This window comes from Brassica rapa, chromosome A05 (genome assembly GCF_000309985.2).
Source record: "Brassica rapa cultivar Chiifu-401-42 chromosome A05, CAAS_Brap_v3.01, whole genome shotgun sequence".
Classification (NCBI taxonomy): Eukaryota; Viridiplantae; Streptophyta; class Magnoliopsida; order Brassicales; family Brassicaceae; genus Brassica; species Brassica rapa.
In genome coordinates, this window is record NC_024799.2 from 18,823,579 (window position 1) to 18,954,788 (window position 131,210).

A 131,210-nucleotide genomic window follows, 5' to 3' on the forward strand; every position below is an offset into this window, starting at 1 on the left:
CGTGCGCACGTTGGCGGAAATCTCGCGAGGATCTCGGAGGTGAGGCGTTACGAAACTTCCTCCGCAAGATCATCTTTTCTCGTTTATACTTATCGTCAAGAAGAGAGACAGCGTGTTGTTTTTAAACGAACTACGTGTTGTTTAAAATAAAATGCACGTCGTTTTTTCGGGAATTAAATGGCAAAGCGTTGAGCTTAACTTGGTCCAAAAAAAATAGTTCTTATCGGGCCAAAGGCTCTCCACCCAAGGCCAAGCCCAAGCCCAAGGCCAAGCCCACGCCGAGCCGGCCGGACGGCGGCGGCGCGCGCGTGGGGAATTCTCTCTTCCTCTGAGCCGTTTAACACATGGTATGTGTGAGTGCATATATATACAGCTCGACTCTTCTCTTCCTCCCCGATGTGGGACTTTGTAAGTTTCATTTCATTAACCACACATAAGTGGGCTATTAGGCACACAAGCCCAATCATTTGTTATTCACATATTTTAATTAAACCCAATTGGTTTAATTGATCCAACAATCCCCCACATGAATAGAAATGACTCTTCTAAACATATGCAGACTAAATGCAGACTCGATAGACTCTAAAAAAAACTATACTTATTCTAATCTGGACTAGACTAGACAGACTTATCGAGAGTATTTGCGAAAATTCAATTGTGTTTGAGTTGGTGGCATTTTTAAGCCTTGAACCACTCATAGTTAATATCTGTCGGGTTTACTTTACCAGAAGGTGAACATGATGTCTTGAACCAACCGGTGTTTTATGTAAACCGAGACAACAGGCATAACGCAGCTTCATTTTCTCGTAGAACTTAGTTCTCTATTGTGTTCATTGTGGTCCTGAACTATTCCTGGTTTTCATGAGTGAACTTAGAGAATATAGCCTTGCATTCATTCTCCTAGAAACGGCCTCATTTCACACTCATTAGGTGATTGACCATGAAAAGTATTGAGTAATACTCCGCTTAAGAAGCTATGGAATCATTAAAAGCTTATGCTTATCCTTCTCACATTTGTTAGCACTTTTATCATCTTAGGAGCTGGGAAGAGACTACTTGTCTCAAGTGCTTTGGTTAGATTCTGTTTGATTTTGTTTTCCCTTTGAACCTACGTCTTGGGATCTCCAGTCATGATAGGTAGGGTTGCAATCAAGCATCCTCATTCGTTATAGGCTTTAAACCCATTCATTTTGATGATTTAGCAACAACATCTCGTGACAAACCTTTAGTAAATGGATCCGCTAGGTTGTCAGCCGATTTGATGTACTCTATTGTAATTACACCAGTTGAGATAAGTTGTCTAATGGTTTTATGTCGTCTTCTGATGTGACGAGATTTACCATTGTAGAGATTATTCTCAGCCCGAGCTATAGCTGATTGACTATCACAATGTATGCGTATAGCTGGCACAGGCTTCTCCCACATAGGAATATCTTCCAAAAAATTTCTAAGCCATTCAGCTTCTTCCATCGTCGATCTGGCTAACACTGTTTGTTTGGTAGATTTCCATGATATTGCTGCTCCCCCTAGTGTAAATACATATCCACTTGTGGATTTTGAGTTTTTAGAATCTGATATCCAGTTAGCATCACTGTATCCTTCTAAAACTGCTGGTTCTTTACCATAGTGGAACCCAAAATCTTTGGTGTAACGTAAGTAATTGAGTACCCTCGTTATAGCTTTCCAGTGTGTATGACCTGGATTACTTGTATATCGACTAAGTACGTTTACTGCATGCGCTAGATCTGGTCTAGTACAATTTGTCAAGTACATGAGACTTCTGATCACACGTGCATACTCGTTTTGTGAAACCGCTTCACCTGAATTCTTTGTCAAGTGCATTTGGGGATCTAACGGAGTTTTTGCCGTATTATTAGAGTAATTTTTAAATCTCTCTAATATTGTTTGAGCATAATGAGATTGGGTTAAGATAATTCCGTTTGAATTTCTTGTGACTTTAACCCCGAGAATTACATCTACTAATCCCAAGTCTTTCATCTCAAATGTCCCTTTGAGCATGTTCTTTGTTTGATTGATAATGTCTTTATTGCTTCCAATAATGAGCATATCATCTACATATAGACATAGCAAAACATACGCATTTTTGGTAGTTTTGTAGTATATGCATTTGTCACATTCATTTATTTTGAACCATTTGACATCATTGTATTGTCAAATTTTTCGTGCCATTGTTTAGGAGCTTGTTTAAGCCCATAAAGTGACTTTACAAGTCGACATACTTTGTCTTCTTGTCCGGGAATGACAAAACCTTCAGGTTATTTCATGTAAATTTCCTCTTCTAAATCACCATTTAGAAAAGCAGTTTTTACATCCATTTGATGGATTTCTAGGTCTCTCAAGGCTGCGATTGCTATCATCAGTCTTATTGATGTTATTCTCGTCATTGGAGAGTATGTATCAAAATAGTCAAGGCCTTCCTTTTGTCGGAATCCTTGAACTACAAGCCTAGACTTGTATTTTCCACCAGGTTTGCGTGTCATTATCCATTTATTTCCTAATGCTTTGCAGCCAGGTGGTAAATCCGTTATGTAATACGTATAATTTTGCATAATCGAATCTAATTCACTCCTGACAGCTTCGTTCCAAAAAGGAGCTTTTGGTGAAGCCATGGCTTCTGCCAAAGTTTTTGGAGCATTTTCTACTAAAAATGCCATTAGGAAATCTTCTCCAAAAGATTTTTCCTTTCGAGCTCTTTTGCTTCTTCGAGGTTCATCTTTTCCTTCATTTTCTGAAATATCATTTATAGAAATCTCGACGTTTGTCTCAGTTTCTGAGTTCTTGTCGTTGTCTCTTTCTTCTCGAGTTCGTTTTGAATCTTGTTTTTCCTTATATGGAAAAATATTTTCGAAGAAAGATGCATTTCTTGATTCCATGACTGTATTTTCATGAATGTCTGATATTTCAGATTTATGTACCAGAAAACGATAAGCATTACTGTTATGTGCATATCCGATGAAGATGCAATCCACTGTTTTAGGTCCAATAGTGACCTTCTTTGGTGGCGGTACCGCAACTTTTGCCAGGCACCTCCACACTTTGAGGTATTTATACGAAGGTAACTTTCCTTTCCATAATTCATATGGAGTTTTGCCAGTTACTTTGTGTGGAATCTTGTTGAGGATATAATTAATGGTAAGCAACGCTTCCCCCCACATGTTCTGGGGTAACCCAGATTCCTGCAACATAGCATTCATCATCTCTTTTAGAGTTCGATTTTTGCGTTCAGCAACTCCATTAGATTCTGGTGAGTAAGGAGCTGTAGTTTGATGGATTATTCCATGTTCTTTACAGAATGCATTGAACGGACCATCATACTCGCCTCTTCTGTCGCTTCTAACTACTTTAATAGTTGTTTTAAGCTGATTCTCGACCTCGAGTTTAAATTCTTTAAATTTTTCCAAGGTTTCATCTTTGCTATGTAATAAATAAACATAACAATATTTTGTGCAGTCATCTATGAAGGTCACAAAGTACTTTTTACCACCTCTAGTTTGTAAGTATTTTAAATCACATAAATCAGTGTGAATTAAATCTAGAGGTTTATTAGTTCTTTCAACACGAGGTGATGGCGTTTTTGTGAGCTTTGCCTGTACGCATACTTCACATTTTTGTTTACTTGTTTTGCATTTAGGAATTAGATTTAAATTCATTAATATTTGTATAGACTTGTAGTTTACATGGCCTAATCTTTCATGCCATATATTAAAAGACTCAACCAAATAAGCAACTGGCTCATTCTTATTCATTGAAACTTTTGGAGCTACAACTTTTGGAGTGACTGTCATTACATTCAACTTGACAAGTCCACCCTTAACATATCCCCTTCCCAAATACATCCCATTCTTCCTAATCACGAGCTTATCCGCCTCAAAACTTGTGGCGAAACCATTCTTGCTGAGCAAGGTTCCCGAGACTAGGTTCTTCCTCATGTCAGGCACATGCTTCACATTTGTCAGAGTGACCTCACGTCCAAATGTCATCTTCAAGATCACATTGCCGCGTCCTTCAATCTTGGAGACTGTAGTGTTTCCCATCTTGAGCTTCTCCTTAGTCTTGCTTTTCTGATAGGTGCTGAACATCGCCCTATCGGTGCAAATGTGGGTGGTTGCACCAGTGTCATACCACCATTCCTTGAGGTTGTTGCTTTCAACCATATTTGCTTCAGTCACCACAGCAACGAGATCCTCCTCAGTGAGATTTGCCTGAGCCTTCTCATCTTTGATCTTTTTGCGACACTCAACAGTTTTGTGCCCCACTTTGTGGCAGTAGTGACATTTCCCCTTGAACTTCTCCACATTCGCATTGATCTCAATACCTTTGTTCTTGAAGTTTTTTTCAGAAGCCTTCAAGGCTGCAGCAGTTTTGGAAGGCTTGGCAGGAGAATAGGCGTGGGCCTTTCCTTTGCCTTTGTGCTCAGCCATGTTGACACTGTGCTCCTTTGTACCGACCTTTGCAGCAGTTCGGTTTCTGGATTCCATCTGAAGCCTCGTGATGAGCTCCTCGAGCCCCATCTTCTTCTTCTTGTGCTTCAAGTAGTTCTTGAAATCCCCATAGCTTGGAGGAAGCTTTTCAATGAAGCTGAGAGTTGTGAATGTCTCGCAGATGGACATTCCTTCAGCAGCGATTTCATGGCAAATGAGCTGAAGCGCTTCCACCTGATCCATGATGGGTTTTGAATCCACCATTTTGAAGTCGTGGAATTTTGAGACTACATACTTCTGGCAGCCAGCGTCCTCACCTCTGTACTTCTTGTCTAGTGATCTCCATAACTCTTTCGCCGTGGGGATCTCACAATAGACACGGTACAATGGGTCAATGAGGCGACCCAAAATGTAGCCTTTGCAGATGAAGTCGGAATGCACCCATATGTCAACAGTTGCGAGGCTGTGAACATCATCAATCCCGTAAGGCATAAGGGGCTTGTCCTCCTGGAGGAACTTCTCCAGCTTCATCGTTGCCAGGAAGAACAACATCTTCTTCTGCCACGTTTTGAAGCCTTTGCCATCAAATTGGTTTGGCATCAGTCCTTGAGTGAACACACTAGGGACAGCCGGAGGAGTTTGAACTGCCACCGGACCACTTACAGTTGCTAAAATTGAACCCGTCTGATAAAGACCAGCACCGAATAGGATACGGCGAGTGGTTTCATCAGCAGCATTCCCTGCAGAGAGGAAAGTGCTCGTTGTTGCTGCAGTGGTTGACGCTGTGATGTTTCCAGCGGTTGTCACGCCAGTTGCTGCAGCGTTGAGTGGAGTCTGAATGACATCCAAGGTGTCCATGGGAGTGGGGGTGTCGTTCTCGTTTGTCATTTTCCTGTAGAGAAAACATGAAAACGGATTAGTACTCCATTCAACAATTACATATTATTTTAATGAAAATAATAGTCTAAAATCGATGTTCTTTTTTGGTGTTTGAACCAAATCATATCGATATAAGTTTTGAAAAAACGTTTTGCAAACTCGCTTAAAAGCGTTCGCAGAAACCATTTTTATAGACTTAGAATGTTTCACAAACTCGCTTAAGAAAGCGATCTTGAAACAATTCATTTATAGAACGTTTCGCTATACTGCTAGAAAACAATCCGCAAAGCGTTATTAATAAATAAGAAACGTTTCGCGGAAGGGCTATAAAGCAAATCGCAAACTCGTTTTCACCAAAATAAGAAACGTTTCGCGGATAAGCATATAGCAAATCGCAAACAACGTTTGATTGAACCCCGAAAGGTTTTTACGAATCGTATATCAAAAAACGTTTTCCGGTAGTGCTACAGAGCAAAACGCAAACCGTTTATGAGATAAATAACAAAACGTTTCGCGGAAGTGCTAGAAAGCAAATCGCAAACAGCGTTCCAAAACCCGTATTTATAAATCGTTTTTCAACCCGATTCGAGCTTTAAACGTAAAGCGATTAAGAGTTAAGATTGTAAAAGCCGGAAAACCGGATCAAAAGAAACGATATAATATAAACGACGTTAAGGAAAATATACAGACGATTCAAAACCGTAACGGAAATGAAACCATGGAGTCAAGACGAATCTCTTTCCTTAACTCTTAATATTCGCTCCGTTAGTGCGACGGATCTGTACGAATAGGAGTCCCAGGATAAAACCATGATAGGTTATCACGCAGCCCTCGTGAAGAACCTCTAACGAACTAATATTTCTATGAAACACTCTCTAGACTTACGCTATAGGATTTGCTGGTTTTTGTTGTGAAAAAACGTCAAAAGAAATGAAGGAGGAGACGAGTTTATAAAGAAGAGAAGACGAGCCACTTTCCGTAACTGATGCCGCACGTGCGCACGTTGGCGGAAATCTCGCGAGGATCTCGGAGGTGAGGCGTTACGAAACTTCCTCCGCAAGATCATCTTTTCTCGTTTATACTTATCGTCAAGAAGAGAGACAACGTGTTGTTTTTAAACGAACTACGTATTGTTTAAAATAAAATGCATGTCGTTTTTTCGGGAATTAAATGACAAAGCGTTGAGCTTAACTTGGTCCAAAAAGAATAGTTCTTATCAGGCCTTTGGTCCGACACCCACGCCCACGCCGAGCCGGCCAGACGGCGGCGCGCGCGTGGAGAGCTCTCTCTTCCTCTGAGCCGTTTAACACATGGTATGTGTGAGTGCATATATATACAGCTCGACTCTTCTCTTCCTCCCCGATATAGGACTTTGTAAGTTTCATTTCATTAACCACACATAAGTGGGCTATTAGGCACACAAGCCCAATCATTTGTTATTCACATATTTTAATTAAACCCAATTGGTTTAATTGATCCAACATTAACTACACTTCAAAGGCAGCCAAAGTTTCTTCCCTCACAGAACAGCCTTCATAAGTGGGCTATTAGGCACACAAGCCCAATCATTTGTTATTCACATATTTTAATTAAACCCAATTGGTTTAATTGATCCAACATTAACTACACTTCAAAGGCAGCCAAAGTTTCTTCCCTCACAGAACAGCCTTCTTAATATTTCTATATAAACACTAAATAAACTAACCATCACTGCCCTGCCCTGAGAAGCTATCTTTTAAAAATCATTGGGTGAAAAGAAACATTTCACAACTATTGTAGGAACTGGAACCAAACATGGCCAAGTCTCACCATGACACCATCTTTGGTTTTTTATCACATCGTTGTTTATTCCTTATCTAATGCACTTATATATTTAGACGCGTATTAGAATCTACGTCCATGGTTATCTCCTCGACTGTTCAGACCATTTTGCATGGATTGTCATGTGGTGAAAAGAGTGAAGACTTAAATTGGATGATTTATTATGCTTGCATGGATGCTTTATTATGCATATATAAACTGGATTTGTGAACTGTGCAAAGCAAAATGGCAAATAATTCAAGCAGAGAGACATGGGGAGAATCTAAACCACACTTTCATGACAGTATCAGAAACCTTTGCTTCTCACTTCTTTTGCTGAGCCTTGAGTTCTTTTACCCTCTCTTCCGTTGCTTTCAATGCTTTCCCGTAGATATCAATTAACTGCAAAAATGAATAAGAGCCACCAAATTAGGGGAAAAGGGGAAAAAAAAAGATTTAACAGATTAATGATGTCTCAAGAATTGTAACCTATATATACCTCATCGATCTCTTCAGGTGAGATAATGAGCGGTGGAGACATCATTATGCCATCACCTGCAACACGGACTAACATACCGCGTTTCTGGCACTCGGCTCCAAAATATGCACCAACACCTGTAAACATCAATTGAAAACGGTGCAGGGATGTGTGTAAGGTAATGAGTTTAGGAGAGAGACACTTTTGTTGTTTGGTTGGTTATTAGAGATACTTTACCCCATTCTGGGGGAAATGGTTCGTTCGGAGATTTGTTGTCTGTAAACTCAGTCCCCAGAATCAAACCCGTTCCTCTTATCTGAAAACCATCACAAAAATGTTCAATCAAAGACTTCAACAGATAGGCTGGTGAGTAACATTATACCTCTCCAATAATAGGACTACTCTTGGCAAAAGCTTTAAGACCATCTTGAAACCTTGGGGAAACTTTGGCGACATGTTCTGGTATGTTCCTCTCCCTGTCATATGAATATTGAGCGTCAAGAAAGTGCAGATAAGAATAGAGAAATGAGAACCATAATCACCAACTCACTTGTATATCTTTAACGCTTCAATTGCTACAGCACATGAAACTGGATGACCAGAGTAAGTAAATCCATGCGAGAAAGCACCTGAAATACCAAAACAAAAAATGGGTTTTAAGATCTCAGGATACTGGAATATTACAAAGTTGAGCATAACTAGCCCATACCTAGCTTGTTGCTTTGAGAATATATGACATCTGCTACTTCTTGACTCATAAGAATGGCACCAATAGGCATATATGCTGAAGAGAGTGCCTGCATCATATATTAAAAACATTTACCAATTGTCTGGAGAAGTTTCGCAACAGTGATAGGAAATCTACAAATCATCTGACAAAATCTCACCTTGGCTAAGGACACAAGATCTGGCTTGATGTTGTATTTGTCACAGCCAAACATTGTCCCCAGTCGCCCAAATGCACAAATCACCTTATAGACCAAACATAATTATAACGGGTAATGATATCTTTTTTTTTCTTCATCGTGATAGTAAACATGGTTCAATAAGATAATGCATATACCTCATCAGCAATGAACAGGATGTCATACTTCTTAACAACAGCTTGAATCTGCAGTACAGAAATGAGATAAGAAAAAAAAACACATCACATCCACAATGACCTTACCACGAAAAAGATTAATCATTGCAGTTTGGTATTTATGCCAACAAAGGTTTCGAAATTGACCTTTTCAAAGTATGTAGCAGGCGGAGGTATCACACCGCCAGCACCCATTACTGGTTCAGCAATAAAAGCACCAATCTGGTAAGAAGACATTTGCGTTAGATTGGAGCTGCCAACATCAACGTTACTAAATGAAGATCGTAATTTCCTTAGATTGCTCACAGTTTCTGGTCCCTCTTTAATGATAAGATCCTCTAAATTCTTGGCTAATCTGGTTGAGAACTCCTCTTCCGTTTCCCCTGCACAAAAAATTATCCAAGGTTAAAATAAAAAGATCACACTCAAGCTTTTAGCAAAGCTTCCCTTTAACCAATAATGGAATTTAGAATCCTTCATACCCGGAAGATGAAAACGCCAGTAATGAGGGCAATCTGTGTGCAACACAAATGGTGCAGGTAAATCAAAGTTTTGATGCAACGCTGGGAGACTGTAAAATTAGAGAATCAATATTTTGATGCATTTGTTAGGCAAATATAAAGTCTCTTTGGCATTTCTAAAGAGAATATCTGAGGAACTATATATTCATCATACCCGGACAAACTTGCTGATATTAAAGTGGAGCCATGGTACCTGAAATTCATAACACCACCCTTATAAGTAAGTACTTCGAGAGCTTATAGAAACAGATAACACACAAAATGACAAGCAAATATCCTTTTCTTTCTCACGATTTCTTTCTCGCGATAAACTTTTTCTTCTCAGGCCTCCCAAGTGCGTTATTGTAATACCAAACCAGCTTGACCTGCATAATACATGAGATTTATAAGCTTCTAAACAAGGAGATCAAGGTAGATCATATAGTTTGGGGAACCTCAAACCTGTGTATCATTGGCCTCTGATCCACTGTTTGTAAAAAATGCTTTGGCCATTTTCTTGGCCGTGAACATCTCTAAAAGATCCTTAGCAAGATCCTGTTTTCGCAGGAAAAATATAACACAATGATCAAATTCTCTTTAATCACCCTAATTACACAGCAGAATGTACAAAAAACATTATTAATAAAAGGACAGCAGAAGTAAAAAGTCTCACCAGAGAAGGCTTAGTAGTACGGTTCCAAAAGGAGTGATAAAAGGGCAAGGTGTTCAATTGCCCTACAGCAGCAGAAACAAGCCGTGGCTCATTTCCTCCTGCAAGATGTTGTGGTATCAATGCTAACACTTTCACAAATATCCTAGGAATAGCGAAATATACAAAAAGGAAAAAAGAGAAACATCAAGTCAAATAGTGTGGTAACAGAAGGAACAATATACCTAAGGCAGTACACCATAGACCAGCGAGAGAGTCAAGATACTTCTTCCCATGGTCATCATACACATAACTCCCCTGTAAGAAGAATGAAAGGAAAAGAAATGTCACACACTTTTTTGTAGGAACATTGACGAATGAATCAAAAAAGAAGGGGGGTGACCTCGGATTTGGCTATGATCAAAGGATCTAAATCAGCACTCTGCCACCCAGCTGTAAAAGGTGCTAGCATATCATGCCCCTTTGACCTGCCCATCAGAAAACGCAACCACTTATTCATCGCCACGTTGACAAAAGCATGAAACTTTTGCAGAAAATAATCACGAGTGTGAAACTTACCCAAGCTTCTCTGGTGATGCTTCTGTAGTGAGGATTCTTGAGCCAGGCATGTATTGGGAAGAAACAGCATACCTGCTCTGCAAAGTAACCTGCCATATGAGAGAGGAGCGAGTTTTTTGAGCTATGAATCAAAATCACTATTTGAGTTAATATATATAAAATGGATTCCTTGAAATTCTTCAAGATCACTGTTTGGGTAGTTTATTATTATAAAATTAAAAAAAGGGTTCCTTGATTACTGGAGAATCCCACAAAAGTTACACTCTCACAAAGTCACGTTTGATGGGAATATTATTTGAAAGTACGACTTACAAAAAAAAAGAAAAAGAAGAAAGAAAGATTCAATTTTTAAGCATTTGAACATGAATCTGGACAGAATCCTGATCTACTACGGGTGAGGAGTGACGATGAAGCAGCTAAAAAGCAATCGAAAGGAGCGAGTGAGAAAACCTGGGTAGTGCGCGCCAATCGTCGGAGGCTGTTGACCACTGCCATTTCGAAGATTGAATCTGTAGAAATGATCCTTTGATTCTTTTGAGATTTGTTCGCTTTTAAAAACAGAGGAGGATCATCATCGTTGATACCTTCCTTATATGAATACTCTACAAAATTAAATATCTTTTTTCTTATTATCTCTTCGACTCCCATTTGATTTTTGATCAGTGACGTGTCATTGACTCATTTTATTACATATATATTTTTGATCATCGTCCTTGATACCTTCCTTAGTTTCCATTCATTTTTTTCCCACAAATTGAATTTATTCATACGGAAAATACCAGTATTTATACCGGCCAAACAAAATAGTCTCAGAACCAAAAGTCCATAAAAAATGACAACTAAATATCACATTGAGGCGACTTAAACCCACACCAGAGTGACTTAAAAAAGAACATAAAACATAACAACTACAATGATATAATAGTGCACCTAGCAATCTTTAGAAATGATAAAATGCCAATGATCGAGAATTACCGCTGCTGCCTATAGTCCACCACCCGGTACATTCTACTTCTACACCTAAACCACACTTATCGATGCTGCCTTGTCCGCCACACGATAAGACCAAGACCCGGAGACTTCACAAACTCGACAAGGAGAACACGCTGCTCGGTCCACACTTTTTGGATATATAAACACTCTACGATCTAAGAAAAAAGCTCCTCCAAACACCAAGAAGATGAAGCCTTGCCAACCGAATTTTTTGAACACTTACTGGAGAGAAGAACCAAACGGCAAGCAATCAATAGACACATTACGTCTAAAAGAAAGACTGCTAAGTCACAAGTAACACGACCAAACCCGGCGAAGCTCACTGAGCCACACCACAACTCCCTCCTCAAAATAAATCGATCAAAGCAGCAAAAAGGAAATGTGGATGGACCACAATAACCCACCGCAATGAAGAAACTTCTATACTTCATCTAATCAAAGAGCTGTTTCTCTGAACAAACAAAAGATACCCCCGCAAGAATATGGACAAACTGACTCCACATACAACAAACACACAGACCAACGCTTCGAGAAAAAGGTAGAACGATAAACCTCATGCCATGAAGAACAGCGAAGGAAGGGACAAGCAAAAGCTCACCAGACCCACACCAAGTCGCTCTCCCCCAAACCTGAGTCAGATTTGGAAAGGCACTGAATCGAAACTACCCTCCTGTGAAGCCAGTGGTGGAGGCAATTCATTGTCACGGTAGTCAAATGACCCACGTGAAATTATGAAAACATTATGGCTTTTATTAAGAATTTTAAAATGACCCTGGTCCAAAATATTTATTGATCCCGTTAAAATTTTTCTGACCCTTATCCAAATTACTTTGACCCTAGTCCAAATTTTGTATGGACCATAATCTAATAACTACATTAATTAATTTGCAGCCTATTAGATTTTAGATAAAGAATTACAACAAAATAAGCCCACCAGATAAAATAAACCCAACCATTAATATTATTTCAATGACTTAAGTCTAATTATTATATTAATTTAGTCATTTGGACGTTTTGTTTTCTTCTTCTCCTTTCTGGTCTTTCTGAAACTCGTCCATTACAACAACAGTAGCCAGTAGCGAAGGTAATAAATATTGTATTTTGTTAAATAATTTATTTAAGCTTTCTTCTTCTACCAAATATGAATAAAGTATTATATTTTTATAAAAATCAAAAGATCTTAAAACTAGTTTTTATTTATGGCTTGTTCCTTCGATTTTTAGATTATTTTATCCTAATAATTGTTATGTTTCATAGTTTCAAATGATAAAATACCAAATGTCTACATAAAGGATACCATTTGCACAAAAAACAGAAGGATTGCTCAACATACAAATTTCGTAACTATTAGACATAGAGAATTGAACATTGTCTGTTATATTATATACTTGGTTTGATATTATATTTTGTTTTTATTTATGCAGGTACCATCAGACAAAATGGAACGATATTTGAATTTGAACAAAAGAAAAGCTCCACCATCTGATATCAACTTGGATGATTTGCCGTGGGATCCAGCTAAGCGGAAAAACATTCTAGACTACCCTTATAATCAAAGAGATGAAGTAAGGCGCAAGTATTTGACTAGAGGACCTTGTCAACCTATTGGTCATACTTTTCAACAAAAATCAATAGGAGGTGTATTACGACGCTTTAATCCACGTTGGTTTGAGCAGTACCCTGATTGGTTAGAGTATAGTCTGGATCAAGAGAAGGCTTTTTGTTTGTTTTGTTACTTGTTCAGAGTTCAAGCTGGAAAACAAGGCGGAAGTGATACTTTTGTATCAACGGGGTTTTCTAGTTGGAATAAGGCTGATAGTTTCAGTAAGCATGTGGGAGATCATACTAGTTTTCACAACGATGCTAGAAATAAATGTGAAGACTTGATGAGACAAAGTCAGTCTATCAAGCATGCTTTACATAAACAAACCAATGTTGTGAAGAATGATTATCAGATCCGTTTGAGTGCTTCGATTGATGTTTCTAGACACTTGTTACACCAAGGACTGTCTTTTCGTGGTCATGATGAGAAAGAAGAGTCAACAAACAAAGGTAATTTCTTAGAGCTTCTGAAGTATACGGCTAGTCAGAATGAGGCTGTTAGAAAAGTTGTGATGAACAATGTTCCTAAAAATAATCAGATGACTTCTCATCCTATCCAGAAAGACATTGCTCATTGCTTTGCGGAAGAAGTAACTAAGTCTGTCATACAAAAAATCAACAATGATGTATTTGGCTTGCTGGTAGATGAATCGGCTGATATTTCAGATAAAGAGCAAATGGCTGTGGTTTTTCGTTTCGTTGATAAATTTGGGCTCGTAAAAGAAAGATTTGTTGGTCTTAGTCATGTGAAAGAGACATCTTCTTCAACTCTGAAGGATGCTATTGATGATTTGTTTTCGAAACATGGATTGAGTTTGAAAAAGGTGAGAGGACAAGGTTATGATGGGGCCAACAATATGAAAGGAGAATTCAATGGTTTAAGATCTTTGATTTTGAGAGAAAGTAGATCTGCATATTATGTTCACTATTTTGCTCATCAACTTCAGTTGGTTGTTGTGGCTGTTGCAAAGAAGCATTTTGAAGTTGGAGAATTTTTCGATATGGTTCATGTTCTGTTGAATGTGGTTGGGGTTCTTGTAAAAGAAAAGTTATGCTCACTGAAAGTAATCGCAAGAGAATGGAAGAAGAGATTAGTAAGGGTAAAATGAAGACTGGAACTGGGCTGAATCAAGACCTTTCTCTTAAAAGACCTGGATATACTCGTTGGGGTTCACATTACAAGACTTTATTACGTCTTGTTGTGATGTTTCCATGTATTATTGAAGTTCTTGAACATATTCAGATAGAAGGCAAAGATGGCACCAAAAGACAACAAGCATATGGTCTCCTCAAATATTTTCAGACATTTGGTTTTGTCTTTCATCTACACTTGATGCTTGTTGTTTTGGGACTCACTAATAATTTGTCAAAGGCTCTACAGAAAAGAGATCAAGAGATCTTGAATGCAGTTTCATTGGTTGAATCTACTAAGCAACAATTATAGAAGCTTAGAGATGAAGGATGGGATGATTTTGTGGCTGAAGTTTATTATTTTAGTGAGAAGAATAATATTGAAGTGCCTAGTATGGAAGAAAACTTTGTTGACTCAAGAAAACCAAGGAGTAAAACTGGCATCACAAACTTGCATCATTATAAGGTGGAGTGTTTTTACACTGTTCTAGATTTGCAGCTTCAAGAGTTCAATGATCGATTTGATGAGGTGAATTCTGAACTACTAATCTGTATGGCATCCTTAAGTCCGACAGATTCTTTTGTTCAGTTTGACAAGTCATTGTTGGTGAGACTAGCTGAGCTTTATCCAGATGATTTTAGTTGTGTGGAGCGAAGATCTCTTGAGCAACAGTTTGAAATCTACCTTGATAATGTGAAAAAGATGAAAGATTTTCTAATCTAGAGAGTATTGGTGATCTTGCTCGTGTATTGGTTGAGACAAGGAAACATCTTTCTCATCCTTTGGTTTATCGTATTTTGAAGCTATGTTTGATTCTTCTTGTTGCAACTGCAAGTGTTGAAAGGTGCTTCTCTGCCATGAACATTGTGAAGACGGCCTCGCGTAACAGTATTGGTGATGAATTTTTAAGTGATTATCTAATTTGTTTCATTGAAAAGCAAATTCTTGATACAGTGGCAAACGAAACAATCATAAAAAGCTTTCAAAATATGAGTGAGCGTAGAGTACATCTTTGAAATTCGATGTACGGTGATATTTTTATTATTCAATAGTTTATGTACTTTAAGCAAAGTTATACTATGACCCCCGTCAACATTTTCTCTGCCTCTGCCACTGTGTGAAGTCCTGCCCCGACGAATCCTTGCAGCATCTCGTTGCTATTCCAGTGACGTGACAGACTCTGCCTCGCCGATTTAGATCCTCCAGAAACTCCAAGAAAATCAAGAATAGCGCGCATTTCGATACAGTGCAAAAAAAAAGACGAAATCGGTAAGGAACATGAGAAAGGACAAAAAAAACTACAAAAAGAGGAGGAGGAGAGGGCTCTCACGGTGACTAACCACCGGATACGCCCCTCTTCTGATATGATTCTGTTGACAGTGCTTTTAGGATTTTCGCAAGTGTATTCTCTTTCACGACTAGTTTCTATTCATTTTGGCAGCCATATTTTGCAAATTCCTTACCATATTAAATCACACCAACTACGCCAGCTTGTTTCTTTTTTCTTTTAATTCAAAAGTTGATTAATATTAAATTGAAGTTCGTAGGAACAAAATAATTATGTTGTGTGAATATTTTTTTAGCATAAAATAACATAAAAATAACAAACATATTGCGGTAAGAGATCGATGATAGAATCATTTTCAGTACTGCTAAACTGTTTCCATTTTAGTGAGTGGTTAGCGTATACTTGTTTTTTTTTTTTTGAAAAAAAGCGTATACTTGACTTGTTTTACCTATTGCAGCTAAAGGTTACGGCCGATTATTATTGTCAAGATAGTCATCTTCGCTGATATGTTCATTTTGTTTTTCTATTTAATAACTTGAATCACAGTGGTAACATATATAGCGTTAACAATCAGTACAAATTTAGATATCATTCATTAGGTTAGTATATGTTTATCGATGCATGAAACAATAGAGAAAACGATCCGTGTTACAAAAATTACAAATCAGTCTCATCCATGTCATAGATGACAATGACAAGACAGTCACATAAGATAAGAAACTTTTTTTGTCTTCTCATTCAAATATTATTTACTATACAGAAAAAAAATTAAGAACTAGCAGAAACTAAACTGTGTGGCGTTTTACAGCTTAATAAACGCTGAGAAGTTCAGGTTACAAGGCGCAATTTAGCACCCCGACGGCGTGCAATCTATCCATCATTCATTCATTCGTATCTGAGTAGAGGGAAACGAAACGATAAATCAATTTCTAGCAAGTCAATTCCTATCTGTCAATCTTCTTCGCATTTTAGAGCGAGAAAATGAGACTTTTTAGAGAGAGAGAGAGAAAAAGTAGGCAAGAAAGACGGTCACTGACTGAATAAAAGATCACTCACTCTCACACCCTTTCAAGAGATCTCATCGCCCGATCTTTCCTTCCTTCCCCGCCGGTAAAGTTTCTAGCTTTGCTTCTTCTCTCGTGTCTCTTCGTTTCTCAATTTGAGAGTTTACTGCAAAGTTTCCTTATTTATTCCAATACAGAGTTGCTGATTAAAAGTATTCATCAATAAAGTTTTGGTTTTAATTTTGAGATCCTAACATTGTCCGAAGAATCTAGCTACTCATTTCAGTTTCCTTACTTGTGTATCTATTGCTGCTTCAGCCCAAAAAGGAAAGTTTGTTTCTTTCTCTATAATTCAGCTGCTATTCAATTCTGCAGGTAGTTCTTAACTTGCTTTGATAGAAAATGGGTGCTTCAGGGAGATGGATTAAAGCACTTGTTGGTTTCACCAAGTCTGATAAGTCAAAGTCTAAAAAGAAGGATGATAATGTAAGCACACACTATGTTATTTCTTTACAAGAGAATCTCTTTATCTAAATGCCAAATGTTGTATACTTTCTTCACCTTTTTTTTTGTATTTTCATTATATGTTTGTTCAATTGGCGAAGGTGAAGACTGCAACCAAGAGCCGGTTTGGGAGAAACCATTCTGTTGATTTTGATGCTGAAAAGTTTCAACTTGGATTTGAAGATTCCAATACGCATAGCAGCATGTTAGATAATGGGGTCTCCACTTCAACTTCTTATGGTGCTGCTAATGAAGAACAAAGGAAGGAGCACATGGCTGCAACTCGGATTCAAACAGCTTTTCGAGGGTTTCTGGTATCATCATCACTTTCTTCGCCCTGTCAACTTTTTTTTTAATATTTGTCTCAAGCGTTACTGAGAGAAAGATGATACCTTTTTTCTCAGGCTAGAAGGGCTTTACGAGCATTGAAGGGATTGGTTAGACTTCAGGCCCTTGTTAGAGGACACGCGGTGAGAAAGCAAGCTGCTGTAACGCTTCGATGCATGCAAGCGTTAGTAAGAGTCCAGGCTCGTGTACGCGCAAGACGTGTTCGTCTCGCCTTGGAAAGTGAAACGGGTCCGCAGATGCTTCAGCAGCAGCTTGCAGATGAAGCCAGGGTTCGAGAAATAGAGGTGTGATGATCACTTGTCTCAGTTATTTAACTTTTGCAAAGAGAATTATAGTTATGTTGACTATTTGTTCTCATTTCTCAGGAAGGTTGGTGCGATAGCATTGGTTCTGTTGAACAAATCCAAGCCAAGATACTAAAGAGGCAGGAAGCTGCAGCTAAGCGTGAGAGGGCTATGGCATATGCTTTGACTCACCAGGTTACTCACAACAACCTCTATGCTTGTTAAGAAGTAACTGTTTGAATTTTCGCACTTTGTACTAATCAAAACATTCCTTATAACTCTTATCTGATTGTCATGGGTTCTCTTCTATAGGATCAATCTTTAACCAAACACTATGATAGCAAAACTGAAGCTGTATACTCTTAAATCTTACATATAAAATTTGGTATGTTGTAGTGGCAAGCAGGAACTCGGCAGTTATCTGCGCACAGTGGTTTTCAGCCTGACAAAAACAACTGGGGATGGAACTGGCTAGAAAGATGGATGGCTGTTCGTCCATGGGAGAATCGGTTTCTTGACAGTAACCTCAGGGACGATGCCATATTAGGTGAAAACAATATGGAGCAAACTGAGAGTGTTGTGCATAAAACTCAGATGAAAATTGCAAGCAAGATTCCAAACACTTCAAATCTTGCGTCCGGTGTTTCGAGTCAGAAGGTAACCGGGCCATCTCTGTCGGATGGTAATTCCACTTCACCTGGAATATCTTCAAGCATGCCAGTGCCAGTGGTGTCCAAGGATAGGTCAAAGCTCGCTAAAGACGATCTTGCTGTAGAAGTTGTTAACTCAAGACCTGGTGCTGGTCCAAGATCACACAGCAATCCAAAAGAAAGATCAAGAGCGCCAGATAGAGCTTCTAAGGAACGATTATCTCTGCCAAACAGTGGTCAGATCTCTTTCTGTATCCCCTAAGTTTCCTCTTTTTTTTTTTCCCTTTTTGATGGTTGAGTGAATAGTCTTATCAACATGGGGATAGTGATAAGAAAATCAGCTTTGCATTACTCATAAGAATACAGACCACAACTTATATGTGTATACCTAAGAAGCAATACATTTGATCTTTGAAACATTTAGGCTGTCTTTTGACCTTTTTTTTTCCTTTTTAAGGCTAAAATTGTGAACATTGGTTCTTGAGCAGGAAAATCCTTAGGATCTCAGTCAGCTAAAGCCAAATCTTCCCAAAACCAGAAAAGACGCAACTCTGATCCAATAAAACAGAGGCTTGCATAGCCCTGGCTAGAGTCTCTGAGAATCGTCAGTCCATCTATCACTCCCATCGTTCCTGTACATAAACACAGCTTCTGAAAATGGAAACAAAAAGAGAAAAAGAGGATATCATGTGAGAACACAATGGGTTACATTCAGAGACTTGCGTGGTGGTTAGAGATGTCAAATGGGCTGTCCATGTCCACTGGACATGTCCAAATGGACAAATCAGTTTATTGGACATTATTTTTTTTAAGTCCAAATTATACCAAGTTCAAATTGTCCAGACCAAATTGGACCATTCCAAATGGGCATTCCGCGGAGTCCAATTAAAAAATCAGTGTTAACATACAAAAATTCATATTTAATATATTATTATGTGTTGTAGAATTCAAAAGCATAGATACGATTTTGGCGAGAAATCTCGATTTACGGTTTTGGAGGAAAATCTCGATTTTACGGTTTTGGCGGGAAATCTCGATTTTATAGTTTTGGCGAGAAATCTTGATTTTACGGTTTTGGCGGAAAATCTCGATTTTACGGTTTTGACAGAAAAGTATATCTACAGTTTTGGCGGAAAATCTCGATTTTACAGTTTTGGCGAAAAAATCTCGATTTATGGATTTGGCGGGAAAACTCGATTTATGGTTTTGGCGAAAAAACTTGAAAATTCAATTTTACGGTTTTGGCGGAAAAACTAGATTTACAGTTTTGGCGGGAAATTTCGATTTTACGGTTTTGGCGGAAAACGAGATTTTACGGGTTTAACGTAAAAATGTGATTTTACGGTTTTGGCAAGAAAACGTTATTCCACGGTTTTAACGGGAAAATATGATTTACGGTTTTGACGGAAAACATGATTTTTACTCAAATACATTAACCCTAAATATTTTAAAATTTTGGGCCGTCCATGTCCATCTGGATTTGTCCATTTGGATATGGGTGTATTTGGGCCTCGTCCATTTGCACAAAACAAAATTATGGTCAAATATGGGTATGTCCATATTGGTTTGGACATGGGCTACCCATGGACAGCATGCCCATTTGACATCCCTAGTGGTGGTACATTGATCAGAACTCAGAAGAGAACACCATCGTCTTGGCGTCTTTCTGCCTTCATTGTTGTTTGTTATTTGTGTGTCAGACATCCTTTTTCTTTTGTCCATGATTCTTATATGGATTATTAGTACGTAGTGTTATTATTCAAGTAAAGTTGTTTGGGGTATATGAGTGAGACAGTTTTTTTTTGTTGGGAGAACGAACCATGCTGCTCCTGGCCTTCCCAATGTGATATATATACAGTAGTGTGTTGTATTTGGTATAAGTTCCAATTATTCAGAGTGATAATATATATTATCATCATGATAAGGTATCACTTGGCTTGTCATCTTTTCGAAACAGGAAAGTGAATCATTAATTAAAGTGCAGGGAAGGAAATGTCAACAAGCGAAGAGATCACGAAAGCAAAAAAGCCCTAAACATTCCCTGTGAAAGTTTTCTAAGGAAGCAAATTCAAAAAATGCAACATAAAAGGATTTAATTGAATCGACATTTATATTAAAGAACATACATGTATACAAAACACATGACATATACAACCATAAGGATTTGATGCAGCTTTTCTGAATCTTGGAACCATACTACTACTACTACTTTACCTCGAAGTTGCACAATGTGCAATATAGAAGAGCCTCTTCGTTGTTTCCCTGTTGTTCAGACCTCTCTTCCTTCTTTCCCTGTCGTCTTCGAGAACAAACATGCAATAGAAGATAGCTAGAGGCTTGTAGCAAGATTTGTAGGAACCTGAAACTCGTTAAATTTGCAAACATCCATGCATGTGTGCAATTTGGTATTCGGTTATATGGTTTTATCCTAAGATTCAAGTTGCTAAACCTCGTCTCTATCTCTTATTAGATTTGGAAGTAGATACAGCTTGAAAAAGCATTTATAAACATGACACCGGAGAGTAAAGGCGGATCAAAATGTATTTCCCAAATGCTTCCTCCGACAAAAGTTGCACAGAAAGCATAGTCAGCGACCACCACCACCAACATGCAAAACACTGTATTATTACTTTAGGACTAATTCTGATAAACAAATTAGCTATATGTTTTAGTTTTAGCCTAGTTTCGATTTGTTTTTCATAAAACTTAATTTAGTTCTCCGAAATAGCAGATTTTGAAAATTACACATACAATACACACATTTACAAACCTGTTAGAAATTTTCCACCACTATAAATTTTACACATTCACAGGCTTTTGTTAGTCTTGAACCTGAAAAAGAATTGAAAACCTTTTGCTAGTGTCATATACAAGCTAAATACCACTATACTAGGTTATGATATCTAAAGTATACAAACTAAATAATAGATATTATTGTAAATAAAAAACATAAGCTAAAATATTGAAACAAGTAGAATCTTTAATCGTTCGTGGACCAACCATATAAAAGCCTAACTCTAGAACTAGAAGACGCCTACTTTATAGACCATAGTATATATTCATTCATAATGCCATTAGTCACGCTTCATCTAAATTACCAAGTCAGTCTTGGCACGCGCAACGCGTGCGCAGTGGAGAAGATATGGAACACTCACACACACACACGGATTTTTTTAACGGAGAGAGACAGAGAGAAACCCTAGACACCAAAGAAAAAAAGAAAAAAAAAAGGAATCGTGCCTCCTCCTCCTCCTCCTCCTCCTCCGCCCACTCGCCCCCTCAGATCGCGTGAACATCACAAACCATTTTCTCTCCTCCTTCCCTCTCTCTCTCTCTCTCTCTCTATCATCCATCCTCCCTTCCGCAGATCGAAACGCCAACTCGCACCGATTAGCGCGTGCCTCCTCATCGCGACGAGATTACAGCTTATTGCTCTCGATTTTCCTCTTCGTTCCAGGTGATTCCATCTCATCTTCGTTACAGTGAAAAAACCACCACGGATTCTATATATATATATATATATAGTGTTCGATTTCATTGAGAATTTTCTGATTAATCTAGTAGTTGCAGGAAGTGATGGACATAGATCTTCGACTACATTCAGGCGACCTCTGCAAAGAAGGCGACGACGAAGAACACAGAGGACTTGACAACGAAGACATAGACATTAGCAAAATCGAGGATGACGTCACCGTTGAGCCACACACCGATAACAACGGCATCACTCTTCCAGAGCACAACACACAACAACAACAACAACAAGGCGTGAATCTTGAACCGCTTAACGGCATGGAGTTCAACTCGCACGGCGAGGCGTACACCTTCTACCAAGAGTACTCTCGAACCATCGGCTTCAACACTGCTATACAGAACAGTCGCAGGTCGAAAACCACTAGAGAGTTTATCGACGCCAAGTTCGCTTGCTCTAGGTACGGTACTAAACGGGAGTACGACAAGTCTTTCAACAGGCCGAGAGCTAGACAGAGCAAGCAGGATCATCCTGAGAACAACATGTCTGGTCGGAGGACGTGCGCGAAGACTGACTGTAAAGCGAGTATGCATGTTAAGAGGAAGCCTGATGGGAAGTGGGTGATTCACAGCTTTGTGAGGGATCATAACCACGAGCTTTTGCCTGCTCAAGCTGTGAGCGAGCAGACGAGGAAGATCTACGCTGCCATGGCTAAGCAGTTCGCTGAGTACAAGACTGTCATCAGCTTGAAGAGTGAGTCCAAAACTTCTTTTGAGAAAGGTCGGAGTTTGTCTGTGGAGACTGGGGATTTCAAGCTTCTCCTTGAGTTCTTGTCGCGGATGCAGATTCTGAACTCCAACTTCTTCTACGCGGTGGATCTTGGTGATGATCAGCGTGTGAAGAATGTGTTTTGGGTGGATGCCAAGAGCAGGGTTAACTATGGCAGTTTTTGTGATGTTGTTTCTCTTGATACTACCTACGTGAGAAACAAGTACAAGATGCCACTTGCTATTTTTGTTGGTGTGAACCAGCACTACCAGTATATGGTCCTTGGGTGTGCTTTACTATCTGACGAGAGCGCAGCTACATTCTCTTGGCTAATGGAGACTTGGCTGAGAGCGATGGGTGGACAAGCTCCAAAGGTTTTGATCACTGAGCAAGATCCTGTGTTGAACTCCATTGTCCCTGAGGTCTTCCCTAATACACAGCATTGCCTTTTTCTTTGGCATGTGTTGATTAAGGTCTCTGAGAATCTTGGTCAAGTCGCTAAGCAACATGAGAATTTTACAGCGAAGTTTGAGAAGTGCATCTATAAATCATGGAAGGAGGAAGACTTTGCGAGGAGATGGTGGAAGATTCTTGCTAGATTCGGTCTCAAAGACGATCAATGGATGCAGTCTTTATATGAAGACCGAAGGAAATGGGCACCGACCTACATGACCGATGTTCTTTTGGCAGGGATGTCTACGTCTCTGAGAGCTGACAGTGTTAATGCTTTCTTCGACAAGTACTTGCACAAGAAGACGAGCGTACAGGAGTTTGTGAAACTGTATGATACGATTTTGCAAGATAGATTTGAAGAAGAAGCCAAAGCTGATTCGGAAACATGGAACAAGCCACCAACAATGAAGTCCCCATCGCCATTTGAGAAGAGTGTTTCCGACGTCTATACTCCTGCTGTATTCAAAAAGTTCCAGATCGAAGTTTTGGGTGCAATCGCGTGTAGTCCCAGGGAGGAGAACCGAGATGCAACGTGCTCTACTTTTAGAGTTCAGGATTTTGAAAACAATCAGGACTTCGTGGTTACATGGAGCCAAGCAAAGGCTGAAGTCTCTTGCATGTGTCGGTTATTTGAGTATAAAGGCTATCTCTGCAGACACACGCTTAACGTTCTCCAGTGTTGTCATCTTTCTTCCATCCCCTCTCAGTACATATTGAAACGGTGGACCAAAGATGCAAGAAGCCAGCATTTTCCAGGAGAACCTCAGCAGTTGCAGACGAGGCTCCAGAGGTATAATGATTTGTGCCAGAGAGCTTTAAAGCTGAGTGAAGAGGCATCCATCTCTCAAGAGAGTTACAATATTGCCTTCCTTGCTATTGAAGAAGCTTTGGGAAACTGTGCTGGTGTTAATACTTCCGGCAGAAGTCTTCCAGATGTGGTCGCTTCGCCAACACAAGGTCTGATATCCGTCGAGGAGGATAATCAGAGCAGAAGTGCAGTCAAGACGACGAGCAAGAAAAAGAATCCAACTAAGAAAAGAAAAGTAAACTTCTTGTTCATGATCTCTCTGTACATGCACAACTTAAGGTTTTTCTTAGCTTTGCGCTTTTATGAATTGCAAGTCTTATGATCCTCCTGACTATGGATTGCAGGTGAACTCAGAGCAGGAGGTAATTCCAGTTACAGCGCCAGAAAGCTTGCAACAGATGGTCTGTCTTTGTTAACATGTAGTAGCAAGACTCTGTTAAACTAGAGAGAGTCCCCTAAGTATATGATATCTGAATTTTGTAATTTGCAGGATAAGTTAAGTCCAAGGACAGTTGGCTTAGAAAGTTATTATGGAACACAGCAAAGCGTGCAAAATCTGGTAACTAAGCACAAATTACTTGTTATTATTCTCTTATAGACTGAGATTTTTGTTTGTAATGTGGTCTGATTATATGTGTGTTTACAGGTCCAGCTGAACTTAATGGCGCCAAATCGCGATAACTTTTATGGGAATCAACAAACAATCCAAGGATTGGTATGAAAACAAAATCGCGATAACTAAGCTTCTGTTGTTTTTTTCTATCATTAACTTTGGATAAAAACAAAAAAATCCCCGGCTGGTTTTTTGTAGCGACAGTTGAACTCAATAGCACCAAGCTACGACAGTTACTACACTGCTCAGCAAGGCATCCATGGACAGGTACCTTACCTTATTCTCAGAGCTTTTACTCGACTGCAAAACCTATTAAAAAAATGATCACTCTTTACTTTTGTTCTTTCTAGGGAGTAGATTTCTTCCGTCCTCCCAACTTTACTTACGATATCCGGGTAAATTTTCAGTTCTAGTAACATATTTGCATCTCTAGTGGTGAATTTTTGTTCATGAAAACAAATGTTTATTACTGTACAGGATGATCCTAATGTGAGGACGACACAGTTGCATGAGGACGCGTCTAGACACACTTAAACCAGGCTAAAACCTAACCATGGTTCAAATCTTAAAGAGAGTCCGTCCCTCTGTAGACAAAAAGCCAACAAGCACTTGGAAGATGAAGCTCATATCTCGATCTGGTTTTGGAAACAGAACAAGGAGCACTTCTTGTTTTATCGGCTCAAGTGTTTAAATAGGATATGTTGTATTGTTTCGGTTATAAAGATACCGCTTCTGTTAATATTTGGTCAGTGTGTGTATTATTAGTTCTTGATGATCCCCAAAAAAGCTTTTGATCATTGATTGTTCGAATTTAGAGGAGGGGGAAACATTTGTTTAGAGGATATTTATCTATTTATAAACTCTTGTTAATTCTTTTCATCAAGTTTCTTATATTTGCATCAGATTATTCCCTGATCTTAAGCCACAGTATGGTCTGTTGTTTTGCTCTTTCATCCTCGTACAATATCTAAGACAATCCTCAGCCTATTTCTATTCTTTTTATATTTTTCTTCTAGAATAAAACAAAACTAGGTGTTTTGTCCGCGATGCGAACTTAGACATTTTCATAATTTTTGAAAAGTTCTTTGTACAATATATTCATTATACTAAAATAAATCTTAAAATAATTTAATATTATATTTTTAATTATATAATTTAAAAAATATATTTGATTAATATTTAATTATATCATTTATGTTTTAACTTTTTACTAAAATACTTTTTCAGATAACAATACAATATATATATATATATATATATTATTTTTTTTTTAATTATATTTTTGGATTTTGGATAATTCAATATTCTATTTTAATTATATAATCAAGAATTTTATTTGATTAGTATTTAGTTATATAATTCATGTTTTTAACTTTTTATATATAATTCATGTTTTTAACTTTTTACTAAAAGACTTTTTCAGATAATAATACAATATATACAGAAATTATCTCTTTTTAAAATTATATTTTCAGATTTTGGATAATTCTTACTATTATTAATTTTAATCAATTATCTAATCAAATAAATTAAAATTTCATTTTTATTTTTTCATTTAGTTATACATTTTATTCATTAAGGGTATAAACGATTAATCAATATTTAGTTATATAATTCATGTTTTTAACTTTTTATATATAATTCATGTTTTTAACTTTTTTACTGAAAGACTTTTTCAGATAACAATACAATATATACATAAATTATCTTTGTTTAAATTATATTTTCAGATTTTGTATAATTTTTACTATTATTAATTTTAATCAATTATCTAATCAAATAAATTAAATTTTTGTTTTTATTTTTTTAATAGATTTACACATTTTATTCATTAAGGGTATAAACGATATTAACCATTCTAACTTTTAACGTGAGAGCTTGATTCTAACTTCGCAAATAATAGTATAAATTATTATAGAGGTAGATTTACTCTAATGTATGCTTCTAAAATAGAATTTTTATTTATATTTTTCAAAACAAAATATAAAAAAATATTATTTTCATCTATATAAAACTACTATTGTTTTGTATTTTACTCTATAAATAGAGAAATTCTATTATAACGTTATACATTCAAAGGATCATCACCTTAGAAGAGATGATGAGAAAATGGTTTAAGCTCGAGCATCACATTCTTTTATTCATTTTCGTAGAGTTGACATACATAGCATCTGTAAATGGTTTCAAGTTTGATCAATAAATTTGATATTCAATTAAAAAAAAAATTATACATTCGAATAAAGTCATCTTTATAATAGAGTTTTTTATTTTATGAGAAAATATAAAAATATATACCGGTGTTGCTCTTATAACGTGCTCATATGAGCAGTGTGATGAGTGTTTTGCCCAGAAAGTCTAACAGATAATATTTGATTTTGGTAAGTTGTCAGATTACTGGTTGACACAAAAAATATTTAAAAACTAAAAACCTCGTTGTAACATAGTGTTTAAAACTATCAATTTAGTTAAAAATAGAAAAACATACATTCCAAAAACGAAAAAAATGAAAATATAAATTTAATTCACATATTAGATTTAGTAATCATTACACATAGTAAATTCTGTGGTTTTCTAAACTTATTTAATGAACAACACTCCTAAACAAATAATGATTCATATTAGTCCCCATAAAGTATATATTAAATGTGTGAATTGATGCAAAGTTCTAACAAAAGAGAACGATGATTTAGTTCCCCATATTACATATCACACGTCAGGATTTGGTTTTGTTTGAAAATTCTGACTAGTTTCATGTCTGATCTTTGGTCGTAACTTGTTTTACATTCATTCTAAGTCACCTTACCCCGTCAATTAATTTATGCCCACTCATTCCTTAATCAACTGCGTAAATTAAATAATATGTACACCTATGGTCCTATCAATTATCAAAAGACTAGTGTCTTAAGTATCACTAGATTTTCACCCGTGCAACCGCACGGATGTTTGTTTTCACTTTTCTATACATAAATTATTGTTTTAGAACATAAGTGGTATATATTTTTAATGTTAATCATATACTTAAATATTTATATAACTATTTCAAATACGATAATTTTATAATTTACATGTTATAATTAATTAATTGTTTAAACCTTATGTATTTGTCACTTCTTATTATATATTTATCTTATTGTATTTGCATTTAGTTATTAAGCAAATTAATATATTCATGAGAAAATATATTTAAAAAATATTTTGTATTTAATTTATGCTAAATTCTGATCCGTATTTCAAAACTGGATTTCTTTTTACCAATATTTTTATGCTTATTCATTTTAGATAATTTATTATTGTATATATAAAAGTGTAAAATATGTTAATTTTTAGACAAGTATTATATAGTTTTTTAATTTTAAGTCGTTCTATCATTATATTATATTTTAAATAAATAGTTTATATTTATGAAAACAAAATTTATAAATTTATCAATTGAATATAATTTTATCATATTTAGTTTAGTATAATACTTATATTTTAACATGATCATGACTATAAAAGTAGATAAAATAGGATATAATTTATTTATTTTCATTTCTAAACAATAACTTAAAATACATTAAGTTATTGTTTAAATATTACACAGATTTATTAGAATTTTTAAAATATAATATATAAATATATATTATATTTAAAATGAAAATATATTATGATTAAAGTAGTTACAAAGATTTTTTATTATTAACTTTAAAGAAATACATGTTAATTTTTATACATGTATTATATAGTTTGATAATATTAATCCATCTTACCAACATATTAGATTTTATTTTTGAACATAAATATTTTATAATTACGAAAATAAAATATATAAATATATAAATTTAATACAATTTTATTATATTTAGCTCAATATAATAATTTTAATTTAATATGATTGATTATGATTATATAATAACTAAAATATTATAGATTTTTTTATTTTTCATTTTATATAACTGAATATATTAATGTATAATAATATTTTAAACTAATTTTGAAATTAGTGAAAATATTTAAATATAATTTCAAAAATGAAGATCTTGTAAAAATCTTTTTAAACAGATTTGTTATAATTTTAAAATAAATATATTTATATTTAAAATGAAAAGATATCAAAAGATACTGTGATTAAAATATTTCAAAAATTATATTTATTATTAGTCTGAATTAAAATATAGTATGAATTTGGGGTTTTTGCCAAAATTAACCTACAACTTGATTTTAAACCCAAACCTATACCCAAACTTGAATCAAATGCAAAACTAACCTAAAAACCTAGTGAAATTACAACTCAGCCCCTTGTGACCAAACAAAAAAACAGAAGCCATTTTTACGAATATAGCCCCAGTAAATCGTCTGAGTCGTCTGAATTGTTGGAAGTCGTCTGGACGACTGAAGTTTAAGTCGTCTGGTACCAGTTTATTTTAAAAATAATTTTTAAATCTTGTAAAAAAATATTTTGATGCGTGAAAAATAAAAATCAGATGATTATAAACAGTTTTAAGTGATATAAATTAAGATATGATAAAATTGATTTGTTTTGAAGATAGATGAGTGGAAGTAGTGAATCATGATATTCTTTGGTTTATGAGTTTGGCAAACATATGTTGTAGTATTGTATGTATTGTTAGGGTTAGATCTTGGAAAACTAAAATGTTTTTTTCAAAAATTAGTTTTCATCTATATGTGTTTCTTTATGTGTATAGTAAACACTTTTCAACTTTGATTTGATTTTATGAAGTGTTTAATTAGGGGTTATGTTTAGGGTGTGGACGACTTATATTTCAGTCGTCTGTTGAATAATTTACACGGACGACGTATATTTCAGTCGTCCACATCGTACCGAACCTTTAATTTTACCAATGTACGTTTTAACCTAACCGGATCATTTACCGGACATATAAAAGCTATTTTTTCACTATTTCACAACTTTTCGAAACCCTAGCGCAGTTTCTCTCCAACGGCGATTTCGAAGGCGATAAGACGAAAACCCTACCGTGGTCGTGTTCCGCCGTTATCTTCGCCGGTAATCTCTCCGATTACGACGAATCTCGTTTCTCCTTCATGCCGTAGAGTATTTTCGTAGTTTAAACTGACCGTCCGCTTCCTTTTTTTCAGATCTGAAATCTCGTTTGCCAAACTCCGCCGCCGGTATGTTATTTCTCATGTATTAAGGCGTTTAGCCGCCGGAAAACCCTAAATATTTTAGTATTGATTCTTCTTTTCCCTTCGATTTGCAGATCTGTAACGGCTTGGGACCACATCTTCTCCGACCATATCTTCTCGGACAATATATTCTCCAACTGTAAGTCATTCGTCTTTTGTTTAAAAGATTTTGAGATTGTTGTAGTCTTTTGCTGAAAGATTACTCAGACGACTTCCAGGAAGTGAGAAGACTACTTGGACGACTTCCATGAAGTCTTCTACGATGTCTTACTCTCTGGACGACTTACATGTAAGTCGTCTAGAGAGTAAGACATCGTAGAAGACTTCATGGAAGTCGTCCAAGTAGTCTTCTCACTTCCTGGAAGTCGTCTGAGTAGTCTTCTCACTTCATGGAAGCCGTCTGCAAGTCTTCTATAGCATTTAGCATAGTGCGCAACCTATGTGTTTGAGATGGTTGTTTGTGATTATTTGCAGGCCTTAAAATGGATTTACGAGAACTCCCGCCGAGGATGTTTACATTAGGAGAAGAGCCCGATGCAATCAAGAGCATTTCGTATCAATCTGATGACACAAAGTTGTTTAAAGCTCTATGTGATTGTCTCACACCTGACGAATTTGAGGATCTGAAGGCGTCGAAGTTAGGAGTGTTCATCAAATTCAAGGAGCTTGACTTTGGTTGGACTTCAAGGCTGGTACATTTTTTGCTCTGTTTCCAGCTAGACATCAAGAAGAAGTTTGAGCTCTGGAGTCTTGTCGTTTCACAACCTGTGAGGTTTTCACTGATAGAGTTTGAACACCTCACTGGGCTGAACTGCGATTACATCAAGGACCTGGAAAATCCAAGATGTGAGGTTACAACGGAGATGGCTGCTTTCTGGGAGAAGATGCATGTTGATATCGATACTGGGCCAAGTATTGAACAGATAACAGAAGCATTTTACAACTGCGACGAGTGGTCTCGGGATGATCGCATGCGGCTGGGATACCTTGCCATCTACGCAGGATATATCGAAGGGAAAAAGTTCTCATCCGCTACATCAGCTAGTCTTGCAAGGCTAGTGATGGATTTAGAAAAAATTGAGAATTATCCATGGGGGAGAGTGGCGTTTAAGGTGCTGATGGATTCTCTGAAGGCAAACGACTTGACGCAAACTGGTTACACTGTTGATGGGTTCATACAAGTGCTCCAAGTGTTGGCGTACTATGCTATGCCAGAATTGGGTGCTAATTATGGGTCTCCCATACCAAACAGACCGTCTCCACTGTTGCTGGCTTACAAGGGTGGCAAAAGACAACGCAAATGTTTTAAGGCTGCTATCAATAAACAGGTACTTAACTTCACTCCTAAGACTTCTCAGACGACTTAAAGTTAAGTCGTGTGGAAGTCTTCCAACAAAAGACCACGCAGACGACTTACTTTTAAGTCGTCTGAGTGGTCTTTTTGTTGGAAGACTTTCAGACGACTTAACTTTAAGTCGTCTGTGAACAAAATACTTCTCAGACGACTTAACTTTAAGTAGTCTGTGAACAAAATACTTCTCAGACGACTTAACTTTAAGTAGTCTGAGAACAAAATACTTCTCAGACGACTTAACTAAGTTTATATCTTTTATTTATTGCAGACTATCGTGAAGAACTTCGTTCAGAAGGATTTTGATGAAATGTTTCCAAAATGGGACGGAGACATAGATGACCCTGCCGCGGATAACATAATTAAAGTCATGTTTAATGATCCTGGATGGGAGTGGACCATGGAATGCTGGCCAGTCACCGGTACTCGCAAGGTTGTGAAGATGGAAGTGATTCCAGTGAAGAATGAAGTGAGTCCCGTGAAGTCAGAGAGTGTTGTGAAGGAAGAAAGTAGCAGACCTCGGAAGAAAGCTCGTAAAGGGTCTTCTGTTTCTGCTGAGACACCTGCGGCGGGTAGTGAAGGGATGACGCATCAGCAGATTGAAAAGTCCTTGAAGGACATATCTGATACCATTAATCTTGGCTTTGGGACGTGCCTTAAGGAGCTCAAGTTACTGGCGGATAGGATGGTAGCTGTGGAGAAGAAGGTGGGAATCACCAACAGAGGGGGTTTATCTGATGATCGTCAACTTACAACCACTTCAAATCCACCAAAACTTGTTGACGAACCCGGGGTTAGTACCAAAACCTCTCCCAAAATTGCAGAGAAGAGAGTCACTAGGCAAAGTGTTAGGAAGAGTCAGGACTGATGTGATTTGTTTCTTGTGTGCTTTGATGAACATGTGTGCTTTGTTTCTAGTGTGCTTTGATGAACCACTGTATGCCTTGATTCTGAACATGTGTGCTTTGTTTCTAGTGTGAATTTGATCTTTGCTGTAAGGGCTTTTGTTAATAGTTTTTAAACACACTGTGAACTCGAAATTGCAGAGTGAAAGCGTGAATGGGGCGAAAGCAGGACAGAAGGAAGCCAAAGAACCGAGTTCCTCGAGAGAGCTCTGTCTTGTGAGTCCTGCAGACGACTTACCGAGTGATGATCCTAGCCTTCTTATATTGGACAAACAAGTTTCGACCGCTTCAGATTTACTCGTTGAAGAAGCTAGAAGGCAGACAAAGAAGGAGACTGCTTTGGTGAATCTCCGTAAAAAAAGTGTGCGAGAAAGGAAGCTTGCTCCCACACAGCAAACTCCTTTTAAGGGAAACAGCACTGCCAAACAGATCATTCCAAACAAACAGGTTGGCGGAGGCTATGATCCTTTTGCACCCATTGACAAGATGAAGTCGAAGGAGCTCACTGCATGGGTGCAAAAAGATCCGTAAGTTGCTGTTAAAAATATGCTTACTTATATTTGATTAAAAAAAGCTTCTATTTGATTATTTACATTTTGTGTTTGCAGTTCTTATAAACTGCCTCTGAAAAAAAAACCACGTAGATGTCGAAGTCGATTCTATCAGGTCCTCCGAACCCCCTTAGAATGGCTAACCGACCATGTAAGTCTTCTGCTATTTTCTAACTCTTATATAAGTCGTCTGGTAGTTATCTGGTACTTTTCTGATTTGTATAAGTCGTATGTGAGTCGTCTGTGAGTCGTCTATAAGTCGTCTGGTAGTTATCTTATGTAAGTCGTCTGTAAGTCGTCTGTAAGTCGTCTCTAAGTCGTCTCTAAGTCGTCTGTAAGTCGTCTGGTAGTTATCTTACGTAAGTCGTCTGTAAGTCGTCTCTAAGTCTTCTCTAAGTCGTCTCTAAGTCGTCTGTAAGTCGTCTGGTAGTTATCTTACGTAAGTCGTTTGTAAGTCGTCTGTAAGTCTTCTCTAAGTCGTCTCTAAGTCGTCTCTAAGTCGTCTGTAAGTCGTCTGGTAGTTATCTTACGTAAGTCGTCTGTAAGTCGTCTCTAAGTCTTCTCTAAGTCGTCTCTAAGTCGTCTGTAAGTCGTCTGTAAGTCGTCTGTAAGTTTTTTTGACTTGTATTGTTTTATATGCAGCAAATGGATGCTTTTATTAATATACTGAGGCAACGGTACCAAAACCATCCAGAACATTTCAGGAGCGACAGAATGTGCTTTCTTGATCATGTCTTTTCTCGGCAGTGGAGGGCCTCCTACCCTGATTTTAAGAGCGACGCTCCTGATGCCAACGGTTTAGGAAGAAGACTCCCTGGTGGGGCGTGGAATTATCATGCAGGCGTGATACCTTCTTTTTGCCAATCTAAGAAGGTTTGGGGGGGTGGATGTGGATGATATCTATGCACCTGTGAACTTCAAGAACCAGCATTGGATTGCTATATGGATATCGATCCCTAAGAGGCACATCGTCGTCTGGGACAGCATTGTCTCTCATATTAGCCCTGAAGAACTCGATGAGGTAATGGAGCCTTTTCTCACAATGGTCCCTTATCTGCTTGTTGAGTGCGCGCTCTCTGACGAACAAAAGGTTCAATACACATTGGAGCCATACACATATGCGAGACAAACCGTTGGAGTACCTCAGTGCCGAGCTGGTGATTGTGGCCCTTTCACTCTGAAGTACATCGAATGTCATGCTCTTGGGATAGAATTTCCCACCGCGTTTGACAAAAAACACGGGAAGACCATCAGGGAGAAGATGGCGCTGGATATATTTCGAGAGCTTTCTATGTGCCATGAATGGGAAAACCAAGACAATGATGAGAACCTGGCAACGTATGATTAGATATTGGATGTGTTATTGTGTGCTGTTGCGATTGTATTTGAACTTGATGCTTTTGTGTACTGTTGTTAGGTAGATTAGGGGATGTTAACAGGGTCAGGATAGGATGATGTTTTTTTGTAACCTATCCTCACACCAAACTAGAATTCCGTAGGAAATTAGTTTGGTAGTGCAGTAACCTTTCGGAATATGTAATGTTTAACTTGTCTTTTTTAAATTGCACTGTTGGAATTAGTTTCGGAATATGTACTGCTTAACATAGAAGGTCTACAAAGAAAAGTTCATAAAACATATAAATTCATAACATAGAGTCTACAGAGAAGTTCATAAAACATAGAAAATCATTGTGGACGACTACAGAGAAGTTCATAAAACATAGAAAATCATTGGACGACTTACTTAAAGGTCTTCTGGACGACTACAGAGAAGTTCATAAAACATAGAAAATCATTGGACGACTTACTTAAAGGTCTTCTGGACGACTAACCAGAAGAAAATTCTAATTAAGACGTTGGACGACTAACTTAAAGGTCTTCTGAACGACTAACCAGAAGAAAATTCTAATTAAGACGTTGGACGACTAACCAGAAGGTCTTCTGGACGACTTACCAGAAGAAAATTCTAGTTAAGTGATATTACGTGTATACGCACACCAAATAACCTAATGTGCACACTACCACAATCGAATGGTATGTCGATGTAGCACTTTAGGATCGAATCCACAGAGACCAACTATTACACTTTATCTTTATGGGATCAATATCAAGCTAAAACAATATGGGGGTTTTAAAGTTGATTTCGTAACAAGCAAGTAAAAAGATTAATTAAAGATTTCAGATGATTAAAATGCTAGCCTAGGGTGGTTTGGTCGGGTGTTAAACAAGTGTGAGCCAAACAATTATTCAAGTTTAATTAAGAGCAAGTCTAGAACTCGGATCACTCAAGTAGAACAGCCCACTGTCGTGGAACTGCCCCCTATGCTGATCGATCTTGATACCTAAACTCTCGTTTGGATCAAGATGCGACAGCAAGCAATAGAGATCAAGTCCGATAGGTTCACCAAACACCCTAATATCTACTTTCGCTGATTAGGGATGCTAGGCTCATTCATAACAGATCTAGCAACCTATTACACGGTTAATGAACAGGTTAAACCTAGGATCTAACATTAAGCGGCCAGATTAATGCAAGCATTAAGAACAGTTATGAATGAAGACAATCAATGGTTTCACTTATCTATGTTTAACTCACGGATCTAACACCCGAACACCCTAGACTAAGCAAGTTGACTACTCAGCCATGAACAGAGAAAACACAGAGATCAATTCTGAATAAGACTTCATGTAAATAAAAGAGATAGAAAGAGGGTTCAGGATAATCTTCTCTATGGTGAGAGAGATGGAGCCTTCTCCCTTTACAATCCAAAAGCACAAAAGTCTCCAATGGTTTTCTTCTGTCTAGAATAGCGTAGAATGATAAAGAGAAACAGAAAATATGATATATCAAAGCCACAGGCGGCTGGGAGAGAAAATATGGATAATTAGGGCAAATCCCGTAATGATTGTAGTTTCCTAAAAAATCTCTGCCGCTGGAACACTCACTCGGAACAGTCATCAAGACTGTTCTGCGTGAAAACCACCAAATTGCATTGTTTTCTGCCTCTTTTGTTCCAGCTGATCCATCTCCCATCCAATGCAACTCCAGACCTGTAATGACTCCAAAAGGACTAGGAAGACTCGATAAAGACTTGAAAACCAATTTAAAAGCATATATACAAGATGTATAAAACACCATATATCAATTCCCCCAGACTTAGATCCTTGTTTGTCCTCAAACAATGTCAAGTATCAAGAACAGGGAGAAAGGTTTGAAAGTGTGGGAACTCTCCTATTCTCAGCAACCATACTTTAACCACGAATCTCTGAACCATACAAGCAGTAAAACTAGGACAACACACCCTTACCGGAACCCCACTGACTGCTGTTCAAAAATCGGCTCCATACTCTTCATCTCAAACCTGAAAAAGCAACACTATCGAGACAGAACTCCCTACATTCATTTAAGAGTAGCGTGAGCTTCTCATCACAGGCATCATTCAGGGTAGACGGTCTAGGTGTGGAACAGGCTATTTAATGGTGGAGTTAAGAGTGTTTAGGGGCTACCATTTCATTGAAGAGGATGCAGGATATCACACAAAATGGCAAGAGAGGATAGATCCATTGATGTCCACAGCCTCTACTCGTTTTTGCTCTATCTGGTGCGACTGTTCTGATGACGGAACAGGCAACTGATTGTTCTGCTTTCCACTTTCCTCTACACACTCTTCAATACTTGGTACCAACTTCTTGCTCGACCTTTCCAGTGGCTCCATGTTTCTTTTCTTTCTTCCCCTTCTCCATCACATTAATCTCGTTTTTTTTTTTTTTTTTTTTTTTTTGAAGACTGATATGGTGATGTGACGAAGAAGGAGGTAACACATGATCGTTCTGAGTGCCACTGGTGGTTCTGATTTCGCGACCATTCTGGTTCTCCACCCCTGCTCTTGCGCAGTTCATTGGTTATGGAGCGGTTGCTCCCTTAATCTGCTTGTTCTCCTTTCTGACATAATTTCTGCAGCAGTAACGAGTAGGAGGCTGCGTTGATCCTTTCCTCTCCGACCTTTTTGCACATATCTGCACATATGACACTGAAAAACAAATGCATGAAGGTGGAATAAAGGCTAAGGTGCAGGGTGGGAACTAGCTAAAGATGAGCTAGCCACTCAGGATCAGCAAGATGGATAAAAAGGATAAGAAGTCCTGAGTGTGTTCTCGTTTCCCTGATCTAATGCCCATAACAAGAAGAATTTCAGTCAAGATTAGGTTCAAGTAAGGTGGAGTTAAGTCTACCCAGTGTAACCTGATCGGCTGAGAACTTCTGGAGAATCAAGTGAGATATGTCAGGGTGTTCCAGGTCCACATGTGTGTCTTTCGCCACTGCTAAGGTCACTGAATAAGATAACTAAAGCACGAGGTGGTTAGTGATCAACACGGAATAAGGTCCTAATTCCCACAAAATTTTGACTGACTCAATAAAAACTGACTCGAATTGACCCAAAAGAAAAACAAAAGAAAGAAACGAGTTAGTAAACGACGAAAACCCTCCCCCAGACTTACTTCACAACGTCCCTGGTGTGAAAATAAATCAGAGAGAAGGTGAAATCAAGAATAAACATTTTTTTTTTTGTTCGAGATACTTACCTGGCGCGGAGCAGCCTGACAGAGCAAGACGCGGTTGCTCCGGTAAAGGATGCTATGGAATGAGAACAGCCAGCTGCTTGCTCCAGTCAAGGGTCTCGGATTTTCTGATTTGTGACCTGAGACTCAACAAACTAAAAACAAAAATAAGTAAAAAGAAAATCCTAATGTTAATGACACTCACCAGTGGGTTGCCTCCCACCAAGCGCTTGGTTTAAGTCTCTAGCTTGACTTGGTGACTGGGATCAGTCGGGTTGAGCAGGAGGGCTTGTTCCAAAACAAGCTCCACAATCAGACATGTTCAGCTTCAAAACTCTGCTCAACAACCCTTTCACAGCAGCTTTCCCTTTCTCCTTCAGCTCATGTGTGAGAATAGCTCTGACTTTAGAGAAAGGTTTAGAGGTACCCTTGCACTTTACCTCATACTCAATGGAGTTCTCATCACACTTGAGAGGTATCAAAGTCATTGTAGGATCTCCCTTGATCCTTTTCTTCTGGACTTTCTGTTTCACCCTTGAATTCCCTCTGAATTTAGTAGGATCAGTGCTAGGATCTTCATCAGAGAACAGCCTGCTCTCACCCTTATCACCATGCTCCTTCTCTGGAACAACCTTCAGCTTTTCTACATCAAACACTGAGATGCGAGAGGCGTGTGATGAGGAAGATCTGGTGGGTACAGCCTTGTAGAAAACTTTCTTGTTGATGTTGGAGAAGCAGACTCTCTTGTTGGGCATATCGATGGTTGCTCCAACAGTAGCCATGAATGTCCTTCCAAATATCAAAGGCATCTCATGATCCTTGTTCATCTCAACAACTTGAAACTCAGCAGGAACAATGCATTCCCCTACTTGAACATGAAGGCTGCGGATGGTTCCATATGGGACTGCTCTGGAAGAGTTTGCAAAGGTCAGGGTCAGCTGAGAACGCTCAACATCAGCAATACCCAAATCGTCTACAATAGCCTTTGAGACGAGATTCACACAAGAACCAGAGTCACACAGAGCATCCTTGAAGGTTGTTCCTGCGATGGAGCATGGGAAAACAAACTTTCCAGGATCATCAACCTTAGGCAATACCTTCAATGCTGGTGTAGACAGTGCTTTGATATAGAGGACCTTGATCTCCTCTTGAGTCTCTCTACAGTGTTTAAAGAACTGGAGCAATGGACGAATCTGCAGAGCATCTTCGAATGCAAGTTCTTTAGGAAGCCTTCTCACCATCTTGTTAAAACCTATCAGCTGCTCTTCACTAATGGGATCCATCAGATGTCTAGGTGGAATTGGATAGGGAACCTTGGGAACATAGACTCGAGATGGTGGAGTCTCAGCAGGTTCGCTAGGAGCAGTCACTCCAGAGCTAGCAGACTGCTCTGCTCTCTCTTCTGCGCCTGAAGCAGTCTCAGCAAACGGCTGCTCTATTGCATTACAGTGCTCAGTCCTAGGATTTTTATCAGTTCTTCCAGGAAGCGTCTCTTGTTGCCTCTTGACACTCTCAACTGTTTGAGCAAGCTGAACATCGATCTTTCTTATATGGATCGCAAGATTGTCATACTTGTTATTCAGCTCAGTGAACATGTTGCCCATCCTGGTGTCTATTTCCGTGGTTACCTGATTCAACGCCTTGGCCTGAACCTGCTGACCCTGCAACAGCTGTTGCATCATCATACCCAGACCCTTCAGCTCATCTGGTTGACTGTTCCCGGTAGCTGGAACAGCATGCGGATTGCTCTGCGGTTGTCGCTGGTTCTGGTTCTGAATATGCCCGGCCGTAGGTTGTTCCATGCTGAAAACGTGCCCTTGGTTGTTTTTCAGTAGCTGATCAACCTTGGCAGTCAGCTCATCTATTTTCTGGGCGTCAGAACTGTTTCCTTTCTTGGAGCAATCACTCTCCTCTTTCTTATTAGCTGAGCTAGCAGCCATGTTCTCAATCAGCTTAAACGCTCCAGCTGTGGTTTGAGTCATGAAATCTCCATTGCTCGCAGAGTTTAGAGCACCTTGGTATTTCCAGTCCACTCCATCATAGAAAATGTCCAGGATATAATCATCATCAAATCCATGGTGAGGACATTCTCTGCGATAGTCATTGAAGCGCTCCCATGCGTCGCAGAAAGCTCATCAGTGAGCTGTCTGAAGGAGGTGATCTTGTTCCTCAATGCAGCTGTTCTCGCCTTAGAGTAGAAATGGCTGAGGAACGCTGATCGGACCTGTTCCCATGAAGTGAGAGAGCCGGTAGGGAGAGAGTTCAACCACCGTGCAGCTTTTCCATCAAGAGAGAATGGGAATAACATGCACGTGATGTAGTCTGGTGGAACACCATTCACGCGAGTGAAACTGCAGACTTTTTCGAAGCTCTCAATATGCTCCATTGGAATTTCTGTAGAGAGACCAGAGAACACCTTTCTCTGTACTAGACCAATCAAAGCAGGCTTGATCTCGAAGTCCTGCCTGGTGCAAGGTGGAGGAACAATGGCAGAGCGCGTAGTAGGGATGTTACGCGGAAGGTTTCTCTGCCCGATTGGAACAGTCTGCGCCTGTTGTTCCTGCTGCGCGAGAGCAGCCTGTTCAGCAGCATCCTGCTGAGCTTGGATGGTCTGCTGCATTTGTTGCATCTGCTGCTGCATGTGCAACTGAGCAGCGAGATCTCCTGATTGGCGTGATCACCCATAGTGGTGTCAGTTTGCCTTGGCTGTTGACGATTTGTTCTTTCTAACCTTGCTAGCTCCTGGTTGGTAAATGTAACTAACTCTCCTTGTGCGTTTCTCCGAGTATGTCTACTGGTCATGCACCTGGAACATTAGCTGCAACAAAAAGGATAAGGCAAGTTAGAGGTCTTAGACTAAATAAATAACCGAAAAATAAAGGTAAAAAGATGGTCCCCGGCAACGGCGCCAATTTGATATTACGTGTATACGCACACCAAATAACCTAATGTGCACACTACCACAATCGAATGGTATGTCGATGTAGCACTTTAGGATCGAATCCACAGAGACCAACTATTACACTTTATCTTTATGGGATCAATATCAAGCTAAAACAATATGGGGGTTTTAAAGTTGATTTCGTAACAAGCAAGTAAAAAGATTAATTAAAGATTTCAGATGATTAAAATGCTAGCCTAGGGTGGTTTGGTCGGGTGTTAAACAAGTGTGAGCCAAACAATTATTCAAGTTTAATTAAGAGCAAGTCTAGAACTCGGATCACTCAAGTAGAACAGCCCACTGTCGTGGTACTGCTCCCTATGCTGATCGATCTTGATACCTAAACTCTCGTTTGGATCAAGATGCGACAGCAAGCAATAGAGATCAAGTCCGATAGGTTCACCAAACACCCTAATATCTACTTTCGCTGATTAGGGATGCTAGGCTCATTCATAACAGATCTAGCAACCTATTACACGGTTAATGAACAGGTTAAACCTAGGATCTAACATTAAGCGGCCAGATTAATGCAAGCATTAAGAACAGTTATGAATGAAGACAATCAATGGTTTCACTTATCTATGTTTAACTCACGGATCTAACACCCGAACACCCTAGACTAAACAAGTTGACTACTCAGCCATGAACAGAGAAAACACAGAGATCAATTCTGAATAAGACTTCATGTAAATAAAAGAGATAGAAAGAGGGTTCAGGATAATCTTCTCTATGGTGAGAGAGATGGAGCTTTCTCCCTTTACAATCCAAAAGCACAAAAGTCTCCAATGGTTTTCTTCTGTCTAGAATAGCGTAGTATGATAAAGAGAAACAGAAAATATGATATATCAAAGCCACAGGCGGCTGGGAGAGAAAATATGGATAACTAGGGCAAATCCCGTAATGATTGTAGTTTCCTAAAAAATCTCTGCCGCTGGAACACTCACTCGGAACAGTCATCAAGACTGTTCTGCGTGAAAACCACCAAATTGCATTGTTTTCTGCCTCTTTTGTTCCAGCTGATCCATCTCCCATCAAATGCAACTCCAGACCTGTAATGACTCCAAAAGGACTAGGAAGACTCGATAAAGACTTGAAAACTAATTTAAAAGCATATATACAAGATGTATAAAACACCATATATCATTAAGACGTTGGACGACTTACTTAAAGGTCTTCTGGACGACTTACTTAAAGGTCTTCCACGTCAGTTCTTACATTGTGGACGCTTATGGCCAGTTTCTTTGCAGACTGAGCACCTATAAACCATGTGTTGCTTCCGGGGTTTGCGTCCTCTCATCCTGGATAGCTCCAACCAAGATTGCCATCTTGATTTCTTCTGTCTCCCCGGACCACGCTTTACTTCCGGAGGAAAGGATGTGCTTGCCTCAACAAGTTGTCCAACACAAGGATATATATTCTCTGAGTATCCTGCAAACAAAGTATCCTTTGAGTAGACCGGCCACACAAGTGTGGAGATATGCACACCAGCTGCTGTTCCAGCTGCTATAGCATGAGAGCAAGGTATTTTCTCGACTTGATAGACACCACAATCGCACTTTTGAAGTTCCAGATCAACATTACAGTCCCTATTGCCACCTTTCACAAAGAACTTCCATCCATCAATTTGTTGGACTCTCAGAGTATACGCGTTCTCCTCTCGGACAGCAAGCAAGTGTTCAACACCCCGACTATGTTGAGTTGTAAGACTCAAAGCATCTCCTCTCCTTTTCCAGTACCACCTTCCTAGCTTCTCCCTTATGAACTCCAGCAGGAACTGAATAGGAAATCCTCTTGCTCGCTTCAGTGCGGAGTTAATTGATTCAGCGATATTGCTCGTTTTTAAGTTGTACCTGTCTCCCTAACAATGAACCCTAGACCATAGGGTCACATCGGCTTCCTCCAGATACTCAGCAAGATCCGGATTTGCACTTCGTATCTCATCCATGTACCGATCAAAATCGTAAAGTGTATGAGCATAAGCAGCACCTTTCACTAAGTACAAGAGATGCTTCCCTTTATACTTTTTGACAATATTCTCTTGAAGGTGATAATAACATATTCCTCGGGTTGCCCAAGGAAACACCTTTTCACACGCATTTATAATGGAGGCGTGCCTGTCGGAGACTATCACCAGAGGATACTCATCAGATACACAGCTCGCCAATTTTGTGAAAAACCATTCCCAAGATTCATCATTCTCACCATCTACGATCCCAAAAGCCAATGGATATATCTGAAAATTACCGTCTTGTGCGGCTGCAACCAACATAGTACCCCCATACTTCCCACTTAGGTGAGTCCCATCTACCACAATGACCCTTCTCTGATACTTAAATCTTCTGATTGAAGCTCCAAAAGCAAGAAATAGATACTTAAATCTATTCAGAGAATCAAGTTCTATAGCTGTGATAGAACCCGGATTTGCTGCCTCGATTTGCTCCAAATATGAAGGCAATCGCTCATACCCGTCTTCCGCTGATCCTCTCACCATTTCTTGCGCATATAACAATGCTCTGTATGAAGTGGTGTAATCAAGTGTCATGCCAAACATGTTCTTCATTGCATCTTTGATATGCTGCGGATTCAACCCATCAATGATTCTAACTCGATCTATGAAAAGTCGACCAATGTACTTCGGAGTACAACGTTTCCGCTGAGCGATTCTGTCTGGGATGGAACATGTATGAGTTGCCAAATACTTGGTTACCCAAAACGTTTTAGTCCCATGTTTCACACTTGCTCGGACCTTCCATTGACAACCACTAACACGACATGTTGCCACAAACAGAGTTTTCGTTGACTTGAATATTCTGAAGGAGAACCTACGCCTCACCGCTGTCGACCGCAACTCTGAAAGCAGTGCATCCTTACTAGCAAAACTCTGGTTGACATAGATTCTGTCTGCAGATGATCCTTCTCCTTCACAACCATATGCCCCTTTGTAATCATCAAAACAGATTTCATCATCTTCTTCCTCATCCTCATCTTTAACATTTCCATACTCACTATAATCCTCAGCATCAGCGACAACAGGGATGTCAGCATCCTCCTCCCCATCATGATCCTCAGCTTCATCCCCCTCTTCAGCTTCATGCCCCTCCTCAGCTTCTTCCCCCTCCTCAGCTTCATCCCCCTCTTCATCTTCATCGCTTACATCAGCTTCATCCCTCTCCTCAGCTTCATCCCCCTCCTCAGCTTCATCCTCCACATGATCTTCATCCCTTTCCTCTGAAACCGTTCTCATCTTGCTAAAGCTTGATACACAAAGACGTACTTCATGCGTTTTAGTTATCTCGAGCAAGTTCCGAACTTGTCTATCACTTGTAACATGAATAGGAGGAAGGTCTGGAGCCATCTGTTGTAATGAGTAGATTAGCTCCACAGACTCTGTGTTCATGTCCAGGTTATAATCTTCTTGAGTCATTGCAACAAGATCAGCATGTGTCGAACCTTCATTCAAAAATAACATTCTCGCTCCTTTGAAATGATCAACCACAAAATTCCAACATCCATCTTTCAACAACCATTGTCCATACACTGCATGTAACTGACGCATCATCTGAAAAAGTCAAAATAAAACACATTAGCAAACTTAGAACAAAGAAAACAAAAGTTTATTAAAGATCGAAGCGGACGACTTCAATCTAAGTTGTCTAGACTACTAAACTATACGTCGTCTGGTCAACGCAGAGGTTATTTTTGCAATTGAATTTGAAATCTGGCTGTCGACGACTTACCTGGAAGTCGTCTGGCTGTAGACGACTTAACTTTCAGTCGTCTCAGGTTACAGATTTCAAAGTCAATTGCAAAAATAACCTCTGCGTTGACCAGACGACTTCTAGGTAAGTCGTCTACAGCCAGACGACTTCCAGGTAAGTCGTCGACAGCCAGACGACTTCCCAAGTAAGTCGTCTGACGAACAGATCTGGAAAAAAACTCGATTTCATACCTTAAATTGGTGAGATAAGTTCCTTAGCATACATAAGGCTTCTCCAAGCACACAGAATCACAAACGAAAGTGACCCACCCTGAATCGTTAGCTTCTATGACTCTATGAACCATAAAAATTTTAGAATCAAAATCTTGGGTTTTCTTAGCTCATTGTGGAGAGAAAGTGAAAGATATGTTGTGTTTAGTTCACAAGAATGAAAAAAGAAGAAGGGTAAATCGATTTTGGGAGCATTAAGAGCTTCAAATTGGTTGTTCATGGTGGTTGTGGTATTGATGACAATGGCAATCTTGTAATTACTTGAAGATGATGAGGGTGAGAGAGTAAAAATGTCATTTTCGAAAAGAAAAAAAAAATTGATGGCATTTTCGTAAATTATATGAACTTGTGGAGTGAATACGGCAAAACTAATTTCAAAAAAAAAGGGAGGTTAGTTTTGTGTTTGACTTTAAGTTGTAGGTCAATTTTGCAAAAACCCCTATGAATTTCTATGAATAGGTCTATTAGGTTCATTTTTAAAAAAATCACAAATGAATCAAGGTTGTGACTTCTGTTTTAATATATAAGATATAGGAAAGTTGTTTCTTTATTTAGTCGCTCTTTTTTTATTGGATAATCGACTAATCGTTTTCGCTAATTAAAACAGCCTATAGGCTTCTCATTACGCTATATATTTGAACAACATTGTCGGCATATTATAATTCTATTACGTCTAACCTATTTTAAAAAATGATATAGTACTATACTATATAACAAAATCTCATCGTTATTATCATTATCGTACATCCGTCGTTATTCATTCGTGCTATATAATACGGCTATCGCACCAAGCAGGCAACGTGATATGAAATATATTAACATTTTGGTTAGGAATAACGTAACAGAAAAATATGTCGTCAGCTATGTGACGATTAAGTAAAGTGAGGCACTTATTTACTAATTTAATGAAAGAATATACACAGTAGATTAGGCCAATTTCGTCAACTTGTTGGGAAAGTAGCCAACAAACCCAATACAAAACTAAATTCTACTAGTTAGTTTCTTGGTAAAACTCAACTAATCGTAACTTTACGCTGTTTTATTATTTTTTCCTAAATCATGATAATATCGAATATGATTAAATCATTTAGTTATTAAAAATATTAAATCATGTTAATAAAGTAAGTATATTAGTATACTATATATATATTTTTTATTTTAGTTAGGAAAGAAATGCTAAGCCACAGAATCTAATATGTTTCCTAAATCAACGGTCATGATTGATTAAGAATAGTCTTCCTTTTGACCAAGTCTAATCACTAAACCTAAATAAATAAACAACAAACGAAGGCAAATGCTGTTTTGTTACTTATTACAATCTCACACAGCCTTGAGACACAACACAAAATGGCTAACTCAAACGATTGGTCTCACCTCTACAGCAACAACCAAGCCTTCTACACAACTTCCACCATCACTTCAACCGCCGTCACAACCACCACAGCAGCTTCTCCCTCCGGTGAAGCCACCTCCATGGACTCTCGTCTTAGTCCAGAAACAGGCCGTGTAACCAAACCGGCACGTAGAAGATCAAGAGCCTCACGTAGAACACCAACAACACTTCTCAACACGGACACATCAAACTTCCGCGCCATGGTTCAGCAGTTCACGGGCGGTCCATCCGCTATGTCTTTCGGGTCAGGTAATACCACTTCCGGTTTTAGCCTCACCTCTTCGTCGGATCCATCCGCCGGATCTTCCCAACAAGTTCCTTGGCAATATAGTTACCAGCCTCACGCGCCGCCTCCACCGCAACAGCCTTATATGTTCTCGTTAAACAACATGAATCCCGTCGTTGGGTATAGTAACATGAACAACCCTAATACGATGGTTCCTGGTGGTTTTGGAACCGCGGGCGGTGGAGGAGGAGGTTCTGCTCCGTCGTATAAGGAAGCCACGAATAGTAATACGTCGTCTTCGAGACTGCAATGAGAAAACGATTGGATTCTTTTGAAATATTTTTTTCTCCTTTTTCGCATAAAGGCAGAAATGTTAGGTACTGACTTTCTTTTGTCATAGAATGACAACTTTGACTGTTGTATATTTAAGTTTTTCGTTTTCATATTCAAGCTTTTTATCTTTGTTTTAGGCGTTGAGCATTTGTTTACAGCGTTATCACTTATCATGGTCCTAAATAAGCAAATATTCAATGACTGAAGTTGCACACTTGCTTGCATTCAAAAGAAAAACTCCAGTTTGGCAGTAAGCAAAATAAAATAACGTCTCCAAATAAATCTATATGTTTTTACGAGAATACATTATCTGTTATACTCCCTCTGTTTCAAAATACATGAAGTTTTAAGATTATACACAACTATTAAAAAACTTGTTTTTTATTTTAAAAATATCATTAAAATATAAATTAAAAATTATTTAACCAATCACAAAACAGACTACAAAATATCATTAGCTACACAGTTTTTGATAAAGTGAAAAAATACATTGATATATGAAAACATCATCTATTTTGAAACATCAAAAACTACCTAAAACATCATCTATTTTGAAACGGATGGAGAATAAATTATTATGGCATCCATATTTTCTACTAGACTTAGGTAAACTAAAGCAATGTTCTCGAACACTAATATATCACGTATATATATTATATATATTAACGCTCTATATATGTTAAAAACATACTTTCACGTAAAGTTCTGAACTACATGTGAAAAATTGAAATTTCTTCAATATTATTCAAATTAATAGTAGTATATATGTATAACGTGCATGTAATGGAGGAAATGTGAGAGAAATAGCTTACATCCAATTTCTGTATTCATTTATTGTAGGCATTCAAACATGAAAATTAGTTAGTGTGAATGTAGTTTTATCTGCTTTGCCAAATTAGCTCGATAAAATGCAAAATATGAATATAACTTTATATAACTTATTTTATAAAATGTGCATGGAATGGAGGATGCCTACAATAAATGAATACAGAAATTGGATGGAGAATGCCTACAATATATGATCCACTTAAGCTACATTCATTTACTTACACCCCAACGATTGTATTCTTATTCGATAAAACTGTAACTGTAAGTGAATGTTCTTTTACCAAATTGTAGCGATAATATAGAATATGAATATAAGTTAAAACTTTATAGTTTGCTTCTTTTTATGGCACAATATATTTTCTATTGTCATATAACTTGTAGACGGAAAACGATGACTATCCTTTTCCAGTTCACAATTTGATTACTTTTTTCTTTGTCTTCAATCACTAACTTTATAAGATTGTTGAAATATATTTGAAGGAGAATTTTCGCCAAGACCAGAATAATCTTTTAACATTAAAATATGGTGATGATTAATTGGATCATATAGAAATTAAACTTGCTTTTCGTTGGAAACAGAGGAAGCTTTTGGGTGAAGGTAGGCTACCAACATTAACACACCTAGATTCTTACGTTATCGTTTATTTTTCCTCTTTTAATTTCTTCCCGCTCATATTAATTATGATTTAGACTGAAAGTGAGATGGATCTTTTGATTTAGATCGATGTTTTTGTTAATATAGAGTTTGGCCAATATACCAAAGCCAAACTCTATACTTATAGAATGTCTTTAGTTTTTTTTCTTAGTCTTTTGCATTTTTAATAGATTTTAGATTCTTAAGATAAATCCATAAATTAATAAGAGAATATTTCTATCATGTTGTAGACGTGTTTATATTTGACAAATAAAATAATATAAAAGGAATTAACAATGAAGAATCTTATTAAAAAAAAAGTAACATCGACGAAGTGACAAAAAAATTGAGTGATAAAGGGGTTGTGAAGAGGGGATGTATCTAATACGCATTGTGGGTCCCTTAACCTCAAGTGAAATTTCCTTTTCTTAACTGAATTTGAATTCATTCATCAATTATTATACTATACAACTAGGCAATAATCCGCACCTTGCGCGAAATATGATTATTAGTTTCGTTATTTTTTAATAAAGAGACATTAATCTATTTAATTTGAATATCGGTTCGGTTTTAGGTTGATTTTTGGTTTTTAATCTCCTAAAATATAACTATCATTTTAAATCAATATTTATTTTGTTTGTTCGGTTAAAATGTTTGATGTTTTTGGTTTTTTTTTCATGTGATAATTAAAAATTACTATTATTTGTTTGTTTTCATGTTATGAAACTTAGATAGTCGTGATGTCGAATCAATGGTTTCATATTATAGTTTCTAAATAGATAATAGTTCAAAAAGAAAAGAAAATTGTTAAGACAAATCATTTTACTACAATTTGGTCGATAGGGAAAGAAGCCTTAAGAAAAAGAATATTTTAACTTCAAAAAAAATTTAGATATTTCAGTTGTGGTAAATATTTAGTTATAAAGTGCTCACGTCAATGTGTCCATGTATGTGTATGTAAAGGTATATAAAGATGGTTGTTAAATATATAAAGATAATGTTAATTAATATTAAATGATATTTTTTCAAAATAATACATGAAAAATAAAATTCTTAAAATGAATTTATTTAAAAATAAAAATACTGTAAAATTTATATAAACTATAATATATAACTTATATATAATTCTTTAAATATATGTATATATATATATATGCATATAACAGATCAAATTAGATATTCGTTCCTATAAATACTGATATTTGTGGTTTGCTCTTTTTTTTACTGATATTGCATTTTAGTATTTAATTTGCTTCGTACAGTAACGAATATCCAGATTTTTCGGTTCAAATCAAAATTTTATGAATAATTGTCTAGCTGTATTCGTAAACAGTAAAAATAACGTAAAGAAGAACCATGCATGTGAGTTTTATATTAAAAAAATGTAAAGTACATAGTGTGAACATATTTATGTAGTGTTTGGCTGAGAAACTCTGTACATGTAATATGTGTCCATTTTAGTGTGAACACATTTATTACAATGCTTCTACACGTGACATGTGTCCAGTTTAGTGTAAATGCATTTATTACAATGCTTCTCTTTTAATATATAACGGATTATACAAAACATCTTATTACGATCCTCAATCTTATACTTTGGTAGATTTTGATGTTATTTATGATTAAATTAGCCATCTTCTTTCATACATACTTAAATAAATGCGATAATCAATTCTTTTGAACAAGTAGATATAAAGGGTGATTTTAAAACACAAGAGGAAGCATTTTTTTTTTGTCATCAAACAAACAAACTCATATTAACTATGTGAACCAAACTGGTAGCTCTGCATCCATGTGAACGACGAAAGACGATTGTTTTCTTGCACTCTGTACTAGATTATCCGTCTTTTGATTCTCCGTTCGGGGTACATGAATGATCTCTGAGCTGAAGAAACATGTCTTCAGCATCTTTATATCTTCTAGATAATTTTCAAACGCCAGCTATTCTTTTGGTTCCGAAACCATCTTCACCAATTGAGAACAATCCATAGCAAATGTGACATAATATTGATGTAAATTTCTCATACACTCCATCACCCATATTAACGCTTCCATCTCCGAATGGAGAGGTGAAAGACTTGCCCGAATATTCCTTGCACCCAACAAACCATCAAATCCCTCAAGAATATTATACCAACCCTCGTCTGAATAATACTCTTTATCTTTCCAAAAACCATCTATAAAGCACCAAGGACCTGTCCTCCTCGGACAGTGCCTAACCTCAACTTGTTGTGATGGCTGCTGAATATTCTTCACCTGAGCCTCAGCCCAAAGTTTGGATTCGGTCTCCGCAAGATTAAGTGTATCTCGTGGGTCCATATCCAAATTACTAAAAACTTTGTTATTCCTACCTTTTCAAATGTACCATAATATCCATACAAAATGATGATCTTCCCTCTCCGGGATAACCCTCCAGAAAAAATGATCCAAATTTATGAAGATAGAACTAGTAGGGAAAAGATCTAGGTTTGACAGTATCTTTGACAACGCCCAAACTTGACGCATAGGAGGACATTAAAAAAATACATTATTTATTGATTCCTCATCAGCTCCACATCGAGCACAACATATATCTCCTTGAATTCTTCTCGCTTGCAAATTCTTTTTTCACAGCCATACATCCTGATACCATCTATCATAGAAAATGATTTATTTTCGGAGGGTATCTCAATCTCACCTTCCAACAAAACGCTTTTAAAATATCCACTGTAGGACCATAGACCTACGGTGGTTTTGCCTTATCCGGATAGACCCGTTCTAGCTGGTATCTTGATTTAACCGAGTATTTCCTATTAGTTGTGAAATGTCATCCATCACTATCCATCATCTGGTTTCTACTCAGGAGTATAATTTTAATAATTTTAGCATTTTAGGAGTCCACCAGAGCCCAAATTTTTTGCGTATTCCAAGTTAGTAAAACTGGATCAATGAAAAAGTCTACAATAGGTAGCATTGAATTGGAATAAACTATCTACTATTCTTTCACCTAACAGTTTTTTGTAGTAATATAGTTTAGAAATGTATTTAATTGTATATAAATATAAATATAATTATAAATATATATATATATATCTTATGAGTTTATTGAGTGGTAGATTAGTGGTTGAGTTGTAGTTTTTCTAGATGGTCATGTAAATTTCAAACTCCATCCATATGGTAATGTAATGATATTACAAAGTAAAAACCAAAATAAAAACTCTCACTCAGAAGTTCCAGAGCAGTTTGATTTTTGAAGTCGCACATTGTCGGAGGAAGCTTGAATAGTGATAGATAAGACAACTCAACTAGAAACTTCGCGAGATCCATTTGAATCACCTCATTCGTACATAAATAAACACTCATTTTATTCAAAAATTCAGATATAAGGTTTAAGTTTAACCAGTGTTTAATTGTTTATAATCACCTTCTGGTAACTATCTTATTAAAAGGAAAATTTCATAATTACCCAACTAAATTTCGTTAAATTTTTTTATATCCAAACTTTTATACTACATAGTTTAATACTTCAACTAATTATTTTGCTCAGTTTAATACGCTTGCTTTTAAAACTATGTTCATTTTAATACACAAACTATGCTAATTTTAATAATAAGTTTTAAACAAAACTTTAAAAATCTTTAAATTTCAAAAACAAAATTTATTACCTATTTTCTTTTTTAAATAACATATGTTTGGATAATCTTAATTTTTATAATATTAGTTTTAGTGCTAATTTCAATTTTTTTTATTTTCTGAAGTTTAAAATAATTTATTTATTTTATTCATGATTATGGTTTTCTAAATTTTAAAATACTATCTCGTTAGTTTTATTCCTAAAAAATTAAAATAAAGATTTTTAAAATTTTATTTAAAACTTATTAATATCTTTGATTAAAATTAATATAGTTTGGGTATTAAAATAACACATTTTTAAAAGTAAATGTATTAAAATGTGCAAAATAATTACTTGAAGTATTAAACGGGTATCAAACTGTGTTGGGTATTTAACTAAGATGAGTAAACTTTACAACATTTTTTATTTTATTTTTGTCATGAAAGTATCATTCATTGATTAGGTTGTACCATTGTCAATATTTTCTTGTCAACGTACCAATGTCAATTTGTAAAGTTGATCACAAACAGACTAGAAACCATCTACAAGAAATAAGGATTCAACTTTTGTGAAGTATTATTGTCAATTTGTGAAGTTGATCACAAACAAATTATGAATCATCTGCAATAAGAAATAAGGATTCAACTTCGGAAATTGTGTCAATTTATGAAGTTGAATCTTTATTTCTTCTTTCAGATGGTTCATAGTCCATTTGGGATTAATAAGTCAGTTTGTGCTTTGTATAAACAACTCAAATCTAGAGTATTTCGTTCAGTTTTTGTATCTACAACAGCGGGTGATGACGATGACAATGGCGATGGCGATGAAAATCCAGATGGGGATGGGATTCTTCCTATTGATGGGAGGAAGAATAGAGGAAGACAATTTACTGATGATGTCAAGACAAACAGTTGATCAAAGCCAAAGTTGTTAGCTGTGAGGTCTGGAGACAAATGGAAGGTTGATTGATATTGTAACCCGTATGTTATCATCTCTCGGGGGATCAGTTGCTCATGTTTATCAGTATGATCATATCGTTCCCTGGTGATAGTTGATTACAACTTTTAAAGACACACTAAATTTATGATGAAACAAACAAAATTAACTAATTAAATCATTTATAAATGTTTAAAAAAATATTTATAGAAGCTTATAAACTAACTCCACCTCTTAAATACTAAAACCTAAACAATAATCATAAATCTTGAATCCAAATATTAGAGTATTTTTGATTGATCATATTTTTTTTCTTTTTTTGAGCAAAGATTGAGCATATATATTTTTAAAATAGTAGCCAACTTAGAATATTTCAAGAAATTTCGCTTAAAAGTATCATATTGGTGTAAATATAAAGACTATCTAATTATATATGTAATTATACTGCTGATTTTATTTTATATATTTAAATTAGGAACTAAATGGAGTGAAATGGAGGGTTGGTATGTTATCATCTCTCACGAGGATCAGATGCTCATGTTTATTAGTATGATCATTTCATTCTCTGGTCAAAATCACATGACTCAAGCCTGGAGAATTGTCAGGTACTCCAATCAATGGTGAATACTTGGAATGACGCTTTATTACAGCTATAAATTTGGTTTGTTAAGCTTTTAAACTCATATTCTCTGTTTTGGAAGATAAATTGTCTATTTGAATTTTAGGGTCTGCTGTAGCGATGATTCACAAACTCTCAACAATGGGATCATCACAAGATAATCAAGAACAGATAAAGTCGTCTAAAGTAGATAATCTTCTTCTTGCATAGCTTACATAATTCATCAAAGTTAGCTTTTTTTTTGTTTGTTTGTCAAACGAATTGTCTTGTAACCTCTTGTTATTTGTGTCTTTGTCTAGTAGATATGTTTCTTACTTTGTGATTACAAATTAAACTCGAGAGTTTAGATTTTTTGGTCTCTCGTTTGCCTTTATTTTGAAGAAGTGTGAAACTTATGATGGTCCACAAAACTAGTCAAATAACACAAGCTACTGATTGGGGTTTCATGTGGGACAAACCCAAGTTGAAACCCTCCAAAACTTTTGTACTATTTTAACATCTCTGTTTTTTTTTTTTACTTATTTTTTGGTTAAAATTGAGACTTTAGGCATATAATAAGAAAACTTTCAGTAGAGTATCTCAACTTAAAATAAATAAAAATATATTATTGTTCGATTATGAATATTTCAAAACGAGAAAAACTCAATCGAAAATATCACAAAACGGTGAAAAGTTCAGTCCAAAATATCTCAAATAATATATTTTGACTAATTTCTCATCACTCTAAGATATCTAATGATATTAGATCATTATTTTATTTACTTTTTAGAACTACTAATTTATTATAAAATTTTTGCTCTAGATCCATTTCCATTTTAGTTTTTATCATGATAACTCAAACATTAAAATAACTAAAATAAGAACTTGCTAGATACTCACAAGATACTATGAAAAATAATTTGCATAACATTATTGGTCAAATTTTTTTAAAAAAATATTGAAATTCAATAGTTTTATATAAGTAAACTTAAAATAACTGAAATAAAAACTTGCTACATAATCACAAAATACTACGAAAATATTTGGCATTATATTATTAGTCATTTTCTTAGAAGTATCTTGAAATTTAATAGTCTTATAGTAAAAACTATATAAAGTAATGATATTGGAATTACGAAATTTTATTATTTTTAGAGTTATTAATTTACAAAAAATATTTTTATATTTTAAAATATATTTTTAATAAAATAAGATAAATTGTTTATTTTGTCGTGTATATGTTAATTAAATTATTAAAATTAGACTTTTATTATTTTTGTTATACTATTTGGTGTATACAAAATATGTTTCATAGAATTTAAATGTAGTTTTTAGATATAATTTGACCTAATATTTTCAAAATATATTGATGTGTTAAGAAAAATAAAGTTCAATTTCATTGTGAATGTAAAATAAATAATACAATGATTTTTTTGTACATATATAAACATTGTATGTATGAATTATTAATTTATGATTTTAATGGATTATATAGATACATTGAATTTTCTAAAAAAATATATTATCTTATTTTTTCGATTTGTGTCATATTTTGAACCGGGCAAATTCGAGACCGAAGAAATTTATTAATTTACTATGTTTGTAACTGATCGAGTATTAATTTATAGTATTTGTACCGTATAACTGAACTTAAATAAAATTAAAAAACACCGAAAGAATATCTTAAAGTGAAAACAATCATAAAACTATAATGTTTACAAGAGATGATGCGTAGTGAAGATGAGAGAAAGGAAACTACAATGGTTTTGTTTTATTTATTTATATACATCATTACAAGAGATGATCAGCTTGCAGTGGTACTTGTATACAAAGAACAAAGTGTACAAGGCGAGGTAAATAATGGATCTACAATCTCACTTAAATCGTCTTCCAATGGCTTAGAACCTCCATCTCCTGTCTGGCTGAATAATGTTTCTCTTCCAATGATGAACAACGAGTGTTTATGACCATAGAGAATTGCTGCAATGTTACCAACAAATGAGAGTTTTGGGCGCTTACCCACCTTGAATCATCTCACTTCTTAACACATCTTCTCTCCTTATTCTGTGAGAGCTAAAAGAGTTACTAGCATTCTACATCACTCCTCTAATTCCAAACTTGGGGTAACCATAGGGAATGTTGTCAGATACGAATCACCTCTCATATCTTTAGCCAAACCCTCAATGACATCATATATCTCATCACTCTGAGGATGCTCTTGATCTCTAGACACAAAACAATTTACATTACCTGCAACTTCAATCCCACTACGACCAACTTCTTTCCTTAAACCCTTTTCTCTCATTCCTCTCCTCAACCTATCAACACTCGTCCATTTCTGTTCCTCAGCATACATATTCGAGAGCAAAACCTGATATCCTGAAAAGTTCTTCCCTTTATCCACTTTAGCTAACTTCTCTGAAACAGTTTCAGCAAGCTCAATCTCACCGTGTACTCTACAAGCTCCCAGGACCGAACCCCATAGCTCAGCAATGTTTCCTTCTTCACCAAGCCCTTTAACAAACTCGTAGGCTTCATCAACGCGGCCTACTCTCCCTAACATGTCTGTAACGCAGCAATAGTGCTCATTGGAAGGCTGGATGTTATAAACTTCACTCATTTCCTCGAATATTTTGAGACCTTCATCCACTAAACCGGAATAGCTGCAAGCTGATAATACTGCAACAAAGGTGACAGCATCTGGTTTGACTCCAGACTCTTCCATTGAACGAAACAGCGAGATAGCTCTCTCACCCATTCCGTGTTGACCATACCCCAATATCATCGTGGTGTACGTCACAGAGTTTCTCTCTTTCGTTTGGTAAAACATGTTTTCTGCGTACTGTATCGCTCCTGACTTTGAGTACATATCAACTAACGCAGAAGCAACAAATACGTTCTGATCCAAGTACTGCCTTATAGAGAAACCATGTAGCTGTTTACCTAAGTCGAAACTACCTATCTGGCTACACGCAGGGAGAATCGACGCCACAGTTATGGCATTGGGTTTGATATTCTGTTCTAACATCTTCCTGAACACAGCAAACGTTTCCTCTGTGTGTCCGTTCTGCGTGTACCCGGACATCATAGAGTTCCAAGTAGCTTGATCTCTTTCAGCATAGCCACTTCTCTCGAAAAGCTTCTCTGAGATCCTTATTAGACCTGACTTAGCATACATGTCAATAAGGTAACTGTTCATCCCCTCGAACTGAATCCCTTGCCTTAAAAGGAAACCATGAGTCTGCTTCCCAATCTCCTTGTTTCTAAGATTCGACGCAGCCGAAAGCAAAGCAGTCACTGTTATGTAATCGATCTTAAACCCCTGCTTCTGCATCTCATACACCAACATCAATCCTTCATCATCTAAGCCGTTTTGGACAAACGCAGAGATCATTGTGTTCCACGTCACAACATCTCTCTCTCGCATCGAAACAAAGACCGCAAAGGACTCGTGCACAGAGCCGCACCTCGAGTACATCACCATCAACGAGTTGAATATCACAACGGGAAGCTCCTGAAAGTTCTTGCTGACAAAACCATGAAACTGTCTACCTAACTCCACTTGCTGCAGCGCTGAAACTGCACTCGCTGCCAAGAGGAACGTTACTTCGTCAGACACAATCTCTTTCGATCCTATTGCATCAAGAAAAAGATCGATACTCTCAACCAGGTACTCGTTCTGAACATAGACTCCTATCATTGTATTCCACACCTCAATATTCCTCTCTACACAAGAATCAAACACTCTCCGTGACGCTTCAATATCGCCAAGCTCCGCATACATAGAAATAGCCGAGCTCACAACAAACAAGTCCTTCACATACTCATCTCCCAACTTAAGCATCAAACCATAAAATACTTTAGCTCTCTTAACACTTCTCGAACTCGCCACCGCGGGGAAGACATTCACAAAGCTAACCGGACTCGGTTTAATCTCCATCCTCATCATAATCCCAAACTGCCTACACGCCTCAGCGTGTCTCTCCGTCTTCACATACCAAGAAACCAACGTATTCCACGCCACAACGTTCTTCCTACGCATACTATCAAAAACCTTACGCACCACGTCGTACTCGCTTCCAGGAGGAGGGTGGTTCAAGCAAGAAACGTACATATTCAACAGAGAGTTATGAACAACCCTGCTCGAGTTCTGCAAGCACCGGATCAAATGGCAATGCACGGCTTTACCAGCCTTCAGGTTCCTGGTCTCGGCGCAGGCCTTGAGCGTGGAGGAGTAAGTGTAAGGGTCGCATTTGGTGAAAGGAGCGGTCTTTTTCATCCGGGAGTAGAAAAGGAGAGCCTCGTGCGGGAGGTTGTTGCAGATGAGGCCGATGATAATGGTGTTCCATAGGACGGTTGTTGGTTTGGGAATTGCGTCGAACAGCTGGCGTGCGAGCTGTGGGTTTCCTTTTTGGCAGATTCTGCTGAGGCGTGAGCGGATTGAAGGTGTTTGGGGAGTTGGGTTTGTTGGTGGGGCGAAGGTGGAAGAGCGGCGGGTTTGGTTTGGCGGGGGAGAGTGGAACGAAAGTGGCGGTGGTGGTGGGAGAGGTAGAGCTGATCCGGCCATTGTGGAAGAGATGATGAAGAACGAAATGAAGATACGTTATTGACTCTCTCTTCCGCTTATGTTATCATCATCTTTCTTCAGTGATAAGAGTTTGTTTATTATCTATTTTTTATAAGATAGATTACCATTTTTCAAAGTACACTAAATTTGTGATAAAAAAAAATAAAAAATAGACCAACTAAACTATTTATTAATGTTTAAAAAAATATTGGGTAAATAATCCATATTTTCCCACCAAAAATATTGGGTAAGAAACTATCAATCTCGTCTTAATTATATGTATCTATATTATTAAAAGAGAAGTACCCATTTGAAAATGTTTTTACTTCATTAATTAAACTTCCCTTTTTTTTGCTTGTCTTTTTCAGTTGCATTTATGAAATATCCTAAAACAAATAAAACTGCCTAATTGATTACTTGTCTTTTCAGTTACATTAATGAAATATGCTTAAATGAATTTAAACTTCCTATTTTATTGTTTGTCTTTTTCAGTTACCTTAACGAAATATCCTTAAATAAATTTGGACATAATGTCATTTAATCAACCAAAAAAACTCATGAGTTATCCTTACGTGCATAATTTTAATAATGGAGATTTTTAAAAAGAGAAAATGACACAAAGAACACTAAATGAAGTTTTCCTCCCCAAACTAGCACTCAGGATCAGAATTCACAAAAATAGGTTTCATTAAATGGGCAATTTACCCTTATGCCCCCTTCTTTAACTAATTTAAAAAACAAATTTGAAATCAATTTGTCGCCGTCCTCGTTTCATCGCTTCTTCTTCTCGTCTCTCCGTCGTCGTCGTCGTCGTCTCTCCGTCGTCGTCTCCCCGTCCTTGTCGTCGTCGTCGTCGTCGTCTCTCCGTCGTCGTCTTCGCCTCTCCGTTGATCCGTCGTCGTCGTCTCTCCGTTTATTTATCGTCGTCGTCGTTTCTCAATTGATCTGTCGTTTCTACGTCTATTCATCTCATTCTCTCTCTCGTGTGTCTGATTTGATTAAGGTTTGAATCATTTCATTTTGTTATACATTATCTAGGTTTTGTTATATATTATTCATTTGTTGATGATTTGAAGTTGATTTTGTAGAACAATGGAAGTTTTGTGCATCTGTGGACAATGGATCTCAAAAGAATCTCTCCAGTGGGAGTTTCTTGTTGATTTGAAGAGGAATGCATCAATCATTTCCATAGAAGAAGATCTACTGTATGAAGATTTGATGAAGATTGTCTCTGAAGATTTTAGTGTTAAAGAGGAAGAAATCAGTTTGAGTTATGGTTTTTCATTGGATATGAAATGTATTATTGAAAGTTTCCCCCCACTCTCGATAGGTAATACTCGTCAGCTCAGAACTTTCATTTCCAAGACTAGAGCATTTGATGGAACCTGTCGTTTGTGTGTTAAGGTTTGTATGATTTTTTCTTAGACTTTTCAGGATATGCTTCATAACCAAGTATTATGCCTTACAGAACTACTTGACTTATGCAGGTTAGTACTGATCCAGTTAGCTGTAACACTCAAGCTTCTGATACATTTGCTTCTACTGTTCCATTGAATGCCAATCCAGCGATTCTTTCTACTGTGCAGAGTGAAAAACAGGTACATTGTCCTTAATTCCCTTTTTCTGTTTGTGTTTGCATGATATGCTTCATAATCAAGTACTATGCCTTACAGAACTACTTGACTTTTGCAGAGTCTTCTATATGAAGGTGTTTCTACAGTTCCTCTGAATGCTCTTCCGGATTTTAGTACTGATTCAGCTAGCTGTAACATTCAAGCTTCTGATACATTTGCTTCTACTGTTCCATTGAATGCCAATCCAGTGATTCTTCCTACTGTGCAGAGTGAAAAACAGGTACATTGTCCCTAATTCCCTTTTTCTGTTTGTGTTTGCATGATATGCTTCATAATCAAGTATTATGCCTTACAGAACTACTTGACTTTTGCAGAGTTTTCTATATGAAGGTGTTTCTACAGTTCCTCTGAATGCTCTTCCGGATTTTAGCCCTGTCCATATTGGACTTTCACCAAACACGAGAGTAGCTGGCGATATTAAGGTGAATAGCTATTTTAAGACAAAGAGAGAGTTGATGTTGAGGATGAAGAAATGGGCTTTAGAGTGGAAGTTTGAGTACAAGACTGTCTCTTCTAACAAGTCAAGAGTGCTTTTGAGTTGTGTTGATGAAAATTGCACGTGGAGGATGCGTGCTATCAAGCTACCTGTTTCAGATTTTTTCGTTGTTAAAAAGTATGTTCATGAGCATACATGCGATACAACACACAGGAAAGCCAACCACAGACAAGCATCTGCAAAGTTGTTGGGTTCTTTGATTTCCAGCAATTATGGAGAAAAAAAGGAAGGTCTCAAACCGAAACAGATCATTGAACAGGTCAGGATGCTGCATGGTGTTCACATCAATTACAAACAAGCTTGGAGAGTGAGAGAAGAAGCTCAGATTTTGGTTAGAGGGACTCCTGAAGACAGCTATTACAATTTGTCTAGGTGGTTGTATAAAATCACAGAAACAAACCCTGGTTCCTTGACTTATCAACATGTTGATGCTGCAGGAAAGTTCAAGTATGCATTTGTGGCTTTTGGTCCATCGATAAGGGGATTTTCATTGATGAGGAGAGTTATTGCAGTAGATGGTACATTTCTGAAGGGAAAATTCAATGGGACTTTATTGGCAGCTTGTGCTCAAGATGGGAATTATCATCTATATCCTCTCGCCTTTGCAGTGGTTGACGCAGAAAACGGCGCCTCTTGGAAATGGTTCTTTAGAGGTTTGAGCCAGAAGATCCCGGACGCTTCGGATCTTGTTTTTGTATCAGACAGGGCTAACTCCATTTCTTCAGCGTTGGAGGATGTATATCCCTTATCTCACCATGGAATTTGCAGGATCCATCTGCTCCGCAACATCACTCCTACATATGCGAAGACTGGGTTGCTACCTCTGGTGGAAAGCGCTGCTGATGCCTATACGTGTCACGAGTTCTGGTTAATCTTCAAGGACATAAAGGATAAATGTCCTGAATTGGCTAAGTATCTGGAAGAGTCTGATTTTAGGAAGTGGGCACGAAGCTATGCGCCTGCGAACAGGTATAATATCATGACTACCAACATTGCAGAGTCTCTCAATTCTATGTTGAAGATGCCTCGTGAGTTGCCCATTATCTCTCTCCTTGAAACTATCAGATTGACGATGACCACTTGGTTTTTTGAGCGACGCGAAGCGGCTGCGAAACATAAGCACCTGGTTACTCCAAAAGTTGTTCAGAAATTGGTATCTAGGTTAGGGGCCGCAATGTTGTTGAATGTGTATCAAGTTGATCGAAGCGAGTTTGAGGTGAAGAATGAAACAATGAAGTTTGTTGTTGACTTGGAGAAGCGGCATTGCACATGTAATGTTTTCGACATTGACAAGATCCCCTGCATCCATGCCATCGCTGCTGCTAAGCATATCAAGAGAGATGAAAACCGTTTTGTTGATGCTTCTCACTTGACAGAAACGTGGGCTAAAGCTTATGCTGAAAGCATACATCCTGGTGGAGAGTTGTCAACGTCCACCTATCCAGAGAATATTGATGAACTGTCTTGCCCACCTCCAGCTACCAAAAAGAAAAGTGGACGCCCTCCTACAAAGAGAAAGAGATCCGTTGGCGAGTTTGGGGTTCCTGGATCTAAATCTCAGTCCCACAAGTGCAGCAGATGTGGCACAGGAGGGCACAACAAGATCACATGCCAGAGGCCTATAGGATGAAGTTCTACATTTTTACATTTTTATCGATTATTATTTGGATGTTTGGCTATTTGATGGTTACATGATATGCACAAGACCATATACATTTTTTCTTTTGGAACCCTATCCTGAATAAGTATGATTTCTTACAACTTTTGTAATATACAACATTATCTTTTGATCTCATTTCAATTTTTAGTTTAAACTTCTTTGCTAGAAAAAAACACAGTAATATTCAACTATTCTGGAATCCCATCCAACTTTTGTAACATCCAACTTTTGTAATATACAATGTATTATACTATAAATTGTATGGGTAAATTCAATTATGTGGAAGCAACTAACAGATGATTCTCCTCAGCCTAGCGGCTAAACCACGAAACCTATGATACCGAAACATTTGATCGACCCGGGTTCGACTCTCCTACGAGTAATGGGTTTTTTTTTTTTTGTTCAAACATATATCTCAGGAATCACATTTGTCGCAATCGGAAGCCCATCCTGAACTATCAAAGATCTTTCCAATGTATTATACTATAAATTGTATGGGTAAATTCAATTATGTGGAAGCAACTAACAGATGATTCTCCTCAGCCTAGCGGCTAAACCACGAAACCTATGATACCGAAACATTTGATCGACCCGGGTTCGACTCTCCTACGAGTAATGGGTGATTTTTTTTTTTTGTTCAAACATATATCTCAGGAATCACATTTGTCGCAATCGGAAGCCCATCCTGAACTATCAAAGATCTTTCCAATGTATTATACTATAAATTGTATGGGTAAATTCAATTATGTGGAAGCAACTAACAGATGATTCTCCTCAGCCTAGCGGCTAAACCACGAAACCTATGATACCGAAACATTTGATCGACCCGGGTTCGACTCTCCTACGAGTAATGGGTGATTTTTTTTTTTTGTTCAAACATATATCTCAGGAATCGAAGAGTCTCTTCCAAACGATATCATGTAACTCAGTAACCGAAGAGTTTCTTTTCGTCAAGATTGGGTGTTATATGATTGGTTATTTCAGTAACTGACTTCAATAATCGAAGAGTTCCACAATAATCAAGAGTTTATTTTAACTGACTTCAATAATCGAAGAGTTCCTTTTTGTTCTATAAATATAAGGGACGATATCAGACCTTTTATTCACTCACTTCATTTCGCTTGATATATCCTTTTGCAATACAAGTTAGTTTTCGATTTTTCTCATTTTCCATTCAATTCATGAACTTTTTTCTATTTCTATTTTATCGTAACATCTTAGTTTCGATTTTGTTGCAGGACAAAGTTTCAATGGAAGGAAGTTCAAAGAAGATGATGAAGCGTCCCATAGAGGAGGTTTACGGATGTGATGCCGCCGAAGGTTTCAAGAAGGGGAAGAAGGAAACTGTGGAACATTACAGGGCTCTTCTTCGTTTGTCCAACGAATACAGGCTATCTGAGAATGATTGGAATCTTGCATCCAGCAAAGCAAATTCAATTGCTGTCCAAATCGAGTTGCTTGAAGATATTATCAAAGCTGATGGAAAATTTGATTTAACTGCTGAGTTGGAGAAACTCAAAGAAGAGCACTCGGAAGCGGAAGGAATGCTTGCTGATGTGAAGGTCAAAGTCCCTGATTGGGATAAACTTGGCGAAAGTTGGCTCCATCATGAGTAATTTCATGTTATCGTCTTCTCTTTTTATGTTTTTAAGGACCACATTATGTTTGATTTTCAGTTTTTATTTTAAATGAATAAGCACTTTTGTTTCTCTTGTGTTGTTTCTTCAATTAACAACCTAAATAAAAAACTTGTTCAATGTTTTTCACTATTTTGTAATGGTTTGGCCTAGTGTTCTTATAACTTGGTTATCTGATTTGCTTATTTGTTTTTGGAAAGCCATCCTGAATACATAAAATGATATCCAGATTATATAAATCTATCGTCTGTGAATAAATGAGTTCACATTTACTCTGTTATCGAATATCCAACGTAGCCTAGTGGCAAGCCCTTCTACTCTTAGTGTACCCTTATCACACAATAAGTCGTGTTCGATCCCCGTTGTGTATACTCACATTTTTTTTGTTTTTAATTAAATATTCAAACGTTATTTTCGTTTTATTGTAGCTTTTGGCAAGTATAAGACCCTTGGTACAACGGCTGCACACTTGGATTAATCTATCGAGAGTTCACGAGTTCAATCAACATCAGATCACATTCTTTTTCATTTTTTTTTTGTAAACTTTAAAGGAATTTGTTTTTGGAAAGCTATCCTGAATACTTAAAATGATATCCAGATCATATAAATCTATCGTCTGTGAATAAATAAGTTCACATTTACTCTGATATCGAATATCCACCATAGCCTAGTGGCAAGCCCTTCTACTCTTAGTGTACCCTTATCACACAATAAGCCGTGTTCGATTCCCGTTGTGTATATTTTCACTTTTTTCTGTTTTTAATTAAATATTCAAAAGTTACAAGTTATTATCGTTTTATTATATCTTTTGGCAAGTATAACACCCTTGGCACAGCGGCTGCACACTTTGATTCATCTTTCGAGAGTTCACGAGTTCAATCAACATCGGATCACTTTCTTTTTCATTTTTTTTGTAAACTTTAAAGGAATATGCTAGGCTTTGGTGCATTTTGCTTTCTCACTCTTTTTCTGGAAACCCATCCTAAAAGTACCATAAGCATTTGACAATTCATCAATACATCCTAAAAATTTTTCAATAACAATCTAAATGAAAAAAACGTTAGGGATAATTCATTACAAACTTAAACTTAAACGTTAGGGATAATTAATATCAAAGTAGAAAAACAGTGTAGAAAACAGAACAAATATGACATTTTCACTTCCTTTGACCTTCCTGGAAATCTTTATCCATAAACTGGTCGAAGATCTCACAACATAGCTTGCTTCGTAAGTCCATCGCAGTTTCATCATTTATATTAGCCATGCTCTTCAATCCCAGTGACCTGCATTCCAGCATCTTCACAACAAAAATACCACAGTTGTATGGAAATTTTGTCTTTGGAAGCCCTTCTGCAAACTTAACTTCAAATGGACTGATATCTTCGAAATTAACCTCTTCACCAAGAAGTTCCATCTTTATGGCACTAATCAACACTGTCATAAATACCCAAAATTATACAATAAATCAATCACCAACAGACAACAAAATGAATATGTAAAAATGCATCACAATCACAAGCAGCAAGTGACAAACTTTTATTTTCTAAATTAGCTAATATTTTTACCTGCCAGTTCTTGGATTTGATTAAGAGCACGTTTGATATTTGCTTTTGGAAGACCACAATGGAAGAGTGTGATTGTGTTGTCCATCAATTGTATCTCCACCCCAATATAGTGACAGCTCAACTTATCTTCAATGACACCATATATAACATCAACATCTTCCAGCCATACCTTCTTTGGATGTATTAAACCTTTCACAAGTTCGCCTACACAGCCCTCCAATAACTTTTTTTTTTCTTATGTGGCTTCCTGACAGATTCATAAGCGTACCCAACCTCTTCTAAGAATTTGACTGGTACAAAGCATGCTGGTGGAAGATTGTTGTTGCGGAACCAAGCACCTTGCTCAACCCTCTTACAATTTAGCATTTCAAATGCAACATTTATGTGCTGCCAATGTAACAATATAGTTAGAAACTTCATATAGAACTGCTATAACATGGACATCTAGCATAGCTCAACTCAACCTCTTCCTAAACATATCACACAATCAAATAGAAGACAGAACAGAGTGTTGATTACCTCTTTGTTGAGATTGTTTTCTGCATCGTCCATTTTTTGAAAGAACTCTTTTTCAATTTCTTTTCCATTGATATAAAACGGTCTGTAGTTGATAAAATTAACTAGTATCAATCGAAACTTTTACAAAATAAATTAGGAATATTTATGCGAGGACAAAAAGTTGCTTACACACGATATATGCCCCGTAGATCCATCCAGTGTGTAAGCCTTGAAAACCGAGGAAATTCAGGTGTCACAAATGGATCAATTGGAAGGATTACCTCAGGTGTTACAGGTATAGGAGGGTTTCTAGGTCGTATTGGCCTCTTCTCTTCTCGCTGTAGAAAAGGAAGCAAATCTACTGGCTGAGCATTTGCTTTCTTCTTCTTACCAACATGTGGCTTCCCCTTTAATTAAAAATAAAGACAAAAATTCAGGATCGTTTTTATCTTTATACTTGAATGCCTTCCTAATATGAAGTAAAAATATTTTTTATACCTTTTTTGCATGATCGTCTTGACTTGGTTTCACACTCTTACCCTGCTTTACTTCTATCTGTGAAACAAAACCGATATATCAAACTATTGACCTGAACTTCAATTCAAGTGGATCTTATTCATTTTTATTACCTCTTTTGCCATTTTCCCAACACCATCTTCTGATGGACCAGCTGCTTCATTTTTCTTACAAGCGACAGCCTTCGCCTTCCCCTTTTTGAATGACAAAAATTCAGATACATTTATATCTTAATTCCTAGTATGATGTATAAATATTTCATACCTTTTTATCACCATCTCCTTCACTTGGATTCACACTCTGCGTCTGCTCTTCTTCCATCTGAAAATCAATACCGAGATATTAAACAAATGACATTATTTTTCAATTCAAGTGATCCAAGGCATTTGTTTTACCTTTTTTGTCATCTCCCAAACACCATCTACCCATTTTCTTGGTTTTCGCATCTCAGAATGGTGGAAGTAAATTTGTTCTTTAGAATTGTTCAAAGAGACAAAACACGAGCCATCAAACAAAATGACTTTAACTTTTCCAGCGCACCAGGCACCATTGTCGAACGCCTCCACGTCCTGCATTAGCTCATAACTTTTCTTCGCTCCAGATCTCTCAGGTGGTGGTTGAGGACGTATTCTGTCAATTGATACACGTGTCTCAACACTCCTTTTCCTCTTCTTTTCGTCCAGAGACGGGACGAAGTACTCAACTTTCACCATCTCAACCCCATCAACCAAATATGTTGCCAACACATTTCCTGGATACCATTTATGACAAGTATTGTCATCTTGTGATGAAATCTCCACATTTGCTCCGATCTCAAAGGGATTTTGAACTCTGCTTTCTACATCCTGTGATGGTTTAGATTCAAGGATATCCAGTCATTTTGATAGTTGCTGAGTATTTATTAAAGGTTTTAATGAAAGTAATACCTTATTTTGCTCTGTTAAAAGATTTCTGCGAGCTCGGGTATTTGGCTGTGTGTCGGAAATGTTTGGTGAAATGATCTCATTCATAAGCTCGTGAGTCTCCTGAATTCAGGAATGGTTGAATGAACACGTACAAGGGCTTCCAAAAATTACTTGAAAAGTCCAATTTTTTAAAGAAGGTACCTGCTGCGTCTGAATTGGAGTAAGGACTGGAGTCTCAATATTCTGTTGAGCTATTGGAGAACCAGGTGTCTCTTTCGTGATCTCATTCATAGGCTCTCGTGTATCCTGATGTCAGGAATGGGATTATGAACACGTACCAAATTCATAATTTTATAAATACCAACAGTTTTCAAAATTATACTTGCCTCATTGTTAAGTTGTTCATCTGCTTGATCTGCATTGGCTTCACCTTGTCTGGAAGCCGTCTCATGAAATGGAGTTGTGTCAGTCTGTGCAAGTACAACAAAAATTAGGAAGGCAAGCCTAAATATGTATAACATCTTCCAAAATTACTTGACAACTCAAAACTGAATCAAGAACTAGATAAACATTAATTTTAATTTCCGAAAAAAAAGTTACCTCATTGTTTGGAGTTTCATATGAAGTAACTCTTTGTAGTTTCTCTAGGTTTGTCACACGTTCTTTAATCTGTTTCCTGTCTTTTTCAATCAAACACAAACGATCGTTCATGATCCTTAAATTATCTCCCACCATCTCGCTGATTCTGTTGATCTTTGATTCCAAAGACTCCTCCTGATACGAAGTAGAAGCTTGACTCATCCCTCCATTCCCAAACAGTAAAGATGCTCTTCTTATTTCTTCATTAGCACCGTATAGGTCTACTGACATGTTTCGCCAATCTCTAATTTTAAACTTATAACCTCTCTTGGATAAATCGGCCATGTCATCCAGATCTTTATTAGCTTCGTCTCCCATGCAAACATCATCTTCTGGATCATTAGAAATAGGAGGTAGGATGCATGTGACCTTAAGCTGAAACCATAAAAATAATTAGCTTTTAAATGGAGAATCATAAGGCAAAACAGAAACAAGAAAAAAATAATGTAAAAACTTACATGATCTTTGATTTCAATTAGGAGAACATCTATCAGCTGTGGAGAAGCTATTTGAAGGTACTTCTCACACAAAAATATTGGGGTAGACGGTTGAACGCTCAGAATAGGAACAACTTGACTGAATGCATACTGTAGCAAAGGTACTGACTCAAGTATCCATATAAGAAATGCCATAGGGAACCCTTGCAAATCATAATTGTTTTTGTCGAGGCTTTTGTCGACAGCTCTCTGAAGTGATTTTAACAGCAAATTATAAGCTGTTCTCCCCCATGGGTATGTCATCAAGACATCCATATCCTGCGCTATTTTCACATAATCCAAAGTAAAAGTTGTGCCACCGTCGAGAAGGCTCTTCTGTAGTAGTATGCTCTCAATCAGGAGGAGCATTGCAAGGCAGAATCTCTCATCAGAAGCATCTTCTCTTGTGTTTCTGAGCTGCTTCTCCACGTCCTTTACTGTATGAGTACGCCCTTTTAGGAAGTCCCACTTAAATTTCTCGGTTCCCTCTCGTGGTTCTCTTGCTTCACCACTACATTTCAAACCAGTCACCATGTGGAATTCTCTTATAGAGAACCTCATTGGCTGAGCACCAAAATGGAACCATGCTTCGTGTCTCTTCACTGTCTTGATGCTTTTGGTGAGAACTGCGTGCACTATCTTAGCTGATAATTTCAAAGACCTCTCTCCAAGCTTGATCACCGGTCCCAAAAACGTCCCTCTTATTCTGTTGAACTCATCATTTCCTAGAATTTCCTTAACAGTTTTGATATAAGCAACTATCGAGTGTTGGTTTATCGATATCGTCTTCTCTGGCTCTGATCCAATCGGATACCTCAGCTCAGGCAGTGCTAGTCTTAATGGTAATGGATCTCCCATCTTGTTTCTATCCTGCGTAAACAAGAAAAATTTTATTTGTCTAAATTAATTAAAATCCAATTTTCAGGAAGGGTTTCCTGAAAAAAATACAAATCCTTCCCGAAGTCTATACACATGCTTTCACATGAACTAGAATTCTACGAATCATATTAGGTTAAAACGAGCAAGTCTATACACAAGCAAAAACCAGGAGACCAATCTCTCAGAAAGAAAACACACATAAGGTTGAATCTGCAACATACCTTCAAGAGATAGAGCTCTAGAAATGGTTTTTCTCGGAGAATAGAGAGAGCTCGCGTAAAAGATCGAGAGAGAGAGAGTTCTGGAGATGGGTTTTCGTCGGAGATCGAGAGATATGGAGATGAGAGAGAGATTCGAGAGGCGGAGACGAGTGAGATTCGAGAAGTTTGAAACGGCGAGAGTGTTGAGACGGCAAGAGTTTTGTTTTTTTTCAATCGAAATGTATTGTTTTGGAAACCTATCCTATATTAATTGGGTTAAGTATGCTTATGTAATATTCTTTAACAGATGATTCTCCTCAGACCAGCGGTTAAACCAAGGCTTTTTATAACTCAAAAGTCTCTCTATCCCCGGGTTCGATATGTGGTGGATTCAAAATCTATTTTAATTCTTTTTTGTGTTACAGTTTGGAGTTAAATAAAATTAAATGTAATCCATAACAGATGATTCTTCTTGGCCTAGTGGCTAAACTCCCACACTATCCAAATACGCAGACTCTCTCCCTCTGGGTTCGATCCTTTGTGGTTCTAAATTTTTGTTGTCTGTAAACATCACAATTTTAAGCTTACCATATACATGTCCAATCCTTAGTATATAATCTCATTTCATTCTTTTTTACATTTGAAACACTTAACTTTTTTTCTGGAAACCCATCCAGAAACAATATTTTAACCTTCCAAGATATATGATACCCAAATAAAATACTTGATATCCTTCCAATCTTTCTTATGTAACCAGACGCCAACAACATAACAAAATAAACAGTCATAACTAAAACCGAGTCTTAACTAAAACAAAAAATGTTTTCATGCATCATTCTCATTTCCCAAAGCTCTCATCCACAAATTGGTTGAAGATCTCACAAGACAAGGTTCTCCTTAGCTCCAATGCATTGTCATCATTAATCTTTGTCATGTCTCCTATCTTCAATGACTGGCACTCCAGAATCTTGACAAGAAATATCCCACAGTTGAAAGGATGTTTTGTCTTGGGTAAACCTTGTGCCTGCTCAATCTCAAATGGAATCATCTTCACCTTATCTACCTCATCACCAGAAGATTCCACCAGCAGATTAGAAATCAACACTGTCATATTTAAAAATCAATATCAAGATAGAATCAGTTGAATATTTCAAACCAAGAAACAGATGAATACATCAAATACAGATTGTTTATACATACCTGCCAACTTTTTCACTTGAGGAATATCAATGCTGTTGCTTTCCTTTTGAAAACAATCATATACTGTGATTCTTTTCTTCTTCAAATGAATTTCCATCCCAATCCAGACATTGCTTTTTTTTCCAAGAGTAATCCCATACACAACATCAACATCTTCTCCCCATGTCTTCTCTGGATATACCTTCCCTCTCACAGTATCTTTAAATAAATCGTTGAAAATCTTTTTACCTTTGACCTTTTCTTTCTTGTAAGCCAAATCATCAGAGAGCAAGCAATGCAAGAACTCCATAGGTAGGAAGCACGCCTTTGGAATCTTGTAGTTGTGGAACCAAGCAGCATTCTCATTTCTTCTGCAATTTAGCATTGCAAAGGCTCCATCAATGTGCTGCAAAAAAAAAGGCAAACATTATCTAATTTGTTACTATATAATTTCCTGAAACTAAACAAATCCTTCCTGAATTTTTTTTTAAAAAAAAAGCTCAAGGCAAGAACATATGTAAACAAATTACCTCTTTCTTAAGGTCCTTTTTTGCATTTTCCATGCTTTGAAAGAAAGATTTCCTTATCTTATTATCATTGATTGATAGGGACCTGCAGTCGATTAAAGATTCAAAGGAATTACCAAACCTCTTATACATAAATATAAGAATATATAGACAAGGACAGAAACATGCTTACGTTTCATGCATGCCGGGCTTTAATGTCATCCAATTTTGAAGCCTTGAAAGCTTATGTTCCGCAGGAGTTGAAAACGGATCAACTGCAGGTATAATCTCAGGTATTACAGTTAAAGCCGGATTTCTGTCAGACTTGAATGGAGTTTTTGTGTCTCTAGATCGTTTAGGCACCCTCTCGCTCCTTCTTAGGAAAACATTATCCATTCCTGAATTTTGTGATGAGGCAGCAGCTTTCCTTTTCTTATCAGGCTTCACCTTTAATCAAACAATAGACACCAAGCAAAATATTATCAAATTTGTTGCAATCGGAATTTCTGGAAACCATTCCTGAAACTAAAATGTATGTATATCAAACAATTCACGTGAAGTATAATTCTAGTTATGATTTACCTTATCTGCCATCTTCCAGACTCCATCTTTCCATTCTCTATGAATTCGCAAATCTGAATGTTTGAATAGAATAGTTTCCATAGAAGTATAGAGACACACCGAGTATGTGTTATCACCAAGTACCATGCTAATTTGTCCGCTGCTCCAGCCATTGTTGTAGAAGGCTTCTACCTTATCCATCATCTCAAAGGATTTTTGGTCACTAGTTGGTGTTGCAGGACGTATTTTGTCAGCCGTGATAGTATCCTGAAGTTTCTGAAGTCTATGTTGGTCTGTGAAGAGTGTCGTGTACTCAACTGTCAGCTCCTCTAGTCCTTCACACAGTTTAAGATCAACAACCTTTCCTGGATACCATATTTCGTCATCAGTAGACAAAATTTCAACCTCTGCGCCTATTTGAAAGTGAGCTAGAAGCCTGCTTACTTCAACCTATTAAAAATGAAGATTCAGTAACATCAGCGGTTTTAAATTGTTAGAATAATAATTAAAGATCAAATATACTCGATGCATACCTCGTTTTTTTCTGAAAAATCTATAGCACTTGTCTGAAGATGCTCTGTTTGCTGAGTAATAGGCGGCATCTTCGAAACATATGTGGAAACTAGCTCAGTAGTAGGTTCTGTAGTATCCTTGAGATTTTCTTCTGCTTGATTCTGCTCTGATGGTGTCTCATCGGATTGATCTCCCTCACTTGTCTGAAGGTGCTGTGTTTGCGGAGTAAGAGGCTGTGTCTTCGAAACATCTGTGGAAACTAGCTCAGTAGTAGGTTCTGTAGTATCCTTGAGATATTCTTCCGCTTGATTCTTTCTGCTTGATTGTGAATGCTCTCCTTCACTTGTAGAAAAATATTGGGTCGCAGTTTCTGTCTCACTCTATAAGACAAAAGTAAATGGTAAGAGTTAGTTGAATAGAAAAATATTACCTAAACATTTTAAATATTTCTTCTTACCAAAGCATTCTTATTTTCTTCAATAACTAGTGCAATTAGTGAAGACAATGGAGAGGAAGGTCTGTAATGCACAGCATGTGTATCCTCCTGTAATAACAGTAAAATAAAAGAGGTAGTTATGAAGAAGTTTCTACAATTTAAAATTCAAGTTGTACTTATGAAAGACATTTCTATGCTTACCTTTTTATTGTTTGCTGAAATGATCTCAGTCAATGGCTGTGTAGCCTCATACGTTTCCTCTGTTACCGTCTGCAAAAAAAACAAAAAAAAGTCAGGTAGGGGATCAAAAACACGTACAAAAGCTTTCAAACATTACTTGAAATCTCCAAGATTTTTTGAACATTTACCTGCTGTTTCTGAATTGGAGTAAAAACTTGAGCCTCAATACTCTTTGGAGATATTGGAGAAGAAGGTGTCTCATTCATTTCCAGTGTTTCTTTTTGCAAAACTTGAGTCTGAGCAGCAGGTGACTCAATCACAATCTGCAAAAAATATCAGGAAAGGCCATCATGAATACATTCAATTATAATTTCTAGAGTAAATATTACCTCATCATCTGGTTTTCCTTCTCCTTGATTAGTTTTGGGTGGCGTTTCATCAGTAGAGGTTTGTGTTTCCCTCTGCCAAAAATTAGAAAGGTCTATATATGTAAATCACCCAAAACTAATTGTAAACTCCAACTGTCATTGAGCATATACCTCTTTTGTCAGATTAGGAGTAAAAACTTGAGTATCAAGGGCAGGCGTGTCATCCGATGGCTCTCTCTCAATCTGTAAAAATTATCACGAAGTCAATCCAGAGTACGTTCTAAAGCTTCCAAACATTAACTTAAAAATCCAAGATTTTTTTTGACCATGTACCTGCTGAGTCTGACTTGGAGTATAAACGGGAGTTTCAATACTCTTTGGAGCTATTGGAGAAGAAGGTGTCTCATTCATTTCTACTGTTTCTTTCTGCAAAACTTGACTCTGACTAGCAGGTGACTCACTTGTTAATTTCTCTCTCACAATCTGCAAAAAAATATCAGGAATGGCCATCATGAATACATTCAACTATAATTTCTAGAATAAATATTACCTCATCATCTGGTTTTCCATCTTGATTAGGATTGGATGGCCTCTCACCGGTAGACGTTTCTGTTTCTTTCTGTCAAAAATCAGAAAAGCCTTTATATGTAAAAAAAAATCACCCAAAACTAATTTGTAAACTCCAACTGTGAAAACAATATCATTGAGCATATACCTCTTTTGTCAGATTAGGAGAGAATACTTGAGTATCAAGGGCAGGAGTTTCATCATCTGATTCATTCATTGTGTCCTGCAAAAATCAAGAATGCATTCTAGAATATGTACAAAAGCTTCCAAATATTACTTCAAAACTCAACAATATTTTATTGGTTACATACCTCATTTGTCAAATTAGGCTGTTGAGACATTGGAGATAAAGGCGTCTCACTCGATGATTGCGTGTAATCCTGCAAAAATCAGGAAGGCATTCAGGATTTTGTACAAGAATTTCCAAATATTTTCTTAAAAATTTTTGAGCATATACCTCATTTTGTTGAGACTTTGGAGATGCAGCTGATTCAATCATTGTCTCCTGCAAAAATCAGGAATGCATTCAAGAAGTACAAAAGCTTTCCAAATATTACTTCAAAACTCAACAATATTTATTGGTTACATACCTCATGTGTCAAATTAGGCTGTTGAGACATTGGAGATAAAGGTGTCTCACTCGATGGTTGCGTGTGAGACATTGGAGATAAAGGTGTCCCACTGGATGGTTGCGTGTGAGACATTGGAGATAAAGGTGTCCCACTGGATCGCTGTTTGTCAAATATTAGGAAGGCATTCAAGAATATGTACAAGATCTTCCAAAAAATACTTGAAAATGCAAATGTAAAAGAAGATGTTTTGAGAATTTACCTTTTGTGTCACGTTAGTGGGAAAAACATTGCTGTTTCCTTCCAACTCTGACACACGAGCTCTAAGATGTATGTTTTCTTCTTCCAGTAATGACATTCGATCCTTCATGCTCTTCAGATTCTCCTCCATTACCGTGATGATCCTGTTCACTTTTTCATTTACTGAATCCTCATCAATCGGAGTAGAAGCTTGGCCAGTCTCCTTATTTGCCATCATTTGAATAAGAGCATCCAATGTGTCAAATGTGTCTACACACCTATTTTCCCAGTCATCGGCTGTAATCTTGTACCCTTTCTTTGTTACATCTTTCACTGTTTCCAACTCGTCACTATATTTGTCTTCAATGGAGATATCATCTTCTGGATCATGAGGAATAGAAGGTAGTATGCAATGGACCTTCAGCTGAGAATATTTCAAAAAAAGACCAATGAGAAACATATTAAAAAGAAGAAGCCAAATAAACTGAGAAACATATACTTGGAAAAGCTTACCTTTGTATCAGCTTCAACCTGTAAAACCCTATCAAGTGATGGATTCTCTATCTCAGTGTATTTTTCACACAAGTAAGTCGGCCCAGGAACCTCAACTGTTGGTACACACTTACTGAACTTATTCCTTAGCAAAGGAATCGACTCTAGTATCCAAAGAAGGAATACTAGAGGATAACCTTGCAACTCAAATTTGGATTTATTCTCCAAATGATTCGCGACAGCGTTTTGAATTGACTTCAGGAGCACAATGTAAGCCTCTTTTCCCCATGGATATGTCATATCCTGTGCATTTTTCGCATATTCCAAAGGAAAACTCCCTCCTTTGCTCTTCCGCAATAATATGCTCTCTACCAGGATGAGCATTGCGAGGCATATTCTCTCCTCAGAAGCATCTTCTCTTGTGTTTCTGAGCTGGTCCACCACGTCACTTAACTTATGACTACGCCCCTTTAGCAATTCCCAATTAAATCTCTCGGTTTCCCTTCGTGGTCCTTCTAATGCACCACTACATTTCAAGCCTGTCATCATATGAAATTCTCTTATAGAGAACCTCATTGGCTGCGCACCGAAATGGAACCAGGCTTCATTCTCCTTGACAGAAACGATGCTTCTAGTGAGAATGGCGTAGACTATCTTTGCTGATAACTTCAATCCTCTCTCACTGAGCTTCATTACAGGTCCCAGAAATGATCCTCGGACTCTTATCATCTCATCTGGTTTTAGGATGCTTTTGACAATAGAGATATAATCTGAACCAGAGTATTGGTTGATTGCTGACTTTTCTTTTGGCTGTGAACCAATAGGATACTTCAGCTCTGGCAGTGCTAGTTTTAGAGGTACTGAATCTCCCATCTTGTTTCTATCCTGCGTAAACAAGGAAAAAAAAAATTTCAAACTTTTCTGGAAGGCTTTCCTGAAATAACACAAATACAAAACAACACAAAAGTCTTCATTTGCTTCGCTTGTTAATAAGAACGAGTAACACACAAATCAAAATCAAAACGCAAGCTTCCCAAATTTTAATTCAAAAACCCTAATTTTAAAAAGTTACCGATTTTGAGAGTAGAGAGTGTGACGCTGATGATTAGATAGCCGGAGAAGATGATTATCGAGCCGGAGAAGATGATTAGCGAGCCGGAGAAGACGATTAGCGAGCCGGAGAAGATGATTCCCGAGCCGGAGACTTCGATTCCCGAGTCGGAGAAGATGATTCCCGAGCCGGAGACGACGATTCCCGAGTCGGAGAAGATGATTCCCGAGCCGGAGACGACGATTCCCGAGTCGGAGACGACAGTGCCGGTGAGGGTTTGAAGATTCCCGAGAGGAGACGACACGATTCGCGATCGAATGAAATGAAATGTTTTTTTTTTCTATTCTTATAACAAAGGGTATAAAGGTAAATTACCCCTTTAATGAAACCTATTTTTGTGACTTCTGATCCTGAGTGCTAGTTTGGGGAGGAAAACTTCAAAAGGTGCTATTATTGACAATTGCCCTTTTAAAAACGTGCATCATTAAAATGTTACCTAAAACATGCAACACTAATATATAACATGCATCAATAAAACTAGAATTTGACTCACACAATTGTACGGATATTATTTTCAGTTGATTAAATTTAAAAATAATTATTTATTCAAAAAATATTTAAGAATGGCTATGTTTTTAAAACTTATATGGTATTATTTGCTCATAACTCATTTGTCATTTGATAAATTGTTAGAAATAAAAATTTTAGCATAATATAACTCAGTTGTCATTTGCTAAATTTATAGTTTTTATTTATATTTTTTATTATTTAATTATAATATTTTCATTTTATATTTGAAAGATAAATGAATTTTCTTTCAAACAATATTTTTGTAAATGTATTTTTTAAAAAATAATCAACTAAAATTGTTATTATCATTGAATATAATTATTTTTGACATAATTTGAGTTTTCGTTTACATCAAAACTTATCATATTTTAGGATAATTTTAATTTAAAATGTAATTTTCATATTTTTCAAACAAATTCTAAAAATATTTTTTTAAATATTTTGTTATAATTGTTAAAAAAATATTGAGTTGCATTTCAAATAAAAAGGTAAAGATATTAAAAATATTCTAATTAAAATATGTAAAATTTAATATAGTTTTAAGGAAATTGTCAAAATAAAAAAAATTACACATAAAATAATCATGATTTTTGTTAACTGGGCGGATCATTATTTATATGATATCGCACACGAAAGAAAAAAAAATTTAAATTATCTAATTAACTCTATACTCATTTTATTTATATTTTTATATGGTATCATACATTCGTAAAAAAATAGATAGTTTAAGATGAAAAAAAATATATTTACTTAATGAATATAATATGAACGAATATTACAAATACATCATTTAATAAAATAAATAATTAAAAAGTGAAAATTCATACCCGCGCTGGCGCGCGGATCAGGATCTAGTTTTAAATTATTCTACATGTTATTTCCCAATTCAAAGTTTCAAACCATAAAACCACATAATCTTTGTGGTTAAAAAAAAAGAAAAAAAAAGCATAGGCGATGGAGAGGCATGTTTTAACGAGGGTCAAGTTGGTTTTTATTTGGTTAATTGTTTTTGGTTCAAGTGTTTCGACTTTAATTTAGGTTGTAAACGAATTTTGGTTTACGTTGTAAACCATTAAATCAGTGAAAAGCCGGGTTTGTGTTTCAGTTTTTTGAATTGGTGAGTAATACGTAAAATAACTTAAAATATGTGAAATTAAGATGAAGTTGAAAGTTTGTGTATAATTGTTATTATATGATATTTTGTGGGGGAATTATGTCCTTTACTCAAAAACATTTATATAAGTTTATAAATTCAACCCCATTTCCTAATCTTAAAACCTAAACAATAATCAATAATCTAAACCCAAATGTTAATGTAGTTTTGATTGAGCATATCTTTTTAAAATTAGTAGCCAATTTAGAATATTTCAAACTTCTTAAAAATATTCTATTGATGTAAATATAAAGATTATCTATTGTATATATGATTAAATATTGGTTCCATTTTATATATTAATTCAAAATTAAGAATTAAATTTATAATATAATAGAAACTTTGGGTTTTATTGGTTTTATTAAATATCAAGGTTCATAATCAGAGATAGTGAAAAACTAAATTCAAGTTCGAGCTTAGAGTGAGAGATGTGAAAATAAAAATAGAATGATCAAAATGTTAATGAGGCAAAGTCTTGAGAGAAAATGAGAGAAAATAGAATTTTTAGGTTGAAATCTATTTATAGATGTCTTAAAACGAGCTGGATCCACCCAATAAAGCTCGGTCAAACCAATAAAAAGTGGTCTTTCCGTCTGACATGGTCATCCCACTATAAGTAGGTCGCTACAACACTTAGTTGTGTGGGGCTTCTTGGGGAACCATAGCGACATGCTCTGGTCGCTACAGCTATGGTCGATACATGGTTGATATGACTCCAGTAGATAGATCATAACTCCTTCAATACAGCTACAAATGATTTGAAACCCCGGCATTGGAAAGCTAACTCAATTGTCTATATCGTCCCGAAATTCGAGCTTCAGAAGAGATCTTTAAGGCCGTCATCCATGTTCATCTTTTACCCTTTTGACTCAAAACTCCTCAAATTCCCTCAAACTCACCAATAAATATCTCCAAAACCTGATATAGACACATGCAATGCGATATAAATATGTATAAATGCATCTCTATATGATCATTATATACATTAAATGATAATTTAAAATCATGGAAATTTATAAGATATCAACCCTCCCACACTTATCATTTACTTGTCCATAAGTAAACTTTCAAGAACAAAGTGAGAAAGAGGTGCGAAGGTGGAAGCTCATTACCAAAAGATATTTTTCAAAGCCGTCAACGTGATATCCTTACAAAATCATACCAAATATCAAGAGCAAAACATCATATGAAACTCTAACTTCTCTAGGCTGATACTACTCAAATTACCCTAAGGAGTGATTTTACTCTCTCAAATAAGAAGTTCAATTGTAGTACTTAGGGATCGAAGCTACAGAGAGTTAGGGCACACAATAGACTATTAAAACCAAGATTAAGCTAGGCAAAGCAGTAAATCAATGAAAGCAAGATGAACAAAGTAGTTGTTCCATTGGTTGATTGAGGTTGTAAACAATTAAGAGAAATAGCTAGACCTAGGGATTTATCAATCAAGAGATTCAAAACTTCAATTCAAGGATGCTAATGGTTTACAGATTAATTTTAGAACTTGATTTTAATAAGTAAGCAATCCAGCTTTCACATGCAATTGCTAATCAGATGTTTAAGTCCAGTCTCAGCTGTCGCTTATTGACTTGGGGCGAGTGTCGATCGATGCTATGGCCTGAGCGTCGATCGATACTTCCCCAGACAAGCATTAACGACCTAATCAATATAGTTCAACTAGATTCCTAGACCAATTCTCGCATGCGCCTAGGTATCTAATCCAGCAGAGTTCGGGTTCCGTTAATTGATTGCACTTTCGTGCCTCTCAACTATCCTATGATTCTAGGTTCAAATAATTAGTCGCACTGTCGTGTTATTCTAACTATTCCAGATCCTAGTATTACAAATCATCCTGGTGTAGAAATCTATAGATAATATAGCAATCCTAATTGATCAGTTTGACATTAAGCTCATGAAATCCCTAAACCTAACAAGATGAATTACTTAGACATGCAAACAATAACACAAATCATAGTCTGAAAAATATAATAGATAAATCAATGGTAAGACAAATGGAGTTCCAATCAATATCTGAAGGAGAATTGATCTTCTCTCTAAACCTAAGAAAAAACAATAGAATAGGATAATAGAAAGCTTGTTACCGTTAACAATGATTTATAAATAAATACATAAATAGGGTTTCTGGTCGTCCATGGGTATTTTGGTAACTTGGTGTGGCTTCTGGGCTTCAAACGGTCTTGAAAAATGCGTGTCCCACGTTCTGGCATCACTGTCGATCGACACTAATGCTGTGTTAACGATCGACAGTTATTCATCTCCTCGATAGCTTCTTCTCGCGAGGCAGACTGACTACTTTTCAGTAAAACGGTCATAACCTCTGCTGCAGGTTACCATTGACCTCAAACCGATGGAATTGGAAAGCTAACTCAAAGCTATATTTTGTGTCAAAAGATGGGCTCAATATAACGGTGGGAAAGTCTCCATCTATAGCTAAATATCTGACGTGTATGTGCCGCTCTGCACATCAAAAGGCTCCAAAAGACACCAAAATCACCACATTCCTCCAAATCGTCCATGAACCTGTAAATACTCTAAATAGACTCTATATAGTAGTAAATATATGTTAAAACACTTATAGATCATGGCTAAAAGAGGGTAAAATCCATGGTCTATCAACTTCCCCAGACTTACCCTTTTGTTTGTCCTCAAGCAAAACAGACGGACAGTCTCTCTGAAAGAGGTTTGAAAACAGCAGGGACTCACATGATTTAAAACTTAAACTCAAAAATCAATATTTATATCGAGCAATAACCAAAATGAAAAAAAAACGACACAAAAATGAGAAAAATATTGAAGATATTTAGGATTGGCACGTGAACGTAAACTTCTCATAACCATAATTAACTTTTAAATTGCTAAATCATTATATAAAACAGAACTCTCATATTTTCATTGTAACCAAATAGTAGATCTGAGATTCTCTCGTCTAAATGTTAGGTTCTTATGCGATAAATGAATTTTTGACCTAAGATATTTTTAAAATAGAATCAGCTCATCAGTAAACAAATTATATAATTAACAAAAAAAAAATTTTAAATGATTTAAGGGCCAAAATTTATTCGATCAATAATATAAATTTTATTTTTCCATACGATATTTCTTAAATAATTCGTCCTACGCAAAGCGTACGTCTTATCCAAGTATACTTAATATATTACCAAAAAAATGTATCCACAAGATATTAATTTTACAGAATTTTCCCATTTTATGTCTGATTTGTTTCAGTTTGATTTTCCTTTAAAATTTTAAGGCTACAAAAATGGATATCACTGAATTAATTTACGTTGTGTTATTTATTTTTTTGAAACTCATTTACGTTGTGTTAAGTCGTAGAACCATAGAACCAGGCCCGGCTTAAATACATTATGGGCCTTGTGCAGACATATATTTTTTCCCAAAAATTATAAGGAAAAAAGTTTCATAGCTACCCGAAGTTTACACTAATATGGTGAAAACCATCCAATATATGAAAATATGTCTACAACAACACGAAGTTTATGTTAATACATGTCACATGTACGAAGTAAATAATAATATGGTAGCAACATCACAATTGGGTTTAATTAATTTTAAGCTAAGTTAATGGGGTCAATCCGTGATTTACTAAACTTAATAAACTTAATAATTTAATAAACTTAATAAACTTAATGGTTTATTAAGTTTCATAAACTTAATTTATTTTATTAATAAACTTTAACTTAAAAACTTAATAATTTATTATACTTAATAAATTTAATAAACTTAATGGTTTATTAAGTTTAATAAACTTAATTGATTTTATTAATAAACTTTGTAATTTAATAAACTTTAACATAATAAACTTAATAATTTATTATACTTAATAAGTTTATTAAACTTAATAATTTAATAAACTTAATAAACTTAAACTTAACAAATTTATTAAACTTAAACTTAATAAACTTAATAAATTCATTAAACTTAAACTTAATAAACTTCATAAATTCATTAAATTTGTTCAATTTATTAAGTTTAATAAATTTATTAAGTTTATTAATAAATGATTAAGTTTATTAAGTTTATTAATAAATGATTAAGTTTATTAAGTTTATTAATTAATGATTAATTTTATTAAGTTTAATAAATTTATTAATTTTTATAAGTTTAATAAATTTATTAATTTTATTAAGTAAGTTTAATAAATTATTAAGTTTATAAACAAAATCAATTAAGTTTATTAAAATTAATAAATCATTAAGTTTATTAAGTTTAGTAAATTACGGATTGGCCTCACTAACTTAGTTTAAAGTCAATTAAACCCGATTGTGATGTTGCCACTATATTATTATTTACTTCGTACATGTACATGTGACATGTATTAACATAAACTTCGTGTAGTTGTTGACACATTTTCATACATTGGATGCTTTTCACCATATTAGTGTAAACTTCGTGTAGTTAGAAAACTTTTTTCCAAATTATAATGATATTTCCTTAAATTTACAAATTAGGACTCTGTGCATGTGCACCTTGAGCACACCCCAAGAGCCAACACTGAATAGAACCAAATAAGAAAGATTTCTGATAAAAAGATTGTATGATTATTTAGGAGACTAGATTCCATGTTGTGTGCCGTGCTGCCGTGCTGAAAATACTTTTAGTTTTATAACCCATGTTCAAAAACACGGCCGAGTTGGCCGACTTCGCGCCGGTCAAACGTAATTCGGTGGTGTTTTGCCGCGATTTTGTGTTATTCGGGTAAAAACTCGGATTAAAAAAATATACATATTTTGACATTTTCCAGTTTGAAATCGGTTCTTTAAGCATAGATCTATCATATTTCATTGTTACCGATCAAGAATTGAAGTTAATCGTCGAAGAAAAAAATGATTTATGTTAAAAATAAATGAAAAACGGCTGTTAATTAGGGTTGGAGAAAAAACAGGTCGGGAGGAAAATGATGAAAGTAAAATTACAAATGTGTCTTTCATTAATGAAATGTTTAAAGAAAGAGCAAAAAAATGGACATTTTTGGGAATTGAACCCGGGAGAAGAGAACTAGTTTTTTTAAGGACTTGCATGCATGAGATTCTACGCGTACAGTTTTACGATGCAAGTCCTTACGGTACATTGTAAAACTGTACCGACATCGTCAATGTTTAGTCTACGCGTACGGTTATAACTCACTAGTTATTTATATTATTATTATTAATTTATTATTATGGCGGAGTCGTCACATGCATGCATGAGATTCATTCATTCATAATGTCACACTCACACACTATCCATTCCCCTTTTTTTTTTGGACTCTTTTTTTTTTGTTATAAAGAAAATAAAATTCTTAAAGTGACAGACTTCACGGGTTACACTGTGTTACTACCCGCCAAATTCTACCCGCCACCTTTTAAATTTCATTTTAGTTTCTTCACCGTCAATAAATCGTCAGGACAAAATAAATACTTTTACATTTCATTGTTTTATCGTACCAAGTGTGGTCAGTATCTCTAATAATTTTGAAGAATATTTAGAAAACTAGTTAGATTATAATTTTCGACGATGTTAATATATATGTCGAAGTAAATAAGGTAAAAAAAAATGGTTCGTTTATGGTTTTATATGGCATTTAAATTTTGAATATTGACTATCAGATTCAGTATATCATTTAGAATAGAAACAAAAGTAACCTAAAACTTATAGATTGAACTTCTTTTCAGAATGTATATGCAGAGCCGGTCCTAGTGTATTTGAGGTTACAAGCTAAAAAATAAAAAATGGCCGAATTTTTTTTTTTTTTGCACTAGGGAATTATCGAACCTTGCTCTTTCAGACTAGACATATGTTGATTCAACCACTAGACTACACAAGTTTTTGATAATTTTGTGGCCGCTTTTATATTTATAAAGTGGCGGCCGGAAGTCCATGCTTCACCAGCTTGGGCCCAAGACCGGCACTGTGTATATGGCACTGTGTATATGCATTTACAGCTTTAGTATCCTTTGAATTATTAATTATCAAAAAAAAATTGTATCCTTTGAATTATCGATTATACTAGCCAGAATTAGTACATGCTGACCTATTTACATTATATTTGAAATCCCATAGTGAATACGCGCACCATGACTAGTATTACTATTATTGTATTATATTATATTTACATTAATATGTAATATGAAAAAACTATAAAGAGAATCATCAGTCACGGACATCATGACTCAATCACTCTAAGCTAGAATGCTAGATACGGAATATCTTTCAGAAGCGTGGGACTAAAATATTACAAGAAATAGCTTCGAACAATTCACAGAAGCTAGCATGGTGAAAAATAATCTTGAACCCAACAGACTACTTTTGGTCGGGAACCCCAATAAGTTGGAACTTTGTTCAAGATTTATCAACCTATATTTGTATATGAATAGTTGAATAGTGTATATCCCAAGAACTGATTCTCTTTTTCCTATTTGTATAGGCAAAGACATAAACTAGCACCCAAGAGAACTTGCCTATGATCCTCTCTCTCAAAAAAATGTGGACCTAACAAGGAAGGAACAAGACAAAAAGAGTGAGAACGATTTTTTTTATTATATCTTGTAACTATATAGAGAATGGGAGGTGTCTCGTAAGTCAAGTAGTAATGACAAAACCCCTTCATAAATTGTCTACCCACTGGGCACTACACTACAAGAACCTTTGGTTGCTCCCATTGTTTTCACCTATAAATTACAAATATGACTATGCCTAAGGTTCTTAAGAAACCTAATATAACGAAGGTTTAAGTTAGTGGCTTCTAAAAGCTTAGACTATGCATTCTCTAATATTGATTATAGACTAAACATTGACAATGTCGGTACAGTTTTACGCGTTGGCTTTAGATATTATAAGGACTTGATCTGAGGTTTAGTTAAAATAAGGTGCAAGACATAAGACATGATTCTTAAAAGGTACTAGCTTAAGACCCGCGCAATTGCACGAGGTGAATGTTATATATAAAACTAATTTTTATCTATTATTATTTATTTATATTCATTTACGTATTATGTATATAATTAAATTAGAGTAAGAACATAAATCAAAACAATACATCTTGTTTATTTACGATACTTTTTTGGTAAATAAATCAAAACAATCATTTTATTTATTTTCTATGGTATATAACTAAATTTCAGTAACATGGACATAGATATATAGTATATTTTAATATAAATATTTATTATTGAAAATTCATACTCATATGATAAACACAAAATTTCTAATGTGCGATTTTTTAATGCAAATTTTAAAATTTAAATATTAAGGTTTCAATACTTTTTCAATATAAATTTAGAAATTATCATATTTAAGTATTATTCTATGTTATATAGTTTAATTTTAAACTATATTATTATATAATATGAATGTCTAGCAAATGAGACTTCATATTCATACGATTTATGATCATTTGTATCTTGTTATTACCAAAACAAAGTTAAACCATTGATCACAAAATTTTAGTGTGAGACATTTAACGTTTTTAATAATTTATAGTCGTTTTAGAAATTCAAAATATAACATATATTTTTTTATTATTATTATATGGTTAATGTTGTTGTTTAATATTTTTTAATAATATAAAATTAAACAAAAAAGAGCTAAGATACAAAATTTATTATCAAATATTTATTATTCATAATCATTAATTATCATATATACATTAATCATATTAAGCAACTCCGTAGCTTTTATTTAAGGAAAGTGCGAGAATATTATTTTGTACACTATTTATAAATTTAATAGTTAGTTTAATAAAAAAATATAATATAAGTTAAGATAAACCAACCTATTTTTCTATGAATTCTGAAATTCATTCTCATGGTCACACGTGACTACAAAATAATGTTGTAATGTTTCACAATTAATATATAAAAAAGATTATTGGCATGCTTCACGAAGCTAATTTTTGACCAAATATGCAAATATAAACTATGGAAATTTCTTAGGAACATACTAGTAATGAAAATCATTGGAGATCGTACTATCGTTATTCGTTACTGATTCTTTTGCAAAAATAAACATATAAGAAATGATTATGCTAGTTTATGTTGCTGAGTGCTACAGTTTATGGGTCTGACCGGTGACCATTCATAAAACAAGAGGAACAACAGAAAAAGAATATACCGGAAAAAAATAGCAAGAATGAAAGTGAATGGTTATTGCTTCTCAAATTTAATAAGGAATAATTTTATTTTTTAATTTTCTACAAAAAAAAAGAACGAAAAAGAATGAGATAGAATTATTATTCCTTGTGAATGGTGATTTTTTATAGGAACGTTAGAGAATGCATTATTTCCCATCATTTCTTGGTCACCTTTCGTAAAATAGTGTTGTTTTTCTAATTAAGCATTTTCATGTTTTTGTTTTTCTAAACATTTTCATGTTGTTTGTTTTTCTATACATTTTCATGTTACGGTATATATAGGCTGAGCATGTCCAAGCTATTCAAAATTAACCGAATCGTGGAACAGATCCAGTAACTAGCTAATTCATAGTTCTATTAAAATTGAGGTTAAGTATATAAAAGAAAAAAAAAACAAAGAAATGAATAGTAACAAAACTAGAGAGAGAACAGAAAGGAATAGAGATTTTGCCGAAACTTTTCTAAGTACAGTGTCTGAGTATTTTTTTGGTAATCATGTTAAATCAGTGTCTGAGTTCTTCAAACCTTCTCAGACTTGTCGTTTGTAATTAATCATTATCTGGCCGATTAAAAATGATTAACGTATTTGATTTCGTGTTTTCCGAATGCTTTCACACTAACCAATTACATTTTCACAAAATTTACAAATAGGTTCGTAGAGCATGCAGCCATGTGATGAGCACAAAAGTGAACAATTCTTTAGCAGTTTACTTATATCAACGTAAATAGCGAATGTTATTCCTAAATTTCCCTGAAAAGATAAGAATCTACGACTACAAAGATACGCCAATTTAGGAAAGTATGACAAACCCTTTAATTTCGTTTTGGAACTAAGTGACCTTATACCTGCTTAATAAAATCTAATATTCCAATCATCTAATCACAGTTTGGTGCTTACACTATTAAAAATAAACAAATATCGGCGAATACTTTTTCTATAAAAGGGTGCACACTATCATATACCTACTTACTAAGTCGTTTACACAACCCAAACCCTCATTCTAAGAGATGGGGTCTCACACACAAAACCTCTCTTTTCTTATCCTCCTTCTCCTAGGCTTCCTTGCTGTCTCATTCGCTTGCGAATGTAGCCCTCCTAAACCATCTCCGAGACCCCACAAACCGCCTAAACATCCCGTCAAACCGCCTAAACCACCAGCAGCCAAACCACCAAAACCACCGGCAGTAAAACCTCCTAAACCCCCCACCAAACCTCCCACCCTTAAACCACACCCCCACCCTAAACCTCCCACCGTTAGACCACATCCACACCCTAAGCCCCCTACCAAACCTCATCCCATCCCAAAACCGCCCACCGTTAAACCACCACCCTCCACACCCAAACCGCCCACAAAACCACCCACCGTTAAACCACCTCCATCCACCCCTAAGCCGCCCACCAAACCACCCACCGTCAAACCACCACCCTCCACCCCAAAACCGCCCACCAAGCCACCCACCGTCAAACCACCTCCGTCCACCCCTAAACCACCTACCCACAAGCCACCAACAGTGTGCCCACCGCCAACACCAACACCAACCCCACCTGTTGTAACGCCACCAACACCACCAACACCAACTCCACCAGTCGTTACGCCACCAACACCAGCCCCACCTGTTGTAACGCCACCAACACCAACACCACCGGTCGTAACGCCACCGACACCAACCCCTCCTGTCGTAACACCTCCAACACCACCGGTCGTAACGCCACCGACACCAACTCCTCCTGTCGTAACACCACCAACACCACCGGTCGTAACGCCACCGACACCAACCCCTCCTGTCGTAACACCTCCAACACCACCGGTCGTAACGCCACCGACACCAACCCCTCCTGTCGTAACACCACCAACACCAACTCCACCTAAGCCAGAAACGTGCCCAATCGACACGTTGAAGCTAGGCGCTTGTGTAGACGTTCTTGGAGGTTTAATTCACATCGGGCTTGGTGGAAGTAGCGCCAAGAAAGAGTGTTGTCCGGTTTTGGGAGGCTTAGTTGACTTAGACGCAGCTGTTTGTCTATGTACCACCATCAAAGCCAAACTTCTCATCGTCGACCTTATTATCCCCATTGCTCTTGAGCTTCTTATCGACTGTGGAAAGACTCCGCCACCTGGCTTCAAATGTCCCTCTTGATGAATGAAGTGTCTCTCTATCGTGTTTTTCTTTCTTTCTTTCAAGAATTTGTTAGTTTGATAATCTCTTGGGTGAGGTTAATTTGCGTGTGTGAGACCTTTAATCACTTGTTTTGTTGTACAATAAAAGGCTATGTTTGGGTTTTGTTGATGTAATTCTAAGAAGAAGAAATAAAAAATGTAAAACGGTATAATTATCTTTCAACAAAAACAAGTTAATATTTCATATCTGTGTACGCTTATTTTGTTTTTTTATGTACATATATACGTACGTAGTCACTTGTGGAGTAGCAGAAATGTGGATTTTATAGCCATGCAAATTGCACTGACGCACATGTGATATGCGCCCCCATAGCGTGGCTACTGTGTACTGACCAAATACATGTGTATAAATATAGTTACATACAAGTATATATATGCTAACAAATATATCATACTTTCTCCAAAAATTGATAGCTAAGATAGCTCTTAACAAATTATGTCTCAGTCACACAGATGATTACGACATTTGATTTGTGGATTAAGAATTCGAAGAAAGTAACTTTTTTAAATTGTAGAGCTTGCTTATTCTTCCGCGTCTAATATACTCAGAGATAGTGAAATAAAAATCATACATAATAAAGTCAATATATTGCAAATGTACAGTTGATAAATCTCATATAATACAGAAAATAACAGTATATATCTAATTGAAGAATCATTGCAAGAGAAAAAGTTGGATATCATTAATAATTATAGAACATATGGAATCTCATCCAAAGAAACAGACGATATCAAAGAACAATATATTGCAAATTATTTTGGAATTGATTCTGGAATGAAAGAAACAAGTTCTTAAATATGTTGGCGAATAAGGTTTCAGTATCTTTAACCGTAGGACCGCGAAAATCCTGATTGAAAATCACGAAACATAAGTCGATATTAACGGTAAGATAAAGATAGAAAACATTTAAGAAATCTTTTAGGAAATAGACGAATTCACAGAGTCGAGATCTGATATCTTTCTTTAACTCAATAAATCGTCCGTATTGTATGACAGTTTGAATGCGATCTATGATCCGTCTATGACGGTTCCCAAATCCAACTCGCGGATCATCTCCTCTAGATCCGTCCCGATTATATGTTTGCTAGTTGACATAGTTCATGTTAATGAACTGAAAATCTGAATGGGGTAGCAATTTTTAGCCTAGGAAATGAAGGAATATGAATAAACCATGGTTGTTCTAGTCAGCTAGCTATAATAAAATAGTATATCTAAGCTAACTATAATAAAAAGGAATATAGTTAATCTTATTAGCCTATATTATGGCTAGTCCAATTAAAAACAATTTGACTATGATTTTTAGTTTTACATGATCGAAAATTAAACCGTTTAATTCAAACCATAGAAACTAGATGTTGATTGTTTATAGTTTTTAAAATGGTTTTTGGATTTTTTTTTGAAAAACTACTTTATTTGCCAATCAAGATTTTGCTAAAAATGATTTTCTAAAATCTAGAGAAACTAGTTTTTCAAATAACTACCTAATTCTACACAAAAACCAAAATCAGTGTTTTTTAAGATTTCTGGCAGTTTCCTACGGATGATTTTTTTTATCATGCATTTTTATTTATTATTTTCTTTTAATGGTTTTTTTCATTTTTTTTTTGTAACTGGTCTTTCTTTTCATATTTGCCTCATTCTCACTCTCATAAGGTTTTCACCATCACATCGTCAATACATTTGCCTCATTTCATCTCGCCACTCAAAAATATTTGATCATACTTGTAAATTAGAAGAAGTTCTCTTACTGCTAAACTAAAAGAAGTTCAAAAATATTTCAAAAGGAAATTTTATTTTAAAAGTCACTATTTTAATTAATTGCTATAGTAATTATTTATACAAAAATAATCATAGAAATATATGTGTAAAAATTATTTTAGAAAAAATATCAAAGGTATGATATTAATATTTTTTATAATGCTTAATTACTTGTATAATAGCATTTGAGATCAAATATAAAAGGCATTCAAGATAAAAAATATATATATATATATATATATATTTATATGGAATTTACGATAGTTTTATTTTGTAATTATATTTTTTTTAAAATAATTTTTGTAAATAAATTTATGTGTATTTTAATGACAGTGTTTTATATTTTATTATTTTCAGAATAAATATTATCTATTCATAATATTTTTTATTTTATTAATTTTAAAAATAAAAATCAAAACCAAAAATTAAAAACCAAAATCTAAAACAACCATTCATGTTTTTCAAAAAAACCAAAATTTACTGCAAAATCAAAAACCAAAAATCAAAAAAAAAAATCAAAAACCAAAATCTAAAAACTAAAAACCAAAATCCAAAAACTAGAATCTAAAAATTAGAAAAACAATCATCACCTAAATTAAGGGATCAGAAGTTAGTGTTTTTTTAATTACTTTTAAAGAAGTTAAGGGACCGGAAATTAAGGTTTTACTATTTTTAGATATGTTGCTGCTATATAGTACAAACCTTCCTCTGCAAAATCTTGCAGATTTCTTTGATTCTATAATAATTAGATGTGCTGAATATGATTCATTAACATTTTTTATATAGTACTAGTGGTTTGCAAGTGCTTTGCATTTCCTTTTTTTAATTGTTTGAATATTTGTTTATATATCAATGTGATCTATTTTAATTTTTTTGTGGTACATTTGTTCTCACATTGTTTCATTTTAGTTATTGTAATTCATTAGCATTGTATTTATTTTATTAACGGAAGCACAACCTCATCGTCTTGTTTGATTGACCATTTTTCTCAACAAGGAAGTTGAAATGAGAATAATGTGTATTTTCAAGTATTTTAAATTTTATTTATACTCTCTTTAATTCTTCTTTATGTAATTTTATATTGAATTGTATTTTTTTTAGAAGTATTTTACATTTGATTTATACTCTCTTTCATTCTTCTTTATGTGAAAATGAAAATTTTGGAATGAAAATGAAAATTTTGAATGATGGATTGCTAATTGTGTTTAATAAGAAGTCATAAGAAGTCGAATTGTAATTACAATTTGTTTCTTATTTTTCAAAGTTGTAAGATAACATCATTTCAATGAAGAGATGTTTACGTTCTTGTTGATACAAACTTGAATCTTGTAAATTTCCTAGTGAGATTAATTTAGTGAACTGTAATTATCTATTGCTCTTTCTTTAAAGTCACTCTTTTGTAGTTTTCACTCTTTTGATTTAACAGTTGAGCCCGAGGAGAGTCATTGCCGTTACTGTAAAACTCTTCACGGCAAGAAGAATAATGCTTCGTATTCAAGTAATGAATTGAAACATAAATAAGAATAAAACAAACTTTATGCTTTCAACAACTATGCATATGCGAAAAGATCTCTCTCTCGGCTTTGCAGATTCCTACTGAAAAACACACTTCCAGGATTACTCAAATCACACATTGCAAAATCTCAATTCAAAGTACCTTCAGATAAAATTCTAGTTTCATCGCCATTGTTAATTAAACATCAAACTAAACATGAGAGATTAAAAACAGAGAACTAACAAGATAGATGGGAGGAGATATAATAATAGCACCAAGCAGAGATGAGACAACTCGGACATAGTTTTGTGCTCAGGAAGATTCAGCAGCAGGTTGAGTCACACCATGCTTGAGCAACAGCTTGGTAAGCGAGTCAGGAGAGTGAACATGGTACTTAACACTCCCCGACGGAGTCAAAAACACCTCAGCAAGCTCAAGCTTCTCAGATGTCAAGCTCGTGCTGTCCATAGTCTTGCTCAGAACCTTCAAGGCGAGCTCGACCGCCTCTTCTCTAGTTGCATCCTCCTTGTAGTCTTGTTTCAGAATAGACTGAGCCGCCTGGTTGTTCGCTCCCACAGCTGCAGCTTTCCACCCACCGTAGTTCCCACTCGGATCACTCATATACAGCTGAAACCCATGGTTCTTATCCCACCCGGCAAAGAGAAAGGACACTCCAAAGGGACGAAGACCACCGAACTGGGTGTACCCTTGCTTGGTGTCGCAGAGAGACTGAACCAGCTGCTCAACAGGCATAGGCTCCTGGTACATGAAGGTGTAGCGCTGGGCTTGGACACGAGCCGTGTTGATGAGGATGTTTGCGTCGGACATGATGCCGGCGACGGCGCAGGCCACGTGGTCGTCGATCTTGTACATCTTCTCGGAGGAGGTGGAGGTTTGGAGAAGCTTGGAGGTGACTTTCTTCTCGCCGATCAGAACGACGCCGTCTTTGGATAAGATACCGATGGCGGAGCCGGCGTTGCCGATGGCTTCCATTGCGTACTCGACTTGGTAGAGACGCCCTTCTGGGGAGAAGATTGTCGTGCGGCTATCGTATCTTCGAGACATGTTTTTGACTTTTGAGAGAGAGCTTCGCCAAATACAAGAAAAGGTTTATTACATTGAGATCGAGAAAACGAAATCAAATCAAGATTGTGAAAATTTCACTATTGGGTGGGTCTCTAAGAGAAGAGAAGCCAAGACGCCTATGTAAGATAATTACATCAACCAGATTCGCAACCTAGCTCTAGGACTTATCTAATTCTATAGAAATTCGTACAAAACTACTACGAGAAACTAATCGAGAAAATAAAAACGGAATGGAATGGATACAGTTTACCTGAAAGGACTTTGATTTTGATCTCTTTTTCGCTGAGAATTTGCTCGAGACCAAAGATGTGTGTGAACTTGTTGAGAGAAGACAGAAGAGAGAAGGAACCTAAAAACACTTTCTGTATCGGGCCTTTATTTTTTTCAAAACATGCACCTATGGGATATAGTGAAAGCCCAAATTATAAAACTAAGCCCAGTATAAGATCAAATCAACTACCAACCGTTTCTGTTCTTGACATCATTTTTATTCTTTTCTTTTTATATAACTCAACTTTCATATATCGAGAGAACTTTAAATAATTTAGTACATTAAAAAAATTAAAACTATTTAGGGAACGCATGGTTTAGAGATAAATCTATCTATCTATCTATACTAATAAAGGAAACTTTTCTTCTTTATCATGCTGTCACGTCAGTATTTTTATAGGGGCAATTTGTGACACATGTCCTTTCTTTTTTACGTGAACAGCGTGAGTTTTTTCTAAACTTTTTGGCCTACTGATTTTTCTTTTGTTTTGTGGGCTCTTACTAGCTGGCCCATTTTCTTTAGGGTTTCTAGCTCCTGCGATCAGGATTCGGCTCCTCCTCTGGCTCTTCGTCTCTTAGAAACTCAGAGGAGAGCCCTTGTAAGTTCTAACGTCGTCCGTTTCTTCCTTTAGTCTCATCATTTATTGATTACCCACTCATCCCACTTTCTCTGAATTAAACATTATCATTATCATCCCGCCTGAGACTCTTCTTCACTATAAAACGGTCCTAATATGCTTTTCTTGGATGAGAGCGAGCTCTGTCTTCGTTTTTATAGATTCTTACATAGATTACGAGTCCTCTCTTGGAATTCGATTACGTTTTCTCCCCACGAAGACTATGTCTTTGGCTTTATTTCTATCTAAGTCATATGGAGTTTGCATCTCCGACGAGGTAACGCTTTTACTTTTCCGCCATAGACCACCATATGTGCACCTTCGACGAGGTTACAATTATATTTCAGTTAGCAGCTCACTATTTGCTCAGCCATTCATCTTCTCTGCCTTTGTACATTTGAAACTGAAAAGTGGATAGATTTTAATTATTTTATTAGATTCAATAAATTTATATTTGCGCTTTATATCATACCTTTTATGATTATTTGAAAACAAATCAGCCGCACAGTTTTTTAAGTTGTTTTTACAAATATTTTTGCGATTTTTAATTTTATTTAGTTATTAATTTTTTGTTGTGATTTTCAAGGAATTTCTTATTGGTTTTCTTAATTTGAGTTTTATGACCATTAAATGGAGAAAAATCCATGAGATACATCACTTAATAAATGGATTCCTCTACTTTTTTGTATGTATGAAACCTTTTATTTTTTTCTAAAAATTTATTTATTTTAATTTATATTATGTATTTTACTAATTTTATTGTTTTATGTTTTTATATTGTATATTTATTTTCCTAACTGATCGTCTAAAATCTTTGTTTTGATAATGTATAATCATTGATTGTGGTTCCATTGTTTTATTTCTTATTAACTTATCATAGCTTTAGCTTTTGATTTAGAGGTTGTCTTTGTACATTTGAAACTGAAAAGTGGATAGATTTTAATTATTTTATTAGATTCAATAAATTTATATTTGCGCTTTATATCATACCTTTTATGATTATTTGAAAACAAATCAGCCGCACAGTTTTTTAAGTTGTTTTTACAAATATTTTTGCGATTTTTAATTTTATTTAGTTATTAATTTTTTGTTGTGATTTTCAAGGAATTTAGTGAAAGCCCAAATTATAAAACTAAGCCCAATATAAGATCAAATCAACTACCAACCGTTTCTGTTCTTCACATCATTTTTATTCTTTTCTTTTTATATAACTCAACTTTCATATATCGAGAGAGCTTTAAATAATTTAGTACATTAAAAAATTAAAACTATTTAGGGAACACATGGTTTAGAGATAAATCTATCTATCTATCTATACTAATAAAGAAAACTTTTCTTGCCACGTCAGTATTTTCATATGGGCAATTTGTGACACATGTCCTTTCTTTTTTACGTGAACAGCGTGAGTTTTTTCTAAACTTTTTGGCCTACTGATTTTTCTTTTGTTTTGTGGGCTCTTAGAGCATCATTATCTTAGAGACCCATTTCTTATTTTTTTTTAGTACTTTTTTATTGTAAAAGTGAATTAAGAGACTGGAAGAAGAGACTCTAAAATTTAAGTGCTCCATTGCAAGTCTCTTATTTAAAGGTTCTTAAAAAAAAGTTTTTGTTAATTAAACACCAAATTTTTGATTTTTCTTATTAAACTTAAACTTTTTCTTAAGTAATACTAAGTTTCATTTATACAAGTTTCTAAGACATGTGAATACTAGTACTTACAAAAACATACAAGTTTCTAAAGGAACATAAAAGAACGTACCAAGTGGAGAAGACAAGCTCGAAGTCTCCTCACACAAGCAGCCCGCGACCACACTGCTCAGGTACCTTCCCCCCAAAAATAAGGCAACTGAACTCCAATGGCTCAATTAGTGTCTCTTATGCTTTCAATGATCCTGATTGTGCGCTTGGTGGGAGACGTCTTGCTCAGCGGGTTAGGTATGTTGCAGCTTTAACAGACTAATGAGTTGTATTAACAAGTGAAAAAGAAAGCAAATGTTTGTTCATTGTGAGAGTAGATAACATACCAATATTGGAAAGCAAATGTTTGTTCAGGAGCAATTCCCCTATAAAAGAGAGAGCGGGACACATCATACAGCCATTATTGGAAAGGAAGCTAAGGGAAAAGAGTATAAATTGCAATGCACAGAACACACAAGACCTTAAACCAATGCATAGTGAACAAAAATGCATACGCTGAGGCTTATACCAACTCAATTCACACAATTCTAATCACTTCAACAATTCTCTCGAACTTAACTTTATCTCATTTTGACTCCCATTTGATGCAAATACCAATGCACAGAGAACATACATGACCTTGAAGCAATGCTATTGAACAAGTAGAAAAAGCAAGCAACCAAGAAAGGTTCAAAAAACCATATTCACCTCAGCTATTTAAACAGTACCAGCTTGCTCAAAGAGCATAGCCAAGGCTAACCGAGATCATCTTCTTCGTCGAGAGATGCTTTTTCATCGTCGTTCAAATCAACCACCTCTAGAGCTCCATTGTCATTCTCTAAAGCCTCCAGCCTAGCTATAGCAGCCTAGAATCAACCAAACACAAATGAAGTCTCATTGCCAAGGAAAAAAAAAAATCAAAAAGTGATTTCGAAAATCAGACAACACACCTGGGTTCGATTGTCGGTGCTTGTAAGAGCTGCCGCCATCTTCGTAGCAACCTTACGGGTACGGCTCGAGACTCTACGGTTCGCCATGTCTCCATACCACTTAGGACGATTCAGTGTACCGGCGACGGTGGACCGATGCGCTCACGTCTCCGCTTTCGTCCCCGTCTTGCTGAGCCCAATCCAAAGTCTGGGCGACCGAGGAGACTTGGATTCGAAACCTACGGATTTCACAAGTCGGGAGAGAGATAGAGATGAGAGTGGGAAGAAGTTCTGGAGAAGGTGAAAAGGGAGGAAGAGGAATCACAAGAGACGTCTCTTCTCGTCCCTGATTAAGAGACGTCTTTAGGTTTATTGATATTTTTCATTTTTTTTTAATCCTGATAAATGTAAGAGACCCTCTTAAAAGACCGGGATAATGGTGCTCTTACTACCTGGCCCATCTTCTTTAGGGTTTCTAGCTCCTGCGATCAGGATTCGGCTCCTCCTCCTGGCTCTTCGTCTCTTAGAAACTCAGAGGAGAGCCTCTGTAAGCTCTAACGTCGTCTGTTTCTTCCTTTAGTCTCATCATTTATTTATTACCCACTCATCCCACTTTTTCTGAATTAAACATCATCATTATCATCCCGCCTGAGACTCTTCTTCACTATAAAACGGTCCCTTCTCTGCGATGAATAGTCATAGTTATACGGGATCCCTAATATGCTTTTCTTGGATGAGAGCGAGCTCTGTCTTCGTTGTTATAGATTCTTACATAGATTACGAGTCCTCTCTTGGAATTCGATTATGTTTTCTCCCCACGAAGACTATGTCTTTGGCTTTATTTCTATCTAAGTCATATGGAGTTTGCATCTCCAACGAGGTAACGCTTTTACTTTTCCGCCATAGACCACCAGGTTACAATTATATTTCAGTTAGCAGCTCACTATTTGCTCAGCCATTCATCTTCTCTGCCTTCATTATAAATTTTATTCAGTATATATATTCATCCGTAGGGCGTCTTAGCCACAGCTCATCATTTTGCAGTCTACCTTTCTAACCATTAAATCATTAGTTCTAGATTTTTTTTTTGCAATTCAGAGTCCTAGATTTTCATGTCCTGCAAATTCCAATTGTTTATTATACTCCTGTGAAAAATGAGACTGTTGATTGTTTTGAACAAAAGCTTCGCAAATAAAGTTTCAATCTTTATCCTTTTTCTCTCCTTAGTACTATCGATATGGCTTTTTCTCCAAATTAGTAAAATGATGCTAAATGGTCACGGTAGCGGTTGATGCATCTTTTTTTTTGTTTTATTAAGGCTTTGTTTAATTAGACTTCATGATGATTTGTGTTTGGACTTGAGGAAAGAATCATTCACATGTGCGTGACTGCCCAAAGTTATGTTATGTATCTAAGCATACATATAATATTTTTCCCTCAAAGCTTGGTTTGTTTCCGTCACATCATAATCTTCCTGTCCCATTTCTTCGTTGAACAACTCTTCTATCTAAGTCATATGGATCTCGCGTCTCTATCTACTTTGAGAGTCATAGATTGATATATATATTATATTAACTTTGTATTCCATCCTCTTGAATGAAGTTACCTTATACAGTGATACTTGTCTTCTCTTCATTTTTGGTCTCAGTTTCTTTTTCCGTGAATCAACTTGATATAAATTTTTCCTTTACACATGTAGATTGGTTTTCTGACTGGTGCTTGAAGATATAGCTCTGGTGTATTGAATTCTCTTTATGCAAGATTTACTCTCTTAAAAGGATAGCAGGTAATTAATTATTTAGGTTTCAAGTATTCTTAGTTGTTAAATCTTTTAACTGTTTTTTGTGTTGTAGCTTTAAAGGCGTTTTCGTTGCATTTTTAAGATGAAAGATTTTTCAATTTTCAGACAAAGGTCATGCGGTTGGAAACTCGGTAGAGAGTTGCAAAGATGAGTCTAAGTCTCAAAACTGTTTTGAGTAGAAGTGAGAAGATGCAGAGCCAAGGTCCCGGAAAATAGGAAGAAGATAACAATGTCTTAAATCTTTTAACTGTTTTTTGTGTTGTAGCTTTAAAGGCGTTTTCGTTGCATTTTTAAGATGAAAGATTTTTCAATTTTCAGACAAAAGTCATGCGGTTGGAAACTCGGTAGAGCCAAGGTCCCGGAAAATAGGAAGAAGATAACAATGTCTGTGAGCTGTTCTATGATACAAGAACCAGTGAGGACTTGGCAAAATAAAATGATGGAAACCATTCTTGTGGAGTTCTGATTGAGACTGGAAAGAAGCTACGATTTTATAACATCAATGCTAATAGCTGTTCTCCGGAGATAGTTTTGTGTCGTTTTATATGGACAAGCATGTTATAAGGAGAACACTTATCATGTTGTGAAAGGACATGTGTCGATGAAGATGTGACAATTCAGGAGAAGTTCAATATTCGTTGAGAAAGATTCTGTGTATTATGCCTTTTTTGGGATTTGTAATATAAAGCAAACATATTCTTTGATTATTTTATTTCATTTAATTATGTAATCTGTATATGTTTAACAAAGTTTTTGATGTTACTATGTAATAAAAACTGAGAAGGGAACGTTTGATGAGATATGAGTTATAGGCTTTCATTCAATACAAATCCAACACAAATGTTGCATGATAGATTCACTATCGATTAAAAGAAATGCAAATTTCAGTGAACATGTATATCGGTTTGGTTCATCTTGATTTCTAGATTATTAGTGGTTACATCTTATATATTAAAACAGAAGTCACAACCTTGATTCATGTGTGATTTTTTTAAAAAATGGACCTAATGAACCTATTCATAGAAATTCATACTATATTTTAATTCAGACTAATAATAAATATAATTTTTAAAATATTTTAATCATAGTATCCTTTGATATCTTTTCATTTTAAATAAAAATATATTTAATTTAAAATTCTAACAAATCTGTTTAAAAAGATTTCTACTAGATCTTCATTTTTGAAATTATATTTAAATATTTTCACTAATTTCGAAATTAGTTTAAAATATTATTATACATTAATATATTCAGTTATATAAAATGAAAAATAAAAAAATCTATAATATTTTAGTTATTATATAATCATAATCAATCATATTATATTAAAATTATTATATTGAGCTAAATATAATAAAATTGTATTAAATTATTAAATTTATATATTTATATATTTTATTTTCGTAATTATAAAATATTTATGTTCAAAAATAAAATCTAATATGTTGGTAAGATGGGTTAACATTATCAAACTATATAATACATGTATAAAAATTAACATGTATTTCTTTAAAGTTAATAATATAAAATCTTTGTAACTACTTTAATCATAATATATTTTCATTTTAAATATAATATATATTTATATATTATATTTTAAAAATTCTAATAAATCTGTGTAATATTTAAACAATAACTTAATGTATTTTAAGTTATCGTTTAGAAATGAAAATAAATAAATTATATCCTATTTTATCTACTTTTATAGTCATGATCATGTTAAAATATAATTATTATACTAAATAAATATGATAAAATTATATTCAATTGATAAATTTATAAATTTTATTTTCATAAATATAAACTATTTATTTAAAATATAATATGATGATAGAACGACTTAAAATTAACAAACTATATAATACATGTCTAAAAATTAACATATCTTATACTTTTATATATACAATAATAAATTATCTAAAATGAATAAGCATAAAAATATTGATAAAAAGAAATCCAGTTTTGAAATACGGGTCAGAATTTAGCATAAAATAAATACAAAATATTTTTTAAATATATTTTCTCATGAATATATTAATTTGCTTAATAACTAAATGCAAATACAATAAGATAAATATATAATAAGAAGTGGCAAATACATAAGGTTTAAACAATTAATTAATTATAACATGTAAATTATAAAATTATTGTATTTGAAATAGTTATATAAATATTTAAGTATATGATTAACATTAAAAATATATACCACTTATGTTCTAAAACAATAATTTATGTATAGAAAAGTGAAAACAAACACCCGTGCGGTTGCACGGGTCAAAAATCTAGTTATATTTAAGTTTCTTTCGTTTAGTTGCGTTACCGTTTGGCTCATATTAATTTTTTGATTAAATTATTTGATATAAAGTGATATGTAACTAAACTAAGAAAAAAACTTCCAACAAATAATTTGTTACTATTAAACAGTTTGACTCCCACAAGAAAGCTTTCTTGACAGATTACTGAAGTCCACTAAAGATGAGATTTTACATCTAAGTTTTAAACTTTTTTTTTAATTTTCTAAGTAGCAAGAAGTTCTACATATGTAATGATTAGTAGAGATTGGTTTATCACAATGCATGTGGATTTTGTTGCCCATCAAATGGATTGTAACTCCTACCTTATTATTTTAATATTTCACATGCTACATTGGACATGCAGCTTTCAACATCTTGAACCAAACTCTTTAACAGAAAATTAAGGAACAATACAACTCGCATTCAACATCTTGAATCACACTTGTTCACAGAAAATTAAAGTAACAGTACAACTCTACTAAATTTAAAGGTACACATCTTCACCAAGATTTTCTTAAAATTGAACATACACTCACATGTGAGTAAACCCTAGATTCATTTATGTTCTTATTTCCTCTATATATACACAAGAGTTGTAACAAATCTAAACACATTCTATTATTTATTTCTCTACTACAATATGGAAACATTTAGTGTTGAGGACAAGAGGCAATGTTGGGAGAAGTTGCAGCACTTTAATAATAGAAAACCAAAATTATGGAGAGAAGACAAGAATGAAAATTTGGTGGCTAACATAAAGAAAGGCCATGGAGATGTGACTCTGGTATACACCGGAGATAATCCTGATGTAACATTCACTCTAGGAAATTGCAAAATGTTGTCCGGAGCTACATTTTGTGAGAGAGAACAAACAAAATTTGAGCAAAATGAAAAAATTATTCTTCTATGAAAAGACTCTTTATAATTCTACTGATACAAAATCAAGTGTTTCTTCTTCGAAAAACAGGGACGGACCAAGAAAAAAAGGTAACTAATGTTGTTGGGCAAGAGACTCATGTTTGTTGGCCAAGAACTTTGCCTATCCTCGTTTGAAAAAATCTTATATGTAGTATTGTATTAATTAAATTTGCCTTTTGTAGTAGATATTGTATTGTATTAAATTTGCTTATGTTAGTGGAGATTGTATAAATTTCGTAAAGTTTGCTGGCTGCTTGCAATTCTAGTAACTTTAAAAGTATTGTATAAAGTTGTAATATTTTAGTAAGTTTGCTATAATTCTACATTCAATCTAACTAAGTTCATAGTATTGTACACTCAACCAAACTCAAAGCACAAAACTTTATCCCTCGAGGTTCTAGTATTTTAGTGATTAAGAAATACATCTTGGATTTAGAAATTTTTGATAAATTCATTTATTTTAAAATCAAACAAGTAAATTTCAGAATCAAAGATACATATTTCAAAATCAAAATAAGTTGATTATTATAAATCGGTCAAATGGATATACAATAAGTTCAAATTTGTAACAAAATAAAAATATAAAAAAATGCAAAATGTACTTTTTATTATGCTTTTAGTTTGGATTTTGAAGTGTTTGCACTTATGTAATTTTTCTTAATATGTAATAGAGATTATATAAAAATTATGATGGACACATATGAAAGTGGAAAATACTAGTTAGGAAATGGTACAATGTATATAAATTATTCAAAATCTTCATTATGTTTGTGTAGTGTTTAAATTTTTTGGAGCTCCCACGTGTTTGATTGAGAGTAGCTATGATTCTTCTCTCCACTTTGAATTTTCTGAATGGGCCATTGCTATCACACACAGCTGCAACAACACAATCTAAGAGTAGATTTATCAAAGTTTTATTTTCTTGAGGACTCCATTGAACACATGAACTTTTTACGTGTTCTTGTGGTTTTTGTTGTGATTCTTCCATGCTTTTAGTTTGGAGTTGTACGTGTTTGTACTTGTGTATTTTTTTCTTAATATGTAATAGAGATCCTCCTATACATTAAAAGAGAAGTCACTTTAGTGATTTTTGCTGACATGACATTAATATAGAATTTCTCAGAAAAATTGTTATAATTCTATTGGTCGATTTTTTTGAATTTTATTTTTCATTTATTTTAATAAATCATTTATGTAGACAAGCCCAAAACTATTGTCGATTTCGTTAAGCCCATATATAGCTAGGGGATAATAATTATCTATTTAGTTTAGCCTTGGGCAAGATTAAGAACTAATACAAATATTAAAAACTTTCCTTATTATTCAAACAGTAAACTTGCGCATGTTGATATCATATTAATTACATTTGGTTAGAAAATATTTTAATATTTCTAATTAGTAGGGGTGAGCGTTCGGGTACCCGTTCGGGTTCGGATCGGGTATTTTGAATTTTCGAGTATTTTGGTATAGATGTGTAGAACCCGTTCGGGTATTTCTGTACTACGGGTCGGGTTCGGGTATTTTTAGTTCGGATTCGTTTATTACAGATCGGGTTCGGATATTTAGATTTCGAAAAAAAAAAATTAAAATTTTCATTTCTCAAGTTTCTTATATTTAAAAATATAACTTTCAGTTAACTAATTTTTTTATTTTTAATAGATTGAATGGTTAATAGATTTGGACATAAAAATTTAAAACTAAAAAGGCAATAATTTAGTTATTTTTTAAAAAAAATTGGATATAACTTTTTGTTAATTTTTTAAATAAAAAACTTGACATGCATTTTCGGATCGGATTCGGGTGCCACTTCGGATATCGGGTAAAGTGCCCACTCCTACTAATTAGGTTGTTTGTTTTTAATAACTTACCTTTCTAATATGGATTACTTGCGCAAGTTAAAATCATTAAATATGCAAATCACTTATTCACAATATGGATTACTTGCGCAAGTTGAAATCATTAAATATTATCGATTTAGTTTACTTTTGGGCAAGATTTAGAATTAAGACAAATATTAAAAACTTTCCTTATTATTCAAACGGTAAACTTGCGCATGTTGATATCATATTTATTACATTGCTTATAAAATATTTTAATGTTTCTAATTAGGTTGTTTGTTTTTAATAACTTACCTTTCTAATATGTATTACTTGCGCAAGTTAAAATCATATCATATGCAAATCATTTTTTGACAATACACATTTAATATCTTTCTTTAAACGATTTCATTATTTATTTTGCAAAATATTGTGCGTCATTAATATGAGAAATAAATCGACTGTATATATATAGGAGACACCCAAGATCTTAAAATACAAACATTCTCTTTTCATTCTTTAAAGTATTATTCACAAATCTTCCTCTCATACTATTAAGGTATTACGATGATGCTGCTTGTGTGCTAAGAAAAATGTGTTTAGACGCAAAGGCTCCTCATCTTTCATCGACTCTGCCACCTACTTTGCCTTGGAAGTTCAATAAACATGTACAGCCTAATAAAGGACTAACCCGCCAAGGCAATGGGAACTCAGAAGAGCTACGTTGTGTCATTGCTGTTATTCGATAGTATGTTTTCTTAGCATATAAATCACCTTTATCTCCTCTATACTTCTATCTGTTAAAATTTTGTTATTACATGATAGTGGCGATCGAACTCCAAAACAGAAGGTGAAACTAAATGTTACAGAGGAGAAACTGTTAAACCTGATGCTGAAGTACAATGGTGGAAAGCCAAGAGCTGAGGTGCGAGAGGCTCCAGCTTTTCTGTCATCCATCTTTTATCAGAGCCTTGATTCATTTTATATTTTTTTTTTCTTTTTGTAGACAAAACTAAAAAGTGCAGTCCAGTTGCAAGACCTATTAGATGCAACAAGAATGTTAGTTCCCCGTACAAGGTAGAACCATGAACTCAACTCTTTGTGTCTTGTCTCCAAAAAGCATGTCTGATCTATCTCTTCCATGTGTTGAATACTGGTAACGACAATATGGTCTTCCTTTTTTTATATGTAGACTAGGTCGTGAGAGTGATAGTGATCCAGAAGACCTTGAACATGCTGAGAAGCTTCGCCAAGTTAAAGCAGTTATTGAAGAGGTTCTTTAGTACTTTCTCTTTTTTTGTTGAATATAGTCCGGGGAAAGTATTACATAGTATCATTTAGTAATACTATCTTATATCATTTTTTTTTGTTGAATATACTATCTGATAAGTAAGCTAGCATTATGCATTTTTTATTTAATTCATGAGGTCATTTTCAAAGCAGTCAAAAAATCTAGAAAATTAATAATCGAACCAGCTACCTTTTTTTATTAGACCGGATATTAGTTCCACCAATAATCGTGGTCAACTTACCAACGTGGTGCATATATGTCAAATTGACAAATCTACGTTTAAGTAACCCAACCTGTAAGGGATTTAGATTTTTTTTGTGAATCTCGTGGACTGATCTATCGCAGATTGGGGTTCATAGGTGAAGTTTCAAGAAATTGTTATAATTTGATTGGTCGATTGTTCTTAATTTTTATTTATTTAATTTAGATTTAAAATTTTAAGATAAGTCTAAAATCATTTAACATCACTTGTCATATAATCTAACGAATATTACAAATAACAATTTATGGAAACTAATTTTCGAAATTATGGAAAGATTATTAATGTTTTGTTTATTACTTTTAATATTTATAAACTATAAAATACAATGAACGGAATTTTATAGAAGATAATTATAATAGTTTTATACTCAACTTGATGAATTGTGTTCGAATATATTTATATAATAACTATTTTAAGTATTACAAAATCCAAAAATATTTATTAATATTATTTTTAAATTATTTATCGTAGTTTAAAGAATAAATTTATCATAATTTTAAAATAATTTATAAAATGCTTACAAAATGCAAGGCAAAGTTGCACTTTCAAGAGTTAAGTCGAGATCTTGATTAAAAATCCTAATAACTGGTAAAGAAGGGAAGCCGCAGACAAAAATATTGAATGTTGTCTACAAAGAAGTTTTTCAGAATATTTCGTAGTCACAGTACGTAATTTTAATCTACTTTTTTTTTCAAATACAAATTTTAAAATAAATAAACTGTTGCGATTATTTATTTTTTATATTTGCTAGATGGGTTGTGATGAGTTAGGAGACCGATGACGGTACGGACCGAGAAAGAACACAGGGTGCGGACCGGTCATGTTTTTATGCCCGCACAGGATGCGGACCGGTTACCTAGTTATATATAAATTATGATATACACATACAATAGAAAGTGGAATAGTTAGGAAATTGTACATTGTATATAAATTATTCAAAACTTCATTCTGTTTGTGTAGTGGTTAAATGTTTTGGAGCTCCTATTTGTTTGATTGAGAGTAGCTATGATTCTTTTCTCCACTGTAAATTTGCTGAATAGGCCATTGCTATCACGCACAGCTGCAACAACACAATCTAATAGTAGAGCTATCAAAGTTTTATTTTCTTGAGGACTCCATTGAACATATGCCTATTCCACGTTCGTGTGGTTTTTGTTGTGATTTTTTTCTTGTTTTTAGTTTGGAGTTATACGTGTTTGTCCTTGTGTAATTTTTCTTAATATGTAGTAGAGATTATATACAAATTATGATGGACACATACAATAGATAGTGAAAAATATTAGTTAGAGAATTGTACAAATTGGATAATCGGAAAATTTAAAAATTTAAAAATAGAAAACTTTCAAAGGGATCAAGCAAAAATGTATAATGTACATAGTGGTGGTTTTACGTCAAATATGTTTATGTTCAATTTTCTTTTTTTTTATGTGTTTCCTTTTTGCATGTATACATCTTTTAGTTCATGTATACAAGCATCTCATATCTTTGTTAAATAAATAGAGGAACATGTTCAATACGTATGACCTGGAGCAAAAAGGATACTGGGAAAATCAATAATACAAAGCTATCAAAATATAAGATTTAACTCAATATTTTCTCCTTTGTATTTTTAACTTAAAAACACTAATAAATCCACTCAATCTAATTTTAAATCAAACCTTAAGCAAATCATTATTATTGAATAACACATGATTTTAAAATCTTTTTTTTAAATCATAAAACCAATAACAAGAATTTGAATATATATTTAAAAATCTAAGAACCAATACTAATGAACTGAATATGGATTTTGAAATTATATAACCAATAATACTATATTTTATTTGTATTTTAAAATCCATCTAAATATACCAACCAATAACACCCTCTGACATTCTCTGTAACATCCCCCGGCGCAGCCCATCTGCAAAATTCCAAAAAGAAGAGATTCTAGGGTTTTCTTCTCTCACTCGCTATAAAAAAAGGTGCCCTTTACACTAGAAACACATAACAAATACAAAGTGAAGCTCTGCACAAGCCAAGACCCACTGCCATCACCTCCTCCCATTACAAGAAAACATGCGAGAGGAAATTGTTTTGGCAGGACAATCTCGTCGGAAAAGAAAATCCTTGGATAGTTTCTCGGTAACACCGACGGATTCCAACCGACCGTTTCCAACGAATAAAGCTGTGGGAAATCATGGTCGAGAACTTGTCGGGATTTAATACCAAATTAAAACCTTGGTTTAATGTCTTATAGGTATCCCCGAACTGATGATGGCTCTACAATCAAAGCAAGTTCTTTACGCCAAGAACTTATCGCATACTTCAAAATAGAAAGTAGAACCAAGTCGAAATTGCAAGGGGTGGTTTAAGCCAAATAGTCATGGCAAACCTAAAATTGAAAGTAAACCTATGTCTTTTCTAAACCCAACACACTGATCTCAAACATCTCAATAGCTAGTATCATCAACCCGGTAGCAAAATACACTTAAAAATGTTTCTTAGTCAGTAGTTAGTACGTACGCTTAGTATATGAGAGAAATAAATCTGTCTCATATCTCCATATTATACAGTGATTTGTACTCTGATCCGCTAGGAAGAATGAAATGAGAGGACAACTCACACTCTTTTTCTCTCTTTTAACTGTCCCGCAGAAACCATGAAGTAACAATGATCTTATTAAATCCTAAGCATCCATTTATCACTTAGGTTTTAACTCGATTAACTAAATGCAACTGTACGTAGAGTTCACAATAGTAATGCGAGAGCAAAAATTACACGTAGAGAGCAAGGAACACGAGGCTGTAAACTATTGGATAACAATATCATGAAATCTCGTATGAGGATGCCCTAAACCTTATCCAATGGAATACGAAATCTTATCCAAATTGAGTATAGGAAGAAATTTTTTTCCTAGAGTTGCAAAATCTCAAAGGTGGCTGCCTAAGACTCTCAAGAACAAAGTGAAAACAGAAGATGATCTAAAAAAAACCTAATACACGAGTTATTTTGTATATGGGTCTAAAAACAGGTCAAAAAAATACGTCAATAATTAGTGGACCCGAGTGACATGGATCAACCGATCTCAGCCATGGATTGGACATTCTTCATTTTCTAAACGAGATTGGTCGATCACTATGTTCTGATCGGCCGATTCTTGCCATATTTCGGCTCCACTTGTTCCAATGCTTCCTTTTCGCTCCAAATTGTTGCCTAGTTGCATTCTTTCCCAAAGATCGTTTTCTTGTATTGGGTGTAGCTCCTCTTCAAACATGTCTCGGAGATCTGATAGCCGCACCACAATCTTCTCCCCTGAAGACCGTCTCTACCACGTCGAGTGCGCCATGGAGGTCATTGGTAACGCTGGTTCCGCCATTGGTATCTTATTCAAGAAAATGTACAAGATTGATGACCATGTCGCCTGCGCCATTTCTGGTATCATGTCTGATGCATCTAGAGAAGAGGCGGTAGTCAGCTTGCATTGAAGGTTCTGAGAAAGACTATGGACAGCACGAGCTCGACGTCCGAGAAGCTTGAGCTTGCTGAGGTGTTTTTGACTCCATCAGGGAGTGTTAAGTACCATGCTCACTCTCCTGACTCGCTCACCAAGCTGTTGCTGAAACATGGTGTGACTCAACTTGCAGCTGAATCATCCTGAGCACAAAACCAGGGCCGAGAGTCTCATGACTCTCATCTCTGCTTGGTGTTTTCCTGCGTCTCATTTACCTATCTTGTTAGCTCTCTGTTACAATGCTTTTCAGTTTTAGTTTGATGTTAATTAACAATGGCGATGAAACTGAAATTTCATTAGAATTTTATCCGAAGTTACTTTGAGTAACAATTTTACTACATAATTAAAATCTTGCATTGTGTGGAAGGAAGAGTAGATATCCTTTGCATCCCCAAGGGTTAGTCACACTTTTTACGGGTCAGTGGAATCTGTTTGCACAAAACCCTGATTCAAATAGGCATTTATTTGATACTTTTCAAAGACCATGAACTACCAGTTTAACCCTTTTTGGGGATTCCATCCACAAATACAAATTTTATGGCTAATTGATATGGAACATCTATCACAACTGTTTTCTTCATTGTGGTCATTTGTTTCTGAACGAAAGAGCTGTTTTCAAATAGTGTTCGATCGATTATGTACTATTAATATTAGATTGATTGGTCCGAGGTTATTGATAAAAAATATTTGTCTAAGTCACTTTGTTCTTTTTGTCCAAGTTTTTTCGGTTTTTTTGTCCAAGTTATTTTTCTTTTTGCTTAATTCACCATTTTTTTCTTTGTGAGTTTCCAGAACGTCCTTATTCGTAGGTCTACTCATACGCATAGATATTGAAAGCATACAGTTAATTTTTTTATTCATATATCTCTATAATATTATTTGAGAAGTCAGTTTCTTACGTCGTGTTCATGTTAACTATCATAGTAGTTGGTTACGATAATACCCTTAATGAATATATCTAACTATCATTATTAAATATTTATTCTATTTATTCTTTTTTATTTAGGTTTACTTTTTCTTTATTTTATAAAATAACCAAAATAATAAAGAAAATATATAAATTTATAAATTTAGAAACAAAAATATCTTTTATATATATAGTGTTATTCATAATAAGGAAAGTTCACAAAATAATCTGATTTTAAAGTAAAGAAATAATCTTCCCTTTTAAAAGATAACCTTAAACAACATAATATATATTTTAAAATTATTAAGAATTTTATTTAAATCAATTTATTTCTCAAATTATTACAAAATAATTTCTATAATATTATTTGAGAAGTCAATTTCCTACGTGTCGCGTTCACGTTAACTCTCATGGTAGTTGATTACGATGATACTCTTAATGAATCAAATATATCTAATTATCATTATTAAATATTTATTCTATTTATTCTTTTTTTTTATTTAGGTTTACTTTTGCTTTATTTTATAAAATAACCAATATAATAAATAAATTTATAAATTTAAAAACGAAAATATCTTTTATATATATAGTATAATTCATAATAAGGAAAGTTCACAAAATAATCTGATTTTAAAGTAAAGAAATAATATTTCCTTTTAAAAGATAATCTTAAACAACATAATATATATTTTATAAGTATTAAGAATTTTATTTAAATCAATTTATTTCTAAAATTATTACAAAATAATGTAAATAACATAAATTAAGATATCTTTAATGAATAAAATTTAATTTAATATTTTATTTTCTTATTTAAGTTTCCTTTTATAGTTTTCAAATAACATATATTATAAATAAAATATTAATAAATTTCAAAACGAATATATTTTAATATATATAATGTGATTTCATGAAAAGGAAATTTTAGAAAATTTTAAAGTAAATAAATAATCTTGCCTTTTAAAATTTATCGTTACGTTTTTATGTAACTTTGTACCTATCATCACTTTATTTTATTTTTTTGTTTTCCAAATTAACATATACTCCCTCTGTTCCTTAATATTACATATTCTAGGAAAAAAAATTGTTTTAAAAAGATCATTTTTTTACATTTCCAAGAAATATTTTATTAACTAATTGCAAATTTCAAAAAACTTAATTGCACTTACTGAATTGTTATTGGTTTAAAATTATGAAACAAAGATAAACACAAAAAAAAAATACAAATTTAATGTATTTTATTAAAATGTGTGAAAAATCTAGAATATGTAACATTAAAAAACAGAGGGAGTACTATTTACTCATCTAAGATGAACAACCAAAAACTAATACAATGAATAGAAATAGTTATACTTTAATTTGACAGAATATATGTAACACAACCCACAAAATGAGTAACTAGACCAATTCAATTTTTTATTCAAAGTCAAACATTAAATTAAAAATAATATATTTTTACTTACAGTAATATTTGTATACATATAAATTATAGAACGGCTCAACATATTACAAATAAATATGAAATTTTCAAATAATCTTATAAATATATTAACCAACTATTACAATTAAGTATTTTGCATAACTTATATATATATATATGCATAAAGTTTCAAAGGACTATCATTATTATATTTATTTATGTAATTTTGAATCATCATCCCTTTAGTTTACTTTTACTATTTAATTCTCAAAATAACATATATTAAATTATACGTAATCTTACTAAATTTTGTTTACAAATCTAAGACAAGAATCAAACTACATCAAAATAACAAAATTAATCAAAATTTTAACTTGTAAAACAAAAATATTATGATTGAATCGAAAAAATTAAATGCTATCTATATATCCAAATAATAATCAAACATTTGAGATATTATATATCCAAAATTATACGTCTAATTCATATTGATTACAATATAAATAATAGAATAATTAAAAATAAAATATTAATAAATTATTGTAATGTATAATATTTATATCCGTGCATGACCTAGTATTTTGAGTAAATTCAGTTCATTACTTGAATATGAAGCATTCTTCTTGTCGTGAAGAGTTTTACACGTAACGGCAAGGACTCTCCTTGGTCTCAACTGTTAAAATCAAGTTTTTATTTCGTCCAAAAGATCTGTTTATTTTTCTTTTCAAGTCTTGAAACTACAAAAGAATGACGTTTAAGAAAACACAATATATAATCACAGTTCTTGATTCTTGTCCACATTCTGCATGCTTCTTGGCATCTCTTTACACGAAATGAATCTCACAAGACAACTCATAAGATTAAAGTTTGTATCATCAAGAACATAAAGATCTCTCCTCATTACAATTCATTACAATGAACTTATATTAACTTTTTCTTACAACTTTGTGAATGCAAGCAAAAAAACAAAATACAGTAAAATACTTTGAAAAAATAAGAAACAAACTGTGATTACAATTCGACTTCTTATGATCTCTCTTTTATCACTCTATATATACAAATATCATTGTAGTAAAGCTAAACGCTACAGCTTCAGTTCTCAACACTAATCAAGAACAGAGCTTAGGAAGAGATCTGTTGCTTCCTCTGCTAGTGCTCTTGGTTCTCTTCTTGATAACTTCCATCTGAGTCTGCATTTTCAAACACGCTCTCTCCAACTCCATCACCCTCCACTGAATCCCTTCTATATGCTCTTTCAACTTCTCATTCTCTCCTGAAGTCTCTACCTTCTCCACTCTGAGTACGAGCTGCTTCTGTTCTTGTTGCTGCTCATCATCTAATGTCTCAATCTCCTGAAACTTTGTGTTACGCGACATATGTGCTCTTGATTGGACTGAAAGCTTCTCGTAACTCAAAGCTCTTATCAAGTTGAGTCTTTCACCATTGGTTAATCCTGCATGTGCCTGAACAAGCGAAAGAAGTTTTTGTAAGACTTTCTTTTTACATTTTAAAGTTTAAGATGAATCTTGAAACGTTACCTCAAGATACATGTCAATAGCACGGTAGATATCTTCATGAGACTCTCTTGCTGAGTCAGGAACGAGTGTGAGGAGTGACAGAAACTTTGAAGGCTTCAAGCAAGGATCAGGTGCTACTTCAGCTACGTACTGATCAATCAACCTCGCCACTTTCTTCATCTGTGATGATCCTCTTTTCCCTCCGTCAAGGAAAGCTTTTGCGAATCTAAGAACAAGATTCACATAGTACAAGTGACTAGACTTCGATGGAGATGGAACAAGGAGGTTGTCGAGTGTTGCTTGTTCCAGTTGCTGACCAATCATAACCTCCAGCTTGTTCATAACACTTTTGTTTATGTTTAACCCAAGAGCCAGCCTCAAAACACCGAAAAGACTCTTGTAAGGAACACAGCTTCGGTCCAACACGTAGAGAGTATCAACGGTCGTTTCCAGAATCTCTCTTTTCTCATTTGATGACGCAGAACAGAACTTAACCTTCTGGTAATAGAACAAGAACCTAGTGATGGTAACATTATCGAACTTCCTCAACACCATCAGCTTCAAGAACGTTTTAACCAAGCCAGGACTTAGAACAAGAACCTCATCGAACCACCATGTTATCCTGGAAGAGCTGTTCTTGAAACTCTCTGTGCTTTTACTGTCACAAGAGAACCTAAACAAGCTGCTATCCGGCGAAGGCGAGCAAGCAGCGCTAGAGGGACTCGCTTCAATGGCTAAACACAGTTTCTCCACCAGCGCATCCATCAGCTTCACGGCTAAAGACTCAGCCTCAGAGGATGTTTCAAGTTCTTGGCACTGTTTCAAACTAAGAAGAACCTCTGGCCATGCCCAGTACCGAATCTCCTCCATACACTTCTCAGTTTGTGCCAAGACTTTAGTGACTTCCATGAACTTAGCAGCACAATGCAAGAAGACTACGTTCGAAGGCATCACAGTCCATTCACAGTTGTTGTAGCAGAATCTTGACAAAAGCTCGAAACTCTCAGCTCCACCAGGGAAGTCATTAAAAATCACCTTGAGATTACCACTGGAAGAACAAGTAGACTTCCCAAGCAGTTTCTTCAATGTTCCAGAATACTTGCATATGATTTGCTGAAATCAAAAAGCCATTATGATTGCATTAAGTGAATCTTGAAAGTCCCACATGAAAAAAGGTTTAAACTTTAATGCCATGTTACCGTTTTTGTGAAGGAATAAAGGCAAAACAATGATGAACACTTATTACAAAGACATAAAGGAAATTAAATATCTAACTACACAATGGTCTCTGTGTCACAGCTATAAGTGAGAACAAAAGGGAAGTGAATAGTGTCCAAGCAAATTGCAAAGGAGAGAGCAACTTCTTAACCTCTCCTTATTAAAGAGTTATCTTTCCTATTAATGGGCAAGATTTTGTTTGTTTGCAGAGAAGGTCAAAGGAAAGGTATAGAACAAAACATGCAATAAATGGTGATTGAGACATCTGCTTCTTCACTCTTACAAGACACAATCAGTTACAGGTTCTGAATAAGTTATTGGTTTTAACAAGAAGTGAAAGTAAGCTTTTGTGCCCTCATTTTAAGGTAATTTAGTGCCAGAACAACATTAAATGCTGAATGTGGCGGAGTCACAGACCATACGTGAGACATAATATTATCATATAATCAAAAACAAATCACATAAAATAAAATATATATTTTTTTTACAGTTTTTGATGCAGAAATTAGAACTCAAATGAACTTCATTTCTACAAAATTAACATTCAACGCACGAAAACAAATAGCTATGTAGAAATTTGGAATGGCCCAGATAAGGAAAAATGAAATTAAACATTGAGAAATGGTTAAAGTTTGGATTTTTCAGCCTATATTGTGTGTAGAGTCTGTTATAGAGAGAGTAGGAGTTATTACCTTATTGAGAAAGATAGTTTCTTCTCCGTTGATGTCTACTTCAAGAACAGAGCAAGATTCCATTGCTAAAAAACAGAGAGAGAGAAAGTAAGGTAACACCCAAAAACAAGAACCCACCTAGATAACAAGATTCTCTCTCTCTCTCTCTGTTTCTTGATTTTTGCCCAAAAGGAAAAGAGAAAAAGAGATTGTGGTAAAAGAGAGGGGGGAGATGTGGATTTATGCTGAGAAGAGGAAGAAGACAAAGAGCAAAGAAGCAAAGAAACTTTTGTTGGTTTTCTGATTGTCAGATCTGTAAGTAAAGACTTTCTCTTCTTTTATGTCTGTCAAGTCAATTGGTGAAGCACCACCAACAAACTAGTGGTGGGTTTTGTGTTTTTGTATGTTCATGGGAGAGATGGAAATTTTAGAGAAAGATAAAGGGACCAAGCAACAAAGGCGTGTCCAAACAAACGTCACTCTACTCTTTTCTGTATATTGTGTGTGATATTAATATGCAAAGAAACAAATTATAAGAGAGAGAGAGAGGAGAGATAGACCTATTATCCGTGACATTCTTGCTAAAAAACAATTAATAAGAGGTGATATTTTGTTACAATAATATAAAGTAGTTTTTCATGTAGTAGATATATTGTTACTTTGTTGGTAAGGACTATGACAACGCATTTACCCTTTTGATCAGCTGATCAATCAGTAATTAATCATTTATTTTCCAGGTAATTATGACTAGTATAAGCCAAATGGGTGAAGCTTTCTAGGCCATGTTCCTCTCTTTTTCTCATCATGCTGCTTTGATTACCTCTCTAATTACGATTACTATATTATTTTGGATAATTGCATCTCGTGAACGCTAGACCAATCTTAACTAGTACGAGTCGTTAAAATAAAACGGATTCTGACTTTGTAACCAAGAAGTTACGAACCTTAACCTTGTAAATGTTATTAAATTTTAGGGAATTAGATTAAATCATGTAAATACTATTATTTTTTACTGATACAGCAAAAATATTGTTTCAGTATGACAAAATAGTTTTAAATCTACGGTTTCAACAAGTACAAGAAAAAAGATGTTTTCATGCAAGATTACTATTTTTTAACACTTTTAACGAAAGATAGTCCACTAACAAAGAGATTTGGTCGGCATAGACGCTTTTAACACTTAAGCCTTATCTATAAGATATAAGACTATTCAATGCCTTGAAATAAAGTTCTATATAAATCACGAATCTATTATATATGGAGTATATAAGAAAAGGATACAACTTAATATATGAAATTTTTTCAAAGATACATAATCCGGAATATCTATTTTCTTCTTGATGATTGTAACATGCAACTTTAAACTATGTAAATATCATATATCATACACATAAAAATAATATCAATTGTTGACATACAAAAAATAAATAATACCAATTGTGAAAATACAAATGATATATTAGATGGCATAAAAAGCAGTAGAAATACAATTTAGAAAATAATAAGAAAATATAGTTGTTACCCTTTTTTCAAAAAAAAAAAAAATATAGTTGTTTAATAAAGGGGTCACTGCTATAACAGAAGAGATAAAGTGTGATGTGTTTTTAACAGAAAAGAAAAATAAACAAAAGTGTGACTGTGTGTGGTGAGGTGTTCAACTGCTCATGCACCAAAGCTCCCTAACGTGGTGGACAAAAAAGCCATGGAACGGGGATCACGTGAGCTCACTCTGATGCTTTTACTCCTCACATGATATTATGATAAGGTATTTACAAATAGTAGCGGTTCTGACCCATCCTAGGGCCCAATAGTATTAGCCATCTAACGTATCTAAAATGTTGATTAGTAGAGGACAATCATGACTCATGAGATAGATTGGATGGTCTGTGTTTATCTTTACGAAACTCACAAATTTTACGGTCAAGTTAAACTGGTAGAATCGTTGCATTGACAGCTAAATATCGTTGCGGCTATGTGGCCACATCGGTCCATGGGGTATTTTTGGAGATTTGGACCATATGGGGTCATGTCATTTCATCTCCTACTTTTTGCTTGAAATTGTTTTGGAGGGATTCCAGCTTTTTGTTTCATGTTTATTACTGAAACGTACGGAGGATCATTGCTAACATAATTGCATAAAGTTTAAAACATACTTTCTTACCAACCTATATATAGTACAAATGCGCACAATATTTAACGCTAAGACCATCTCCAATGGCTTACTCTATTTTCTTACTCTAAAATAGAGTAACTCTATAATAGAGTTTGAGTTTGCTCCAATGGTACTCTATTTTAGAGTAGAAAATAGAGTGATGAACAAAAAAAAAACAAGTTACTCTATATTTGGAGTAAACCTATTTTTCACTCTATTATAGAGTGAGAAATAGAGTACCATTGGAGCATTTTTTACCCTAAACTCTATTTTAGAGTGAAAAATAGAGTGGGGTTGGAGATGCTCTAATTAGTAACAAAGGGATTCTATTTGTCTTTTACTTATTTCTTAAAAAAGGTATGATACTTCTTTTTTGAACTGAAGGTCTGATACTTTTTTTTGTTCAACGAAGGTCTGATACTTCTTTATACTTTTCTTGTCAAAGGTTTTGCATTCTCTTTTCCAATATGATAACATTGATTTAGAGAATACATTTGTTTTCAATTGTGAAATGTCAATACGAACGTTTTACAATGGATCGCTTCGACCTTTCTGTGTGTGCTTCCTACAGTCTTCACACTGTTTCCTATCCAAAACACCACCTCGTTTTCTTATACATGAATGATTTCACAAAATTTGTTGTTTATTAAACAAAAGGTTCTGTAAGCCCATACTTTACTCTGGCCTGGGACCCAACATGTTAAATGTTATTAGTTCAGGCCCAGAATCTGCTCTTTCTCTTTATAACAAGTGAATTCGTAGTTGGGTGCATCCGTGCATGAGTGGGTTTGTGCGCAACAAACTCTACAAAATTGTGAAGAATTGAAGAGAACATCCTCCTTATTCCTCAAGTTCGACAAACTTTCCCAAGTTCCCAACTTAACCCCGATAAATACGAACGACTGTAGCCAGAACCAGGCCCGGTCCGTTGGTTTTTGGCGCCTAAAACCCAATCCAACTATAAAAATATTCCACCTAAAAAACGAAGTTGAGTTTCGAACCCCACCCTTTTGGTTAGCAGTGTCGACCACTACACTACAACTAACTTAAAAAATGTTTTTGTTCTAAAAATATATAATATAATTTGGCGTTTAAAACATGGGTTTTATCTGCTTTAGCCCAGGACCGGCCCTGGCTAAAACCAAAAATGGATTTAAGAAACTTTATTATTTTATAATCAGAAGCCAGATTGGAAGTTTACATAACATTCCAAAGTATAACATTTGTTAAAGTAAAAAAAAAAAATTGTTAAAGTCAAGAAAGTTTTACCATGCAAAAAAGTTCAAACATAGCTGATAGTGATCAGATTCAGAAGATGAGTAAGGGCATCCATCCTCTCATTGAAGGTTCTTCAACGTTCAATTAAAGAAATTCCCTCAAGATGATTTGGCAGTGCTCGATGTAGACCACTGTTCAGTAGATAGAGATATATACCATAACAGTGGTTAACAAGAAACAATCATTCCACAAGGTAACCTTCTCTTTTGTTAAGTAGGTTCCCTTTTCGGGATATGTAACTCTATTTTTGGGAATTTATTTATAGATATGGTATATGGATCAATTTCGTTGCTCCTCCTCTTATCACACGAGTAGAGTGATGAAAAGAGAGTTTGGCAGTCACGCTTGTAGACGGACACGTGGAAAGAAGATACGCCCCAATTGCAGCAAACAAACTCCGTATATATCAGAAAATGGTTTTACTACCCAACAAAATATCCTGTCTCATCTGACCGGTGAGATAATCCAACGGTCCAGATTGAATCAGTACAAACCATGAAACTGCCTGGGCTAGAGAGAGAAATAAACAAACAGTCGACAAAAACCTCAGAGAGGTTCGTTCGTATAACAGAATCGTCATCGTTCCTCGTGTCGCCGCCTTCTCTCCCTCCACCCAATCAATAAACTCCACGTGTCAGTATTCCCTTTTCCTGTATAATAATATATCCACCCAAGCACCAGAAGCAACGAACGTTGTCATCTCTCTGAAAATGGAGTCCTGTTATGAGTTCGACTCGCTCTCTGAGTTACCGCCGCTTCCACAAGCGTACGCTCCCATGGAGGAGTATTATCCTTACGACATTGCTCCTCTCGAATCCTTACCTCCCTTTCCTCACTCCGATTTCGCTCCTCACGGCGGCTTGATCACCTTCTCCGACGCGCACCAAGAGTATCTCCAGCTCCAGAAACAACAACAACACTGCGCAGAACCGATGTTCACAGACTCGTCTCTGTCGCTCGTCACTCGCGACTACCTCACCGAGTCGACTCGGTTCGAAAACCTCTTCTCCCATGACGTTCCGTTTCTCTATTTGCCAGATCTCAAATCCGTGGAAGACGCGAGGTCGCCGCCGCCGTGTCTCTCTCTCGCTCCTCCTCCTCTCCCGGTGGCTAGACAGCGTCACGTCCGCTCGCGAGTCAACAACACCTTCTCTATCTCTTCTAAATCTAAAGCTCCGGCGTGTCAGAATGTTCAGGGTACAAGGAAGGTGTCAGACAGAATCAGATCGTTAGAGAAAATCATGCCGTGGGAGAAGAAGATGAGTTTGGGTGCGACTCTCGAGGAAACGCACAAGTACATCACCTTCCTCCACTCTCAGATCGCTTCTCTCCGTTGGATGCCTCTCGATTCCGTCTACCCAACCAAACCCAGAGAAGAAACCACCAGTCTCCTCAACTCTCTGACGAGACAACAGCTTCTCCAGGTGCTTGCCAACTCTCCGGGGTCACGAAACGTGCTCTACAAGCAAGGTGTTTGCGTCTTCTCCTATGAACAGCTTCTCTCCCTCAAGATGATGGCTCGTAACCTCTGAACACAAAAAGTGAAAACAACTTCCTCTGTTTTTGCTAACTTTGTTTTTTTTCTTTTGCTAAATTAATGGAGTTTGATTCTCTCTTCATTTTTCTTTTGCTAAATGATACTACTAGAAAGCTACATTAATGGAGTTTGAACACAAAACGAAAACGATTTCATCATAGAACAAAAGCAATCCAAGACGCTACTATCATCATAAACAAAAGTTTCCAAGAAAATCATTTAACGGACTTCATAGCGAGGATGGCAGACGCAACGAGCTCACACTTGTCCTTGCACGCTTCGAGTTCCTTGAGAAACAAAGCCTCGCCTCTTTCATTCAGCTCCTTGGCCTTCTCTTCTCCGATAAGCTTGGCTCTCTCATAAACATAGTACTCTGGAATCAAACCTTGAGCTACGCTTGTGCTCAGAAAACTCTTCAAATAAGGATAACGGATCCAAAACTCCTCCTCCTCCTCCTCCTCTTCGCTACGTTTCGTCTCTGTTTCTGTTATCGGCAGACGAAATCAGAGAGGATTAGAAAACGAGAGAGAGTGGTAAGAGTACCTTTTGCAGTGGTGATTTCCGACTCCGACGGTTCGTCTTCCATGGATTCGTCATAAGATACTTCGGAGTCGCTGAAGTCTTCATCGGATGATGAATCAGAGTTGTTCGGGAGATCAACAACCGGAACCGCCATTGTTTTGGAGATTTTTGGAGCTTTAAGGAAGTGAGAAAATAGTGAAGCAAGGGGAGAGAGAAATATATATAAGTGTATATAAATTGTGATTTTTTTTTGTTTTAATTTGTTCAGCTGTCGTTGATTGAACCGGTTCTGATTTTGAACAAACCATAATAAAAAATCAATGACCATAGTAAACCGAAACATGAACAAAGTAATGCAACCGAATTCACTCAATAAAACAAGATGTCTTTTTGATGATATTAAAAAATAAAATAAAAAGCCAAAAGCTAAATAGCAACAGTCAAATATTTCTTCCGAATAATCAAAGATAAGAATCCCAATAAACAAAACATAAAATAAGTTGAATTACTGATTTAATGAATGAGCTAAATGGTGTGTGTGTGTTTAGATCTTCATGGAGAGTATGTGATGTTAGAAACAACTTCAAATTCGATCTCCACTTTCAGAGAGCCTTGTTTGTCCAAGTAAGCCTCTTCAAGTTTAGCTAAAGACACAAATTCAGACCATCCCCAACCTGAGGTGTTCTTGTGCCACTGGTTAACTGCAATATACAAAAATGTAATCTCTAATGAATATATATCACATAGCATATAGTCTCATTAACTGGTAACTAAAACAACGTTCTGACTTACGCTTCAATGTCACGTGGTGGGATCCAAACGGGTCGAGAATTCGCATATCGCACTGCGTGTAAATCTCCTCACCTGTCGTCATTGTTTTAGTTTCACTATCGGCTAAATGGAGAAAGAGGGACAACCATGTGGAACATGTACTGTTGTCGCCTTTAGGATACAACTTAAGCACCCTGTACAAAAAAAACATTACACATTGTTAAAGCATATAGCAATGTGTTAAATAAAAAAACTTCTGATCATTAATTACTCACCAATTCCTTCCTTCTATTAAGAACTTGCTTGATACGTAGCAATGTTCTTTCAACTTAGAGAATTTGTTGAGCGTCCAAGAGAACTTTTTATTGGTGGGTTTCTGAGTAAATGAGACAACTTCCCAATTGGTAAGTGGAACCATCACATCAACACCAAACTCACATTGATCTCCATCGTAGACATAACCGTTTTTAGGATCATTGAATGTATCAAGGGGAAGTACTTGCGGAAACCCATGCACCAATCTTAATGCATTGAACTGCTTTCCTTCAACATCTGGATATGTTACATAAATATCATCAATCAACATACAAACTTTTGTATTTATATACAAAGAGATAGAATGGGGGTATGGAGGTAAGAACCTTGAATAGTAAAGTATTTATTTTCTTTCTTGTTGAAGATGAAGAAGGTGAGATACGCCAAAACATTGGACGAGAGGCTTTTGCTATCTAATTCAACATACATTGAAATAAACCCTGTCCCGTTGTCTTTCTCGTTTCCGTTCGGATATATAACCAATCTCCTGATATCACAACAAGTATGAAAATTTTAGTTCACTTTTCTAAGAATATATTTGTATTATATTATCAAATTACAAGACTAAATTAAATTACCAGTTGTATTTGCCGGAAGAGAAGGTACGGGACTTGTATCCGTCAGTACCAGAGAAGAGAGTTTTGAGTTGAGAGAGGCTTTGGATCTTCATGGAATAGGTAGAAGGAGGACGAACTCCAAACTTGGTAATGGTAGAATCTGAAACAACGCATGTCTTTTCTGTTTTCAACATTCTGTTGCAGCTTATGAGAGAGATATGGAGAGAAAGAGAGTCAATTAATTGTATCGAGAAGGCAAAGTGATCAATCCTTGTTCGTTTTATATTAAGTGAAAAAATGGATCACATCACAACTAGGAAAAGGAGTTCCTATTTTGACTAGAATATCACATCACAACTAGAAAAAGGAGTTCCTATTTTGACTAAAAACTCGCGTCTTTGTTTGATTTCCTAGTGGCAAACAATACGCTTATTAAAATCCTTTATAATTATTTTTCTTGTGCTTGATCCTATGTTTTTTTTTATATATCAAACTTTTTTTTCCTCGTTTATATCAAACTTAGAGTATGAATGGTGAGCAGGAAATGGTGAGGAATAATGCATTCTCTAACGTTCCTAAAAAATATCACCATTCATAAAGAATAATTTTTCTTTTTCATTCTCTAACAAATTAATTCTTTGTGAAATATGGGATGGAACAACCATTCGTTTTCATTTTTGCAATCAATTCTATTCCTCTACGTTCTTTTCCTATTCATTCCTCTTGTTTCCAGAATGAACATCAATCCGACATTTACTCACATTTAAAGATTTGAGATGATCTGGAAAATAAAACTAAAATCTAACAACCAGTAAAAAATAATTCTCGATTTTTTAGCATTTTTACCATAATAAATCTACAGTTTTGGTATTCGCCCTAGAAACAAAGAATATGGTGAAAGTATAGAAACATTTTCTTAGCCTCTGAAATTCGTTTAGTTTCATCAAAATTGTGCCAAACATCAAGCGTCACTGTAATCACTTTTGGACTATCTGTTCCAAAATCTTACACTGTTGAGTGTTGGAGTATACACTACATTGCCAAGATGAGAACTTCAAGTTTTGAATGGAGTGGAGATAGACGCAGATGTTGATTACGAGCACATATGAATACCTCCATTTTTGTTTTCCTAAATCCAACCAGATCAACTATATTGTGAAAACTATGCCAAACCATCTATTATACATATATTTCTTAAGCTTTAGATGAGTGTAAATTGTTGGCCATTTTTTTGTTAAATAGTCGTATCACCACCATTGTATGCATCATGCCAAACTGAATATTCCCACTCTGCATATCGAACAATTAATGTCTAATGGGTATCTGTTAATTCGTTTGAAAATTTTGTTGTTACGTGATTTTTAACTTCATGATCTTCTCCTTTCCGCTTCTTCTTTCCACATCAGGACTTTACAATCGAACGATTGTATCTAACCAAATGTAGATTGGAAGTTTCATATATCTGACAGTTTAACATTTGTTATACTCATGACACGGGAATCTTTACATTCTAAAAAACCTTACCATCAAAATAAGTTCATATATAGCAAATAGTAATCAGATCAGAAGATGACCAACGTTAGACTCTAACAAATTTAATGAAGTGTTCATGACTTTTAATGAAGTTTATGTTAATCCTTTTCATTTCATACTAGCTGGTCCTCCCGTGCTTATACACGGATATAAACATTTACAAAATAATTAACTTATACTAATGGATAAATATTTTTTCGTTTATTTGTAAGTTATAAGTCATTTTGTAATTTTATGTATGATAAATAAATAGAAATGTATTAAGTATCATTATGTTTTCATCTTAATTAGATATATGCTTTCAAGTATAATATTTTGCATTAGTTGTCTTTGGTATATTGAGTTTTATCTATTCTTTTAAATTGAACAATGATTTTTTTTTGTTGTTTTTGTTTTAACTAGGTTAAAATTAGATTATTGTTTTCCTAAATTCAGTTAGTTCTGTTTAACCTATTATATATTTTTTAATATTTTGTAAAACAATTTGATAACATTGTTTGGGAAAATGTAGTAAACAAAAATATTGAATCTGTGTTGTATTAATAAACATAACTTGTAAATTTTAAAAATATAGATAAATTTCTTGGAAAAATATAAAGAAAAAGAGAAATAAATTAGTATATATATTATCTATGTTTTATATCTTATAAATATTTATTCTTTTATATTTATGAGTTTTGTAAAAATAAATTTAAATTAAAAATATAAGTAATAATTTTTTGTCAGCCAAATAATTAAATATTTATTAAAAAAGATATAAAAATTGTCAGTAATTGTAGTTAAGTATAACTTTAATTTCATTAAATTATCTGTATAGTTAAAGTTTCTAAAAAAATATGATATTCGATGACCAATCTATGTTGTTTAAAACTTTTTTTTTCAGTCATTTGATCAAAAATATATCCATAATAATATGTTATTATCTCATAAAAAGAATGACTGATTTTTTATTTTGTTTTGCGAAGTTATGTTATGTTATATATATATATATATATATATATATATATATATATATATATATAAGTCTATATATTTTTTAAGTTTTTAAATATTTCCTTTTTTATTTGTTATTTGGGAGAATATTCAAAATAATAAAATTAAATTTTTTCCTTTTTATGATTTATGTACTTTTGTAAATAAAGAAAAAATAATTAAATAGTTAACTAATATTGTATTATGAAACAATAATTCTTATTACATATTAATGGCAATCAAATTTGATATTTTTAGTTCATTAAGGAAACCTAGGTAACTAACCGTTTTGATAATTAATGTAAGTGCAAAACGTAAGAAACAAATCTATACTATTAAAACAGAATCTCTACTAGGATTATACTCTTGATTTTAGAGTTATTTACAATACTATGCCATTCCCTTATTTAGATTTTTTTAAAAATTATTTTTGAACAAAAATTAAATACACGTTAATACCTATTTTGAAACTTAAATCTTTACCATATATACTATATTCTCTCATATATCTTAAGAATATTCCAAAAGAAAAAAAAAGTTAAACACTCTAATAATTCTCCTGTAAGACTGGAATATAAAATATTTGCTGCTTAATATTTTTTTTGGTGCAATCGTTATATAATGTATTAAATATAATTACATGACAAAATATTTATGTGATCTACAGCCTAATCATTTACTGTTCTTTCCTACAATTGATTAATAACATCATTGAAATCATTATTATCATTTTTAAACTTGATTATATTTCAATGAGTATACAAATTGTATACAACATACTCATCAAATAAAAACCTATATAAATCGACCAAAAGATCCATGTATTTATAAGTCATCTATCATTTATGATTATGTTGTAATGAGTCGTAAATGAGATGAGTCTAATTTTATAAATCTTAATTTTCAGGTTAAAAAAATTTATACGGTAACAATATATTGTTACAAAATATTTGTTCACAAAAAGAAAAAGAAAAAACATAAACTTATTTTTTAAAACTTATTTTTTAAAAAATTGTTATAAGCATCGAAAAAATAGTAAACAATATTGTATTTAAACTAACTGATGATAATTCTAGGTAGATGGAACATGCACATATTTATATATATAAAATATTCACAAAACAAAAACTATTGTTACCATCAATTGAAAAATGGAAAACAAACACAGGCCTGTTCATTCAATTAACTAATCGAAATTGAATTATGATAATTTAAAATTAATCCGCAAGCTCAAATATAATTAAAATAATATATTATAAAATTAAAAAACCAAATAATAGTGAAACCATACATATAAGAAAATATAAAGTATGAAATTTTATTATACACAATAATAGGTTATTTATAAAATTTTAAAATTAGATTTTCAAACTGAAAAAGTCCCGTGCTTTCAAAGCGCGGGTAAAAATCTAGTTTCTCAAATAAAACTATTAAAACCCGAAATTCGGTTAGTGAAACCAAATGTTAACAAATTATTAAAAAAAAAATCATGAATTATTTATATAAATGCATAAACTTTCAAAAAGATTATGAGTTATGTTCCACACAGAGGCGGATCCAAAATTGTTTTTGGTATGGAGCACATAACCAAGTTCTGGTAGCAAATGTTGAGTTTAAGTGAGTATTTAGATAGTTCAGTACTAATTATCATGGGAGAAAAATAATTTAGTGCCTCACCCCCTTAGCCTCTAGGTCTGCCTCTGTGTTCACACAACTCCAAACCGATAGCAGTTTCATGCTGCTTTCCTAAAATAAATATATCATTACTTGTTTTTACGAAATATATCATGCTTCCAAGACAATAAACCAAATTAAATATAACTAATAGTATTAATATGATTTTAGCCTATTTATAATCATTTTATGGTTCAGTTGAAATAAATAATTACAATCTAATATGTCCCAAAAATAATTGAACCTATCAAAATGTTTATAAGCAAAAGCAGATGTTTGTTTAAAAAATCTTCTATTTGTTTTATACATATTATTTACAAAAATATCTTACACTTATAAAATAAAAATATAACAATTAGTTATTATAAATTATATATTTTATAAATTATTATATGTGTGCATGAGCACCAGAGAACCATTTAGTCTTATAATACATTTAAACTCGGGTTGTGGGTACATTAACCATTGAAAAACGTCAACGGTCCAAAACCGCTTCGATTTCACCATAATTGGCGTACGAAATCGAGGGATTTTAAAATCCTGTTTTTTCTAGTTTTAAGTCTGCAGTCGACTTTTCTTTTTATGTAGACCAAAAATAGTTAGATGCAAACTGTAAATAAAATGATGCATATATTAGACCAAAAAAAATGATGCATATGTTTAACTGTTAAAGAAATGAGAGACGACAATTTTTACTTTTAGGGCAAGAATCTAAGTATGAGGAAAGAAAAGAAAGTACAATGATTCTGATATCCTTCAATAAACTAAAAGGACAAACAGTTAAATATAATTATTAGAGACTCAAACCTGCGACCTTAATTCAAAAATTCCTGTTTGATCTCTATACAATATCCATCTTCTTGTTTCGATGCAAGATTCCATCCGAATGCGTACCACAGTCCAAATACAACGTTGTTTGTTTTGCTTTCACCTGAGAGTAATTATAATTAACAAATCACACCGACAATTAAATGAAGTGAATATCTGTAACCAGAACGAGAACGAGTCAGCTCTAATAGTAAGAGAGTTGCGGTTATAACTTTCGCCATCCAAATTCAATTCATACTGAAAGAAACTATTTACAATGTTTAAATTCTTAACAAAAAGATGAAAACACTTTTTTAACCAAAAAAATGAGTACCTGTAATTTGGGGGACGAGTAAAACACTAAAATCAATATAACCCAAACTGATTTCAGATTCTCTAAACCATTAAAGCATACATACTTATGGAGAACGAAATAAGTTTTAATTCAGTAATGAATATTATAACTTGATGGGTTCTTTTTTTGTCATCTGTGTAGTATAACTACTTTGTGGTTAATTAAAAGAATCACATTTGATTAGAAAATCACTCACTCTGTTGTCAGGTAAGTGGTAACTATGATTCCCATTGGTGGAGACGTGGAATGTCAGCAACCTCATCATTCATTGGACATATATATATTGTTGTCAAGTCAAAATATTTATGTACTCTATCTATTTTTTTATACGTTCTGTTTAAAATAAATATTTTTGTTACAAAATAAATGATATTTTTACTACGCTAAATAAAAATTTATGTCATTTGAAATTTGTAATCAACAACAAAATAATATATCTTCTTTTCATTGGGTAAACTAGTTTTATTTAATACTGTTATATAATCATAATAAAGTGTATAAAAATTGATAAAATCCGTTATATTGAAACAGCAGGAGTAATACACAAATAGTCAAACATAATTATCGGCTTCTATCGTTGATTTGACTAGCACAAACTAAAAAACCCTGTCTTCAAACAAAATAAAAACTTGTTGATGTTCCGCACCTTGTGCGGATTAATATATCTATATACCTAACAATTTTTAATTATAATATTTATTTTTATAAAATAATAATAACTAAATTAGATACAAAAATTAAATTATTATAAATTATAAAACTTCAATATTCATATTAGTAATCAATGTACTAAATTATGTTTTATTAGATCAAAATCTTTTCTATAGTAATAATTAAATTAGGAAATTTGTATTTGAAATTAAATACATGTAGTATTTGGACTGAAAATAAATCATGTGGTACTGGAAAGGATTATAAAAAAATCACAACTATAAAACATTAATAAAATAATAATAGTCTAGGAGTAATCTGGCAAAACCGAACTATTTTAAACCAAACCAAACCGAAATAGGGAAAACGGTCTTGATTTGGTAGTACCGAGTAAACAAAATGGATGTTATATTTAAGAAACCGTAGTATATGAATATGGTTAAGTATATTAAGCGATCAAACCGAATAAACCAAAGAAACCGGTTAATTCAGATATATTAAAATACTTATATATAAAATTTGTATTTCATCAATATTTCCTATAAAAATCAAAGAAATGGCTATAATATTAGTCATTAAAATCATAAATTAATATAAGATAAAAGTAATTATTATATCAGTAGATGTTGTTAATATCAATTGTTAATATCTATTTATTAATTAAATGTCCTAAATATCATGATAACTATATACTAAAAATATATATATTTTAAATAATAGTATATATATATATATCAGTAGAATAGTTTAATGTTTATTAATTATCTTTAATATCATGATAAATATATAGATTTTAAAATAAAATTTTAAAATAAAAATTTAAATTATAATATTAATTAAACTAATAATTTATTCTAAAATCATGAAAAAATGACAAGTAAGCAAATTAACTAAAATCATGGAAAAATGATAAGTAAGCAAGCTTTTAAATAATAATATTAATTAAACTAATAATTTATCTTAAAATCATGGAAAAAAGACAAGTAAGCAAATTAAAAAAAAAAATTATAGAAAAAATGACAAATAAGCAAATTCACTTCTCAAATAATAGTATTAAAAAAATTATTTAGACGCCACTATTTTATGTGAATACTAAACACATAAAGTCCAAATTCTCGAAAGATAAATTTATTTGAAATTTGTGGTTATTATATTTAGTTATCACATTGACCTGTTCATCACATTGACTCAGCATAGCACATGTAACCAATATCCTCGGCTAGTTATCCGTTGATGTTTGAAATCTTTTAATCAACAACCACTCAGCATCTTATACGATTCTCCTATACTTTATGCATGAAATTAACAGTTTACATGAAGCTTAATAGTCAATTTGATTTTTTTTTTTTTTTTTTGCATTATACAGAAGTATCATGGCTCCACAGAAGTGATCCAGACTAGTCACGTGTTGCCACGTGTCGGTCCTCTGTCCCTGGCGATGCCGAAATGTTAATTTTCCAGTAGCCGAGATTCAAACCCAGGTGGCGGTACTAGTTAATTTGATACGTAATAAGAAAAAGTAAACTTATAGAAAACCCATAGGACTTCTTCAAAAAGAAGAGAGTATTCCGGTCGTAATTACAATTATACGATGCAATTTTGATGTCTTTTTAATACACAACTAGATTTTGACCCGCGCTTTGAAAGCGCGGGATAATATTTTGATTAAATTTTGATAATATTTTGATTAAATTTTTTTATTTAACAGTTACTAAGTTCTGGTCTGAATTTTATTTTATTTGAGTTTTGACATACTTAACCGAGAGTAATTTATTTTAACTTTTCATAGTGATAGGCATTCAGGTTTAAGGTTCGTCTCAGTTAGGGTTATTCAGTTTTTAAGTTATTGGGGTTGGGGTGTTAGGACCCGTTTAGGAGAACCATGCATTTTTTGAATTAGATCAATTCGGGCGATCTATAGTTCGAGTCGGGTTTTTATTTTTTATTAAAACCGAAGTAAGCCGAATTAAAATAGTTAGGCTTTAATTTGGATTTAAAGCAAAAAAATACAAAAAACGCAAAAAAAACCCTGAGTTAAACTGAAAACCAGGTAATTCATGTAATTTGGGAGGAGGGGGGGGTGGATATTTTTTTTGGTAAATTATATTCTATACAGATATAAATTAAGAGAAAAAGACTATTATAGCACCAAACTAAGTTTTTGTTCCCAAAGTAGCACTCAAGTCTCAAAGTCACAAAAATAGGTTTCATTAAAGAAGTAAATATACACTTATACCCCTTGGGTTAATTAATCCAAACCTTAGGGTTTAGAGTTAAGGGGTGGGGTTTTGGAATTAGGGTTTAAAATTTTATAAAAAATAAATTCTAAAATAAAAAATAAAAATTTTAAAAACAGTTTCAAAAAGTATTTTTAAATTATAAAAACAAAATTTGAAAAAAAAAATAAAAAAAAATTTCAAAAAAAAATTATAAAAATATTGAATCTGAAAACATATAATCTGAAACTATAAAAAAAATTTCTTTTTATTTTATTTTTATTTTATTTATTTTTATTTTTTTTTTTTTGTTTATTTAATTTTAAACCAAGGGTATTAGGGATATTTTACCCTTTAATGAATGTCATTTTTGTGACTTTTTCCTTCTAGTGCTATTTTTGAGACATAAACTTCAAAAGGTGCTATTATTGACAATTGCCCATAAATTAATATTATATTATGTTTAATATTTGGATACCCGTTTGATTTTCAGTTTGGTTTTAGCTCTTTGGATTTAGAAAAATGGGAACCATTCACATTTCTGTAAATCACGGTTACAAATGGGATGATTAAATAATAAATAATGGGATGATTAAATAATAAATACTTTCTCAATATATAGTATAGATTATCATATAATATGTATATATATATATATATCTGAAATAAAACATAATCGAATATAATTAAAATAAGAATTTTTCGGAAACTTTCAACTAAAAGTCTATTGAATAATACAATATATTTTATATCTTAGTGTTTAAAATATTTTATAATTTTAAATCTAAATATAATCAATATTTTTAGGTATATAAAGTGTATTTATTATATTTGGGTATAAACCGTTCAGATATGTGTGAACACTGATTAATTTTTGGTTTTGTTATTTTTTGTTTGGTTTCACTTTTTTTGGTTCTGTTTCAGTTCGTTTTTGGTTTTCAGTTTATACGCTGAAGCATAAATTTGTTGGTATAATCTTTTTTTTTGTGCATTTCAAATAATTGATTTATACTCCCTGAGTTCTAAAATAATCGATAGTTTAGAGTTTGTTTCAAAAATATATTATTTATCTTTCCAGTGTATTTGTTACTAAATAATAATGGTAAATTGTAAACTTATTTATTGAATTTTGATTGGTTAAAAATTGTGTAAAATAGTTAATCACAAAAATATGCATTTAATACTAAGATTTAATATGCTTTATTATGAAAATCTAAAAACATGTAACATTTTGAAACAGAATAAGTATTTATTACTGTTGTCATTTTTAAAACAGTGATTTCTTAGAATACATGACTGGTTTTTTCTTGGAACATTGATATCATAAAAAAATGTTAGGTATGATACTATTTATTCATATAGCTTACGCATAGATTTCTGGAACTGCACAAAATACTAATAGGATTATAATTGTAGGAGATTATGGAAGTTCCTATATTTTGTGGATGGTAATATTTTCTAAGATACTAACAAAATTCGTGGAGTTTCAAACATGTCTCCATATTTACACCAGATATAAATATGGGATATATTTAATTTTGTTGGCTGATCAAAGCTTAAACCATATTTCTCATGGTTCGTATTTATCATGTTACTCATTTCATCTAGCAACAGATTCAAATAAGTTGGAAATCAATGTTGCCTCATCTATAAAATTTTGAAAAGTATGTTTATATATCATTGTAGTCCGTGGAAAGAAACATTGTTTCCTATAAAGTTAATAGGGAAGAAGGTTTATGAGAAACTATAATATAAACAATGTTAATCATGGGTAAATGTGAAAAAAATTTGAAGAGAAAAGTATAGCTCGATCGCTTGTAGGTAAACCATATTTACATTTTTTTCATTTTTTTTCAACATATCATTTATAAAGCTCAAAATCCAGGAAATGAGTACAAAGTTGCTAGTTGACAAAAAAAAGAGTACAAAGTTGCTATGTAAGATTAAAAGAAGAGAGTACAAAGTTGTTAAGTCTAGAGGCCAGAAATGCTTTTAAAACACATGAGAACCACTAACCAAATCTGTTTTGGTCTACCGGCGGAAGTCCTCCCTGAAATCGAACCACTGGTGATGTCTTCGTTTCTTCCGTAAGCCGCGATCTTCCGTAGCCTTGTACTCCCAGAGCAACATCTCTTTTGCTCATAATAAATGCTTTTGGACTGAAGAACTTGACTCGCCAGTGATCAAAACACAGGAAAATCTGATAGATCTAAAGAGAGACACATTCTCGGACCGCTCCCATCGGAGAATGCCAGCCTCTGATTCTCACCTGGGTCAAAAAACCAACTCCAAATCCATTAAATTTCTTCCAAGCAGAGATATTTTACTCATAAGCCGAGCAAAGACCGATACTCATATGAAAGAAATATATTTATAGCCATAGATGAAGCACATTGAACAAAAGCAAAGCCTAACAAAAGCAGATTAAAATACTAAATAGATTCAAGAAAGAGAAACTAAATATAATCCATCTAAATAGGGAAGTTCATATATTAAACATAGTTAAAATAGACGATAGGTAGTAAATATAGCTTATATTTTCGTCTGTAAAAAAAAGACGCTAAAGTTCACATATTAAATATAGTTAAAATGGACGATAGTTAGTGAATATAGCTTACATTTTCATCTGTTAAGACCATCTCAAGAGAATAACCATTTTTGAGATTGTTTGACTTCCATGTATGAACCACTTTCACCCGAACTCTCCATGCATATTTGAAAGGTTTAACATCACTCAAGTTACTGATTTTGATAACAGAATTCATAAGTGTAGATCAGGGTATAGAGCGTTTGAAGGTTTAGAATGATTATATTTGTTGTGTTTGATTCGATATTTATATATTTCTTATCGCTAGAAAATTAATAGGATAGTAAACATATTAAAATTGTTTATAATTAGAAATATTCTAGGGATATAGATTATTCGAGATATATTAAGTTACAACAATATACTATTTTTGGTTTTCGAGATCTATTAAGTTACAACAATAAAATCTTATTGTTAATCAGTTACAAAAATAAAATATTATTGTTAATCTCATTATTTTATAGAAATATAAGAATTTTGTATATACAAATGTATTCAAAAGATGTTATTTTTTATACCCAACTGTTAAAAAATCAACTTAATATTTTAAATAAAGTCATGAATTTAAAAAAAAAACAGACCATAGCTAGTTTATAGTTTCGTCTGTATCTGAATAAGCAATTGTTAGTGTTGAAGCTTGCAGAGAAAAGAATTTTGATAATATCATGAATTATAGCCAAAGTAAAAAAATCTAATCAAAACCAAGCAAACAAACTAAAACACTAAGTTCGTGTATAAAATATTGTAGCTCGAGGAACATGTTGTCGTTGGTTTTGTGTGACCAACATTTTCAATTCTCGTTTGATTCTTTGACCTTGTATTCCCCTGTTTGAGTCAAAGCTCTATATTATTATATTTCTCTGTTTTCTGTAAACTTTCCTCTAAAGCATAGATATATACATAGTTGGTTTGCACGCACAAATTTACAAAAACCGGGTTAACCAAAGGTTATAAACATTCGATATATGTTAATTTATATAGCAAGGATAGGAAAGTTATATTTAAATTATAATTACAATGGTAAATTTACTAAAGTAGTGGAAAAAGATCACACGGATTTAGGAGGTGGTTATCTGAGATTTATGGAAAATAAAATAAAAAAGAAAACATTTAATTAAAATCATAGCTTAAAAATAATTTAGTGGCAATG

The 131,210-nt window shown here is 34.5% G+C and overlaps 18 protein-coding genes, 4 long non-coding RNA genes, 1 other non-coding gene and 2 pseudogenes across 38 annotated transcripts; 14 read left to right on the forward strand and 11 right to left on the reverse strand.

The window, feature by feature from the left end:
* Nucleotides 1–7,281: 7,281 nt before the first annotated feature.
* LOC103869111 (gamma-aminobutyrate transaminase POP2, mitochondrial) lies at nt 7,282–11,102 on the reverse strand. Its single transcript, XM_009147172.3, has 19 exons — nt 10,859–11,102; nt 10,409–10,497; nt 10,233–10,317; nt 10,075–10,147; nt 9,854–9,951; nt 9,643–9,735; nt 9,493–9,566; nt 9,356–9,394; nt 9,163–9,251; nt 8,987–9,063; nt 8,828–8,902; nt 8,663–8,710; nt 8,487–8,570; nt 8,309–8,396; nt 8,150–8,228; nt 7,982–8,075; nt 7,837–7,915; nt 7,621–7,736; nt 7,282–7,523 (listed from the first exon to the last, which is right to left on the reverse strand). The coding sequence occupies exons 1-19, from the start codon at nt 11,054–11,056 to the stop codon at nt 7,446–7,448; spliced, it is 1,656 nt and encodes a 551-aa protein (XP_009145420.2). The 5' UTR covers nt 11,057–11,102; the 3' UTR covers nt 7,282–7,445.
* Nucleotides 11,103–11,356: 254 nt separating this feature from the next.
* Nucleotides 11,357–16,339, forward strand: LOC103869114 (annotated as a pseudogene).
* On the forward strand, nt 16,298–20,090 carry LOC103869115 (protein IQ-DOMAIN 1). 5 transcript variants are annotated; one of them, XR_004458577.1, is made up of 8 exons: nt 16,298–16,533; nt 16,803–16,913; nt 17,039–17,245; nt 17,336–17,563; nt 17,645–17,758; nt 17,960–18,449; nt 18,702–18,939; nt 19,829–20,090. XR_004458577.1 is itself a non-coding variant. In XM_009147175.3 (7 exons), the coding sequence occupies exons 2-7, from the start codon at nt 16,830–16,832 to the stop codon at nt 18,791–18,793; spliced, it is 1,221 nt and encodes a 406-aa protein (XP_009145423.1). In that variant the 5' UTR covers nt 16,299–16,533; nt 16,803–16,829; the 3' UTR covers nt 18,794–19,139. The 5 variants fall into 5 exon arrangements, 1 of the variants encoding a protein (XP_009145423.1); XR_004458575.1 differs by having other exon boundaries at nt 16,300–16,533; nt 17,033–17,245; XR_004458576.1 differs by having other exon boundaries at nt 16,319–16,510; nt 16,799–16,913; nt 17,033–17,245.
* Nucleotides 20,091–21,100: 1,010 nt separating this feature from the next.
* Nucleotides 21,101–25,221, forward strand: LOC103869116 (protein FAR-RED ELONGATED HYPOCOTYL 3). Of its 4 annotated transcripts, none has more exons than XM_009147180.3 (8): nt 21,101–21,670; nt 21,784–23,946; nt 24,056–24,112; nt 24,202–24,270; nt 24,358–24,426; nt 24,529–24,591; nt 24,675–24,719; nt 24,802–25,221. In XM_009147180.3, the coding sequence occupies exons 2-8, from the start codon at nt 21,790–21,792 to the stop codon at nt 24,856–24,858; spliced, it is 2,517 nt and encodes an 838-aa protein (XP_009145428.1). In that variant the 5' UTR covers nt 21,101–21,670; nt 21,784–21,789; the 3' UTR covers nt 24,859–25,221. The 4 variants fall into 4 exon arrangements, with proteins under 4 accessions (XP_009145428.1, XP_009145427.1, XP_009145425.1 ...); XM_009147179.3 differs by having other exon boundaries at nt 21,122–21,670; nt 21,778–23,946; nt 24,523–24,591; XM_009147177.3 differs by having other exon boundaries at nt 21,124–21,670; nt 24,523–24,591.
* A 3,753-nt stretch (nt 25,222–28,974) lies between these two features.
* On the forward strand, nt 28,975–33,995 carry LOC117134378 (annotated as a pseudogene).
* LOC117134239 lies at nt 30,847–31,833 on the forward strand. Its single transcript, XM_033292343.1, has one exon. The coding sequence runs from the start codon at nt 31,131–31,133 to the stop codon at nt 31,686–31,688; it is 558 nt and encodes a 185-aa protein (XP_033148234.1). The 5' UTR covers nt 30,847–31,130; the 3' UTR covers nt 31,689–31,833.
* Nucleotides 33,996–38,906: 4,911 nt separating the features above from the next.
* LOC117134466 lies at nt 38,907–39,012 on the forward strand. The gene has a single exon (XR_004458651.1). It is a non-coding gene; the product is annotated as a small nucleolar RNA R71 (small nucleolar RNA).
* A 5,077-nt stretch (nt 39,013–44,089) lies between these two features.
* Nucleotides 44,090–50,380, forward strand: LOC103849795 (VQ motif-containing protein 22). Of its 2 annotated transcripts, none has more exons than XM_009126525.3 (2): nt 44,090–45,761; nt 45,855–50,380. In XM_009126525.3, exon 1 carries the CDS (start codon nt 45,113–45,115, stop codon nt 45,695–45,697), a length of 585 nt encoding a protein of 194 aa, XP_009124773.1. In that variant the 5' UTR covers nt 44,090–45,112; the 3' UTR covers nt 45,698–45,761; nt 45,855–50,380. The 2 variants fall into 2 exon arrangements, with proteins under 2 accessions (XP_009124773.1, XP_033147055.1); XM_033291164.1 differs by having other exon boundaries at nt 44,091–45,967; nt 46,685–50,380.
* Nucleotides 50,381–53,984: 3,604 nt separating this feature from the next.
* Nucleotides 53,985–57,477, reverse strand: LOC103849794 (pentatricopeptide repeat-containing protein At3g22150, chloroplastic). The gene has a single exon (XM_009126524.3). The coding sequence runs from the start codon at nt 56,870–56,872 to the stop codon at nt 54,404–54,406; it is 2,469 nt and encodes an 822-aa protein (XP_009124772.1). The 5' UTR covers nt 56,873–57,477; the 3' UTR covers nt 53,985–54,403.
* A 165-nt stretch (nt 57,478–57,642) lies between these two features.
* Nucleotides 57,643–61,044, forward strand: LOC117133951. Of its 2 annotated transcripts, XM_033291161.1 has the most exons (5): nt 57,721–57,875; nt 57,961–58,276; nt 58,360–58,470; nt 58,565–58,726; nt 58,821–61,044. In XM_033291161.1, exons 2-5 carry the CDS (start codon nt 57,965–57,967, stop codon nt 60,630–60,632), a joined length of 2,397 nt encoding a protein of 798 aa, XP_033147052.1. In that variant the 5' UTR covers nt 57,721–57,875; nt 57,961–57,964; the 3' UTR covers nt 60,633–61,044. The 2 variants fall into 2 exon arrangements, with proteins under 2 accessions (XP_033147051.1, XP_033147052.1); XM_033291160.1 differs by having other exon boundaries at nt 57,643–58,276.
* Nucleotides 61,045–62,296: 1,252 nt separating this feature from the next.
* LOC117133952 lies at nt 62,297–66,788 on the reverse strand. 2 transcript variants are annotated; one of them, XR_004458027.1, is made up of 10 exons: nt 66,384–66,788; nt 66,170–66,253; nt 65,985–66,089; nt 65,805–65,903; nt 65,274–65,723; nt 65,143–65,199; nt 64,992–65,072; nt 64,861–64,917; nt 64,384–64,769; nt 62,297–64,251 (listed from the first exon to the last, which is right to left on the reverse strand). XR_004458027.1 is itself a non-coding variant. In XM_033291162.1 (9 exons), exons 1-9 carry the CDS (start codon nt 66,738–66,740, stop codon nt 64,548–64,550), a joined length of 1,512 nt encoding a protein of 503 aa, XP_033147053.1. In that variant the 5' UTR covers nt 66,741–66,788; the 3' UTR covers nt 62,297–64,547. The 2 variants fall into 2 exon arrangements, 1 of the variants encoding a protein (XP_033147053.1); XM_033291162.1 differs by having other exon boundaries at nt 62,297–64,769.
* Nucleotides 66,789–68,695: 1,907 nt separating this feature from the next.
* Nucleotides 68,696–72,991, reverse strand: LOC117133950. 3 transcript variants are annotated; one of them, XM_033291157.1, is made up of 17 exons: nt 72,878–72,991; nt 72,745–72,792; nt 72,599–72,667; nt 72,436–72,510; nt 72,271–72,339; nt 72,054–72,203; nt 71,892–71,963; nt 71,742–71,813; nt 71,541–71,675; nt 71,374–71,442; nt 71,194–71,280; nt 70,757–71,116; nt 70,245–70,673; nt 69,856–70,109; nt 69,687–69,768; nt 69,178–69,562; nt 68,696–69,081 (listed from the first exon to the last, which is right to left on the reverse strand). In XM_033291157.1, exons 1-17 carry the CDS (start codon nt 72,989–72,991, stop codon nt 68,816–68,818), a joined length of 2,736 nt encoding a protein of 911 aa, XP_033147048.1. In that variant the 3' UTR covers nt 68,696–68,815. The 3 variants fall into 3 exon arrangements, with proteins under 3 accessions (XP_033147048.1, XP_033147049.1, XP_033147050.1); XM_033291158.1 differs by lacking the exons at nt 71,742–71,813; nt 71,892–71,963; nt 72,054–72,203; XM_033291159.1 differs by lacking the exons at nt 71,892–71,963; nt 72,054–72,203; nt 72,271–72,339; ... (1 more) ...; nt 72,745–72,792; nt 72,878–72,991 and having other exon boundaries at nt 72,436–72,504.
* Nucleotides 72,730–73,588, forward strand: LOC117133954. The gene is made up of 2 exons (XR_004458028.1): nt 72,730–72,960; nt 73,003–73,588. It is a non-coding gene; the product is annotated as an uncharacterized LOC117133954 (long non-coding RNA).
* Nucleotides 72,999–75,099, reverse strand: LOC117133953. The gene is made up of 2 exons (XM_033291163.1): nt 73,610–75,099; nt 72,999–73,520 (listed from the first exon to the last, which is right to left on the reverse strand). Exons 1-2 carry the CDS (start codon nt 74,459–74,461, stop codon nt 73,026–73,028), a joined length of 1,347 nt encoding a protein of 448 aa, XP_033147054.1. The 5' UTR covers nt 74,462–75,099; the 3' UTR covers nt 72,999–73,025.
* Nucleotides 75,100–85,463: 10,364 nt separating this feature from the next.
* LOC103869117 (36.4 kDa proline-rich protein) lies at nt 85,464–86,875 on the forward strand. The gene has a single exon (XM_009147181.3). The coding sequence runs from the start codon at nt 85,520–85,522 to the stop codon at nt 86,648–86,650; it is 1,131 nt and encodes a 376-aa protein (XP_009145429.2). The 5' UTR covers nt 85,464–85,519; the 3' UTR covers nt 86,651–86,875.
* A 3,192-nt stretch (nt 86,876–90,067) lies between these two features.
* Nucleotides 90,068–91,434, reverse strand: LOC103869118 (proteasome subunit alpha type-4-A). Its single transcript, XM_009147182.3, has 2 exons — nt 91,282–91,434; nt 90,068–91,032 (listed from the first exon to the last, which is right to left on the reverse strand). Exon 2 carries the CDS (start codon nt 91,008–91,010, stop codon nt 90,258–90,260), a length of 753 nt encoding a protein of 250 aa, XP_009145430.2. The 5' UTR covers nt 91,011–91,032; nt 91,282–91,434; the 3' UTR covers nt 90,068–90,257.
* Nucleotides 91,435–91,679: 245 nt separating this feature from the next.
* On the forward strand, nt 91,680–97,149 carry LOC103869119. Its single transcript, XR_004457996.1, has 3 exons — nt 91,680–92,247; nt 95,439–96,527; nt 96,681–97,149. It is a non-coding gene; the product is annotated as an uncharacterized LOC103869119 (long non-coding RNA).
* LOC103869120 lies at nt 93,774–94,787 on the reverse strand. Of its 3 annotated transcripts, XR_633140.3 has the most exons (4): nt 94,546–94,787; nt 94,304–94,461; nt 93,943–93,981; nt 93,774–93,864 (listed from the first exon to the last, which is right to left on the reverse strand). It is a non-coding gene; the product is annotated as an uncharacterized LOC103869120 (long non-coding RNA). The 3 variants fall into 3 exon arrangements; XR_004457997.1 differs by having other exon boundaries at nt 93,801–93,864; nt 93,943–94,461; XR_001958608.2 differs by lacking the exon at nt 93,774–93,864 and having other exon boundaries at nt 93,933–93,981.
* Nucleotides 97,150–99,616: 2,467 nt separating the features above from the next.
* Nucleotides 99,617–107,911, forward strand: LOC117133925. The gene is made up of 2 exons (XR_004457998.1): nt 99,617–100,256; nt 104,197–107,911. It is a non-coding gene; the product is annotated as an uncharacterized LOC117133925 (long non-coding RNA).
* LOC103833608 (inositol hexakisphosphate and diphosphoinositol-pentakisphosphate kinase VIP1-like) lies at nt 101,771–103,206 on the forward strand. The gene is made up of 4 exons (XM_033291074.1): nt 101,771–102,102; nt 102,180–102,279; nt 102,361–102,431; nt 102,547–103,206. The coding sequence occupies exons 1-4, from the start codon at nt 101,948–101,950 to the stop codon at nt 102,635–102,637; spliced, it is 417 nt and encodes a 138-aa protein (XP_033146965.1). The 5' UTR covers nt 101,771–101,947; the 3' UTR covers nt 102,638–103,206.
* A 1,696-nt stretch (nt 107,912–109,607) lies between the features above and the next one.
* Nucleotides 109,608–112,558, reverse strand: LOC103869121 (BTB/POZ domain-containing protein At3g22104). 2 transcript variants are annotated; one of them, XM_009147183.3, is made up of 3 exons: nt 112,155–112,558; nt 110,266–111,357; nt 109,608–110,190 (listed from the first exon to the last, which is right to left on the reverse strand). In XM_009147183.3, the coding sequence occupies exons 1-3, from the start codon at nt 112,215–112,217 to the stop codon at nt 109,837–109,839; spliced, it is 1,509 nt and encodes a 502-aa protein (XP_009145431.1). In that variant the 5' UTR covers nt 112,218–112,558; the 3' UTR covers nt 109,608–109,836. The 2 variants fall into 2 exon arrangements, with proteins under 2 accessions (XP_009145431.1, XP_009145433.1); XM_009147185.3 differs by lacking the exon at nt 112,155–112,558 and adding an exon at nt 111,444–111,615.
* Nucleotides 112,559–113,415: 857 nt separating this feature from the next.
* On the forward strand, nt 113,416–117,182 carry LOC103869122 (transcription factor bHLH117). Its single transcript, XM_033291674.1, has one exon. It carries the CDS (start codon nt 116,274–116,276, stop codon nt 117,093–117,095), a length of 822 nt encoding a protein of 273 aa, XP_033147565.1. The 5' UTR covers nt 113,416–116,273; the 3' UTR covers nt 117,096–117,182.
* A 22-nt stretch (nt 117,183–117,204) lies between these two features.
* LOC103869123 lies at nt 117,205–118,590 on the reverse strand. The gene is made up of 2 exons (XM_009147187.3): nt 117,644–118,590; nt 117,205–117,584 (listed from the first exon to the last, which is right to left on the reverse strand). Exons 1-2 carry the CDS (start codon nt 117,963–117,965, stop codon nt 117,316–117,318), a joined length of 591 nt encoding a protein of 196 aa, XP_009145435.2. The 5' UTR covers nt 117,966–118,590; the 3' UTR covers nt 117,205–117,315.
* Nucleotides 117,708–118,656, reverse strand: LOC117134080. The gene is made up of 2 exons (XM_033291675.1): nt 118,415–118,656; nt 117,708–118,323 (listed from the first exon to the last, which is right to left on the reverse strand). Exons 1-2 carry the CDS (start codon nt 118,602–118,604, stop codon nt 118,175–118,177), a joined length of 339 nt encoding a protein of 112 aa, XP_033147566.1. The 5' UTR covers nt 118,605–118,656; the 3' UTR covers nt 117,708–118,174.
* An 8-nt stretch (nt 118,657–118,664) lies between these two features.
* LOC103869124 (ubiquitin carboxyl-terminal hydrolase 12) lies at nt 118,665–119,459 on the reverse strand. The gene is made up of 3 exons (XM_033292678.1): nt 119,287–119,459; nt 119,035–119,195; nt 118,665–118,945 (listed from the first exon to the last, which is right to left on the reverse strand). The coding sequence occupies exons 1-3, from the start codon at nt 119,457–119,459 to the stop codon at nt 118,665–118,667; spliced, it is 615 nt and encodes a 204-aa protein (XP_033148569.1).
* Between the last annotated feature and the right edge of the window lie 11,751 nt (nt 119,460–131,210).

Bases quoted from the DNA above. Each gene is read 5' to 3' on its own strand.
- LOC103849794 (XM_009126524.3), bottom strand. From the start codon at position 56,872: ATGGCCGGATCAGCTCTACCTCTCCCACCACCACCGCCACTTTCGTTC.
- LOC103869124 (XM_033292678.1), bottom strand. From the start codon at position 119,459: ATGTTGAAAACAGAAAAGACATGCGTTGTTTCAGATTCTACCATTACC. The intron at 119,196-119,286 runs GTAATTTAATTT...TTGTGATATCAG, and splicing joins TCTTCCGGCAAATACAACTG to GAGATTGGTTATATATCCGA. The intron at 118,946-119,034 runs GTTCTTACCTCC...TAACATATCCAG, and splicing joins TAAATACTTTACTATTCAAG to ATGTTGAAGGAAAGCAGTTC.
- LOC103869122 (XM_033291674.1), top strand. From the start codon at position 116,274: ATGGAGTCCTGTTATGAGTTCGACTCGCTCTCTGAGTTACCGCCGCTT.
- LOC117133953 (XM_033291163.1), bottom strand. From the start codon at position 74,461: ATGGGAGATTCAGTACCTCTAAAACTAGCACTGCCAGAGCTGAAGTAT. The intron at 73,521-73,609 runs GTAAGCTTTTCC...AAATATTCTCAG, and splicing joins AGGTTGAAGCTGATACAAAG to CTGAAGGTCCATTGCATACT.
- LOC103869116 (XM_009147179.3), top strand. From the start codon at position 21,790: ATGGACATAGATCTTCGACTACATTCAGGCGACCTCTGCAAAGAAGGC. The intron at 23,947-24,055 runs GTAAACTTCTTG...TATGGATTGCAG, and splicing joins ATCCAACTAAGAAAAGAAAA to GTGAACTCAGAGCAGGAGGT. The intron at 24,720-24,801 runs GTAAATTTTCAG...ATTACTGTACAG, and splicing joins ACTTTACTTACGATATCCGG to GATGATCCTAATGTGAGGAC.
- LOC117134080 (XM_033291675.1), bottom strand. From the start codon at position 118,604: ATGTTTTTTTTGTACAGGGTGCTTAAGTTGTATCCTAAAGGCGACAAC. The intron at 118,324-118,414 runs GTAAGTCAGAAC...TGTATATTGCAG, and splicing joins CCACCACGTGACATTGAAGC to TTAACCAGTGGCACAAGAAC.
- LOC117133950 (XM_033291157.1), bottom strand. From the start codon at position 72,991: ATGTCTCACACGCAACCATCCAGTGGGACACCTTTATCTCCAATGTCT. The intron at 71,676-71,741 runs GTAATATTTACT...TATTTTTTGCAG, and splicing joins AAGGAAAACCAGATGATGAG to ATTGTGATTGAGTCACCTGC. The intron at 71,117-71,193 runs GTAAGAAGAAAT...TTTGTCTTATAG, and splicing joins AAGAAAATAAGAATGCTTTG to AGTGAGACAGAAACTGCGAC.
- LOC103849795 (XM_009126525.3), top strand. From the start codon at position 45,113: ATGGCTAACTCAAACGATTGGTCTCACCTCTACAGCAACAACCAAGCC.
- LOC103869118 (XM_009147182.3), bottom strand. From the start codon at position 91,010: ATGTCTCGAAGATACGATAGCCGCACGACAATCTTCTCCCCAGAAGGG.
- LOC103833608 (XM_033291074.1), top strand. From the start codon at position 101,948: ATGTGTTTAGACGCAAAGGCTCCTCATCTTTCATCGACTCTGCCACCT. The intron at 102,103-102,179 runs GTATGTTTTCTT...ATTACATGATAG, and splicing joins GTCATTGCTGTTATTCGATA to TGGCGATCGAACTCCAAAAC. The intron at 102,432-102,546 runs GTAGAACCATGA...TTTTATATGTAG, and splicing joins ATGTTAGTTCCCCGTACAAG to ACTAGGTCGTGAGAGTGATA.
- LOC103869111 (XM_009147172.3), bottom strand. From the start codon at position 11,056: ATGGGAGTCGAAGAGATAATAAGAAAAAAGATATTTAATTTTGTAGAG. The intron at 8,711-8,827 runs GTCAATTTCGAA...TCTGTACTGCAG, and splicing joins CTGCTACATACTTTGAAAAG to ATTCAAGCTGTTGTTAAGAA. The intron at 8,229-8,308 runs GTATGGGCTAGT...TTGGTATTTCAG, and splicing joins TTCTCAAAGCAACAAGCTAG to GTGCTTTCTCGCATGGATTT.
- LOC103869117 (XM_009147181.3), top strand. From the start codon at position 85,520: ATGGGGTCTCACACACAAAACCTCTCTTTTCTTATCCTCCTTCTCCTA.
- LOC103869123 (XM_009147187.3), bottom strand. From the start codon at position 117,965: ATGTTTCGGTTTACTATGGTCATTGATTTTTTATTATGGTTTGTTCAA. The intron at 117,585-117,643 runs GTACTCTTACCA...TGCCGATAACAG, and splicing joins GGAAATCACCACTGCAAAAG to AAACAGAGACGAAACGTAGC.
- LOC117133951 (XM_033291160.1), top strand. From the start codon at position 57,965: ATGGAAGTTTTGTGCATCTGTGGACAATGGATCTCAAAAGAATCTCTC. The intron at 58,277-58,359 runs GTTTGTATGATT...TGACTTATGCAG, and splicing joins CCTGTCGTTTGTGTGTTAAG to GTTAGTACTGATCCAGTTAG. The intron at 58,471-58,564 runs GTACATTGTCCT...TGACTTTTGCAG, and splicing joins CTGTGCAGAGTGAAAAACAG to AGTCTTCTATATGAAGGTGT.
- LOC103869121 (XM_009147183.3), bottom strand. From the start codon at position 112,217: ATGGAATCTTGCTCTGTTCTTGAAGTAGACATCAACGGAGAAGAAACT. The intron at 111,358-112,154 runs GTAATAACTCCT...TTTTGATTTCAG, and splicing joins AAACTATCTTTCTCAATAAG to CAAATCATATGCAAGTATTC. The intron at 110,191-110,265 runs GTAACGTTTCAA...TCGCTTGTTCAG, and splicing joins CTATTGACATGTATCTTGAG to GCACATGCAGGATTAACCAA.
- LOC117134239 (XM_033292343.1), top strand. From the start codon at position 31,131: ATGTTTCCAAAATGGGACGGAGACATAGATGACCCTGCCGCGGATAAC.
- LOC103869115 (XM_009147175.3), top strand. From the start codon at position 16,830: ATGGGTGCTTCAGGGAGATGGATTAAAGCACTTGTTGGTTTCACCAAG. The intron at 16,914-17,032 runs GTAAGCACACAC...CAATTGGCGAAG, and splicing joins CTAAAAAGAAGGATGATAAT to GTGAAGACTGCAACCAAGAG. The intron at 17,564-17,644 runs GTGTGATGATCA...CTCATTTCTCAG, and splicing joins CCAGGGTTCGAGAAATAGAG to GAAGGTTGGTGCGATAGCAT.
- LOC117133952 (XM_033291162.1), bottom strand. From the start codon at position 66,740: ATGGGAGACGAAGCTAATAAAGATCTGGATGACATGGCCGATTTATCC. The intron at 65,073-65,142 runs GTATGAAATATT...TCATTCAAAAAG, and splicing joins AAGGAGATGGTGATAAAAAG to GGGAAGGCGAAGGCTGTCGC. The intron at 64,918-64,991 runs GTAATAAAAATG...TTTGTTTCACAG, and splicing joins TTGGGAAAATGGCAAAAGAG to ATAGAAGTAAAGCAGGGTAA.